General features: G+C 44.9%; 1 protein-coding gene and 1 pseudogene across 2 annotated transcripts; both read right to left on the reverse strand.

Annotated features, from left to right (window-relative positions):
* Positions 1-11,967: 11,967 nt before the first annotated feature.
* On the reverse strand, positions 11,968-91,108 carry glp2r (glucagon-like peptide 2 receptor). 2 transcript variants are annotated; one of them, XM_080209221.1, is made up of 13 exons: positions 90,747-91,108; positions 74,654-74,747; positions 62,633-62,737; positions 60,055-60,179; positions 56,635-56,741; positions 52,847-53,003; positions 49,957-50,116; positions 43,754-43,814; positions 40,595-40,664; positions 35,429-35,517; positions 31,788-31,926; positions 25,709-25,750; positions 11,968-13,584 (listed from the first exon to the last, which is right to left on the reverse strand). In XM_080209221.1, the coding sequence occupies exons 1-13, from the start codon at positions 90,837-90,839 to the stop codon at positions 13,285-13,287; spliced, it is 1,542 nt and encodes a 513-aa protein (XP_080065347.1). In that variant the 5' UTR covers positions 90,840-91,108; the 3' UTR covers positions 11,968-13,284. The 2 variants fall into 2 exon arrangements, with proteins under 2 accessions (XP_080065347.1, XP_080065348.1); XM_080209222.1 differs by lacking the exon at positions 62,633-62,737.
* Positions 27,862-28,010, reverse strand: LOC145356743 (U1 spliceosomal RNA; annotated as a pseudogene).
* Positions 91,109-144,179: the final 53,071 nt, after the last annotated feature.

The raw sequence follows: 144,179 nt of genomic DNA on the forward strand, positions 1-144,179 counted from the left end.
ACCTCCCTGGGCAGCACATTCTAGACATTCACCAACCTCTATGTAAAAGAACTTGCCTCTCACATCTCCTCTAAACTTTTCCCCATGCACCTTAAACTCATGTCCCCTAGTATTTGACTTTTCTATCCTGACTATCCACTCTGTCCGTGCCACTCATAACCTCTATCAGGTCACCCCTCAACCTCTGTCGTTCCGGTGAGAACAAACCGAGTTTATCCAACCTCTCTTCATAGTTAGTACCCTGGAGGCCAGGCAACATTCTGGTAAACCTCTTCTATACCCTCTCCAAAGCATCCACATCCTCCTGGTAGTGTGGTGACCAGAATTGTACACAATATTCTAAATGAGGTGTAACTAAGGTTCTGTACAGCTGCAGCATGACCTGCCAATCTTTATACAGTCAGAAAAAATATATACTGTTGGAAAAATGAAGGTTCTAAGTTCTTGCGGATGGTGACTGTAATTTGGAAGGCAAACTTAATCCCGGTGAGGTGGCCTCCCTTTAGAGAAGGCAGTGGCACAGGGGTATTGTCACTCATTGAACTAGTAATCCAGAGGCCCAGGAATTTGCATATTTTTATTTTTTTAAATTAATTTTTATATTTAATTTGCATATTTTGAGGGGCAACTGTCCAGTGAAGTGGGGGCAGAGAATGTTTTACTGGGTAGAGGCAATGGACAGTAGGGTCCTGGGGCATGAACTTAGGGTACTGGTTAAAATGCAGAACAATCACCGTCAGCAGGGGCAGCGGGATGCTGTAGAGATGCAGGGTCCAGGGTGAAAGTTTGTGAGGTACAAAATATTTTGGGGTATTTGCAGCAATCTTCAGCCAGAAGTGCTGAAGGATCCATCTCGGCCTCCTCTGGAAGTCCCCAGCGTTACACATGCCAGCCTTTAACCAGCTTGTACGTCAAGAGAGCAAAATTCCAACTGTTCATCCTGTAGCAGGAACAAGATATTTTGCTTGCCGTCAGATTAAATTTCCTGCCCATGGTGATGCCCACTGAAGATGGCAACAGAAGATTCTGCTCATTGACCCAGTCCGCAGCGTGGGGATTTCCAGCAATATATTTTGCCAACACGGTCATTTCTGAGCTACTTGATTTATGGTCCCACGATATTCAACCCACAGGCTAGGATTTTTATAGAATCCCGACAGTGTAGAAGAAGGTCATTCGGTCCATTGAATCTACACTGACCACAATTGCACCCAGACCTGATTCCCGTAACCCCACACATTTACCCTGCTAATCCCCCTGACACTAGGACCAATTTAGCATGACCGGTCAACCTAACCCACACATCTTTGAACTATGGGAGGAAACCAGAGCACCTGGAGGAATCCCACACAGACATGGGGAAAATATACAAACTCCACACAGACAGTGACCCGAGGTGGGAATTGAACCCGGGCCCCTGGCACTGTGAGGCAGCAGTGCTAACCACTGTGCCACCGAGCCAATTTATTTCCATTGCACAATGTGCAGGAGTGGGCATGAAAATTGATGTTTTTCCCAATGGCCAGAATGGTTTTTTTAGCTCATATTATCTGCTTCTTGCCTCGTTAATTATGTGCACACGGGAAACATTCTGGATTGTGGTCATCAGCTCACTGTTCCTTCACTCGCGGCACCATATTTAAATAGCAGCAGCACACAGCCTTCTGAATGTTTGAAGCCCAGGGCAGCTTCACTGAGGACATTGCCCTGAAAGCTCAGAAGACAACAGCCCTCAAGTTCAGTGATGCCTCTCCTTGAACGCCTGTTGGATTTTATGACAGTCTGCTGCAATGTCCTGTACCCTCCCTCTGCCTACAGAAGGTCCCCCAACCTCACCACTCTGGGCTGAATGGCTGTGGTAATAGTGCCCGTAAGAGGTTTGCCACCCAGTGCAAGAAATAGGATGAATGATCTTCTCTGTGCTGCTAGAGTTATTCAACCATCTCATCACTCTCACCCCACATGCACACATTCACTGGGATCTCACATACTGCCAGCTCAGGGGACATCACCAATCACTCTCACACTCACACCTCCATCTCGCTCCATCTCTCTGGAGATTGTGTCCTCATCCTATTCATGGCTCCACACACGAGCCACACATGCCTGTGGCATCTGGCCGGGCATGCAATTTGCTCAGACTCTGTCCATCCGTCTTTGTGGACCAGCTCACATATAATAAAAGGGAGAGGAGCCAGAATGTGGGGGCAGTGGGCGGAAAGCAGTGGTGGAGTGCCAACACTCCCTTTGAAAATCCCGCCATTGAAATTGCCTGAGGCAACGGTGAGGCTGGCATGGTGGCACAGTGGTTAGCACTGCTGCCTCACAGTGCCAGGGACCCGGGTTCAATTCTGGCTTGGGTCATTCCCTGTGCGGAATCTGCACATTCTAGAGGATTTTCACAGTAACTTCATTACAATGTTAATGTACAGTAAGAAGTCTCACAACACTAGGTTAAAGGAGCTGTGCTCCGAAATCTCGTGATTCCAAATAAACCTGTTGGACTTTAACCTGGTGTTAGAAACCATAGAAGCCCTACAGTACAGAAAGAGGCCATTTAGCCCATTGAGTCTGTATAGACCACAGTCCCACCCCTAACCCCTTATCCCTATATATTTTACCACTCATCCCTCTAACCTACACATTTCAGGACACTAACAGGCAATTTTAGCATGACCAATTAACCTAACCCGCACATCTTTGGACAGAGGGAGGAAACTGGAGTACCCGGAGGAAACCCATGCAAACATGAGGAGAATGTGCAAACTTCACACAGACAACGACCCAAGCCAGGAATCGAACCCAGGTCCCTGGAGCTGTGATGCAGCAGTGCGAACCACTGTGCTACCGTGCCACCCATGAGACTTCTTATTGTGCTTACCCCAGTCTAATTCTGGTATCTCCACATCAGTGATCATGTAAGCCTACTCGTGACACTAATAAATAAACTTTAAAACTTTGCACCATTTCTCCCTCAATGCAACCGTGAATGCATTGTTATGTGTCCCAGTCCACTGCCATGCACTAATTATCTTTCATAGCATCTTTGCTAATAGCCATGGCCGTCAGCCAATGGCCGGGAAATTGGGAGATTTTCCTGCTTGTTTTTTGGGCAAGATTAATAAACGGAATTTCCGGCATTGTGTAACACAGAGGCCGTCAGGGGAGTTTACATCAGTGAGGGTGGGGCAGGGCCCCAGGATCCCATCAGACAGGAGAGGCACATGCGCCAATCTCCCTTTATACTGGAAGGTTGATTGGCATGCACCTCCCTCCCTCCCCCCTGCCTCCGGACGTTTCCGGACCCCGATTGCTGGCACAGAGCTCCACCACCCAGACATTGCAGGCTCCAAACTCCACCCCCTCCAATGGTTGGCCTCTTAGAGCATAGAACATAGAACATCGAACACTACAGCACAAACAGGCCCTTCGGCCCACGAGTTGCGCCGATCGCATCAACACCTACCAATCCATAGACCTATCTATAACCCCCAATCCCACTAAATCCCATATACTCATCCAGAAGTCTTTTAAAAGGCCCCAGCGAGTTCGCCTCCACCACCCCTGACGGCAGCCGATTCTATTCTTGATGGCTAGGCCCAGCCTTCGAGCACCAGCCCCGGAGCACTGGCCCCACCACCAGCCCCAACCCCCCCACATCCCCCAATGCAGAGATCTCCCCTTCCCTCCCATCCAGCCTCCCCCCACTCCCAGTCTATCTCCACCCCTGTCTGGCCCTGCCCCCTCAGGCCCCAACCCTTAGGCACTGCTTGGTGCCCACTTGACACAGCCAATGTGCCAGGTTGGCATTGTCAGGGTGTCCAGTGGGCACTGCCAGGGTGCCAGGCTGGCGTTGCCCAAAGGGCACCCACTACTTCCCCATCCTCTTGCGGGGGGGCGGGGGGGGGGGTGGTGGGGGGGGGCCTCATTGCCTTCTGGGTCCTGCCAGTGGGACATCCTTCCTGGTCTCTGTTGCTGGAGACGAGACATGATCCCTGCTGGTGTGGGCATCCATCAACAGGGTCTGAAATATTAGCAAGCCCGGTAGATACCTTCCTGGGCTCGCTAAATCGATGTAAATCCTCATTTCCATGTTGTAACCATTGTTCCCTGATGTGAGTCTGATTGCTTGGAATAAAGTGGTCTGGATCTTGATTCTCGTTCTTGGCCTCCTGCTGAAATTCCTTGGTCTGCTGACATACTTGAGCGGCACAGAGGGGACAGACCTGCCAAGTCACCAATAACTGCTCAACCACATTATTGTCCTGTTCAGATGTTTGAATGTCAGTGTTTCTCACCTTGTCATTGTATACATTGCAGGTCTCTCATTACAAACCAGCAACACTGCTTCATGCGTCCCTTAATCATAGTTAATCATCGTTAATCATAGAACCCTACATTCAGCCCAAAGAGTGTGCACTGACCACAATCCCATCCAGGCCTTATCCCCATGCATTTACCCTAGCTGGTCCTCATGACACTAAGGGGCAACTTAGCATGGCCAATCCACCAAACCTGCACATCCCTGGACCTTCACCTCATCACTCACCAGGGTCACTGATATCATTCCAAATGGTGATCTCTGGCAGCAAACACTGTTTTTGAGCGCACTCTGGTAATGCTCATCGTTATCTCATACAACATGGGAGGGAGCAATGGGCTAGGAGCGAGATGTGATGAAGCTGGTATGTGTTCTTTATTCACAATGACACATTTTGAATTTGGCAGGGGCCAGGGCTGGCCATGGGGGCATAATGTCTGTGTTAAAGAGGAGGCATTTTAATGTCTAGCAGGCAAATGTTTGACGTCACTACACTCAAGTGCTCTGCACCCATATCAAGGAGAGGATAAATGCAGCCCAACACCTCTAACAGAGAGTGCTGAATGTCAGTGCGACTTAGAAGAATGTAGCACAGACAATTAAATCACCTCCAAATGGAGTTACAGCAGCAAAATCTCTTTGGCTGCCTCATTCCAAATGTGAATTATATCATCCATCATCAATGTTACACAGAGTGTGTTGTTCCCTTGCTGAGGTGCATCCTCTCTTGTTTGATTGAAGGCGTACAGCTGCAAGCCCACTGGGAATTGTGCAATAGCTCTTGCCATTTGCAGGTTGCCATTGCAACTGTGATGCTGAAGAAACACTAGGCGAGGCATCACCTTCTGATGTCTGATGTGGGGACACCCTCCTACAGTTAACACCTCATCTCGGCAGGTACACACGGCAGCCCAACCATGACCCTTCCTGTGTGTGTATCGAAACCCTTCCCCTTATCCAGGAGGGGCATCATGTTCAGAATTCCCTCCCTCGCAGACTTCTCCATCCTCCCCCTCCCACTGATCCTTTTGTGTTTGTGGTGCATATCCTTTTGTTAGCCCCGGAACATGTAGACGTGTATACGAGTCTGGTTACATGGAACAAAATAGCCTGGGTCTTGGACCTTCTCTTTCTTCATCTTGAGGCCACTTACACATTTAAGTAAATACACTCTCACGTACCCTTCCGGGGCTCTGGAGGCTGCGGATACTGACCCACCTCACCCCATCTCCCTCCAGGTTGCCCCACTCCACTCTGATTCAGTGCATCAGCTACAGCCCATTGTGATGCCAGAAACTCCATGGACAGGGGCATCTGTTGTTACGACCACAGTCTGTGAACAACGTGCTGGGCATGCCTGCCAACAATTAAGGCCAGTAACAAACCCACTATCAGAATGATTTATTGCCTGTGTGATTTAATACCCATCATACGGGCAACATGAGATGGTGGCCAATCCATTTCTTCACATTTCTCATCCAAGGGCGGGATTTGATTTGATTTATTATTGTTACATGTACTGAAATACAATATTGTTTCTCGTGCTACCCACACAAATCATACCGTACATAGTTTGCAAAGAGTCGCCACGTTCCGGCGCCATCTTGAAACATGGATAAGGTCAGTCCATAGTGAGATCTGTAACACATCCCCATTCTCTCTCCATTCCCTGTGTTGTGGGTACTGGCTGGAAACATCGAGGTAAGTATTTGGTTCGATTTGATTTGATTTATTATTGTCACATAGAACATAACAGTGCAGTACAGGCCCTTCGGCCCTCGATGTTGCGCCGACCAGTGGAACCAATCTAATGACCCTCTAACCCAAAGTATTCCAATATTATCCATATGCCTATCCACTGACCATTTGAACGCCCTTAAAGTTGGCAAGTCCACAACTGCTGCAGGCATGGCATTCCACGCCCTTACTACCCTCTGAGTAAAGAACCTACCTCTGACATCCGTCCTATAACTACCACTCCTTAATTTAAAGCTATGTTCACTCATGTTAGCCATCATCATCCAAGGAATACTAACATGTATTAGAATACAGTGAAAAGTACTGTTCCTTGCATGCTACACAGACAAAGCATACCATTCATAGAGAAGGAAAGGAGACAGTACAGAATGTACTGTTACATTAATAGCTAGGGTATAGAGAAAGATCAATCTTCATGCAAGGTAGGTCCATTCAAAAATCTGATGGCAGCAGGGAAGAAGCTGTTCCTGTGTCGGTTGGTACATGACCTCAGACTTCTGTATCTTTTTCCCGACAGAAGTAGTTGGAAGAGAGAATGTCCGGAGTGCATGGGGTCCTTGATTATGCTGGCTGCTTTGCCAAGGCAGTGGGAAGTGTAGACAGTCAATGGATGGGAGGCTGGTTTGCGTGATGGACTGGGCTACATTCACAAAAATGAAGTTTTAAAATGAAATAGAAAGGTAAAGACAGCACCTTGTACAATGGGTCACTGCCCTACATGAACAGATCAACAGAGAGACAGAGACATGTGAGGGACTCAGGGGGTGCAATGTTCATACTCACTCAGGGTGATTTGGATTTCATTTGATTTGATTTCACTGACTCAGCCTTTCTCTCATTCTCCTCCCTCTTTTTGTAAACATTTACTAAATTGAAAAAACTACAATCAAGCTGCCTGCTGTCAGTTTGTACATTACAATAATCATGCAGGGTCCTGGATTCGATTCCCGGCTTGGGTCACTGTCTGTGGTGGAGTTTGCACATTCTCCCCGTGTCTGTGTGGGTTTCCTCTGGGTGCTCCGGTTTCCTCCCACAGTCTAAAGATGTATGGGTTAGGTGGATTGGCCATGCTAAATTGCCCCTCAATGTCAAGGGGACTAGTTAGGGTAAATGCATAGAGTTATGGAGAAAGGGATTGTGAGTTGGTACAGACTTGATGGGCCAAATGGTTTCCTTCTGCACTGTAGGGATTCTATAATTCTATGCAGAAACACAGAGCGAGAGAGAGAAATCCATTATCAGAAAATCTGAACTGAATTTGAAAAATGCCACTATTTTTAGGATAGAGGGAAATTAGAGCATTAGCTGTGTGCGTCATTAGGAGTTTAGGTGAGAGTTTGCTGTTACCTTGTTGCTGAGATTTATAGCTTTTCTTGCAGTTTCTACCAAAGTCTTTGCTTTGCTCATTTTGCTTTGAGGACTCTTCCCAAATCTTTTGGTGGATTTTTTTTCTGCCCATTGCATTGTGTGTGGAGCAGTGCCATCTGCTGCCAGCAGGCAGGGATTGTGTACTCCACCGATGGGACCTCCTCTGAGGAGGAAGAGAAGACAGGGCACAAGGGAGAGGAGGTCAGAAGTCTGCAGGCAGCATCTTAGAGAGCTACCAGTGGGAGGAGAGGCACGGGCACAGGGCGTGCAGGAACAATAGGGAGAGAAGGCAGGAGGGATCACAGAGGATATCATTATTCTGCTGTCAGGGAGAACAGACAGTAATCCAGCTACCTCAACATGTCTGACCGAGGTCCAGTGCCACAGGAAGCTCTGTCACTCTAGGACACTGTAACATAATTGTGTTGCGTGATTGGGTTGGAGATCACCTCTAGTTAGTATGCAATCAAAGACACAGATTTTGCAAATCACTGCAAAGTACCCTGGCAGCTCCAATGATGCACACACCCTGCCACACTCCCAGCTGTCAAGGCTGTTCATGGCTCCAGCTCAGCTGGGCAGTTGGTGGCTGGGTGACAAAGGGTGTACCCTGAAAAGGTGGTTCATGAAACCAGCACCCAAGGATGAAGGCGGAAGAGAGGCGCAATGGGAATCATGTCTCCACAAGGTAGGTGGTTGAGAGGATCATTCGGCTGCTGAAGATGAGGTTCCACATTCACACACAATTTTTCACACAATCCCATGAGTCCAGCTTCATGTCACAACCTGTGTAATAAATTTTACTGGCCCTGTTGTCTATCGCAAGGCACTGATGAGGCCAGCACAGACGGAAAACATGATGGACACTCAAGCCATCAAAACAAAATTTAGATTTAGATCTTCTCCAGTTTTCTACATAACATCAAGGATGTAATTAATAGGATAAAAGGGGAAGGAAACCTGGTCCATCTCAGACACTTCCCTTCCCTTCCTTGGCCTTTCTGTCTCCATTTCTAGCAATAGACCATCTATTACAAGCCCACTGACTCCCACAGCTATCTGGACTACAGCTCTTCACACCCTACATCCTGTAAGGACCCCATCCCTTTCTCTCAGCTCCTTCGCCTCTGTCACATTTGTTCCAATGATGCCACTTTCCAAAGTGATGCTTCTAATATATGCTCCTTTATCCTCAACCATGGATTCCCATCTACAGTTATTGACAGGGCCCTCAACAGCATGCAGTCCATCTCCCGCGCCACGACCCTCACCCCTCCCCTCCCTCCCAGAACAAGGATGGAGTCCCCCTTGCTCTCACATTTCACTCTGCCACCCTCTACATGCAAAGCATTATCGTCCATCATTTTTGCCAACTTCAGTGTGATGCCACCACCAAACACATCTTCTCTTTACTCCCTCTGTCAGCATTCCGCAGAGACCATTCCCTCCGGGATAACCTAGTCCACTCCTCCACTATACCCAACACCTCTCCCGTCACTCATGGCGTCTTCCCATACAATCGCAGGTGTAACACCTGCCCCTTTATCTCTCCCATGCTTACCATCCAAGGTCCAAAACACTCATTCCCAGTTAAGCAGCGTTTCACTTGCACCTCCTTCAATTTGGTGTATTGCATTCACTGTTCCCAATGTGGTCTGCTCTTTAAATCAGAGAGACCAAGTGTAGACTAGATGATTGCTTTGCTGAGTGTGTTTGGTCTGTGCACAATCAGGACCCCGTCCTTCCGGTTGCTTGCCATTTTAACACACGAGCCTACTCCCAGGCCCACATGTCTGTCCCTGGCTTGCTGCAATGTTCCAGTGAAGCTCAACGCAAACTGGAGGAACAACATCTCATCTGGCTAGGCTCGTTACAGCCTTCCCGCCTCAACATCAAATTCAACACCTTCAGATGATTAGCTCCATCCACCTCAACCCCTTTGTTTTCATTCTAGTTTATTTAATTTTTCACTGTTATCTACCTTTTATTTCTCATTGTGTCTCTTCATTTTTCTTCCCCCCCCCCCACTCTTACCCACTACTTTATCCCCCTTCCCTTACCTTTTCTCCCTCTTTGCTTCCCCTTTTCTAGCTTTTACCTCTGTCCAATCCATTTCCTCCCCCTCACCCCTCCTCCTCCCTCACCATCTTTAGTTTAGCTTCTCTGTTGTTTGGCCATTCACACACTTTATTCTCCCTGTGGGCAGTCATCAGCAGCCTTTCCCCCTGGTTTCTGTGGCTATGACTCATCTTTCATTTCCTCCCCCTGCAGTATAAATATCTCCCACTTTCTATGCCTTTTAGCTTTGACAAAGGGTCATCTGGACTCAAAACGTCAGCTCTTTTCTCTCCTTAAGGATGCTACCAGACCTGCTGAGATTTTCCAGCATTTTTTCTTTTGTTTCAGATTCCAGCATCCACAGTAATTAGCTTTTATGAAACTGTGCTTCAGTTGTATAGAGTTTGGGTCAAAATCCTTAGCGAGCAGGAAGGACTTTGATTCATTGATTGCCCAGAGTGATAGCAAAGCTGAACCTATTTAATTATGAGAACATAATTGCATTGAATAGGAGTGTATTTCCCTGAGCAGAATAAATTGGGGGGATATTGAGCTAAGTATTTAAAATGTGTGTTAAAAACCTATATCCAAGGTCATCATTGCTGACAACAGGGCAGCCTTCTCAAAAGTCAACCCACGGAAAGCCCAGATGGGGTACCTGGACAAGCACTCGGGTGCAACGCAGACCATCTGGGTGGGTTCTGCGATATCGCAGACAACTTCAACCTCTCTTTACACCAATCTGAGGTCCTTACCTGCTTCAAGAAGACAATCATTATCCCCGTACCTAAGGAAAGCCAGCCAGCATGCCTTAATGATTATTGTCCAGTGGCATTATGGCATCCATCATAATGAAGTGCTTCAAAAGGTTAGTCATTGCACAAATCAATTCCTGCCTCCCAGACTGCCTGGATCCACTATAGTTTGTCTAACGGCACAACAGATGCACAGCAGATACCATCTCCCTGGCCCTACACTCAACCCTGTAACACCCAGATGACAAAGACACTATTCATTATCTACAGCTCAGCGTTCAAAGCCATTATCCCCACGAAACTCATCTGTCCAAGATCGCAAGAAACTACAAAGGTTCACGAATGAAGCCCAGTCCACCACTCAAACCAGCCTCCCATCCACTAACTCTGTCTACTAACTCCGCCTTGGAAACGCAGCCAGCATAATTAAGGACCACACGCACCCTGGATATACTTTCTTTCACCTTATGTTGGGAAAAAAATTGCAAAAATCTGAGATTACATACCAACCGACTCAAAAACGGTTTCTTCCCCGCTGCCGTCAGATTTTTGAATGGACCTACCTTCCATTGAGTTGATCTTTCTCTACACTTTGGCTATGCCTCTCACCTTCTGCACTCTTGTCCTTTCCTTCCCTATGGAAATATGCTTTTATGTATAGTTGGCAAGAAACAATACTTTTCATTGTATACTAATACATGTGACAATAAATCAAATCAAATAACAATGAGATTCAATAAGTAGATTAAATGAAGCTTTTGTAGTCCAGAATGAAGGGGCATAATCTTAAAATTAAACAATACTGTTTATGGAACCACTTCACGTCAAAGGTAGCAGAAATCTGAAACTCTCTCCTTCAAAAGGTGGTGGTCAATGAAAGCTTTCAAGACTGAGTTGGATAGATTTTTGTTTGTCAGGATATTGTGATAAGGATAAATGGATTTGAGACATAAATTTCACCGTAGCCCCATAGCCCCAAAGCTGACTGATGATGATTTAACTGAAGATCACCAAACCTCAGGCAAGGGATGAGGTTGAGAATGTGGGGCCTTCATGAATAACGTCAGCCGGTACAGGAATTGAACCCGTGCTGTTGGTGTTGCTGTGTGTCACTAACCAGCCATCCAACCAACTGAGATAAACAGAGCCCCAGTTTGAGATACAGATGAGGTCTAATCTAATTGAAAAGCGGAACAGGCACGAGGGAGTGAGTAGCCTCCTAATGTTCTGACTTTCCTACAGCAGTTAGGTAGGGATGTAAGAGGGTTATATATTAATGCAAGTTCTTTTTTTGTCTTTCGTCACAACTAGTGGTGGAGTTTTCATTCACTCTTTGTGGCAAAAGGAGGGAGGGAGGACTCTGATGTCTTGATAATCTGCTTTCCTTCTTCCTATGCTACCCATCAGTGCCATAATTATCATTAGACAATGGTGAAGAATACTTTCCTTTGGTATCTGTTGTATGGACACCAGGGGTGGGATTTTACCACCTCACTTGTCCTGAAACCATAAAATCCCACCCGAGGTCAACAGACATTTCTGAGTTCCATCCCTCGCCCGCTCTGATTCCCATGTCGGGCGGGCTGGTAAAATTCCAGCCTAGGCAATAATCTTATTTCCATCTCAGGAGGCCTAACAAAAGCTGGGAGTTCAAAGTTGTAGAAATGACTATCTTTATGCAGCTTAATAAATTTTATTGTCTGGACATATTCAAAGACTACAAGCTTTGTTTAAAAAAATTCACAACTACAATATTAAATATGCAGAAAATTAGTGACTATTATAGATGATGTCCCAAAATTGGGAGCAAGGGGAATGTTGCTTTAGTGCAAAGTATGTACAAGCTTAGTCACATCATGATACCTTAGTGTTTGGATCCAAAATAGTAGACCAGAACTGTTTACCTATTGACACAATAGAAACTTGCAAACAGGGACATATACAGCACAGAGGGGGCTGTTTGGTCTACTGTGTTTAACACAATAGTAGGAGACACAAAGCCAGAAGTAGGTAAATATTGCAAAAAATAAACTTATTGTTGTCCCCAGAGTGGGCAGAAAGGGTCTCATCAGGGGTTTCTCCCTCCTGATACCTCTCCCTAAAGCACTGGCCTGTGCTCGAACCAGATCATTGTCAGTCTGAACAGTATGTCTGGCAGGAGACTATCGTCGCTGCGTCCAGTCGCATCCCCCATCAGATGCTCACACATGCACAAAGCAGACCCCGGATTTCCACAAACAATCAACCCCTCCACCACCAGTGAACAGTGGCATCCATGTGTACCATCTACAAGATGCACCTCAGGAACTCAGCAAGGCTCCTTAGGCAAATCCATAACCACTACCATCTGGAAAGACAAGGGCAGCAGATACTGGGAAGACTGGCACTTGGAGGTACCCTTCCAAGTCACTCACCATCCTGACTAGCTGTGGCTGGGTCAAAATCCAGGAATTCTCTCCCTAACGGCATTATGGGTGTACTCAGGGACAGTGGCAATTCAAGCAGGCAGCTCACCACCACCTTCCCAAGGGGCAATTTGGGATGGGAAATAAATGCTGGTGTAGCCAGCAGTGCCCACATCCAGTAAATGAATTTAAAAAGACACGCGCGCGCACACACAGATGTGGACACACATTCCAGGATTGAATGGGTAGCAATTAAGAATAGCTAAATATCTTTGCTCTTCATAGCCACGGGGCTCTGCGTCCAGCACCTTTTCTAACTTCAGTGGACTTAACACTGGCCAAGAATCAAACCTGATGTGTTCCTTCTCTGCCAGGTACAGGTCTGCACTGGCAGTGCCCACTAAATCACTGGAAGAGAAAAGGCGTCAAAATGACTTCTGACTGAATCTGATCCGACATTCAGTATTTGCAGCAGAAAATGGAAGCCAGTCACAAAGCTGGTTCAGGCTGTCTTGATGTTGACCCCCCACAGATGCACTTCTTACATTCAAGGACTTCACAGCTTACAGTACTTAATGATGCGCTTGGCTTGTCAAGACCTGGCCCTCCCAGGTGGTCCTTACATTTGGCTTTCTCCAAGAGCAGCTTCCCCCTCACTGCTCTCCGACACACTGGTCTGGGTGAACTGCTCCATCGGGATGGTCCGGTGTGTTTGCAGCTCTGTCACGGGCGCCGTGCTCAGTTGCATGCTCGAGGTTCTGGTATCGCTGTAGTAGGAGCTGCTGCAGATGTAGCTGTTGGACCTGGGCTTGGAGCATTTCCCCAGGTGTTTGAGGTGCTTGCCAAAGACACAACCATTGCATTCAAAGTGATTCACCAACAGCCAGCACCTCCAACGCATTTTCAATTCTGCTTGAACCTGCCGCAAAAATAGACGATTAAAAACAAAACAAGAGATTGATTTGAGATTGAGGACGTAACTAATTGAGCAAGGCATCAATTAAAATAAAAATATCTTTTTTAATTAAACGTGAATGCTAAGATCATTGATGACATTTCGAAATGTGGCTTTGTACGGCTGCCTTTGCCTGTCCACGCTTCCCACACGTTCACAGAATTGGGAAACTTTAGCCTTAAGTGGTGACTGCATTTTGCATTCATTTTGAAAGAACCAGTATTGTTAAAGATGTAGCCCAAATGGGCCACCTAAGATTACAGTTTGCAAGAGCATATTGGGATAATTGGACAATTACTGAAACAGGCAGGCTGCAGCCTCAAAACAAATTGGACAGAGATAAACCAGGCTGCAGCTGGAATAGGCACGGTAAGAAGTTTCACAACACCAGGTTAAAGTCCGACAAGTTTTATTTGATAGTAACCCCACAAGCTTTCGGAAACGCTGTTCCTTCGTCAGGTTCGTCACTCACCTGATGAAGGAACAGCGTTCCGAAAGCTTGTGGGTTTACCATCAAATAAAACTTGTCGGACCTTAACCAGGTGTTGTGAAACTTCTTACTGTGTTTCCCCCAGTCCAACGCTGACATCTCCACATCATGACATTGAAATACACAGGATTTAGGCCATCTCAAGGACAAAGGACACTTTCTGGTCAAACCGGCTTGTTTACCAGACATTGGGTCACCTTAATCCCTTATGTGGGAAGGAGGTCTGTGACCTACGTGTCTCCAGCACCTACAGACATGGCTGTTGGGTACACACCCAGAGGCCCAGTGGCAGCACTTGATTGGACTGTATCGATCAGGATAATCAAGCCCTGATTGATTGATTGGCAATAACTCAAAAGGGCACAAAACCAACGAGATAGCTGAAGAAAGTCTCTCTCTGAATGAATGAAAGACAACGGTGACCATCACCAGCAATGACTGGCACAAGGAGAACCACCACACCAAAGAAGGAAGGAAGATCAGAGCCAAAGTATCAGGCCAGACTGAAGTACCAGACTATACAGAGGACCAAGGTGGTCAACACCTGGATAAAGGCCAATACCTGACTGGGTATTTGCCAGCCACGCAGAAGTTAAGTCAATGTCTACTATTGGACTTGAACTTTAGTATTTTGTAAGACAACTTAGTATTGATTGTGTCATTGTCTGTGTGCATAAATATTACTGTACTACCAAGGAGTCTACTCGCAATTCTTCGTCCACCATATAAGGGTTGAAACAGATTGTGTGGCAGGCACAACAAAGTACAGGTCAAGCAGCAACTTTCAATGGCAGCACACGCACAGCTAAATACTATCTATCTGAGCTGTAATATGCTCCTCCAGAAGGTTTGCTATGTAAGCATCTCAGCATTGAAATATGTGCAATGGTGTGAAGCTGCAGACCTTACCAACTAGAAACTCTGTAAATCTGTCTACAAATATTCCAACATCTAGGTCCATTCCAGTGTCAATGCATTTCTAATAACATGATGTGTTTTAACTGTTACATTCCAGAAACTCAGTGGGGATGGATTGAATTGGGTGGCACAGTGGCTCAAAGGTTAGCATTGCTGCCTCACAGCTCTGGGAACCTTGTTTCAATTCCAGCCTTGGGTGATCGTCTGTGTAGAGTTTGCACCCTGCATCGGCGTGAGTTTCCTTCAGGTGCTCTGGTTTCCTCCCACAGTCCAAAGATATGTGGATTAGATGGATTAGCTATGATAAATGTATGGTGTTAGAGGGATGGGGAAGAGGAACTGGGTAAAAAAATACAGGGTCAGACAGTAGGTGCGGACTCAATGGGCTGAATGGCTTCTTCTGCACTGTAGGGATTCTATGATTCTACAAACTGCAGCCAATGTTTAGAAACTATTGTAAACATTTATTTATAAAGGTACACATAGCTAACATGCACCTCCTAACACAGCTGTTATACATTTAAAAGGGTTGTAGGTTACTTTAAGAGCTGAAACTCACAACGCTTAACATAGTTTGGACATTACAACAATCACAGATTCAGTCTCTCCCTATTTATAGCCTTGGCGATCCAACCAGAAGATTGGTGTTAAAGAGGAACTAAATGCCCCCTTTGAAAGGGATGTAACTCATTCAATATAACAAAGAAATTCCCCAAACCTTTAATCTGATTAGCTAAACTTCCTATAAAGTGACATTTCTCCAGGTTGGTGTTGCATTCCAGTCCCCCCTGAACCCCGGTGCCCACTGGTCACAAAACGTGCCAAGCATCTTGGTGCTCTGTCACCATTAATATCTGCTGTGGAGATGCCGGCGTTGGACTGGGGTAAACACAGTAAGAATTCTCACGACACCAGGTTAAAGTCCAACAGGTTTATTTGGTAACAAACGCCACCAGCTTTTTGAGCGCTGCTCCTTCGTCAGGTGACTGGAGAGTTCTGATCACAAACAGGGCATATAAAGGCACACACAGTTTACAGAATACTGATTAGAATGCGAGTCTTTACAGTTAGTCGAGCCTTAAAGGTGCGATGTGAGTGGAGATAGCATTAGCATAGGTTAAAGAGATGTGTACTGTCTCCAGATAGGACAGTAAGTGAGATGTTGCAAGCCCAGGCAAGTCACGGGGGTTACAGATAGTGTGACATGAACCCAAGATCCCGGTTGAGGCCGTTCTCATGTGTGTGAAACTTGGCTATCAGTTTCTGCTCAGCGACTCTGCACTTTCGTGTGCTGTGAAGGCCGCCTTGGAGAATGCTTACCCAAAGATCAGAGGCCGATTGCCTGTGATCGCTGAAGTGTTCGCCAACAGGAAGAGAACAGTCTTGCCTGGTGATTGTCGAGCAGTGTTCGTTCATCCGTTGTCGTAGTGTCTGCATGGTCTCCCCAATGTACCATCCCTCGGGACATCGTTTCCTGCAGCGTATCGGGTAGACAACGTCGGCCGAGTTGCAAGAGTATGTGCTGTGTACCTGGTGGATGGCGTTCTCACATGAGATGATGGCATCTGTGTCGATGATCCAGCATGTCTTGCAGAGGTTGCTGTGGCAGGGTTGTGTGGTGTCCTGGTCACTGTTCTCCTGAAGGCTGGGTAGATTACTGCGGGCAATAGTCTGTTTGAGGTTGTGCAGTTATTTGAAAGCAAGAAGTGAGGGTGTGGGGATGGCCCTGGCGAGATGTTCGTCTTCATCAATGATATGTTGAAGACTCCGGAGAAGATGTTGTACCTTCTCTGCTCTGGGGAAGCACTGGAGGGTACTCTGTCCGCCGTGTACTGTGTTTGTCTTTTGAGGAGATCAGTGCGGTTTTTCGCTGTGGTCCATTGGAACTGTCGATTGATGAGTCGCGCGACATACTCTGTTCTTATGAGGGCATCTTTCAGTGTCTGGAGGTGTCTGTTGCGATCCTCCTCATCTGAGCAGATCCTGTGTATATGGAGGGCTTGTCCATAGGGGATGGCTTCTTTAAGGTGTTTAGGGTGGAAGCTGGAGATGGGGAGCATCGTGAGGTTATCCGTGGGCTTGTGGTACAGTGAGGTGCTGAGGTGACCATCCTTAATGGAGATGCGTGTGTCCAAGAATGCAACCAATTCCGGAGAGTAGTCCATGGTGAGTCTGATGGTGGGATGGAACTTGTTGATGTCATCATGTATTTGTTTCAGTGATTGTTCACCATGACTCCAAAGGAAGAAAATGTCATTGAGGTATCTAGTGTATAGCATTGGTTGAAGGTCCTGTGTGGTGAAGAAGTCTTGTTAGAGCCTGTGCATGAAGATGTTGGCATATTGAGGTGTGAATTTGGTTCCCATGGCTGTTCCGTGTGTCTGGATGAAGAACTGGTTGTTGAAGGTGAAGACATTGTGGCCCAGGATGAAGTGGATGAGTTGTAAAATTGCATCTGGAAACTGGCAAGGCCTGCCTACAACATCCCCCATGCTCCACTAGCAGTACTTACCTCCAGTTCAAGGCTGCCATGCCAGGTTGAGACTTTTATATATCTACTCTGATTCGCACCAAAGTTGCCATGTCAATCCCGATAATGGCATGCAAAGGTATGTAAAGTCATGCAAATCAGTGGCACGCCAGTTTTTTGCGCATTCCCGGAGGTGCCATTTTTCTCCGGTTGCGAGCTCTCGCAAATGGGGGGTTCTGGCCCAAGTGAAACATTGGGGTGGTGCTGGGTCTAAGCAGCCAATGATAATAATCCGTCGTCCTATTCCTAAGCCCCACTGTGCAGATGGATCTCGGTTTGCTCGATCTGGAGCTGCCATGTTGGTGGCAGCAGGGGTGGAGGAGGAGGAGGATCAGGAGGTGGCGGGCATGGAGGGACCACTGCAAGAGGAACCACCACGAGACCCTCAGGAAGGAAGGCAGGGGAGTGCCGCTGAGGGCCAGGAATTGGGTGAACAAGCTCCTGAGAAGGTGCACAGAAGGCAGAGGGTGCCATGGTCAAGGATGTACAGACCCTACAATTCCTTTGAGGCCCTCTTGGAGGAGATGTGCCGTCGCCAGCTGCGTCTGTCCAAGACCACAGCGCGACACATTTGTGAGGTGCTCTCACACCTGGCACCTTAGGGGAGGGCTGGCCAACGGTGCCAGCTGCCCTCAATTTCAATGTATCCAGAACATCCCAGGCACCCAGTGGTGACCTAGCTGGGATCTCCTAGGCCTCTGTGCACAGATGTGTGCGACAGGTCACAGATGCCCTGTGTGCCCGGGCAGGGCAGTCCATTCGATATGGGTTATGCACAGTAGGAGGTCCAGGCTCTCAGCTTCGCATCCATCACTGGGATGCCCAATGCACAGGGCACACTGGATGGCACACACATCACCTTGTGGGTCCCCCCATGCAGGGCCGCAGCAATTTGTGAACCGGAAGGGGTTCCACTCCCTGAACGTCCAAATTGTCTGTGACCATCGACTCAAGCTCTGGGGTCACCTACTCTGACACTCCTGGAGGCCTAGATTCACGTGCCCCATGATTTGTGATCTCTCAGATCTGGCTCTCTGAGACTGGGCCCTTCCGCTACAGCGGAATGAGCCAAGCTCTGGAGCCCCTCAGCAGTAGTCCTCTGAGCCTGGGCTAAGTTGTCGAGGCTCACAGCCATGGCCTGCTGTATCTCCAGAATGTCAGCGAGAGTCCCAACATGGCCAGCAGTGTCTCCCACATGCCCCAACGCCCACGGCCATCAAACACTGTGTCTCCTGGATGCCGGAAACACACTCACCCATGGCCCGTTGTGCCTCCGGGGTGACCTGGACCATGAGTACAGACCCCTACAGTGTTGGCCTGGGTCTCACGCCGTGTCAGCACCACCTCCTGCAACAACACTCTGTGGGACCCCCCTTAAACAGTCTTGCAGTCGCAGCACGGTTGCTGACAGCCTTTCCACAGCTCCCCGGGTTGATGCATCTCCACCAGCCTTGGGAGAACGCACCCCGAGGCCCAGCTGCTGGCTTGGGCACAGCTGAATCCTGGTCCCCGGCAGTGTGCCCGAGTCCTCGGATGCGCCCCTATCCAATGTGTATCAGTGTCGTGTGATGTGCTCACCAGTTCGTGACCCAGAAGCCTCAACACTAAAGGTAGCCACCATGGTGACCGTCTCTGTGTTGGTACATGCCGGTGCTGCTTCAGTGGTGCTACCCTCGGAGGATTCCTCAGTGCCTCCCTCCGAGGTGTCATCCAAGGGGTTGTGGGGAGTTTGCTCCAAAGCAGCAGGGGTGATGGCAAAACCCAAAGGGTTGGGTTCCTCTGGGTCCAGAGTTGCAATAAACAACACAAATTAGGGGGAGGGAGGCAAAACTTTCTATGCAGCAGCAAATTTACTTTGAGGAGGGCCTCAGTTTAGGGTGCACTTCTGCTCACTTGCATGCTGGGCGCTGGCCTGGCAGCTGGTGACCAGTCAGGCTGGCCCATCACCCCCTGCCAGCTCCATGGCACGCTCCTCCACGCTGGTCAGCTGCCGCAGGTCAGGCACACCCACCACCACACTGTGTCGTCTCACATACATTATGGATGTTCTTTCCCTGTCAGAACATAAGGTGGATAGCAAGCATTAACATATTGCAGTGCATGGTACACTATGCGTTCCTGTGCCCTGGGCATTGTGCTGGCAGTTTCGGAGAAAGCGGTCACCTTTGAAGGGTGCTCGTTAAGGGGTGAGTTGAAGGGGTTAGATTCTGTTCCTGGGAGAAGGGTGACTTGTTGCATGCCCTTCAAGTGTCTAAGCGGGGTTGGAGATCTGTGCCAAGCATGTGCGCGGTTCCAAGTGGGATGCTCACTCACCCTTGCTGCTCGAAGAGGGTTGTACGGTTTTTTCCCGACACTGCCTGCCAGAGCGTGGTATCAGGCTCCAGCCATTCACTGCTTCTGCCACCTCCTCCCACAATTCCATGGCAGGTGCATCTGTTGGGTGAGGGGCAGATCCGCTCCTGCCTCTCCTCCACGGCATCAAATGGGTGCTCCCGGTCGGCCTCTGTGAATCTGGGTCAGGTTTATGAGTTGACACCTTTATGACGTGACTGGCTGTGGGCCCATTCCTGCAGCTTATATACAGCTTTGGCTTATTCGGAGAATGCAGGTGCAGTGAGTGTGGCCAGTCAAATACTTGTGAGAAATTTTGAAGGTTGCATTCAGTTGAGTGTTACGCATCCCTTGGGGTGCTGATTGGTTGCCATTCAATAAGCTACTGTGTCGGGGGGGGGTGTAATATCCGAGGCTCCCATTCAAGAGAGGGAAAGATCACAAGGTGGGATTGTGCATGTTAGCACAATGCTAGTTCTCTGCAGGGCAGCAGTGAGGACAAAATGTTCAAGAGATGGAGGGATTGGGTACCTGCATTATCTGGATCCATGGGGTGAGTGAGCAGCCAAGTCTGTGTGTGGGGGGAGATGAGGGGGGAGCAGCGATGTCTGTATGGCGGGGTTGGGGGGGGGGACGGTCATGATGTGGAGATGTGGGCATTAGAATGGGGTAAACACAGTAAGAAATCTCACACAACACCAGGTTAAAGTCCAACAGGTTTACTTGGGAGCAAACGCCACTGGCTTTCCGAAAGCTTTCCGCAGCGTTCCAAAAGCTAGTGGCATTTGCTACCAAATAAACCTGTTGGACTTTAACCCGGTGTTGTGAGATTTCTTACTAGGGGAGGGTGGCCAGCGATGTCTGTATGGAGGAGGGGGGCCAGTGATGTCTGTATGGAGGAGGGGGGCCAGTGATGTCTGTATGGAGGAGGGGGGCCAGTGATGTCTGGATGGAGGAGGGGGGCCAGTGATGTCTGGATGGAGGAGGGGGGCCAGTGATGTCTGAATGGGGGAGGGTGGCCAGCGATGTCTGTATGGAGGAGGGGGGCCAGCGATGTCTGAATGGGGGAGGGGAGGGCCAGCGATGTCTGAATGGGGGAGGGGGGGGGCCAGCGATGTCTGAATGGGGGAGGGGGGGGCCAGCGATGTCTGAATGGGGGAGGGGGGGGCCAGTGATGTCTGAATGGGGGAGGGGGGGGGCCAGCGATGTCTGAATGGGGGAGGGGAGGGCCAGCGATGTCTGAATGGGGGAGGGGGGGGCCAGCGATGTCTGAATGGGGGAGGGGGGGGCCAGCGATGTCTGAATGGGGGAGGGGGGGGGCCAGCGATGTCTGAATGGGGGAGGGGGGGGCCAGCGATGTCTGAATGGGGGGGGGGGGCCAGCGATGTCTGAATGGGGGAGGGGGGGGCCAGCGATGTCTGAATGGGGGAGGGGGAGCCAGTGATGTCTAAATGGGGGAGGGGGGCCAGCGATGTCTGTATCGGGTAGGGGGGCCAGCGATGTCTGAATGGGGGAGGGGGGGGCCAGCGATGTCTGTATCGGGTAGGGGGGCCAGCGATGTCTGAATGGGGGAGGGGTGGGGCCAGCAATATCTGTATGAGGGAGGAGGGCCAGCGACGTCTGTACGGAGGTTGTGGAGGCCAACGATGAGGCCAGCGATGTGTGTGGGGGGCTTTGTAGGGGCCAGCAATGTTTGTGGGGTGGGGAGGGGGTTGTAGGGGCCAGCAATGAGGCCAGCGATGTGTGTGGGGGGCTGGTTGGGGGGGGGGGGGGGGGAGGCGAGGGTGCTTGTGGGGGCCAACAATGAGGCCAGCAATGTCTGTGAGGGTTGATGGCAGTGATTTGGATGCTGGGAGGTATTTTCAGTGAAGTGCCAGTGATGTGCGCATGCGCGGGTTCCCACTCACCCTGCTGATTTCAGGCTCTTTGGTACAAATAGGTCCCGTCCCCTGAGCTTTTAATGATATTCATGATTACGATCTCTGCAGTGCACAGAGTGCAGAGATTCAGGTCTGAACTTCCACTGAAGAAACAGTTGTGATCTAGAACACTAATTCAGCACTTTCAGGAGAATTGCCCCCTACTTTTTACAAGGGTTGTGAATCTGCCGAATTCACTGTTGCAAAGTGCGATGGATGCTGGGTGAGTAAATTTAAGGAGGAGTTAGACAGATTTTTAATTGATAATGGGTTGAAGGGCTATAGGAAGAAGGCAGGAAAATGGGGATGAGGAGCACATCAGCCATGATCAAATGGCAAAGTGGACTCGATGGGCTGAATGGCCTAATTCAGCTCCTATATCTTCTGAACTTATGAACTTATAAGGAGCTCAGATATCTGGGAGGGCTGTGGTGCGGGAGAAGATTACAGAGATAGAGAGGGAAAAGGCCATGGATGGATTTGAAAACACAGATGTGAGAAGCTTAACTGGGAGCCACTGAGTCAGGGTGTACAGAGGTGAATGGGACTTGGTGCGAATTAGGACAGGGACAGCTGGGCTTTAGATGACTTCAACTTTACAAAGGGTAAAGGAACACTTGATGTTGGCCAGGAGTGTGTCAAATCAAGAGGTAACAGAAGCAAGTGGGAGAATTTCAGCAGCAGATGAGGTGAACAGGAACAAGGCAGTATTACGGGAATGGAAATAGATGATCTTAGTGATGGCACAGACGTGTGGTGGAGGTTCAACTCCGATATAATACCAAGTTTGCAAATAATCTGATTCAGCCTCAGATTGGCAGTTGCTTGGGAGAAGGATGGTTTTAGCTTTAGTTTTTAAGTTTATTAATTAGTGTTACAAGTAGGATTACATTAAGATTGCAATGAAGTTACTGTAAAAATCCCCTAGTTGCCACACTCCGGCACCTGTTCAGGTACACTGAGGGAGAATTTAGCATGGCCAATGCATCTAACCAGCATGTCTGTCAGACTGCGGGAGAAAACGGGAGCACCAGGAGGAAACCCAAGCAGACACGGGAAGAATGTGCAGATTCCACACAGACAGTGACCCAAGCTGGGAATCAAACCCAGGTCCCTGGTGCTGTGAGGCAGCAATGCTAACCACTGTGTCGCCCCATCAGAGAACAGGGAACGGAGTTCCTGAGTGGAGCCGAAGAAAGAGGCTTGGGTCTTCCTTATATTTAAATAGTGAGAATTTCTGCTTATCCTGACTGGATGTCGGATAAGCAGTCTGATAATTTAGCAACAGTGGAGGCATTTAGACAATGCCTGTGAGGCATTGGCTGTTGTCAATGTGTGTGTGAAAACTGATGCTGTATTTTTGGCTGATTTTACCCACGACGATGTGTGTAACTTATAGTGGTGAGCGAAGGAAAGATTGTTGAGGGAAACCAGTGATAATGGTGGGGTCAGTTAGCATAGTTGGCTCGATGGATAGACAGTGGTGCAGAAGTATGCTAACAGTGCATTTTCTTTCATTCATGGGACACGGGTGTCGCTGGCTGGCCAGCATTTATTACCCATCCCTAGTTGCCCTTGTTCAGAGGGCAACTGAGAGCCAACCACATTGCTGTGGCTTTGGAGTCACATGTAGGTCTGACCAGGTAAGGACAGCAGATTTCCTTCCCTAAAAGACATTAGTGAACCGGAAGGGTTTTTCAGGCAAGTGGCAGTGGTTTCATGGTCATCAGTAGATTCCTAATTCCGATTGTTTTTATTGAATTCAGATTCCACCATTTGCCGTGGAGGGATTCGAACCCGGGTCCCCAGAACATTAGCTTAGTTAATAGTCTAGTGATAATTCCACTCGGCTATCGCCTTCTCCAACTCTTCAATTCCAGATGTGGGGATCAATTCCCACATCTGGAATTAACTCAGACCTCTCCCCCCTCCCCACTCTCCCCTCCCCACTCCCCAGAGAGCTGGTGCAAGCATGATGGGCCAAATAGCCTCCTTTGACGCTGTGACCGTCCTGTTATCGTGCTAAGTTTCTGGGAGGGATGTTTGAAAGGGTCAGTGCTGAGAGGATGTCTCCTCACAAGGGGGACACTAGAACCAGAGGACTCAGTTTCAAAATATGTGGGGAGTGATTCTCCCCACCCGTTGCGCTGCTTTTGTGGCACAGCAGGCCAGGAGAGTTGAGTGGAGGCCATTTTGCGGGCCCCCTGCTGAGTGTTCACGGCCTCCAGCAGCCCGATTTTTGGTTTCCACATCAGAAATTGGCGCGAGGCCGCATAATTTATTTAAATGTTAATTTGATTCTGTTTTAAATATCATTGGTGGCGCGTTAAAGCCAAAGGTCCCCTGGCAGCAAGAAGTTGACCTCGGTGGAGTTCGGGAGGCAGGTGTGGAGAGTGGTTGAAGTTGTCTGAAGGTTGGGAGTATCAGAGGGCAGGTTGAAATCCCACGGGTCGTCTGTGGGCGTGGAACGAGGAGGTGGCGATGCTCGCCACTGTCAGTGATAGTCTAGATGTGGAGATGCCGGCGTTGGACTGGGGTAAACACAGTAAGAAATCTCACAACACCAGGTTCAAGTCCAACCAATTTATTTGACAGTAAACTCACAAGCTTTCGAGGTTTGCCCCTTCGTCAGGTGAACGGAGAGTTCTGAGGCCAGTACTCTCCATTCGCCTGATGAAAGGGCAAACCCTTTGTGAGTTTACTGTCAAATAAATTGGTTGAACTTGAACCTGGTGTTGCGAGACTTCTTACAGTGATACATGACAAAGGCATAAGTTTATGGGATGTAATCGGCTGGGTCCTCCAGAGGGAGCTCTGACACAGGAGGTACAGACAAATACAAAGAAGTCCAGAATGATGGACTGAGGGAGAGAAGCAGGCACGCACGCTAACACACTCACACACCAACACATAAATCCAGCTTTATTTTGCTCCTCGACAGAAACTGCTGAGAGTAAAAGCCCTGTGAAAATGTACTGTGTGGCTTGCATTAAAATCAGCAAATAAACACAGGAATCCAATACTGATAATATATTTGTGCATTATCAGACAAGCACAACTTCTGGCCTATTCACAGTGTTTCAAAACCTGAAGAAAAGCCTCAGTTCTGCTTTTGAAGGACAGGGTTCTTGTGTCCGGAGCAGTGCCGGCTTTACAGTGAGTGGGGCCCTGTGCCCAGCTTCTACCATGCTCACGCACACACCCCTACCCTCTGCCACCCCCGGAAGACCATTCCCCACCCCTGGACACAATCCAAAACTACATCTGATATTTTAAAGTCATGAGGCAGCAACTCCTTCGTTAGTGCGTCAGGAAAAATAGAGAAAAGGTAAGAACAAGGGAGTGAATATGAAAAAAAATAACCACGGGTAACGTAAAGAACGCAAGCCATGACAAAGAGCACTGAAGTTCATAGAATCATAGAACCCGTACAGTGCAGAAGGAGACCATTCGGCCCATCGAGTCTGCACTGACCACAATCCCACCCAGGTCTTATCCTCATAACACCACAAAGAACTGAATAAAGAAGGGAACAAACTTGAAAAACTTTAACATCGCAAGTGAAAGATGGCACTTCCAACAGATCCGTGCTCACTCATCATTTTGCTCTCCTCCCACCACCCCCACTCTGTTATTTGGGGGCCTCTGTTACAGCACAGTGTGTTTTATGGTAAATCCACCCCTGTGTTGTTGCACTAATTATCGATTCATTTCCCGGTTCTTGACCCGGGGTACTGAGGCCAAGGCTACCATCTCTTCCGAGGTCAGCTAGCTTAGCACCAATCAAGAATCAACCCTGGAATATTCCGGGTTAAAGAACACAGATATTGCCATCGCAAAGAGCGCTCCACTATCCTGGAGACTTTCTTACAACAAGGCAGCATTCCACCAGTTCCTTACCTCGCCATTGGCAAAACAGTACAGCAAGGCCACCAGGAAACCCTGCGGAGGAAGAAAAGAGCATCGTTATACATTGAATTATGGCCACAGTCTCTCCATGTTACAGTGCAACAAAGCTACAGTAAATGCGGCACAGATTAGTCAATTAGAGCTTGTCTTAAACTAAAGATATCAAGAGTAATACACGGTTTCTCCTTCACAGCTAATCATTACTTTCCAAGGGATGGCAGTAAAAGTAACTCTTGCTTGTGAATCCCACATCCCATGACCAAATTGAAAAATGTTGACCCAGCAAAGATCACTCTGTTGTAACAGGCTTGGATTGTAATTACAATTCCACTTAACCCATTTAAAAAATGTCAGCCGCAATTAAACAAGTGTCTGAAATCCTCTCTCTGGCTTTTGTCTCATTGATATGGCAGTAACTATAATATTCAGTTTCCTACAAGCTATATGCAGAAAGCATGGTGTTATCGAGCATTATTTTCTGACTGATATGAGTGGAGGGGTTATTAACCATAGCTTCAATATGTGACCCGTATCACCCAACAGCTGTCAAGCATTCCTCACCCCATTGAGCCAAATGTGATGATAGGAGATGGAAGGATCAAAGTTCCTCCAAATGGTGCTAATTCTAAGTCGGTGATCAAATAAATGCTGCTTATTAAGGGTGTATAACTATTTCCAGTTTCAACCCTTGATAGTGCCTAACTAACAAGAAAGGTACGATTGATGCTAGAGGTAGAGAGATTCTTCCCGCTTAGAAAGGAAAACAGAACTAGAGGGCACAGTCTCAAAATAAGGAGGGGGGGTGGCGGTGCAGTTTAGATCAGAGTTGAGGAGGAACTTCTTCACTCAAAGGGTGGTGAGTCTCTGGAATTCTCTGCCCATTGAAGTGGTGGAGGCTACCTTGTTGAATATGTTTAAGTCACGGGTAGATAGATTTCTGATAGACAAGGGAATTAAGGGTCATGGGGAGAAAGCGGGAAAGTGGAACTGATCCACTTCAGATCAGCCATGATCTTATTGAATGGCAGGGCAGGCTCGAAGGGCTAGATGGTCTACTCCTGCTCCTATTTCTTATGATGCTTGAGTTAATTATGAAGGCTCTTCATAACTTGGCAGAAGCTCTGGCTAGCGTCAACTTAATGCTAAAGTTGATGTCTTAACCTTGGCTCAGTTAATAATATTCTCACTTCTAGGATTCATTCAAACCAAACGCCAGTGGTTTAACAAAATAATCCAGCTGACATTTCAGTGCAGTGCAGAGGTAGTGGTGTACTGTTTACACTGTGGCCCAATCCGTATGATCAAGTGTCAAAGATTTGAGTGCGCTATTCAAAGAGCAGCACCCAACCTTCAACTATTATCTTCAAACACCACAAATACACATTATCAGATCATTTATCTCATCTCCGCTCATGAGACCTTGTGCTTGCTCTCCCCGTGTCTGCGTGGGTTTCCTCCGGATGCTCCAGTTTCCTCCCACGCTCCCAAGATGTGCAGGTTAGGGGGATTGGCCATGCTAAATTGCCCCTTAGTGTCCCAAGGTGTGTAGATTAGGTGGATTGGCCATCGTAAATGTGTGGGGTTATGGGGATAGGTCAGGTCGTTGGGCCAGTGCAAGATGCTCTTCTGGAGAGTCAGTGCAGCATTGATGGGCCGAATGGCCTCCTTCAGCACTGTAGGGATTCTATGGTTGTGCCTTAATTGGTTGCCAAGGTTACAAAGATGATGCTACTGCAGAAGTTACCTCATTAGCTATGAATTCCTTTCAGATGTCTTGGGGATGTGAGGAGTCCTATATAAATGCAAGTTCTTTCTCAGGGAGTAAGCTTTGGATCAAGACTGTATCTGCCCTTAAGGATGACAATACTGACCGATAACTAAAAGCAAAATATTGCAGGTGCTGGAAATCTGATGTTAAACACCCGAAAGTGCTGTAAAAACACAACAGGTCTGGCAGTTTCTGTGGAGAGTGAAACGGATGAGTAGAGTCCAATATTCTTCTTTGGAACCTTATGAACAGTTATATTGGACTCAAAACATTAACTCTGTTAATGGATGCTGCCAGACCTGCCCTGGTAACTGGGAGCGTCTATAGAGAGAGAAAACACAGTTAACAATTCGATCCTGTTGAACTCTGTCTCCTCACCCTGCAGGCGCTGCCACAAACTTTGCAGCTGAGCATCCCGCATTTGGGAGAATCGCAGGCGTCAGCACACCCGAAGTGCAGTGGGCTAGCCTCATCCTGGGTGAACCATCTGCTTGAGCAGGGGTTTCACCCCTGCCGGCCAGACCTGACGAGTTTTTCCAGCGTTCTCTGTTCTTTCAGATTCCAGCATCCTCAGTATTGTGACTGATCCAACTGTTAACTGGCCCTTGCATCTCTTTACTTCACCTGAATTGATTCCAAGCTCTCGCCTGGGATCTCAAGATTTTGATGAAGGAGGTTTACTGGTGATAATATTGTTATTCCAAATTGGAAGCAAAAAAAAAACAACAAATGACTTTCTTTTCTTGAATTATGATCATAGAATCCCTATAGTGCAGAAGGAGGACACGCAAGTTTAAAAGTTTATGAACTCTACTTTATTAGTGTCACAAGTAGACTTACATTAACACTGTAATGAAGTCACTGTGAAAATCCCCTAGTCACCACACTCCGGCACCTGTTTGGGTACACTGACGGAGAATTTAGCACGGCTAATTCACCTAACCCGCATTCTTTTGGACTGTTAAGCCTGCACCGACAATAATCTTGCCCTGTTTCCGTAATGTATTTACCTTGCGGGTCCCCCTAACACTAGCGTCAATATAGCATGGCCAATCAACCTAACCCACACATCTTTGGAGTGTGGGAGGAAACCGGAGCACCCGGAGGAAACCCACGCAGACGTGGGGAGAATGTGCAAACCCCCACACAGACAGTGACCCGAGCTGAAATTGAATCTGGGTTCCTGGTGCGAGGCAGTAGTGCTAACCACTGTTCTACCTCCCGAGATGATGATAGCTTTGGTAGGATGAAGGTGATAGGATGGGATAGACTGTTACTGCCTCACAGAGGAAATCATTTCTACACGATGTGTGCATTTTCTTGCAGGCTTCCCTCAGGCTAGCAATGAGGTGAGAAACAACAGTTAACCATTGAAAACAGTGAAATATAAAAGGACCTTAGCCTCTTATTCAATTATCCCAACATGGTGACAGTCAATTTCATTGACTATTTTTAACTGCATGATTCTTTTTAATGTGTCTCCAAACTCCATGGATTTATTCAGCTCACACACACACTCTGGGAGGGAGGTGACACCAAATGGTGATGATTCCATTGAATTTTGTACGCTGAGTTCTAATCAAGTACCGGTGAGAACTTTGTGTTCGAATTCAAATAAACTATAACTTTAGGCACTTTGGGCCAGAATTTTCTAGCCCCCCCTCCCCCTCCCCCGACCACTTCCATGACATATTTCCCAGTGAGGGAGGTGGCACGTCATTGGCCGCCTGTGGGATCTTCTGGTCCCACTGACGTCCGCACAGGCTGGAATTCTAGACCAGGAGATCCTGTCGATGGGAAGGGCTGGAAAATTCAGCCCTTGATGACCTGATCTAGTTTTTAGTGAGTTGCTCCTTGCCTAGAATTGCCTATTTGGCAAACAGATGACAAGCCTCATGGTTTTGATGTCATCACTTTGTGCTGTAGCACAGCAACGACATACAGAAAGAATATGGTCTGTCAAATAAATATGTGCAGGGTAATGCACTTCGTGAGTAAACGACATTAATGGGTGAATCTTCCAGCAGTTCATTTGGGTTACATAGACCATGCACTTCTTTCTGAACATCTTCCCTAATGATGCTTAAAGGTGATTGGAGAGTTTTTTTTGTTCAATGTTTATTGTAAATCGGAATTTCAGTGTGGGCGTAATGCCAGGTATGAAGGCTGTATGTCACACAGGCAGAATTGTCTCAAAAAGCAAGTCCATTCTGCTGTTTGTAATAGGCAGACTACTGACCATACTCACCTAGCCCGTTCTGACAAATCTCAGAGCCTAATGTCTAATATGAGGTGTGACTCTGTATTTGGACAGCTAATGGTTAACTCCCATCCCACCTTGCTTAAAAAAGAGACGTGTTGGCAAAGACTTTCTGTCCTGTACTCATCAGGACAGATGCAAGAATGTCAAATTTCAAATTTGCTGAACCATGCCAAGTGTGTCAGGAATTACACCAACAGCCAATTTAAGATTATCAATCGGGTTCACAATGTGGCTCACATATATTTCCTAGAACCTATGTATATTCGTATGCAGGGATGTGTCCTTTGCAGGCAAAAAAAAATGTCCAAGCATTGTGTCTTTCTTGAATGAAACAGAAGCCTTGGAGACAATCGTTCCCAAGTGCATTCCACATGACGACCAATTAGAGTCGATTAACAATCAACACCATTTCCTCATGTAGTGTAAATTGAAATTTTACCTTCTTGCATGTGTCCTGATGAGCGCAGGACAAAAAAGTTTTGGCAGCACGTCTCTTTTCTCAGCAATACTTAATATATGTGAAGGATGTGGCATTGCCAGCAAGGCCGCATACTGCACAACACTGAAAGAGCAGTGACTGCTTTTGTAACTCTCTGGCTAGCCAGGCAACTACAGAGTAGAGGCAACCACACAGTGTTGAACTGGATGCGTGTGTTGGCCAAAACAGTATGGATGGCAGGTGGGTAATGGACATGAGTGAACCAGTCGGGGTTTAACAAATTTCTGATTCATTTTGTGGTTATTATTTTCCTGGTGCAGGTTTATAAATTACCATCAGTTTTAGTGTTTGGTTTCACAACTTGCCATGTTTGCTTTTGATCTTATGACCTCTACGTTGTGCCACAGCTGCGGAACTACTGTGTCTCAGCAGCTTAGTCTCTCATTTGAGAATAAAAGCTGGACAACTCTCCATCTTACTGAGGTTGTGGCGTGTCCTGTCGACACAATGTATGGCAGCACCTTGCTTCTTGAGCTGCACCACCCAGAATGAGAAAGCCATAGGTGCTAGGACATAGCCTTGTGCCAAAGGTCTCCTCCAAGTCAGATACTATCTTGACTTGGACATATATTGTACTTTAAAAAAAACTGTTCAATTGTGATGTCAAAAGTGAGATGGTCATTGTCAAAGCAGAGTGTCATTATATATCACCCGTCCCTTCACTGTCACTGAGTCAAAATCCTAGAACCTCCGATATATTACGATGGCATCTTCACTGCAGCAATGTGAGAGGAGGACCCGAGTCCCACAGCCTCAGTGTCAGCTAGGATTGGCTTGCCAACCATGCTCACGTCCCAAAGTAGCAGAGTTAACATTGCTGCCTCACATGCCAGGGACCGGGGTTCGATTCCTGGCTTGGGTCACTCTCAGTACGGAGTCTGCACATTCTCCCCGTGTCTGTGTGGGTTTCCTTTGGGTGCTCCAGTTCCCTCCCACAGTCCAGAAAATGTGCTTGTTAGATGCATTGGCCATGCTAAATTCTCCCTCAGTGCACCCGAACAGGCATCAGAGTGTGGTGACTAGGGGATTTTCACAGTAACTTCGTTGCAATGTTGATGTGAGCCGACTTGTGACACTAATAAATAAACTTAAAGAATGAATAAAGCGAATTAATCACCCTCACCCTTGATATATATTTTAGGGACTATGAAGTATGAGGTTGTTTTATATTCAATCGTGTGTCATGGATATCACTGGCTGGCCAGCATTTATTGCCCATCCTTAGTTGCCCTTGAGAAGGTCATGGTGAGCTGCCTACTTGAATCGTTGCAGCCCATATACGGTGGGATAATCCATTATGCTGCTGAGGGGGAAATTTCAGGATTTTGACCAACAGACTGTGAAGGAACAGCTGACATGTTTCCAAGTTAGGAAAGTGAATGGCTTGAAGGGGAGCTTGCAGGTTTTGGTGTTCCCACGTATCTGTTTCCCTTAACAGACATAAACAGCTCACTGCCACACTTAAAACTGTGGGCAAGGAATGAATATCCAAAATGTGCATAAAATCACCAAGGCTATCGTTGAAGAAATCTTGTCGTACCTGAAAGGAGCTGATTGCTAGCTGGAGAAAGAGTCGGATATGTCGCAGGAAGCCCTGAACTTGCTCGTCTGTCAGGAAGATGAATACAAACTCATGGATCCCAAGCAACGGTATCAAGACCAAAGTCGATCTGGCCAACCTATAATATTGGGGGATAAAATTGATTCCGGTTTGGTGGCTTCGTTATTTTGGAGACCCTCAATGCTTCTGGAATGGCCCACTTTGAAATGCCTTCTTTGTCAGCCGTCATGTCAGCATTAGGGAAATGAGTAACTGTCTGATTCTATTTTCCAGAGCTCGTAACGCACTATCCCAAGTTAGTGATACCAACCAAACAGGAAAATACAGAAACATCCTGAAACCCAGGCACTGATCATTCCCTCTAAAATTCATAGATCTAATTGATATCAATCACCTTGCTCTGAGCTTTCACTGCTTACTCATATTTTAATGATAGATAATGGATTCCTCTTGTAAGTTATAAGGTAAAGTTGCCAAAGTCACCACAGCGATTAGCACTGCAGCCTCACAGCACCAGGGACCCTGGTTCGATCAGGCCTCGGGTCACTGTTTGTGTGGAGTTTGCATGTTCTCCCTGTGTCTGCATGGGTTACCTTGGGGTGCTCTGGTTTCCTCCCACACTCCAAAAATGTGCGGGTTAGGTTGATTGGCCATGCTGTATTGCCCCTTCGTGTCAGGAGGACTAGCTAGGGTAAATGCATGTGGTTATGGGAATAGAGCCTGGGTGGGATTGTGGTCGGTGCAGACTCGATGGGCCGAATGGCCTCCTTCTGCACTGTAGGACTCTATGATTCAAATTCCAGATGACCATAGGTTGCTTTCCCCTTTGAGGGGGGGAGCTAACTGATGGTGAGTTAACCTGAGCTCACCACAACTCACGCAAGGGGCAAAGCTGAGAAGGCAGCGCCTTCATGAGTAACCTCAGCTGGTACGGGAATTGAACCCATGCTGTTGGCATTGCTTTATATCAATAACCAATTGTCCAGCCAACTGAGCTAAACAACTCCCCCTCTTGTGGTGTACACAAGGATAATAAATACCAATGCCTTGAGAATATTTATTTTCATCCCTTTCGCTTCTCGAGAGATTAACTCATTCCTGGGGCATGGCTCCATGACGCTGGCATCTCCCATGAGTTAGCCATACTTTGTGCATGAACTTGAACAGGGGGTAAGACTATAAGGACCATTATCGCAGAACTTGAACGTGCCTTTTCCCACTGGTGTCAGTGTAACGTGATGAAAGCGGCGGGCTGAACTTGCCCTTCTCAAAGATTTGATAGAATTCAGCATCTTTTGACTGTTAGCAACTGACTGAAGCAGGTACTGAGGCAGTGCAAGATTAAAATGGAGAAAAAATGCAAGCATTGTCCGTTGGGCCTTGCAGTTGTAAAGTAATTCTGTCTTTGATATCTAGCATTGATTTCACCGAAACATCCTCAAACATTCTCTGTCTCAGTTCTCTTCTCATGAGGAGAGAACATTACAAGGAATAAATCTAGTCAATCCAAACAGCACAGATACATGAAGCAGAGGTTTCAGAGAAAGGAATAAATACCCATTATGTGCAGATAATCGCTAAGGGAGGTTAAATTTGACAAGGCCTAAAACAAGGCCAAAAACCTGACCAATGTTCCTCTTCTTAATTCAAGAATGAGGTATACTAGAACCAAGATTTTCCAGTCCCCGTCACGGGCTTTGTGATGAACCAACTAAAAATATTTGACTTTTAGTGGACTAGAATATCCCGACTGTGGGCGGGACTGGAAAATCCCGGCCACAGTGTCCTTACAGTCACCTTCTCACCTGATACGGGCTGCATGGGGTGCAGTACCTCGCTGCGGTGACCAGCTGAGTTTGGGATAAGTAAATCCTTCAATTGTTAACCAGGCTAGGAGTAACTGGGTCAAATGAATGACCTTGCAACCTCACCCACTAAACTAAACAATTCTCAGGTGAAGCCTTAAAACACTTAAAAAGTGAAAGGGCTCCTTGAAAGTTGATTTCCAATCAATATGAACTTTGATTAGTACAGTATCTGCATAGGTGCCAGGAGAGTTCTGGCTTTGAACCAGGGTTGATCAATGCCAGCAAGGTCGCTCAGCATTCTGGGTTAGAAAGAGAAGAACTGCTACTCTGATTGTTATCCAGTAACCCCTCTCGCTGGAAGATACATAAGGAGGCATCCAGCGAGGGCATCACTGGCTGTGATATTTCCCTGCTGCACTTTCAGAGACTTCATCAGTCAACAAAAAAAGTGACCTTCGAGAGCAGCGGCATGCTTGCAGCTCGCTCTGAAATACCCCTGCCTAGGAGAACTCCTTCCCCTAGTTAGATACCCCACTCTGAGTCCCGATTAGTCATCCAGGCCAAGTGACCCTTACTCTGCCCTTAAAAGGCAATCACCACATCTACCCACTCCTGATTTAAAGAATTCTGACACCCATATATGAAGGAAGGGTTACGATATGGACAGTCACTGCTGCCTGAGGAACCATAACCTAGTGATACTTAGCACCTCAGAGAGCCAAGGAGAAGGGAATCTTTGAGGGTTCTTTTACTGTGTCCGCGATGTCGATATATCATAGTTTATATTTTAAAGATGGTTCGGTCGGTTGGCTAGATGGTTGGCGTGTGGTTCAGATAATCTCGGAGTGAAACCTCAGTTCCAGCTGAGGTAGCCATGGCATGGAGGTGCTGGTTTTGGACTGGGGTGGGCACAGCAAGAAGTCTCACATCACCAGGTTAAAGTTCAACAGGTTTATTTGGAATCACGAGCTTACGGAGCGCTGCTCCTTCACTCTCCAGAGAACAAAGAACAGTACAGCACAGGAACAGACCCTTCAGCCGGCCACATTGTACTATCTGGAGCAATCATTTATATCCCTCTATTCGTTCATATGCCTATCAAGACAAGTCTTAAATGTGGCTAATGTAACTGCCTCAACCACCTCACTTGGCAATGCATTCCAGGCCCTTATCACCTGATGAAGGAGCAGTGTTCTGAAAGCTCGTGATTCCAAATAAATCTGTTGAACTTTAACCTGGTGATGTGTGACTTCTTGCTGTGCCCACCCCAGTCCAAAACCAGCACCTCCATGCCATGGCTACCTCAGCTGGAACTGAGGTTTCACTCTGAGATTATCTGAACCACACGCCAACCATCTAGCCAACTGACCGAACCATCTTTAAAATATAAACTATGATATATCGACATCGCGGACACAGTAAAAGAACCCTCAAAGATCCCCTTCTCCTTGGCTCTCTGAGGTGCTAAGTATCACTAGGTTATGGTTCCTCAGGCAGCAGTGACTGTCCATATCGTAACCCTTCCTTCATATATGGGTGTCAGAATTCTTTAAATCAGGAGTGGGTAGATGTGGTGAGACCTGGTGTTGTGTGACTTTTTACTGAGTCCAGCTGAGGTAGACCTGGGACCTGCATCCTCGCTCGGCCCCATGCTTGATGCAGAGTGAAGCCCATCAAGCTACATAACCACTTGTCTCTCCCTATCAGAGAGAGAGGCCTGCGGCCCCTCGTGGACTTTGGCTAATTACCAACTCATTTATTATCAGGACAGTGAACCACATTTAACCCTTTCATTAAAACAAAGCCACGTACCTGTATTTGTAATCACTGAATCGCATTTGTTGGGCTTTAAGTTTGGAAAGCAGCATTTTCAAAATTTTTATGAAGATGTAGAAATTCAACTGCGGGAAAGAAGAAAATGCTCATCAAAATGGAATTACTTGCTTGCACCTGGAACTACCATGATCACATATTCATTTATTCCGTCAAAGAAGCAGCTCCCATAAATAACTGAGAATGATAAAGGAGGAATATTAGTTACTAATGTCCTTTAGGGAAGGAAATCTGCTGGCCTTACCTGGTCTGGCCTACATGGAACTCCAAAGATACAGCAATGTGTTTGACACTCAACTGCCCTCTGAATAAGGGCAACTAGGGATGGGCAATAAATGCTGGCCAGCCAGCGATGCCCATGACCCAAAAATGATTAAAAAAAAAATTTGGAGAATTTCAAGCAGCACCATGGAATCTTTAATATCCATCTGGAGCATTGGAATAGACCAGTGACATCTATAAGAATGTATGTACCAACAAAGCACGGGCCTCACCTTATATTGGAGAGTTAGCTTGTGGCCACATTATTTGACTCAGGGGTAATGGTGTTCATTCTCAAACCAAGTTGACGCAACTATTGTAAGGAAATAATGCAAGAAGTTTCAGCATATGCATTTTATATTTTTCAGGACTTTTCAGCATTCACTGCTATCGGTGGAGACAAATTCGATTGGGTCTTTTAAGAGACTTCTGGATGAGTACATGGGACTTAATAGGAATGAGGGTTATAGGTAAGCCTAGAGGGTAGGGATATCATCAGTGCAACTTGTGGGCTGAAGGGCCTGTTTGTGCTCTAGTTTTTCTATGTCCTATTGTAGGAAGAACGTCAGATTCAGTCACTAAACCACCAACCGCTTTTCTCTGGCAGTATCTCCAAGTTGTCACAACTTTGAAAAAGATATACGTTAACTATGATAAAGAGGCAGTCTTTTCTGGGGCAGTTTGCGTGAAAGCTGAGCATGATGTGAAATCAGGTTACGTCCAATATTTAGCTTTAGATTTTGAAAGAAAATTCCTTAAACTTAGGGCGGCACGGTGGCACTGTGGTTAGCACTGCTGTCTCACAGCAGCAGGGATCCGAGTTCAATTCCAGCCTTGGGTGACTGCGAGGAGTTTGCTCATTCTCCCTGCGTCTGCACAGGTTTCCTCCGGGTGATCCGGTTTTCTCTCACAGTCTAAAGGATGTGCAGATTAGGTGGATTGGCCATGCTAAATTGTCCCTTAGTGTCCCAAGATGTATAGGCTAGGGGGATTGGTGGGGTAAATGCATAGAGTTAGGGGATAGATCAGGGGGTGGGCCTAGCTAAGACGCTCTCTGGGACAGCCAGTGAAGACCTGATGGGCCAAATGGCCTTCTTCTGCACTGTAGGGATTCTACGATTTCTACATCATGACAATGAAACTTCCACTAACAGTGACAGTACAATAGTGTGTTTGGAAAGATGGTGAAGACTCAAGTTATTGCCAACGTTGAGGGCGGGGAAGGCCAGATAGCAAGTGAATACACCAGTCCTGTACTTCCAACTGGTGACTCGCTAGTACTCACTGTCCCTCCTGGTCATAAGTTGTGCCACTGCAAAGGTTTACGGAAAGTGGGAGAGATGGGACGGTGTAGACCTTCTATAGGACTGACAGCCACTTTCAGAGGGTCGGACATACTGCCTCATCACTGGGACAAAGTTCACCATTCAATTAGTGCATGAAATACATAAACCCAAGCAGCAAGTTCTGAGCACAAACCTCTCTCAGCTAAAATAATCTCCATAAACTCGGCTGTTTAGGGGCATTGATTGGCCAGTGAGGGAGGTGCTGGGTGAATGGATTGGCCGTTGCGTGCTGTCAGTCAGGGTGCAGAGGCGGGTTACAGTTAAGGGGCTCCTGGTTAATCAGATTGGAACGGGAAACACAGGCCTCTGTTTCTGAATGAGAGGGATTGTGTTGCGGTGATTTCAGTGAAACTTCACACAGTCACAAGACAACCACAGATTGCTCAGTCAATCACTCACTTTTGATTTGAACTGATTGATTTTATCCATTGTAGCGACATTCTGCTACTTTCTCTGAACTAACCTTAACCCTCGCTGTGTGCAGAACCCTCAGAAATATGGACAGCTTTCAACAACAACAACTTGAATTGATTTAGCACCTTTAATCCAGTAAGGCGACTAAATCACTTCACATCAACCCATCAGACAAAACATTGACGCTCAGCCACATAAGGTGATATTTGTACAGGCTTTCAAAAAAAAAATCGGAGAGGATGGTTTTAATGTTTAAATTTTTTTGGGAGTTTATTTATTCGTGTCGCAAGTAGGCTTACATTAACACTGCAATGGAGTTATTATGAAAATCCCCTAGTCGCCACACTCCGGCACCTGTTTGGGTACACTGAGAGAGAATTTAGCCTGGCCAATGCACCTAACATTTACGTCTATCAGACTGTGGGAGGAAACCCACGCAGATATGGGGAGAATGTGCAGCCACCAACACAAACAATGACCCAAGCCAGGAATCGAACCCGGGTCCTTGACACTGTGAGGTAACAGTGCTAACCATTGTGCCACCGTGCTGCACTTTAGATGATGTAGGGGAGAATAATAACAATGACAATAATGAGCCAAATCCCCACTGGCAGATTGGCACATGCTCGATGCGCTGATGCCAGCATCTGTGGCATGTCCAGGCTGCGCCACCTGCTTAACATTGTGAATCCTTCTGCTGCACTCTCGGAGACTAATTCAAATAAGTGCAACCAAAAGCTGGGCAGCAACATCTCCTATTTTCCCACCTGTTAGGCAGTTGGTTTTTTTCTGGGCGAATTGCTGTCCCTAAGCACTGTAGATCAGGCTGGTGCTTGGGCAGGTTATCCAATCATTATTCTATCAGCCAATGCACGTACAAACTGCTTCAGCATGATTAATCTTGACCATCATGCTTTGAGACATGAGGCACAGCAGGACTGATGAGGAATTCTTTTTCTCAAAGCTTCAGAACAATGATCTTTTGTCTGGAAGAGCAACTAGTTCCCCTGCAAAACTAGACAGTCTTATTGGGTCTATAACAAAATAAGCTCATTAAAAGAGCTTCAAAGTGGGCTCAGGGAGTCTGGAAAGGTAGGGGTGTGTGCGTGCGTGTGTGTGTGTGCAGCTCAGGGAGCCTGGAAAGGTAGATGTGTGTGTGTGTGTGTGTGTGTGTGTGTGTGTGTGTGTGTGTGTGTGTGTGTGTGTGTGTATATATCAATGTCCTTGAGACCTGATAACAACAACTAATTACTAGCTAATAAGCAAGTGCTCTGGACAATTGCCTACATAATCGATCTGAACTGGGTTCTGTTGAAGAATATCAGAAAATGAGGATCCACTCCCAACATAGCACAAGTTGCTTTTAACCGTATAAAATACAATAACTTTTGAACTGGGTTCCTGACGTCAAGACCTGGGTTCGATTCCCAGCTTGGGTCACTGTGGAGTTTGCATGTTCTCCCCGTGTCCGCGGGAGTTTCCTCCGAGTGCTCCAGTTTTGTCTCACAGTCCACAGATGTGCGGGTTGGGTGGATTGGGCATGCTAAATTGCCCTATGGTGTCAGGGGTTTAGCTAGGGTAAATACATGTGGTATGGGAATATAGCCTGGGTGGAATTGTGGTTGGTGCGGACTTGATGGGTCAAATGGTCTCCTTCTGCACTGTAGGATTCTATGATTCTATGAAGTGAAAGATCTAGTCAAGCATTGAATCCTACCATCAGCACAGACCTGATCAGGCATGAGTTCCTCACTACCTTGCAGCTTGGGCAGCACAGTGGTCAGTACTGCTGCTTCAGAGCAACAGGAACCTGGGTTCAATTCCTGCCTTGGGTGACTATCTGTGTGGAGTTTGCACATTCTCTGCATGTTTGTGTGGGTTTCCTCTGAGTGCTCCGAATTACTTCCACACTCCAAAGATGTATGGGTTGGGTTGATTGGCCATGCTAAATTGTCCTTTATTGTTGGGGGACTCGGGTAAATACTTGGGATTACGGGGATAGGGCTTAGGTGAGATTATTATCGATGCAAGCTGGATGGGCTGAATGGCCTCTTTCTGCACTATAGGAATTCCATGATTCGTAGTTTTGAGTGTTTAGGTGCTTGACTGAGATAGTCTTGGACGTGTTTACATGCAAAAAAGTAGTGAAGATTTTCAACAGTTAACTGAAGCATTTGAGTGTCATCTTATTATTTCTAGAATCCTCAGCTTTGAACTTTAAAACCTGTTTGGATCAGAAAAGGTAATGGCGACCTGTGTTGGAAGAATGAGACACTCAAATCCCAAAGGAAAAAGGTGTTGATGAGTTAATCATAAAACATAAAACACATTTTGCGGAGAGTGCTGGGAAATCATCATAGCCAATGGTGATTGCATTCGAGGTGTTATATTAGGCACAGGGTGATTCCTTCAGTCACAGTGCAATGTTGATAGTCATTTCGTTTATGAAACAGTGTGACACCCTCAAATGAAGAGGGAGTGGTTAATGGAAGGATGAGGAGTCAAAGCATTGAAGTGGTGACAAAAATACTGGGTTAGGGAATCGTAGAATCATACAGGGCAGAAGGAGATCATTCAGCCCATCAGGTCTGTACCGACCACAATCTCACCCAGGCCCTATCCCCATAACCCCACATATTTACACTGATAATCCCCCAACACTAGGGTTGATTTAGCATCACCAATCAACCTAACCCACATATCTTTGGACTGTGGGATGAAACCGGAGCACCCAGAGGAAACCCACGCAGAGATGGGGAGAATGTGCAAACTGCACATAGACAGTGACCCAAGGCCAGAACCAAACGTGTGTCCCTGGCGCTGTGAGGCAGCAGTGCTAACCATTGTGCCATCGTGCCGCCTTGTGACACTAAAAAATAAACTTTAACTTGAACTTTATTATTTAAAATTCAGCTTTGCCATGGTGTAAAAGTCCTAAATGGTTTGTGTAATAAGTTTCAGCCTTGATGGCTGGAGATATCTGGCAGAAATCCAGTTTGAACCTTCCAGTAGGTTAAGTGGTACTGCTTAATGAGCAGAATAGGGAAAGGCAGGGTGATGATTAGACTGGTCGCAAATGATCTTCATTGTGTATAAACCAACAGAAGAATGCTTTGATACTCACTATGATTGCAAATATCACAGGTCCCCTGATGATCCACCAGATGCCCATGTGTCTGTTTATACCCCAGCACCTAATGTACAAAAAGATTGCCAGTAAATAAAATAATTATTTCTTTTTAAACAGTATGACCAGAATTCTCTGACCTCACTCTCAATTTTGGATTTTCTGGTCCCGTTGCCGTAAATGAAAATTTGGCTGAGCGCCAAATTCTAAAGTTTATTTATTAGTCACAAATAGGCTTACGTTAACACTGCAATGAAGTTACTGTGAAAATCCCCTAGTCGTCACACTCTGGCACACGTTCGGATACACTGAGGGAGAATTTAGCGTGGCCAATGCATCTAACCAGTACGTCTTTCAGACCGTAGGAGGAAACCCGGAGCACCCAGAGGAAACCCGTGCAGACACAGGGAGAATGTGCAAACCCCACACAGACTGTGGCCCAAGCTGGGGATTGAACCTGGGTCCCTGGCACTGTGAGGCAGCAGTGATTACCACTGTGCCACTAGCAGCAGTAAAGGATTGTACAAAACTGGAAAACTTTGGCCGATATCTTGGGTATTTTTAAGAAGAATTCATTGCCTCACTGTTGTTAGCATGTTCTAATGTTCTCCCCATCTCTTTTAATTCCTGATGGCGTGCTGCGGTGCACTCAGGAGGCTGAATAGCCATCTTCTGTACCATAAATGAATCTATGACACTACGGGTGAGATTGGCTGTGATCCTCCTCGGCAGGTTTTGCAATGGTGGAGGCAGCCCACCACTGATTAGCAGCTAGATAAGAAGATCTCACCGCTGTCAACAGGATATCCTGTTCTCTGCACTGCCCCGCTGCCGGGAAACCCACAGCGGGGTTTGCCATGGGCAAGACTGGAAAATCTCACTGGTGAAACTTGCTGGAAAATTCCAGCCTTTGGCTCATCATGCTGTGCTTTTCTTTCATTCTTTAGACTCTGCGAGAAGGTGAAGTTCAGGTAAAACAAATAAATCTGTCTTGAAAGGCCAAATGGTCTACTCCAGCTCCTATTTCTTATGCTCTCACATTCTCTGTGTACACTCGTGTCAGTATGCTGGGGTGTTGGTGTCTACAAGTCACAGCTCAGTTCACAGATTCTTTGGCGTCTGGTGCATCGAAAGAAGATTATTTGGAGCAATGTAAAGAGTAGCAAATACCCAGACACTGGAAATCTGAATTAAAAACAGAAAAATATTCAGCAGGCCTGGCACCATCTGTGGAGAGAGAAATAAAGTCACAGGTCTGAAACTCTGGGTGGGATTCTCTGGCCATTCATGCCAGCAAGATTCTCCAGTCCTGCTGCGGTGAATGGAGAGTTAGCTAAGCACCAAATTTTCCTTCCTTGATGGGAGCAACGGTGGGGCGTGTCCGGTCAGAGAATTCCGGCCATTAACTCTTGTTTCTCTCTTCTCTGAAACTGCCAGATCAGTTGAATATTTCTGGTATTTTTTCTGCTTTTAAGCAGGTAAGGAACACATTGTACTCAAAGTTTAGAAGACCATCGTTACATCCAACTAAAAATGGTTGGAAACAACTCATGTTTACCCCTTGCCAATTTGGCTGTTTAAGTTCCCTCGCACCAGGCAGGGGAATCATCCCACAACGTACCTTCCAGCAGGTCACCGTGATCTTGGTGCTCCTCGAAACCTTCTGGGGATGTCGTTCTCCTGGGACACAACTTCATTCAAAAGACAAAAGAAGGGTGACACAGTGGTTAGCACTGCTGGCTTACAGCACCAGGGACCCGGGTTTGATTCCCGGCTTGGGTCACTGTCTGTGTAGAGTTTGCATGTCCTCCTCGTGCCTGCGTGGGTTTCCTCCGGGTGCTCCGGCTTTCCCCCACAGTCCGAAAGATGTGTTGGTTAGGTACATTGGCCATGCTAAATTCTCCTTCAGTGCACCCCAACAGGTGCCAGAGTGTGGTAGCTAGGGGATTTTCATAGTAACTTCATTGCAATGCTAATGTAAGTCTACTTGTGACACTAATAAATAAACTTTGAGAACATGAACTTTGGTAAGTTGCAGTGTGAGAGAGTTAACCAATGGTGATGCCATGTAAATATAACTGTATAAAAATATAACATATAAAACTATAAGGAAGATTAAAGACCAAAATCAATAGCATAAATCATCACTGAGGCTGGAAAAGTGGAAGGTTGAGCTGGATAAATCACAGTGATTGGGCAATGCCAAACTTCAATTTCAAAGTCTTAAGTTTGTGGTTGGAAATGAAGTCTCAAGGTGGCAAACATTGTTTGTGCAATGAATTTCGATTCCCACAGAGAGAGGGCATTGTGAAAAGGAAAGGATAACGGAACAAGCCATTTCAAGTTGCCACATAGTGCCAGGTTCGATTCCTGGCTTGAGTCACTGCCAGTGCAGAGTTTGCACATTCTCCCTGTGTCTGCGTGGGCTTCCTCTGGGTGCTCCAGTTTCTGCGCACGCAGTCGAAAGATGTGCGGGTCAGGTGGATTGGCCATGCTAAATTGTAGTAAGAAGTCTGACAACACCAGGTTTAAGTCCAACTTGGACTTAAACCTGGTGTTGTCAGACTTCTTACTGTGTTTACCCCAGTCCAACACCGGCATTTCCACATCATGCTAAATTGACCATAGTATTGGGGGAGCAGCTAGGGTAAATGCATAGGGTTGTGGAGATAAGGCCTGAGTGGGATTGTGGTCGGTGCAGACCTGATGGGCTGAATGGCCTCCTTCTGCACTGTAGGATTCTATCATTCTATAAATAGACAATAAGAAAAAGAAAGAGATGCACAGAGGGACACTGACAGCAGGAGTATTTATAAGATTAATGGTCACTGTAAGAAGTGTCACAACACTAGGTTAAAGTCCAACAGGTTTATTTGGAATCACAAGCTTTCAGAGTGCTGCTCCTTCATCAGGTGAGAGTTCTTACTGTGCCCACCCCAGTCTAACACCAGCATCTCCCCTTCAAGATTAATAGGAGCAACAGCTTTTGAGATGAACTGAGCTCATTAATCAGATTAGAAGGCTTTTCTTGAGTCCCATTCAAGTGTCTGAGAGAATGTTGAAAGACTCAGCGTGTTTCAAGAATGTTAAACAATACACCAGGTCAATTATTCACCATGTTGTGTAGGAACACTTACTGATTTCAGTAAATCTTACCATTCATTCTCATAGATAACCTTTGATACTGTCCAAGGTATCACAAAGAGGAGTGGGCACACTGAAAGAGAAAGAAGTTCATTTTGAGTTGCGTTTTGTAGTGAAGGACACTACTCCAAGATCCCTTGGCTCCAGTGTGGAGCGTCACACACCTACGTAACCACGACAATTTTATTCATTGTGTACATTAATAGTTTCTTTCTTGAGGCTGGAGAATTCAAATGAAAAACATTCAAGTAAAACTAGAATTCCTGGCCCCAGGGAGTAGAACTGCAGAAATCCCTGAGGAGGGATAATAGCAGCACCAGGTTGTCACTCCAAGATATGGTGGAGCTCACATCTGTACTGCACATGTGGGAACAAGTGAACCTCAGCACCACTCCCTGAGACAACTGGGGATTCTTGGAAGGTTGTTCGATCCTGCTCAACCCTGAATGAGTTGATGGCGTTTTCAGCCAAATTCTTCTGATTCGACTTTGTGGAAATATGGAATGTAGGTCAATGATATTCCAATACATTAGTATTCAAAATCATCCCAATCTTCAAAATGAATTATACTATTGAAAAAACACAGCAGTGCAGGTGGCATGTTGGCACAGTGGTTAACACTGTGCCTCACAGTGCCAGGGACCCGGGTGCGATTCCTGGCTTGGGTCACTGTCTGTGTGGAGCCTACACGTTCTCCCCGTGTCTGCGTGAGTTTCGTACGGATGCTCCGGTTTCCTCCCAGAATCCGAAAGACATGCAGGTTACGTTGATTGGCCATGATAAATTGGAACTTAGTGTCAGGGGGACTAGCAGTGTAAGTATATGGGTCTACCACGATAGGGACTTGGTGAGATTATGGTCGGTGCAGACTCAATGGGCGAATGGCCTCCTCCTACACTTTGGGATTCTATGATTCTATGATGTGCTGGTTAGGTGCTTTGGCCATGCTAAATTCCCCCTCACTATACCTGAACTGGCACCGGAGGGTGGCGACTAGGGGATTTTCACGGTAACTTCATTGCAGTGTTAATGTAACCTTACTTGTGACACTAATAAATACAGTTGTCATTCTATATAATATTAGCAGATGTCCTCTGTCATTTCTCATAAGTCAGTAGATACACGGGCATTGTTTTCTCTTTTGGCCCATACCAGATACTCCATAATCAGAACACACAGGGAACTCGAAAGTAACTCACATTTTTATTGCAACATTATTGCTGGAAATTGTCCTAAAGATTTACACAGAAATGCATTCAGACAAAAAGTGACACAGAGACAAAGAAGGGGATATTAGGAGGGATGATTAAAAACTTGGTTGAATTGATGGGTTTAAAGGAACATCGTAAAGCAGGAAAGGAGGTACAAAGATTTTTATCAAAATGTGGAGTGCAAATGGCTGAAGGTCAGTGCTGAAAGGAACGGAGACATACAAGAGGTCAGAGTTGCAGGACTGGAGATGTTAGAGCTAGCAGCTAACAAAAATAGGGCAAAGAAATGCCATGAATAGAGTTAAAATGTGAATTTTAAATTGTGGTGATTATATCTCCAGCATCTTTTTGGATAAGCACTAGATCAGGAGTACAATATAAAGGTCTTTCACATAAAGGATTAATGTGGGACTGTGTAAAGTACCACCCACATAGTGGAACAGCTCAAAACCTCACAGAGAATGCAGTAGCAGAAATCAAAATCTTGGAAAACTGAAGGAAAAGTTGAAGAAGCATGTGTACTCCAAAGATCGTTTGAGTGATGATAGGGACATCCTTGGCAGCAAGGTCAGGGCGGAAGTGAAGGGCAAAATGTGGTCCAAAAGGCCCTCATCTGCAGAAAAGATAAAGGAAGACTTTGCATCATGCCAGGACAGAGGTGGTAGTGTAGTGATTGTTGCTGGAGTAGTCTAGGGATCCAGGGTAAATGGTCTGGGAACCTGGGTTCAAATCCCACCATGGCAGATGATGAAATTTTAACTCAATAAAAAAATCTGGAACTAAAAGTCTAACGACCATGAAATGATTGTTGATTCCTATAAAACTCATCTGGGTCACTAATGTTCTTTAGGGAAGGGAATTTACCATCCTTGCCTGGTCTGGCCTACTTGTGACTCCAAAGCCACAGGAATGGCCTAGCAAGTCACTCAGCTGTATTTAGATCACCAGAAAAGAAATGAAACCACTTGGCACCAACCTCCGCTCCGGAAATGACAATGGCAAACCCAGCCCTGTCATCCTTACTTACATCCTTACTAACATCTGGAGTCTTGTGTTAAAATTGGGATTGCTGTCTCACGGACTAGTCAAACAACAGCTTGATATAGTCAAAATCACATCTTAGAGATAATATCCTAAACATCACTATCACCATTCCTGGGTATGTTCTGCCCCACCAGCAGGACAGACCTAGCAGAGGTGGTGGCACAGTGGCATACAGTTGGGAGGGCATTGCTTAAGGAGTCCTCTCTGAAGTGTCATGGCATCAGGTCAAACATGGGCAAAGGAAATGTCTATTGATAACCATGCACCGTTCCCCTCAGCTGATGATTCAGTCTTGTCTATATTGAACATCACTTGGAGGAAGCAGTGAGGGTGACCAAAGTGCAGAAAGTACTCTGGGTGGGTCTTCAATGCCCATCACCAAGAATGGCACAGTAATGCAAAAACAGACTGAGCTGATTGAGTCCTAAGGGACATAGCTGCTAGACTGGAACCCCTTGCGGCAGATGGTGAGGGAACCAACAAGAGGAAAAAACCTATTTGACCTCATCTTCATTAGCCTGCCTGTTGCAGAGGCATCTGTCCATGACAGAATTAGTGGGAGTGACCATCGCACAGTCCTTGTGGAGACAAAGTCCCATCTTTACATTGAGGATACCCTCCACTATGTTGTGTTGCATTACCACCGTGCTAAATGGCATAGACTTTGAACAGATCTAGCAACTCGAATCTGGGCACCATGCGGAACTCAAGCACAGTCTGTAATCTTACGACTTGGCATATCCCCCACTCTACCATTACCACCAAGCCAGGTTCAATGCAGAGTGCAGGAGGGCATGTCAGGAGCAGCACCAGGCATACCTAAAAATGACGTGTCAATCTGGTGAAGCTACAACTCGCATGCCAAACAGCAAAAGCAGCAAGTAATAGAGCTAAGCGATTTCACAGCCAATAAATCCGATTTCTGCTGTCCTGTCACATCAGCCATGAATTGAGATGATCAATTCAGTCTTTTCCTAATCTTGCAACATCAAATAATGTATGGCACGGTGGCATAGTGGTTAGCACTGCTGCCTTACAGCATCAGGGACTCAGTTTGGGTCACTGTCTGTACAGAGTTTGCATATTCTCCCCATGTCTGTGTGGATTTCCTCTGGTTACTTCACTTTGCTCCCACAGTCCAAAGATGTGCAGGTTAGGCGGATTGGCTATGATAAATTGCCCCTTTGTGTCAGGGGAACTAACTAGGGTAAATGTATGGAACTATGAGGATAGGGCCTGGGAGGGATTGCGGTGGGTGCAGACTCAATGGGCCGAATGGCTTCCTTCTGCTTCGTATGATTCTATGAAAAACAGACTATTTTCTAACATAGTGTTACAGATCCACCATGTCCAAAAATCAGAGTTGTCCAAAAGCTGAATGTGCCGTACATCAGTTCTAATTGAGTAAAACTGAACTGGCATGGTGTGGTGCCTCGCTAATTATCCCCTTCTTTGCTGGTCCACTAGTCTATTCCCATCATCCGAGTTAGCCTTCAACATACCCAACCTGCTGGACCAGAAGTACCCATGCCCTGATCTGCTGCATCCAAATTCTGGCAATACCTGAAATCCAACACAGCCTTGCTCCTGAGGTACCTCTACCTGTAAGCTCAAAAACCAGGAACCTGGAACACCCAGTGTGACAAGAATCACAACAGGGTTTTTTTTTAATTCTTTATTCATTTGTGCGGCATGGATATCCCTGGCTGAATCATAGAAACCCGACAGTGCAGAAAGAGGCCCTTCGGCCCATCGAGTCTGCACCGAACACAATCCCACCCAGGCCCACCCCCATATCCCTACATATTATACCCACTAATCCCTCTAACCTACGCATCCCAGAACACTAAGGGGCAATTTCTTAGCATGGCCAATCAACCTAACCCGCACATCTTTGGACTGTGGGAGGAAACCGGAGCACCCGGAGGAAACCCACGCAGACATGAGGAGAATGTGCAAACTCCACACAGACAGTGACCCGAGACAGGAATCAAACCCAGGACCCTGGAGCTGTGAAGCAGCAATGCTAAACATTGTGCTACCATGCCGCCCGTAATGCTGGCCAGCATTTATTGCCCATCCCTAAATTCCCGCTGGCAATTGAGAGTCAGCCACGTTGCTGTGGCTCTGGAATCACATGTAGGCCAGACCAGGTAAGGACGGCAGATTTCCTTCCCTAAGGAACCAGATGGATTTTTCCGACAATTGACGATGGTTTCATGATCATCAGCGGATTCTTAATTCCAGATGTTTTTTATTGAATTCAAATTCCACCAACTGCCGTGGCAGGACTTGATCGCGAGCTTTCCTCCTTCTGCAGGTATAAACTTCCTCACAGTTGAGGTGTTCCAGAATGAGGAGAAACCTGATGAAATTACTAAAGATGAATGGATGGAAAGACTCAATAATTTACACACCCAAAGAGCAGATATGAATCATCTTATAATGAACTATCTAGTAACAGAAGGATGTAAGGAAGCAGCAGGAAAATTGAGAGTCCCCGGAACATGAGCTAAATTTCTGGATTAATAATCTAGTGATAATACCATTTGGACATTGCCTCCCCACAACCTAGTTTCACCCTTGAATAAGAATGAGCTTAGGGGGCTCTCAGGGTGACCATGTTTCTGTAAAGTTGGAGAGATTATCAAAAGTTATGGTGAAAAAAAAAGATAACTTGAATTCATTTATGACCTCAGGACTTTCCGAACACTTTATGACTGATTATCAATGTTACGAAAATTGCAGTCACTGTTCTAGAGAAATACTGCAACTAATTTGTGTACAACGAGTTCCCAAAAACAGCAATAAAATAACGACCACATATCTTTAGTGATGTAGGTTAATAGTAAATATTGCTCAGGAGACTGGGGAGAACTCACCTTCTTTTCTTCGAAACAGTGCCACTGGATCTATTGTGTTTGTTTTGGGCAAATGGGCTCTCACCCAAAATTGGGCATTTCTAAAGGTTCAGCACTCCCTGGTTGCTGTAGTGAGAGCCTAGATTATGGTCTCCAAGCCTTGGAGTGGGACTTGCCGATACAATCATCTGACCCAGCGAGTTACCACTTGTTGTAGGGTGCTGGTTACAATTCAGTAGGTCTGAGGAAGCCTTCGTATTCATATACAGGTTTACTAAAAGGGCAGGAGTTTCTGGCACTTCCCAGTCGCGAGATCTTCCAGTCCTGCTGACGATGAAACCCTGTGGTGGTTACCTGGTGGTGGGATGGATGAGCTATATAAAACGTTGTTGGCATTGGCTGGACTGGAACATCCTCCACTGCAGAAAGCATGCTGCGTGGGTGTTGAGGGGTAGGGAGGGAAATTCTGATCTAGGGGTGGGATTTTCTAGCCGTGCTCGCCCCAAGAGTAGAAAATCCTGCCTGAGTTCAAAGGACCTTTACTTGGCCTGTGCCCCATCCCTTACGATTCCCATGGTGGGCGAGATGTGAAAATCCAGGCCTTTATTGATAATTATTTACAAACATTCAATAAAGGATACCAGCTTGGAGCCGAGTCTATGAAAAGAATCAGCCATGATCTTATTGAATGGTGGAGTAGGCTCGAGGGGCCAGATGGTCTACTCCTGCTCCTAGTTCTTTTGTTCATGCTTGTTGGTACAAACAGCTTTGTCCAACACTCAACTGATATTGGGTGCGGGTCACTGTTTAGTTGCAGTGTACTCAGTCTCGCACTAAGCATATATGTACCAAACCCTTATGCTACACCACTGGGAAAAGACTAACACTTGCCATTCCTTTTTGAGAAGTGTTGTGCAGTTCTCAAAATATCCCCATTGTTGAGAAATTAGACTTGTGCAAAGAGGGCCCTGGAGTCAATTGCCTCAACCTGGATACTCAGGAGTGGTCGTTCACATGCAGGGCGCTACCAAAATGAAGGAAATTACATTTCTTTTAAAACAGTGGATATATTTAAGTTATGGACTTGACTTTCACTTACCCCAGCCTATCAGGATGTATTGCTTCAACAGCCTCCTCTCCGAAAGGACAGCCAGGACTATCATTTTGTGAAGGTAAATTCCTTCCACCAAAAGCCAGAAGAAGTTGGCTCCAACAAAATAATGCATGAAAACCTGGGCCACCTTACATCCGTTTGAAACCTGCAAGAGAGAAAGTGCAGAGTTCACCCATTGCTGCTTTAATGAGATTCTAATGTGGACAATGAAATATTCAGGCTTGACTTGGTGATGTTCCAATAATGGCCAATTTTATTTCTGAGGGGATTACTAGCTCCTGTGGTAGCGCTTGAGTGGACTAATTTCCCAGAAGCTCACCAGCTGTGCTGCCATGTTGATGTGGGTTTGCGATATTGTGGCAGAATTTTAACAGTGCCATAAATGCATCTTTTGTTTCACATTAATAAATTTGGGTGGAGAGGTCAAGCTCAAATTTTTCCCCCTCTCACCAGCTTTTACAGATACGTCATAGAAGTCATCCTTTCCAGATGTATCACAGCTTGGTAAGGCACCTTCTCTGACAAAGACCGCAAGAAACTACAAAAGGTCGTGAATGTAGCCCAATCCATCACGCAAACCAGCCTCCCAACCACTGGCTCTGTCTACACACCCTGCTGCCTCAACAAAGCAAACAGAATAATCAAAGATCCCACACACCCCGGACATTCTCTCTTCCACCTTCTTCCATCGGGGTAAAATACAAAAGTCTAACACATGCCAAATTACTCAAGAAAAGTATCTTCCCTTCTGCCATTAGACCTTTGAAAGGACTTATTATACATTAAGCTGATCTTTCTCTTCACCCTATCTGTGATTACGACACAACGGGGGGAATTGTCCTGTCCCACCCTCCATGGGAATCGTACCGGTTTGCGGGGTGGGGGGGGGGGGGGAAGGAGGGGGAACGTGCAAAAGTTCATCGATCTCAGGTGGGAACCTCTGGTTTTGGGGGGAGTGTGGCCGAAGGATCCCACCCTATATTCTGCACCCTCTCCTTCCTTCTCCCTATATATACTCTATGAACGGTATGCATTGTCTATATAGCACTCAAGAAGCAATACTTTTCACTGTGTCCCAATGCATGTGACAATAAAAAATCAACTCAAATCAGAGCGAGCCTTTAAAAAGAAGGGATAGTGAGTCAGTGACTCCTGGATTTTAAAACCATGAGATTAAGAGGAGTTGTCTTTCTAAGTGTTGCAAGCACATTGCTGGACTCCTGACTATAATATTGTTCTCCCCCTTTAGTGTTTTTTTCAAAGCTTGTTCCTGAAGAATAGAATATTTCTTTAAATAATTAGCTTTTAAGGATTTTATAGTCTGACTATAATCACGGCAGAATCACGGCAGGCACTGTGATTGTCTGAATTTCCCAGTCTCGCCCACATCACAAGTGCGGGCAGTGAGGTTTGTCTCTCAGCCAAACCCCCCCATTCACAGCTGCAATACTGGAGAATCCCAGTTGTGGGTGAGGTTGGAGGATTCCAGCCAAGACCTTTTTACAACCTAAGACAAGACCGTGCAGAAAACTTATCGTGCTAAAAAGAGGTGCTTGAAGAGTTTATTGCTACCGAGGGAACAATAGTTGCTGTCTGGTAGGGGAATGGATTCCTCTGTATAACTGATTACTGCGCGATGATCAATAATGAACAAAACAAGGCTGAGGGGAGATCTTATAGAGGCTTACAAGATAATGAAGGGGCTAGATAGGGTAGAGGTAGAGAGGTTCTTTCTGCTTAGAAAGGAAAACAGAACTAGAGGGCACAGTCTCAAAATAAGGAGGGGGGGGAGCAGTTTAGAATGGAGTTGAGGAGGAACTTCTTCACTCAAAGGGTGGTGAATCTCTGGAATTCTCTGCCCATTGACGTGGTGGAGGCTACCTCTTTGAATATATTTAAGTCACGGGTAGATAGGTTTCCGATAGACAGGGGAATTAAGGGTTATGGGGAGAAAGCGGGAAAGTGGAACTGATCCATTTCAGATCAGCCATGATCTTATTGAATGGCGGGGCAGGCTCAAAGGGCTAGATGGCCTACGCCTGCTCCTATTTCTTATGTTCTTTTCACTTAATTGGTTGCAAGGTTATTCCTTTAAAAATCACCATTATATTTAAAACAATGAACAGTCTGAAAAGAGACAGCTGTACAAAGAGAAAGAGAAAAGGAGAAGTAGAAAGGAAGAAGATGTGGCCCCTGACAGTATAAAAGAAAAGAGACAGGCTTATATGACAATACTAATTAAAACAGAAAATGCTGAGAAAAGCTCAGCAGGTCAGGCAGCATCTGTGGGGAGCGAAAGAGAGTTAACATTTTAAGTTCGGAGGAAGTTCATACTTTTTTTTATCCCTTCTTTTTAAAGCCTTGAGGGAAGCGTGACATAGTGGTGCTATCGCTAGACAATTAATCCAGAAATTCTGTTCTGGGGACCTGGGTTTGAATCCCATCACAGCAGTTGCCGGAATTTGAATTCAACTAAAAAAAAAAATCAGGAATTAAAAATCCAATGATGACCATGAAACCATTGTTAGAAAAACTCATGTGGTTCACTAATGTCCTTCAGGGAAGGAAATCTGCCATCCTACCTGGCCTGACCAACACGTGAGTCCAGAGCCACAGCAATGTGGTTGGCTCTCTGAAATAACCTTGCAAGCTACTCAGCTCAAGGGCAACTAGGGATGGACAATAAGTATTGGCCTTGTCAGCGAGGCCCATGTCCCTCAAACGACAAAAAGATGCTGCCAGATCTGCTGAGTTTTTCCTCAGCATTTTCTGTTTTCTTTCAGGTTTCTGGCATCTGCAGCATTTTGCTTTTATAGACGAAGGTGATTTTATTGGCTTCAAATACTTAGGAAGAAGATCAGGATATTGGGCTTACCTCAGTGGCGAAAAAGGTCTTCCATCCCATTTCATCGTTTGGATGTTTGGAGTAAGTGCTATTCAGGAAAACGTCTTTGACGAGGACAGCCAATGCTCGCAGAATAAAGGAAGAAAACAAATTCATGTGGATGTAGTTTCGAGTGCAGTGCAACTTCCTACAGCAATGAACCAGGAAAGAAGTCAAGATTATCCAGAACTCTCATTAGGTTACATCTGAAAACACAATTTCTTTACAGATACAAATAACAAGTAATTCTCTTAGAAAATCACCCAATACACTTCTTCCAGTACTGGCTGACATTTGAGTTCAGATGACCCTTTGTCAGCTCTTTTCTCTCCTTACACATGTTGCCAGACCTGCGGAGATTTTCCACCATTTTCTCTTTAGGTTTCATATTCCAATATCCGCAGCAATTTGCTTTCATCTAATATTTAATCCTTAATCCTTTAATCCTTATATTTAATTTTTTTTTACTCATTTGTGGGACATGGGTGCTGCTGGTTGGCCAGCATTTATTGCCCATCCCTAGTTGCCCTTTGGAGAGCAGTTAAGAGCCCAGCCAGATTGCTGTGGCTCTGGAGTCACATGTAGGCCAGACCGGGTCAGGACCGCAGATTTCCTAATCTAAAGGACATTAGTGAACCAAATAGGGTTTTTCTGACAATTGACAATGGTTACATAGCCATCAGTGGATTCTTAATTCCAGATAGCTTTTATTGAATTCAAATTCCACCATCTGCCTTGGCAGGATTCGAACCTGGGTACTCAGAACATGAGCTGAGTTTCTGGCAATAATACCACTAGTAAGAAGTCTCACAACATCAGGTTAAAGTCCAACCAGTTTATTTAATAGTAAACCCACTAGCTTTCGGGGTTTGCCCCTTCGTCAGGTAAGTGGAGAGTTCTGGTCTCAAACAGAGCATATAAACAGCACACACAGTTTACAGGATGCATTACTTGCCCAAACTTGTAAAACCTCACTTACTGCCCTGTCTGGAGACAATACTCATCTCTTTAACCTATGCCTAATGCTATCTCCACTCACATTGTCTGCATCTTTAAGACTTGAATAGCAGGTTAGCTGTAAAGACTCGCATTCTAATCCGTATTCTGTAAACTGTGTGTGCCTTTATATGCTCTGTTTGAGGCCAGAACTCTCCACTCACCTGATGAAGGGGCAAACTCCAAAAGCTAGTGTGTTTACTATCAAATAAACCTGTTGGACTTTAACCTGGTGTTGTGAGACTTCTTACTGTGTTTACCCCAGTCCAACGCCGGCATCTCCACATCATGATAATACCACTAAGCCATCCCTCCCATTCTCCCAATATCTTTAATAGGTTAATTAACATAGACACACAAAGGACATTGTTGGCCTTATGTAGTATCGACAAGTTGTGTTTAGTTGAAGTCATTAGGTTACATTTTAGCTTCATTTGAAGCAATTTTTAAAAGCGGCATCTCAGCCTTTTGGCTAAGATGCAAATGAGATCCAGTCTTGGAGGAGGAGCTATGCCTACTCCAATCAGTTTGGATCGTGTAGATCAAGCCCAACACAGGAGGTGAGAGCCCTGTCTTGTCAGCTTGGATCAGGAATGTCTCAACTTGTTGAAACTCTGAATTGGACTTGATTTAATTGAATTGGAATAAGAACAACAAAAAAAAATTGCTAAATTCTCTGTCCAGTTTGAGGAGCAGTTCTGAGGGCATGTTTGGAATAATTTCACTTGCCTCAAGTTAGTCCCTTAACTCGGAGGCAATGTTCACAATATAGAATCGTAGAAGGCCTACTACAGAAAGAGGCCATTTGGCCCATCAAGGTCTGCACTGACCACAATCCCACTCAGGCTTTATCTCTTTAACCCCATCCATGGAATACAATTCTGATTTGGGAGTGAACAACAGGAAGCTTTATATTATAGGGAGGATTCTATTCCTGCATGAGATCTATGGACTTTTTTCTTAAGAATATATCCAAGCTTAATTCAGAGATCAAAATATTTCTCACCCAATGAAGAAAGTAAACACTTCTTTAGAGAAATGAAACTGTGAAGAGAAAGCTGTATAGGGCAAATGGAACAATCACAACATAGTTAGACCTGATGTGAAAACAATGAAGAATAATGAGGAATGAGATACCAAACTGGGTGAAGGCAAAGAAAGAAGAATTAAGAAGTGATCTAGCTCAAACAAACTGGGTGGAAAAACTGGAAAATGGAAATGGGTCAGCAGTAAGGAATGTTCAAAATGAGTTAACAGTTTACAAAATATCTACTCGATTAAAAAAAGGGACCACCCAAGAATAGGACTCCAAAGAAAAATGAATAGATTAAAACTAAACTGAAACGAACTAAAACTAAACTAAACCAAACAGTGTGGGTTTCCTCTGCGTGCTCTGGTTCCCTCTCGCAGTCTAAGGATGTGCAGGTTAGGTGGAATGGCCATGGTAAATTGTCACTTAGTCTCCAAGGATGTGTGGATTGGGTGGCTTAGCCATAACAAATGCATGGGGTTATGGGGATGGGGCCTGGGTGGAATTCTCTTTCAGAGAGTTAGTGCAGACTCAATGTATTCAAGAGGAGGCTAGATGTGGTACTTGAGGCGAATGGGATAAAAGGTTATGGGGAGAAAGCGGAATCTGGCGATTGAGTTGGATGATCAGCCATGATCATGATGAATGGCGGAGCAGGTTTGATGGCTTCCGCCTGCTCCTATCTTCTCTGTTTCTCTGAAAAATGGTGTTAGCAAAAATAAGAGGAACAAAAGGAGGATAGAGAGAAAGCAGCACAGTGGCATTTGCATCTTTGATGCAACTATATGTGCATAGATTTGATTGGGCAAAAATAGCTCTAGTTTGGGTGTGGTAATTGGTATGTTTTGCGCTCATCAAGAACAGGGATGTCATTGCTGGACAATAGAACTCAGAATCCCATTTCATGTTCAAGAAAGAATTTGTATTTAATACCTTTCACATGACTTCATATGTAATACATCAACACATGCTCGATACAAGTGAGTACTAAGGATCTTAACAATACTACTCAGACCTCAAGATGTCCCACGAGATTTCCCAAGGGCAGCATGTTGGCACAGTGGTTAGCACTGCTGCTTCGCAGTGCCAGAGACCTGGGTTCAATTCTGGCCTCGGATGACTGTCTGTGTGGCGTTTGCACATTCTCCCCTTGTCTTCCTCTGGTTTTCCTCTGGGTTCTCCGGTTCCCTCTTGCAGTCTAAAGATGTGCAGGTTAGGTGGATTGGCCATGGTAGGTTGGCCCTCAGTGTTCAGGGATGTGTGGGTTGGGTGGATTAGCCATGGCAAAACACAGGATTAGGACCTGGGTGGGATGTACTTTCAAAGAGTCAGTGCAGACTCAATGAGCCGAATGGCCTCCTGCTGCACCTAGGGATTAAATGCTTCTATGTTTCACCAGCTTGGTACGCAGTGCAGTTTGATCTTTATAATAATAGAAAAAGTTATGGCTTGGTGCAATGTCGTAATTTACTCCATTTTCCATCTCATCCTGTTATGCCATTAGGCTTCTCGTGATAGACAGTTCCTTTGTATGAAACACAGTCAGGAATAAGGGGCAATGGGGTCTATGTCATGTAAGGGAATTTATCTCCTATTAAGCATTGATGTTGTACCATAATGTCAGTATGTCCTTGCCTCATGTGTCAAGAGGTAGGACAGCAAAACTGTAATATATCATTAAAAATAATTAATTCAAGCTATAATCTTAGTCTAAGAACACTCTAAGAGTATTTGATATGAGCAGAGAACAAACCTGAGCCACAGCAGTATCAACACAGCCAGTGAGAGGGAGGCCAATGAGAGAGAGTAACCCACGGTGTAGATCAATTGCAATGCTTTCAGTAACGCGTGCGGTTTTTTCTGCAAAGATGTGACAAAACAAATATCATTATTAAGAACAGTATGAGTTGTGCTTCCCTGTAGTTCTGACTAACTAGCAACAAGGTTATCTCATAAATACAACTTCACAGTTACAGAAGAGTCAATTTTTTTTCTAAATGCATGTTGTGAAATCTAGATGAGGATGAAGATGCATACTGTTTTGCATTAATTCTCAGGATTTGAGTTCCACTGGAAACATTTATTACTCATCCCTTGAGAAGGCTCCATCCTGAACCATTGCAGGCCTTGGGTGGCATTTTCTGGTTGTGTGCGCCCCAATGCCAAAAATTCCCACCCGAGGTCAATGGACCTTTAACCGGATCACCAAATTTTTGGAAATTTGTAAAAATCAACTGGTATTCATCATGTTTACTCACTACGTTATAGAGCATAACAGCAGAGTACAGGCCCTTCAGCCCTCGATGTTGTGCCGAGCTATGTCCCAATCCAAGATCAAGCTATCCCACTCCCTATCATTCTGGTGTGCTCCACGTGTCGATCCAATAACCGCCTGAAAGTTCCCAAAGTGTCCGGCTCCATTATCACAACAGGCAGTGTATTCCACACCCCAATCACTTTCTGAATGAAGAATCTACCTCGGACATCACCCATCTTCCAATGGGTTAGCAGAACGAGCTGTACAAGCATGCAAATTATCAATGGAGAAGCAAGCTTACAGACAGTTGCCTGTACGTTTAGCAATGTTCTTACTGTCATGCAATACCACACTAAATGCAGTCACAGGGGTCACATCAGCTGAATTCCTAATGGGATGTCGCCTGTGGATCAGCTGGAATTAGAATTTCCAGATCTGGTGGGGAGAGTAGGCAAACCTTCCAGAGGAAGGATAGCATCTTGCAAGGTGATGGGTTAGTCCTGGTCAGGAATTTTGCAGCAGGACCAACATGGACGGATGGTAAAATTATGGAAAGAAACGATGTTTTAGAAATACAAGGTTGGTGTGTAATAAAACATGTGGATCATTTGAGAAAGGGAATTGGGGTCAATACCAAGAAGCAAACAGACACCACCTGTAGCAGTGTTCATCAGTTGCTGATACAGGGATCCCCATTGTAAGTGCAGAGCTGTGGAACTCAGCAGTTTTCAAAACTGTGGAAACAGGAGTTACTGGGGAGGACATTGACCCCAAACTGATGAGTTTACTTTTGGCAACAAGCCACTCCGATGCCTCACTCGCTAAAGATCGCAGGTTTTGTTTGAAAAATATAACTATTAAGATGAACGTTCAACATTGGAGGAAAAATCTCACTGTCTCCAAACTGTCAAAACCAGTTTCAAGGGACTATTACCAGGAGCGAAGGAGCTGTGAACTCTGACCAGGAAAGCATTTTCTGTGCCTTATTTCTGTGTTAGGGTTAGGGTGTTTGAAAGCCTCATGCAATTATGCAAAAAAGCAAATTACTGTGGATGCTGGAATCTGAAACCAAAACTCAAAACGCTGGAAAATCTCAGCAGGTGTGGCAGCATCTGTAAGGAGGGAAAACAGCTGACGTTTTGAGTCCAGATGACCCTTTGTCAAAGCTAAAAGAGAGTGGGAGATATTTATACTGCAAGGTGAGGGAATGAAAGATGAGTCACAGCCACAAAAACAAGAGGAAAGGCTGCTAATGGTTGTCCACAGGGAGAATAGAAGGTGCGAATGGCCAAACAGCAGAGAAGCTGAAATCTGAGAGAAAGCTGTGACAGATGAAGATGTGGGAGGCAATTGTGCATCATTGTGTTCAACATTCCCAATTCACCAACTCTTCCAGGCAATTGAGATAGCAGCTGGAGACAACTCCTGAAACCTTACATCCAAGTGACGTTAGAGGCCTGGCTTTATTACGAATGGAGTGAACAAAGTGACCAGTGCGAGTGTCTAGCCATTTGCCATCGTGAATGTCATGGAGATGAATGGTGACAGATGGTTTCAGAATTCTGTTTCAGTGTGAAGACCAATCGTGCTGACATCACAAAACGCCCATTGAAAGTGATGATTCCTTTTTTATGTGTTTGAATTTGGATTTAGCGCACCTGTCTGCATCAAATTGTGGTATCGTTCAACCCAGAATGTCACATCGGAGCACATTACCAGATCTTGAGAAACTATGTCACAGCTTTCCCATATGTCTCATTAGGCTTGGTAATAACATAAAATAACAATATTTTTACCAAATACTTTGAAAATACAGACTTTCACATTTATATTGTGCATAATACTACATTACTATAATACATGAACTTTAGTAATTGTGGCTCAGTGATTAGCGCTGCTGCCTTACAACACCAGGGGCCCGGGTTCAATTCTAGCCTTGGATCACTGTCTGTGTGGAGTTTGCACTTTCTCCCCATGTCTGTGTAGGTTTCCTCCAGATGCTCTGGTTTCCTCCCATGCTCCAAAGGTGTGCAGGTGAGGTGGATTGGCCATGCTAAATTGCCCCTTAGCGTCAAGGGGACTAGCTAAGGTAAATACATGGGGTTATGGGGATAGGGTCAGGATGGAACTGCAGTTGGTGCAGGTTTGATGGACCAAATAAGACCATAAGACAAAGGAGCAGAATTAGACCACTCAGTTCATTGAATGTACTCTGCCATTCAATCATGGCTGATATTTCTTCTCATCCCCATTCTCCTGCCTTTTCCCCATAACCCTGATCCTCTTGTTAACTCCCTTATTAAAATGGCCTCTTTCTGCCCTGTAGGATTCTATGATTCTATTTATTGAATGTTACCTTGTTCTTTCACTGCTGTTGGCACCTGGATTGCATTAAATTTCAAGTATGAAATATTAATATTGGAAAATAATTTTGGAAGCATTGCCTCTGTACCATTGGATAACAAAAATCTATCTCAGTTTTAAAATTAACAAGTGATCTTGCACCAGTTGCCATTTTTGGAAGTGTCCCAAACTTCTAACACACTTTGCATCTGACAACACCTAGGGAACAGCATAGCAGTGGAACAGAAGAGCAACTGAACCAACAGAACGTAATGGACGCGTATTCAAACCAGACTTCATGGCAGCGGCACCCTACTTAGGCTGATTCAGCAAGTCCATGAGAGATTGAGAACAGATAGGGACATGCATTCCTTACAGTAAAAGGTTATCAGATATGATGAATATTAAAAGTGGGTGCTGTACTAAAGTCAACACTCTTCGAAGTTCTGGCAGAATGAGAAGCGGATAGACTGGACATCCAGATAGAATCTGTGTATAGGCCTTCCTTCTTGGTGACCAAGGAAACAGGAATTTCTGCTGTAAAACAAATTTCCAAACATCCCAACAGCTTACCTTCTGCTGGACATGTTGGTTGCCTTCGGAACATTCAGAATGATCCCGCCAGATTCCAGTAGAATTTGAGTGTGTCATCCAACTGCCATCGTCCAGGCAGTACCTGTAGACTCTTTGTGTGCTCCCTGCAAGAGAGACAACTGGAGGTGAAGAAGTTTGGAGGCACAAACATGGAGCTTTAAGAGTTTGTAGATTATAGCAGATGATCAATAATGTCACGGAATTACAGTTCGGGAAGACTCACCTTTAACAAGTTTTGCTTACCTGAGAAGAAAGAAACTATTTCTCCAGGACATTTTTTAATTTATCTATTGGTGTCACAAGTAGGCTTATATTAACACTGCAATGTAATCACTGTGACAATCCCCTAGCCATCACACTCCGGCACCTGTTCAGGTACACTAGGGAGAATTCAGCATGGCCAATGCATTTAACCAGCCTGTCTTTGGGACTGCGGGAGGAAATCAGAGCACTCGGAGGAAACCCACACAGACATGGGGAGAATGTACAAACTCCACACAGACAGTGACCAGGGGCTAGGAATTGAACCCAGGTGCCTGGCGCTACGAGGCAGCAGTGCTAACCATTGTGTCACTGTGCTGCCCCACATCTGACCAGCCCTCTGATATTTATCTGACTGGTTCTTGGATATTTCAATGTTTTCCCACAAGATTACATGACTCAAAACAAGACAGGAGGAGAAAAGTGTGTTGACTGCTGCTCTGGTCATTATAGGATGTGAGGCAGCCTTTAGGTACTTGATGTACTCACTAATCCTTTCCTACCTATCAATTTTATATGTTCATATGCTTGATACTTATTACAAACTATTATTGACACAACTGGGTGTCTTCAATGAATGAAAGCTGGAAACAATGCTCACACAAACAAGTGAACATTTATTAACTGTTTACACTATTTACAGACAGGAAATTAGCAGGGCTCCATTAGAACTTTGTCTTCCCCCTCAGGTTCCAGTTACAAGTGATAATCTGACATCACTGACAATGCATTCCAATTGTTAGCATCAAAGCTATTGACCCTTATACTACATCTCCCCCATTTGTTCTATTTAGTAACATTAACTATTCCCACATTCATCCTACTCCTGCCCCCACTCCTAGCCCCGACTGTCTCTTGCGCTGGTGGCCCCAACTGTGTTTTTAGCTCTCTTTGAGGATGCGTAGGCTGCATTCTCTCCACAATCCTCTCCACGGAAGGCACCCACCTCTGCACTAGCCCTTTGTACTACACTAACAGAGAAACTTTGGAGCAGGTAAAGTATTCGTTTAGCCAGTAACTGCTGCCTTATGTGGTGCAGGTGAAGGACATTGATCACCTGGAGTTAATTCATCTGAACTGGGGCAGCAATACAGATGTTACGAATGAATGCTGTGCCTTGGATTAGAAGTAGACTATTCAAAATGTGTAAAACAAGTTAGGTTGCAGTGGTTGGAATACTTAAATTGTTTGGCAACATTCATTATAAGGTGAATTATTACTCTTTCTCATCTTCATGACTCCAATGCTGTGACAGAGGAAATGAACCTGGGGTTGGATTGACATAGAGCTCCATGGTTGTTTGATTGCCTATCATTGAACGCGCAGTATGATCTCACTTAGTATCAGTGCGCGCAGATTACTTTTCAAGGTGCCCTCTCTTGTAATTAAATTCTGCAGGCCACCAATCACTGATACAGAAATTAGGAGCATGCTGCAGAAAATCTGGTGTCGACTGAATAATGCACTGACTGCAAAACATATCCATTTTGGAAAAACACGTTGATGTTTTAATGCTGCCGTGTATTCGAAAATCAAACATGCTGATGATGCAGGTGTATCAACGCATCGTGCCATGGGGTGGTGAGGGGGAAAGCTGGTGGTGGGTGGGCACGGTGGGCAAGCGGATGTGGTATAAGATGGGCTTGTTTGTTGCCCGACTGCAGCAGCTTTTCTGAGGGTTAGCATCAAGGCAGGTCAGGACCCTCACAACATTCGGAAGGGAAGAAATCGAATGGTCGCTTTCGGTTTGTTGTCTGAGGGATGTTGGGATGGAGATCATAAAATCATAGAATCACTACAGTGCAAAAAGAGGCCATTCAGCCCATCAAGTCTGTACCGACCACAATCCCACCCAGGCCCGATCCCCATAAACCCTCATGTTTACCCTGCAAATCCCCATGACAATAGAACTAATTTAGCGCGGCCAGTCAACCCAACCCACACATCTTTGGACTGTGGGAGGCAACTGGAACACCCGGAGGAAACCCACACAGACACAGGGAGAATCTGCAAACTCGGCACAGACAGTGACCTGGGAATCAAATCCAGGTCCCTGGCGCTGTGAGGAAGCAGTGCTAACCACTGTGTCACCGTCTGCCCCAGATGGTTTTCTCAAGTTGGCTGCAGTGGTTGAAAGACTCAGATTGTGTGGAGATGGTTGCATTGGTTGCTACTGGCACAGAGCTCAGTGGGAACAAAAGGTGAATAACATTTATAAATATTTTTCCTTTCCCTCTGATATAGATGCAAGACTAAAAGATTTGTAGAAATGAAGTGAGCTTTACTTGAAGATTACCTGGGTTAATCCAAGGGAGGTACCAGGGACAGGGTTCTGACACATTCCCCGGGTACGATTCTGGCCAGCAGACAAATTGGTCAAACGTTTTGTTGCAAAATACCCCTATTTGGAAGCAAATGTAAGTTAATTATTCAAAGGATTGCAGGCATGATTTCTAAAAGGAGAATTTAAAACAAATACAGAGAGTTGAGTTTTATGGCTCTTAAACTTCAAGATCAGAGACCTGGACCAGATTCTCCGACCTCACTCATGGATGGGGTTTTCCAGTCCCGCTGCAATGAATGGAGATTTGGCTGAGCGTCAAACTTTCCATCCTTGCTGGGGTGTGAATGGCTGGAGAGTTCTGGCCTTGATTTAGTTTGCATTTCTGATCATCATTTTGCATTTCAAGAGGGACGGGTTGGGGCAGACTTAACCCAGCTCGAGTACAGGTGAATCTACAAGATAAACTGCATTGACTGGCAGCAATCGTACAGAAGGCTCATGAGAATGGCTATGATCGGAAATGGAGATTTGAGGGTTTGAGGGTGAATCGACAGTAGATTGGGGGAAACACGGTGGAGGACATTGCCATGGAGCTGTTACTCTGTATTTCCTGTAACACAGCACACCGCAGACTGAATTATTGCTCATAATTCTGTTCACTGATGTAGAACGTTCATTCTGGGGAATGGAAGGGCTTTCATATTGATTGTCAGTGTCCTTAATGGTGTGTTGGTGAGATGGATGTGGATACGTTGCTTGGGTTGAATATAAAGGGTGGAATTCTCCCCCCAAAAAAATTCTAAGTGTTGAATTTGTGGGAAAACTGGAGTATTTCACATTTTTTTCAGTGGGAGTTCAGACTCGGATCTCCCACACTCTGTGCACTGCAGAGGCGACCAATGAATATTATGAGATTCCAGGGGTGGGGCCTATTCCCGCCCAGGAAGCTGAAATCTGTACATGTGCAGTGGCCCTGAACTGTCAGCCTCCTAATTGCTGGCCAGCTCGGGACCCCTGCAGTGCGGCCTCTCCAACCTCCCCCATAGCCCGATTGTGGCCCCCCCCCCCACCACCAACCATTCTCAGGCCAGCTTTGATCCATTCCATCCCAGACCGTCCCATTCTCCAGCTTACCCACTATCCCCTGCAGTGCCAATGCCCCCCAGGCCCTACTGTATAGACACCCCTGCAAGTAGACCCTCTTGCTGACAGACACCCACCCCCACCCAAGCCCGCCCCAATCGCTGGCCTCCCTCCTACCCCCATCCATCCCAATGGCATTGGCAGCGGGACCCCCTTACCCCTACTGATTGTCCCTAAGCCTTGCCCCCTAGGCCCCTCTCCCTATGATCCACCCCCTTGGCACTGCCAGATGCCTAGTGGAAAGTGCCAAGGTGCCCCCTGGGCACAGGCATTTTTCCCCTTGGACAGCGTCAAGGGGTACAGGCTGGCACTGCCAGGCTGCCCATGACTGGGGGCACAACACCTCTGCCACCTGACCTCCTGGGGCCCTCACTGCCCTCCCTTCACTGCAGTGGGGCCAGGCCGCCAGCTCCCCAAAAGTGGGGAGCTATAGTAAACCCCGCTGGAGTGAAACACTCCGGTGGGGTGGAAGAGGGCCCACTTATAGCATTTAAATGAAGTTTAAATGCTATTCTCGCCTCCCTGCCGATTTTTGGAAAAGAGTGCGCCAGAAATCCGGTGCTGGGGGATGCTAGTGGGGCACAAACTCTTGCAGGAACCCTACACATTCCCCCTCCCGTACGATTCTCCCAGCCTGCCCCGCTAAAAAAATGAGTGCAGTGGGATGGGAGAATCATCCCCAAAATGAGAGTTATTCAGCCTGACTGCAAATGGAAGTTAATTCAATGTAAATAGAACATAAAGAGCAATTGGTTCGGTTCTGAATTTGTCAATTCAATGAGCTGACCATCTACCAATTTGATTTCATGAAAACATTTTGAATTTTAGTGCTATAGACCTTGCGATTTGGTATTCTTTTATTTGTGAGTGTTCAGAAGTAGCCCCCAGTAGATTTGGTGCTGAAGTAAACTTTTTCAGATGAGTGCCAAGAGTAGAAAGGAAGGCTTATAACCTGTTCCTTTATTCCTGTTGAAGATTTGATTAATTTGAATCTGAAAGAAATTACAATATCCTGGGAAGAAATATTACCTTATTTACAATGAATTCTTTTGTTCACCAATTTAAGCTTCATTTAAAGTTTTAATCCAGGACAGAGGTTCAGTCGATAATTTCACTTCTGATTTCCGTACCTTTAATATTTGAATAATTTCAACAAAGGTGCTTAGGAATAATAAAGTGGGATTTGAATAATAATTGAGATTTCATTCACCTGTTCCAACTTCAAACACGTGTCTTATACTGGACTGATGGCCAATATAAAGTTTTAAAGTTTATTTATTCATCACAAGTCAGTCTTACATTAACACTGCAATGAAGTTACTGTGAAATTCCCCTAGCCGCTACACTCTGGTGCCTGTTTGGGTACACTGAGGGAGAATTTAACACGACCAATGCACCTAACCCGCACATCTTTCAGACTGTGGGAGGAAACCAGAATACCTGAAGGAAGCCCATGCAGACATGGGGAGAATGTGCAAGCTCCACACAGACAGTGACCCAAGTTGGGAATTGAACCTGGGTCCCTGGCGCTGTGAGGCAGCAGTACTAGCCACTGTGCCACCATGCCATCCCATGGTTTCATTCCTGCAATCAACAATAATTTTAGTCTGATTTCTTTCTCTCATTTCAAGCTTTATTTTAGCCTTTGTCCCCATGAGAAATTTATTTTTCTTTTTACCTCGACTGGCTGAAGATTTGTCTCTTCCATTTTACTTGACTGAAGTGTCAATACTGCTGACAGAACCAACAAGGAGCTGAAGTGATCCTTTGTTGAGGGTTACAGTTTGATGTCAAGTTAGGAGGGAGAAGAATCCCACATTTAAACAAAGATGTGCAGGTTAGGTAGATTGACCATGTTAAATTGCCCCTTAGTGTCCAAAGGATGCGGGGGTTCGTGGAATCTGCAGAGTAAACATGCGGGGTTACAGGGATAGAGCCTGAGTAAGGTGCTCTGTCAGAGAGTTGGTGCAGACTTGATGGGCTGAATGGCCTCCTTCTGCACAGCAGGGGTTCTATTATTCTATGAAAAGTGGCAACAGATTGGTTAAATGGCCTTTTCCAGTTGCATATTCTTTTAATCTTCAAATCAGTGATTCGTCAATTTGAAGACAAGATTATTTTTAAATGATTTATTATACGTCAAGGCTGGAATTTTCCTGCTGTTCACGTCCTGCTCCCGGGTGTGAAATCTCTGGGCCTGCTAGCATCTCCCCACCAACACCCCGCTGCCAGGAGTGGTTCACTCTCAGGGGGTTTACAGTAGCTCCTTACTTGCAGGGAGCTGGCAAGCTGACCCTGCTGGGTGAAGCAGGGCGGGGGGAGCAATCAAGGTCCCCCAGAGGATTAGACACTGGGGGGGTGCTGTCCCCTGGACATTGCTAGCCTGGGCCCCCAGCACTGCCCAAGCGTCAAAGTGCCAATGCCCAGGGGGTACCTTGGTACACCCCATTGGGCATTGTGCAGTGCCAAGGCGGTGAGGTCTAATGAGGGGTGGGGCCTAATGGGGGTAATTGGTGGGGTTCGGGGTGGGGGGGGGGATCCTGCTGCTACTCTGTACTTGGGCTGAGTGGCAGAGGGAGGGAGGCCAGTGATCGGGGCTGAGCACTGGGAGGTTGGGGGGGGGTGGGTGTGGGGGTTTAACCTGCTGGGGGATGGTTGAAGCTGCAGGTAGGGGCCGGGACTGCGAGGGGGGTAGGAGGAATTGGAAGATGGGGGCTGCGGGGTGGTGTGGGGGGAGATCAAGATGGGCCAAGGGTAGGAGGAGGGGGGAATGACATACCCGGGGAGTCAGCCATCGGGTCATGGGGTGGAGGATCGCACGGCTGGCGATGTGGGGATTGTGGAGCTGGCCAGTTGTCGTGCTGGTCAGCAGTACATGGCTACTGTGCATACACTGATCTCAGTGCTGACAGAGCAGGGGGTCGCTTAGCACGATGCTGCCAGCCTCTCCGATGGGAATAGGCCCTGATTTTCGGTGTGATTTACGCTAGTACACTCTGTGATACACAGAGTGCGGGAGATTCACTTTGAAATTGCCGCTGAGAAACAACAGCATGATTTACTCCAGTTTACACACAAATTCGACACTTAGAATTCTTTCAGGAGAAACGTCCCCATTATTACCTGGCCACGATTAAAAAGTTCCTACAATGTGAATTATTCATTTGTGGTAGAACGTAAAGGAACAATTTCATCAGCTGCTAACGTGCAAGGTATGTGCAAAATTCTACTTTGTTCTATGTCCTAGTCTAACAAAGTGACCAGGGGCCATTTCCTGGCAGGTCATTTATCTAATTCTTGTAACTGTAACCGGTTATTAGGAATTCTAGTCAATTTAACTCTCAATTAAGTCTTCCTACTCTTTGTGAAGGATAGACATTATTGAGTTACACAGGAGGAAGAGAGACAGCTGTGTGACAAAGTAGATGGGGCCATGTTATGGATGGGTTTCGGTCACATTATAGATGGTCAAATGTTCAATGAATTTAGAAGTTGTCACATTCAATGTGCTCGAGATGTTACTCACGGCACACATCAGATCATGGCCATTTAACAGCGATTTCAAACAAAAATGAATGATTGTTTTAGAACTGAACAGTTAATGGAAGAGTGCAACCAATAATACCCTCATTCTACGCTGCTCCTTTTTCTTAATTCAGCTTTTTCGTCCAAGATAAATCTTAGAGCTGTGATAAACCTGGAGCATCAGCAAACTTTAGCTGCATCTCAGTGAGGAGCTGGTTTGCTTCAAAGCAATTCCACTTTATTTTACAATACCATCCCCACCTCAAATCAACTTTTCTCTTCCATAGTTGGTCTATCTCCTCTCCCCCCAATCTCCTTGCATGACCCACCTTGCAGAGTTCCCTCTTGCACAACCACCACTCCCTATCCTTGCAGAGCTGCCCTCCTTGAGCAGCTCCCTCCTGGCTAGACCCTCCCGCATATCACCCCAACATTGTGCACAGCTCCCCACCCCCCACCCGTGCCACCAGAGCTTCACCCCTACTCAAGCCTCACCCCTTGGCACTGCTCCTGGTGCATCTATGGTGCCCAGACAGGCACTTGCAGGGTGACAGTTCAGCACTGCCAGGCTTGCACTGATGGCACTGCCCAGCCATGGTCTCGACAACCTGGGGGCTTCAATGGTTCTCCCCTCTCCTCAGACTGGCCATGGAGCCCAGGTCTCCACTACTGCCGAGCAGTGGTGTTTCTCGCCGGTGTGACATTTCACCGGAGAAGGAAGAAACAGCGTGCCAAACCCGGTAAGTGGATGGTAATGTAGGCAATCCTATATTAGTAGGTTTCACACCCTTCACACAGAGAGCTGGTTAGATCGTGCCCAATGTATCGAATAAAGTTAGAGACTTGGGGAGATATAGAATAATGTAAATAATATATAGAATAGAGTCAGACACTACAGGAGGAAAAGTAGTGTAAAAGGGTAATGTTTAAGATGTAAATAGACAATCTACATAATCGGTGCTGTCAGAGCAGCATGCTGGCATAGAGTGGCATGGTAGCACAGTGGTTAGTACTGCTGCCTCACAGCGCCAGGCACCTGGGCTTGATTCCTGGCTTGTGTCACTGTGTGTGCAGATTCTGCCCATTCTCCCTCTGTCTGTGTGGCTTCCTTCTGGGTGAACTGGTTTTCTCCCGCATCCTGAAAGGCGTGCTCATTAGGTGCATTGTCCATGCTAAATTCTCTCTCAGTGTACCCGAACAGGTGCTGGAGTGTGGATTTTCACAGTAATTTCATTGCAGTGTTAATGCAAGCCTACTTGTGACACTAATAACTGAAGTTTTAAACTTTTAAACCAAGTTCTCATTGAATGATGTTTGCATGTGGAGCCCCGTGCTAAGCCTTGCCATGTGTACAGTTAGAAGAATGTTTAATAAAAGCTAACATTTACCAACAGCCTTGCCTCCATCGGTCTCTGTTGATCCTAACTAATTACAATCAAAACTAAGACCCAAGACAGTCATAAAAGAGGAGCCGCTATGTCCGAGCATCGATGGAGGATTTTGCCTGCAGACAGCACAGTGCAAGATGTTAGAGTCTCACCCACAACCCAGTTCCCATCCTGCAGCATTGTGATGACGAACTACTACTGCTGGAGATCCGCTTTACCAGGGATGCAGAATAAATATCAGCTTTGCCAGACTAATGAGGAATGAGAAATGAATCAAGTATTTTGTTTTCAATCTCCTTGAATCGATGCAAGTTACTGTTGAGTGCACTTTGCTGCAATTGAAACTTCACATCTTTGTTTGAAATCTGCTGTAAAACTGGTTTAAATTATAGATTACTACAGTGCAGAAGAGGCCCTTTGGCTCATCGAGTCTGCACCAATGTGCGAAATGTCCTGACTTACTCACCTAATCCCACTTGCCAGCACTTGGCCCATTGCTTTGAATGTTATGATGTGCCAAGTGCTCATCCAGGTACTTTGTAAAGGATGTGAAGCATCCCGTCTTCACTGCCCTCTCAGGCAGCGTGTTCCACACCCTCTGGGTAAAAAAAGTTTTCCCTCAAATCCCCTCACTTTTAAACCAAGTGCTCATTTTTAACTTGTGACTGTAACTGATCCTTCAGCTAAGGGGAACAGCTGCTCCATGTGCACCCTGTCCGTGCCCCTCATAATCTTGAACACCTCAATCGTCCCTCAGTCTTCTCTGCTCCAGCAAAAACAACCCAAGCCTATCCAACCTCTCTTCATAACTTCAATGTTCCACCCCAGGCAGCATCCTGGTGAATCTCCTCTGCACCCCCTCCAGTAGGTTTACGCCCTTCCTATAAAGTGGCAACCTGAACTGCACACCGGACCCCAGATATGGCCTCACCAAAGTCCTATACAACTCCATCATGACCTCACTGCTTTTGTAATCTATACCCAGATTGATAAAGATGAGTGTGCCATATGCATTTTTCACCACCCCATTCACCTGCCTTCCCACTTTCAGTGATCTGTGGATAAACATGCCAAGGTCATTGGCTAACTCCACAGAGCTCTCTGAACAAAGCATAGCTTTACTCCACAAGATTCCTCAGTGTGAATCAGTTTTGCATTGGGGAAAAAAAACAAAACTAGTGCCCTAAAATCATCAAGTACTACGGTGCATATCTGGAAAAAAAAAACGAATAACAATCAGAACCCACTTGGAACTTGCGGCCTTTATCCTCCCAATATTTAAAACAACTCACTTCAATATTATTGTTACTATTAAACAATCATGAAAGATCAACAGTGGAACATGTGCGGTCATTCACAGGTTTCATACTTCTAGTCAGGCACCTTGTCCACCAAGGAACGGTTTTCAGACGCACACTGTACCTGACTTTCCTAGTATTTAAATTAATTGCGCAAAATTAAATTAATAACCCACTTCACACCAAATTTATGCAAATAAGTCTTTCAGGACAACATCTATTCATCAGGGAAGTTCGAAACTGGCAGTTGGCCGCTGGCCAGACCTAACACATTTGCCAATAAAAGTCGTAAAGTATATTTATTAGTCACAAGTAGGCTTACATTAACACTGCAATTAAGTTACTGTGAAAATCCCCCAGTCGCCACAATCCGGCGCCTGTGCAGGTATTGAGGGAGGATTTAGCATGGCCAATACAACTGACCAGCACGTTTTTCAGATTGTGGGAGGAAACCAGAGCATCTGGAGGAAACCCACGCAGACACAGGGAAAACATTCAAACTCCACACAGACAGTGAACCAAGCCAGGAATCGAACCTGGCTCCCTGGTGTTGTAAGGCAGCAGTGTTAACTACTGAGCCACTGTGCCGTTCTGTAAAGACGTGTCAGAACGGTCTCTAATGTATTGCTGATTACAGTGAAACACATCTGGAATGGAACAAAATTTCTAAAGCAGGGTCGTGTACTGGTGGCTGCAATTACTTCATGGGAGAACAAGGTTGGAAACTTAGCCCTTGAAACCAACTAATGAGTTTTTTCAGTGCGTAATAAATCATGAATGGACTTTCTGTTTATCTCCTTATTTAACAGTTGGTTCAACTTTTCTGAGTTCATTCCTCCGACCTCCTAAATCACCACCAGTGAGATTGGAACAACATCCAACCGTCTCACATCTTATTGTATAGGGTTAGGAAGGAGGTCGATTTTTTTTGGATTGTTGCTAGGTCAATTGCCCATGAGAAGCATCATGGCTAAAACAAATTCTGCCCTTCTTGCACCTGAGTTGTGAATCGCAGACACTGGGGGCGATTCTCCCACCTCACTGAGTGGGAGAATCTCACAGCCAGGCATGTGTTCGATTCGCTCATGAGTTCCTGCCGCGAGCGGACCTCCCAGTGTTAAGTATCTGGCGCCGTCAGATCTGCACTGGAAAGTGTTGGGAAGACAGGTAAGATTTTTAAATCTTTATTTAAATGTAATTTAAATGTAATTAGCGGGCCCAGGACTGAATTTTCCACACGAGCTAGCCTCTCCAACCCTTCCAGAGAATTAGGTGAGGTTTAGGTGGGTCCCCACTTCCGGGGAGCTATTGGGATGATCTCGCTGGAGCGAAAGGGGGCAACCAGGGCCCTCCAAAGGATCGGGTAGGGGGTTGGTGCCCTGTGGGCATTGGCACCATGCAGTGCCAGCCTGTGCCCAAGGCAAAGTACCCATGCGCATGGGGCACTTTGGCAACGACCAACAGGCATGGGCAGCGCCAAGGGGTTGGAGACAAATGGGGGGGTGTTCCTTTTGCCACTCTGTCATTGGGCTCGATTGGGGCAGGAGGGAGGGCAGTGATCAGGGCAGGGGTGGGAGGGGAGTTCTGCTGGGAGGGGGAGTTGGCCAGAGGGGGTGGGGGACGTCTGCCTTCTGGGACGGGATGATCACTGGGGTGGGTAGGTGGGGGTTGACGCTGGACATCGAAGTGGGCTAGCGATGAGATCAGGGCTGAGCCCGGGAATGGTCGGGGGGGGGGGACAGAATCTGGCTGTGAGGGGATTGAGATGGCAGCACTGCGGTGGTCCCGGGCTGGCCAGTAATCGAGCTTCCGCCCCCTGAAATCTTATGGTGCCCTTTACATCGCACAGAGTGTGGGGGATTCTAGCCTGAACTCCCACTGAAAAAAAAACGTGAATTACTCCAGTTTTTCCCGCAAACTCAACACTTGGGAGAATGCCAGCCACTGTATGGCAATCAGGAGCAGGAGCCTTCATTTTTATTCCCCCCTTCCTAGTCCATGGTTGTTCCAGTCAATTGTGGTACTCCCTGCTGCCTCCCAGCAATGGACACAGTACAAATCAGGAATGGAGACTGGGATTGCTGTATTTTGTTCCACTCTAGGCAAAATCATTGATAATTAAACTATTTGAATAGACAATGATTGCTCATATAAATGAGGAACTTGGCACAGTGTGAACAATTGTGCAGGACAAGACAAATGTTAGGTGTTAGTTTCTGAGATAAAACATCATGAAGTTGCCTATAGTCAGACTTTATCATGGTTTGCTGAGTGAATAGGCTCGAAAGGAAAGTGTATTTATTCGTCACAAGTAAGGCTTACGTTAATACTGCAATGAAGTTACCGTGAAATTCCTCTAGTCTTGACACCTGTTTGGGTCAATCCATCTAACCAGCACATCTTTCAGAATGTGGGAGGAAACCAGACCGTCTGGAGGAAACCCACGAAGACACGGGGAGAACATACAAACACCACACAGACAGTAACACAAGACCAGAATTGAACCCAAGCCCCTGGTGCTGTGCGGCAGCAATGCTAACCACTGTACTACCATGCCAATCGCTGATATCAATGGGTGGATGTGTGAAATTTTACTACGATGGTCTTCCTATTATTATAATTAATTAAGATATTAAGCGTTCAAACTCAATTAACAAAACAGAAGATGAATATTAATTGTTCACATGTTTTTCTCAACCAGTAGTAATTTTAAGCCTTTAGGAATTTGCTAATCACTGTATCACCCATGGACATCTAATTTGCAAATATTTGGTTGCATGTGCAATCTCTTTCTCGTTCCATAAATTGAGACTTGTAATTGAAGTAAATAATAATCTTCTCACCCAAACAACTGAAAACATGACCCCCCTCACCAGCACTCCCCCATACCCCCAGCTAGAACACTGTGAATACTAAGTGCCAGGAATTTTCAAATTGACTGAACTCAATTGAATGGGTAGTGTCTGATCATTGAAAAAAAGCCATGCTGTACGTTTAATTGTTGGAAAAGGAAACGATTGGAAGGACTTGATTCAGAGAATATATCTTCTCATGGAAGAATCTGGTCTGAGGCCTATCAGACCATACAATCATAGAAACTCTACAGTGCAGAAAGAAGCTTTTTGGCCCATTGAGTCACCAATCACAATCCCACCCAGGCCCTACACCCATATCTACACACTAATCCCTCTAACCTATGCATTCCAGGACACTAAGCAGCAATTTTAGCATGGCCAATCAACCTAACCCACACATCTTTAGACTATGGGAGGAAACCAGAGCACCCAGAGGAAAGCCGCACAGACACAAGGAGAACGTGCAAACTCCACACAGACAGTGACCTGAGCCAGGAATTGAGCCCAGGTCCCTGAAGCTATGAAGCAACACTGCTAACCACTGTGCTACCGTGCCGCTGTCCATCTAGCCCTGGAGAGGAATTGGGTGAGATTTTTTTGATTCCCAGCTGTGTATTTCCCACTGTTGGGAGGTGGTGCGTTGTTTGCTAACGGCAGGATTCTCTGGTCTCACTGACGTCACCCCACAGCGGAGAATCCCACCAGCGTGAACAGCTGGAGAATTCCGGCCACAGTGTTTGTGTGAGGAGAGCTGACACACAAGAGTGAAGGTCAATAGTTGAGATGAACAATCTTCTGTACCAGAAACCTGTACACTCAAAATGTGTGAACAAATTTGCACCACCTGGCACACATTCAAACTAACCAGAGCAGGATCCTGTTTGGTTGTATTTTTGGTAGGTTCTATCTGATCCAGATGAAGTACCACATAGAAAAGGAAAAGGGACAATTTTTTTGGTGGGAGTTCCTCTTGGACTCTGAGTGTAGACTACAAACTGAAAGCACTCAGTATGCTGGTGTCAGACTTGTATATAAAGAGATTTTGGTGAAAGGACCTCTGCCCTGAGGGGCTGAGGCCTTGCTTGAGTGTTTATCTTCTGACAACTGGTGGTCATGAGGAATTCTGAAGCTAAGACTATGGGGTGACAGGGTGGCACAGTGGTTAGTGCTGCTGCCTCACTGCCAGAGACCCAGGTTCAGGCTTGGGTCACTGTCTGTGTGAAGTCTGCACATTCTCCTCGTGCCTGTGTGGGTTTCCTCTGGGTGCTCCAGTTGCCTCCCACAGTCTGAAAGGTGTGCTGGTTAAGTGCATTGCCGTGCTAAATTCTCCCTTGGTGTACCAGAACATGTGCTGGAGCGTGGGCGACTAAGGGATTTTCACAGTAACTTCATTGCTGTGTTAACGTAAGCTTACTTGTGGTTAATAAATAAACTTCTTTGTGGGGACAAGGATAAAATGCCATTTTTATAGAAAATTCAGGATTTCTGTTTTAGGATTGTATTCTGTTCTAGGGTGTTTATAGAATCTCTAAAGTGCAGAAGGAAGTCATTTTGCCTATCGAGTCTGCATTGGTCACAATCCCACACAGGCCCTATCCCCATAACCCCATGCTTTTGCCCTGTGAATCCCCCTGACATTAAGGGGCAATTTACCACGACCAAGTAACCTAACATGCAAAGTGTATCAATACTTCAAGAATTCACATAGATGCCCAGAAAGATGCTCACCTCAAGAGAAGCTTCTTCCAAAAAGGCAGGGGTTAAAATCTTTAAACAGAGTGACTTTGCAATAAGTAAATCTTATAGTCAAGTTAATGTGCTCACCAGTTTTATTACTGGCCTTGGTTAGGTTCTGCAGACACTGATCTTTATACAGGGACCAGTTGCTGATCATGTCCTCCAGCATCGAACCGCTGACCTGCAGAATAAACAGGATGGAAGATGTAAACAAGTCCCTGTAAGGAAGTTAAACAAGTAAATTCTTTACGAATTACTGAAGGAGAAAATGACTGCTATTAGGTTGATTTGTGTGAAAAGCAATGTTTTCAGTTGCAGCTGAAGTGAATACCTAAAACATTACTCCTTAGTTTATCTTTCTTTCTAGTCTTCAACCTGTGTGTTGTCACGCCGGATATCTTTGGTTCTTATTTCATTTTCTCAAAAAATATAGTCAGCTATGTTGGGGGAATGATAGAGGATACAAATAAAAAAACTTAAAACATTATTCTAAAGGCTACATTTACTTCAAATAAAGTCAGTTAATTTTAGTGATGTTATTTTGTAGCGAGCAATATTATTTTAATTTCCCAGTTTACTAGATCATCTCAGAATGTGATCCCACTAAGCTATCCCTTTGACAGTTTTCCTTTCAATAACGTTCCTCAACATTTGTTAAGGATGAATCTTTGGATGATTTGATCAGTTCAAATCAACATTGACCGCTTGGACAAGGCAAAAACCAATACAAATGGTTACATCCACGCAAATGGTTCTTATTTCAGAACATCCACCTCACCTTTCAATTAATGTGATCTGTTTTTAAATATTGAATTGAAAATCTTAACCATCAGCACAACATGAATGTGTCAAATTCCATTTTAAAAACATGGAGTCCCATAAATGTTCTGTAGTTCACATTCTGTAATTCCGTCTGCAGGTAGATAGAGATCCTTACTTGTTATGTCCAAAAAAAAAGGTTCTAGGGATGCTATTTTCTCCGGTTAGTTGGATGGTCAGCCATGATCTTAATGAATGTTGGAGCAGGCTTGAAGGGCTGAATGGCCTATTCCTACTTCAATCTACTATGTAATCAGGTTTCACTGGTTTTAGGTAATTGAATACCATTTTTATAGAAAATTCAGGGTTTCTGTTTTAGGGATTGTTTTCTGTTGAAGGGTGTTCATAGAATCTCTAAAATGCAGAAGGAGGCCATTTAGCTCATCGAGTCTGCATCAATCACAATCCCACACGGGCCCTATCCCCGTAACCCCATGCACTTGCCCTGCGAATCCCCCTGACATTAAGGGGCAAATTACCACGGCCAATCAATCTAACATGCACATCTCTGGGGTGTGGGAAGAAACTGGAGCACCTGGAGGAAGCCCACGCAGGCATGGGGAGAATGTGCAAACTGCACACAGACAGTCATCCAAGGCTGGAATTGAACCTGGGCCCCTGGTGCTGTGAGGCAGCAGTGCTAATCACAATGCCACCCTTGAATACCATTTGGCAAGTATTAAGTATGTTATTGTAGTCTTAAATAGGTTACCTGGCAGGGAGGAGCCAATAATCAGGCAGGTTGATCTCCCATGCTGGGGTAGAGTCAAGGTTTAGGGTAGCCAATGAAGTTTAACTGTGTCATCACCTGTTGCAAATTTTCAAAGGCATTTTGGCCTCTTGGCGAAGGTCAAGCATCAGACCAAGCCCAGGATGGTGTATGGTGTCTCATCTTGTCAGCTTGGTTCCTGTTTGTCCCTCTCTTGGGGACCATGAATTTGATTCAACTTGAATTTAGTTTTTTGGATGGAATAAAAATTAATAAAAAAGAAAAAGGTAACAGTATGTATTTATTGACTACAAGAACTATGCACATGTAAAAGCAAAAGGTTCAAGCTAGAAGCTGTCTCCATGCTTGCTTGCACACACGGCTTGGCCTAACATTAGACTGGCCCCTTGCTATGGGTTATATGTTCTCTTATATCACTCTGTGGGCAGGGCTCAGTCCCACGTTAACCCTTTATGTGCCAGATACTAATATTGCACCTTCCTCAGGCTTTATCCAAGGTATTTCAAATTATTCTAGTTTACCCCATGTATTTCCATAATTATTACCACCCCATCTCTTCCCCTGGGTCTCTGAGTTCATCAGCTCAGGTGGCCCAGAGTCCGTGTAACTCTCCCATATCTCATTCACTCCAAGAGTGGTAGGTTTCAGGTAAACTCTGTTGATTTGGAAGTATCCTGGCAGCTGGAAAATTTTTATCCTCTTTTTCCATTCCTTAATATTGCATTGCTCTTTGTCAATTCAGCAGTGATAGATGCCAATTATTCTATCCCATTTCTTGCAGGGTGGACAAACTTTGTGTTTATCTTCATGTCAATTTTTCCTCTTCTTTCTTCGCTGTGTGGGTCATGGTGATAGGGATATGGGGGTAGGGCCTGGGTGGGATTGTGGTTGGTGCAGACCCGATGGGCCTCTTTCTTCAGTGTAGGGTTCTATGATCTATGATCCTCTATGATGGCAGGTGGCCATTCCTGTTATACGGAATGTTGTTTTTTTTAGCAAACACACCCTTGTATTTGGATGTGCAGTGAGCTACTGGCAATGGACAATTGCTACTTAGTTCTGGAATAGCCCGTGCACCGTCATGCTGGCTGGGCATTGCAGCACTTGCTCTGTGGTTGACCTCACTAACAGTCATCAGAGCTGGAGGCTGAGGTTCTTCTGGTTATTGTTTGCTCCCTTGTCTATCCTCAACTGACGGCGTCATAGTAACCAACTGAGTGGTTGGCTGCTCTGACCAATGAGGGCTTTCCGGCACCTGTGTCAAAAAATGGGCAAAGCTGCTCTGCAAAGAGAGGACAGTTCCATCCCAGTAAGGATATTCTTACTCATTTGAGCTCTGGGGACCTTGCAATCTGTATAATTGTGGACAGTCGTCTTGACAACTTGTGCCATTGTGAGGAGATTCAGGGCTAAACAGGCATTTCTGCTCAAGAGATTAGAGACTGATTACAGCTGACATACATCGGTTCAACGGTTTGTTTGTCATCATACATTAGTGGTTCCAGAATCATGCTTATGGCCAGAAGTTGGAACCCTCTACTTCCATAATGTGGTGTGTCTGGTATTCAAAGCCAGAGTCTTCCAGCATGTGTATTTGTCTGATAGAATCGTAACGCCAGCTCCCATGTCCAATTTAAGAGATGGCTATTATCAAAATGTCTGCATTCCAATACAAAAATCCAGGATCTTTAATCTCAGCCAAGAAGCATGACTGCGTGTCCTCTTGATGTGCAGTCTCAACTTTATGAATCATCTTTGGGTCTGCTATGTTGTTAGATGTTTTGGTCTTGCACAGTTTGCCAGAATGTCAAATCTTTGAAAGCATTGGGCTGAAATTGCAGGACATTGATCTCACAGGCGGGGGTGCTTTGCTCTATGGCAGTAGCCATGGAGCAATCTTGTTGAGAGATTGATTCCCTCGGCCTTGAGTGTCTTTGTTTCTGTGCTGTTTAACTAACTTTCGGCATCCCCTTTGCACCACAGTTTATTTTTTGTCTAATGGAGTTTAGACTGTGTAACGATCTGGATAGGTTTCCTCAGTGTGCTCCAGTTTCCTCCCACAGTCCTAAAATGTGTGGATTAGGTTGATTAGCCATGCTAAATTGACCCTAGTTTGGGGGAGATTAGCAGGGTAAATATGCAGGGTTACGGGGAAGGGATTGTTGTCAGTGCAGGCTCGATAGGCCGAATGGCCTCCTTCTGTACTGCAGGGAATTCTATGATTCTATGAATAGTAAAAATGCAAATTGTGGAGACCTGCAAGTTTTTCAGCTTCACTTTTTAAGCACAATCTTTGACACAGAAACCCATCTTTATGGTAATCTGGTAGCAAGGGAGCTTTTACAAGGACGATTGTGTCTCTTTAAGTGGATTTGTGTCCATTACTCACCCAATTGCGGTTCCTGGTACGTTACAACCAGATCGAATTCAGGGTTCTGACTGATATGAAGCAGACTGAGCTCTGATCAAAGAACTATGGAAGCCCATGTGGTTATGTGACTGAATTCACAGAATTTAACAGATAACAAACCATAATCTTACACGTTGTACCTCAGCTATTTTTACATTGCTGACCGGCACCTTGATACAACATAGAAACATAGAAAATAGGAGTGGGAGGAAGCCATTCAGCCCTTTGAACCTGCTCCACAATTCATCATGACCATGGCTGATCATTCAACCCAATAGCCTGATCCCTCCTCCCCTCCTATATCCTTTCATTCCCCTTTTCCCCAAATGTTATGTCTAACTGATTCAATGTTTTGGCCTCAACTACTTACTGTAGTAGCCAATTCCACAGGTTAAACATCTTTTGAGTGAAGACATTTTTCCTTATCTCTGTTCCAAGCAGTCTATCCTGTATCCTTAGACTATGATCCCTAGTTCTGGACACCTCCAACCTCAGGAACATCCTTCTTGCATGTACCCAGTCTAGTGCTGTTAGAATTTTATCAGTTTATATGAGATCCCCCCCTCATTTCTCTGAACTCCAGCGAATACAATCCTAACTGACTCAATCTCTCCTCATATGTGAGTCCTGCAATCCCAGGAATCAGCCTGGGAAACCTTCTCTGCACTCCCTCTCAAGAAAAAACATTCTTCCTTAGATAAGGAGACCAAAATTACACAATATTCCAGGTGTGGCTTCACCAAAGCCTATAATAATTGCAGCAAGACATCTATGCTCCTGTACTCAAATCCTCTTGCCAACATACCATTTGCCTTTTTTACTGCCTGCTGCACCTGCATGCTTACCCTTCAGTGACTGGTGCACAAGGACACCCATATTCATTGCACATTCCCCTTTCCTAGTTTACAACCATTCAGACAGTAATCTCCCTTCCCATTTTTGCTACAAAGTGGATATCCTCAAATTTATCCAAATTATACTGCATCTGCCATTCATTCACCCATTCACTCAACTTGTCCAAATCACACTGAACATCTCTGTATCCTCCATACAGCTCACCCTCCCACCCAGTTTTGTGTCATCTGCAAACTTGGAGATATTACGTTTAATTCCCTAATCTAAATAATTAATATATATTATGACAAGTTGGGGATCACAGCACTGACCTTTGCGATAGCCCACTAGTCACTGCCTGCCATTTGGAAAAAGACTCATTTATTCCTATTCTTTGTTTCGTGTCTGCCAACCAGTTTTCTGTCCTTCTCAATACACTACTCCAATGCCATGTGTTTTAATTTTAATGCACTAATCTCTTATGTGGGATTTGGTTAAAAGCCTTCTGAAAGTCAAAATCATCAACTCTACTAGTTATATCCTTGAAGAATTCCAGTAGATTTGTCAAACATGATTTCCCTTCGCAAATCCATGATTACTCTGTCCACTGTCACTCTCGCCTCACCTCTGGAATTCCCCTCTTTTGTCCATATTTGAACCAAGGCCGTAATGAGGTCAGGAGCTGATTGACCTTGGCAAAACCCAAACTGGGAGTCACTGAGCGGGTTATTGCTGAGCAGGTGCTGTTGATGGCACTATTGATGACCTCTTCCATCATTTTACTGATGATCGAGAGCAGACCGATTGAGCAGTAATTGGCCGATTTGTATTTGTCCTCCTTTTTGTATACAGGACATATCTGGGCAATTTTCCACATTGTTGGGTAGATGCCAGTGTTGTAACTGTACTGGAAGAGCTTGGCAATGGGAGCTCTGGAGCACAAGTACTCAGCACTATTGCTGGAATGTTATCAGAGCCCATTGCCTTTGCAGTATCCAGTGCCTTCAACTGTTTCTTGCTATCACGTGGAGTGAATCGAATTGGCTGGAGACTGGCATCTGAGATGCAGGGGATTACTGGAGAAGGCCGAGATGGGTCATCCCACTCAGCACTTCTGGCTGAAGGTTTCTGTGAATACTTCAGCTGGGTGGGAGGGCGAGCTGTGTAGATGTGCTGGGCGCCTCCATTATTGAGGATGGGGATATTTGTGGAGCCGGCTCCTCCAGTGGGCTGTTTAATTGTCCACCACCATTTATGAGTGGATGTGGAAGGACTGCAGAGCTTAGATCTGATCCATTGATTGTGGGGTCGCTTAGCTCTGTCTATCATTTGCTGTTTTTTCCATTTGGCATGCTAGTAGTCCTGACTGGTAGCTCAGCCATAATGACAGATGTTCCTTTATTGCCTGCATCGCTAATTTCCAGACAAACTGTGTCATTCAACAGAAGGCAGCAGGTGGCTGCTGCTGGTCATTTCTCAGTGTAGCTTCCCTTCCTTAAGTGGCAGTGGTATTCGGCAATAAAAACCATACCAACTTTTACCTTAAGAATGTATCTGGAACTCTATAATATCCCTTTCTAATATATCCTCCTTTTCATAATAGATATACGGCATCAAATTCATCTGCAGTTTGAAGCAGGGTCTCACTTAGAGTTGAAAACAAAATCCTCTTTAGTTTCAGGGCAGCACAGTGACACAGTGGTTAGCATTGCTGCCTTACAACGCCAGGGACGTGGGTTCAATTCCTGGATTGGGTCACTGTCTGTGCGGAGTCTGCATGTTTTCCCCAAGCCTGTGTGGGTTTCCGCCGGATGTTCCGGTTTCCTCCCACAGTCTGAAAGACATGCCAGTTAGGTACGTTGGCCGTGCTAAATTGGCATAATGACCTTGCTCAGTGTACCTGAACAAGTGTACCTCGAACAACTCGAGGATTTTCACACTAAATTCATTGTTATGTTACTATAAGCCTACTTCTGATACTAATAAATAAACTTTAGCTGTAATCCTCCTTCACCACAGCAGGGAATGGGAACAATCAAAACTCAGTAGGGAGGTCTTGCTGCAGCTGTATAGGGCATTGGTGAGGCCGCAGCTGGAGTACTGTGTGCAGTTTTGGGCGCCGCACCTGCGCAAGGATATTTTGGCCCTGGAGGGAGTGCAGAGGAGGTTTACTAGGCTGATACCGGAGTTGAGGGGGTTGAGCTATGAGGAGAGGCTGAATAAACTAGGCTTGTACTCGTTAGAGTTTAGAAGAATGAGGGGAGATCTCATTGAGACGTATAAGATGATGAATGGGATGGATAGGATAGAGGTGGAGAGACTCTTGCCGCTCAAAAAAGACAGTAGGACTAGGGGGCACAGCCTCAAGATAAAGGGGAGGCGGTTTAGAACGGAGTTGAGGAGGAACTTCTTCACTCAAAGGGTGGTGAATCTCTGGAATTCTCTGCCCGTTGAAGTGGTGGAGGCTGCCTCGCTAAATATTTTTAAGAAGCGGGTTGATGGGTTCTTGATAAGAGAGGGGATTAAGGGTTATGGGGAGAGGGCGGGAAAGTGGAACTGAGCCACAACAGATCAGCCATGATCTTATTGAATGGCGGGGCAGGCTCGAAGGGCTAGATGGCCTACTCCTGCTCCTATTTCTTATGTTCTTATGTTCAACCTGGCAGAGTTAGGGACAAGGGTATGGTTTTTTTGTGCACTCGGTGTAAAAATAAAGTCACCATAGTCCCAGATGACCATAAGTTGCTCCTCTCCTCTTTGAGGACAAGAGGGTGATTTAACCTGAGGATCACTGCACCTCAGGCGAGGGAGAATGGTTGAGAAGGTGAGGCCTTTATTAATAACCTCAGCCAGTACAGGAATTGAACCCACGCTGTTGGTGTCGTTTTGCATCGCTAACCAGCCACCCAGCCAACTGAGCTAACCAACAGCCCCAAGTTGAAGTACACTGGGTGTACTGGATTTGTAAACCCATGCATTGTTAAGGGATCTGGTTAACAATATTCTAAAGTTCTCTTCATCCTCTCCTGTTGTCCCTGATTCAGATTCCCTGGGCAACTTTGTAGATCAGTAAGATTAGCTTATTTAACTTTCTGCTTATTTGTCCTGCCAGCTGCTTGCATTACCGAAATATAATTTTCAACATCTTTGACATCATCTTCTTGACTTGCAAAGTTTATAAATACTTTCGTTAAAAAAAAAATCGGGGCAGGCAGGAAAATGGAGTTACATAGAAACTAGGAGCCAGGAGTGGGCCATTCTGTCCTAAGAGCCTGCTTCGCCATTCATTTTGATCACGGCTGATCATCAGATTCAATATCCTGATCCCTCCTTCCCCCATATCCCTTTAGTGCCTGGAGATATATCTAATTTCTTCTTGAAATCAGACAACATTTTGTCTTCAACTACAATCTATGGTAATGAATTCCACACTTTGCCTTCCTCTGGGGGAAGAAATTTCTCCTCACCTCAGTTCTAGAAGGTTTATCCCTTATCGGTCATCTATGACCCCTAGTTCTGGACTCCCCCACCATTGGGAACATTCATTCTGAATCTGCCCTGCCTAACCTTGTAAGAATTTTATTAGTTTCTATGAAATTCCTTCTCACTCTTCTAAATTCCGGTCAATATGATCCTGAGTTAGGCCACAATCAGATCAGCCATGACCTTACTGAATGGTGTAGTAGACTCGATGGGCCAAATGGCCTTACTGTGCTCCTATTTGTAATGACGTTCCTTCACGCACACTTTCAGCAACCATCACATTTAAGCCATGAATATAATGACATATACCAATGCAAAATAAGAAAAAATTACATAAACCATATAATTAGTTTCATTTGTGCAATTTATAAACCAGTTTCAAAGTTCTGCTGATCTCTCTTTAACAGTTAGCAATGAAGCAAATTTTATTGCATCAGGACAATCAACTGCTGTTAATTAGACTTGTCCCTGTACCCTTCAGATCAAAATTGTCTTTCATAGACTTATAAAATCCCCACAGTGCTGAAGGAGGTCATTCGGCCCATCAGTTCCGCACTGACACTCTGACAGAGCCCACCCCCTGTAACCTCACACGTTTATCCTGCTCATCCACTTAACCTACAAATCTTTGGGCACCAAGGGGCAATTTAGCACAGCCAATCCACCTTTTGTGACTGTGGGAAGAAACCGGAGCATCCGGAGGAAACCCATGCAGACATGAGGAAAACGTGCAAACTCCACACGGACAGTCACCCAAGGCCAGAATTGAACCCGGGTCCCTGGAGTGTGAGGCAACATCGGTAACCACCGAGTCAATAACTCCAAGGCACTGAATGCACCTCTTCGCTGAGGCTGACAACAAGATGCTGTTTTGATGACATTAACAGTGGAGTGAGGCAACTCAGACAGAAACACTTTCACATTTAAGCCTTCACATCTGCTCCTTACTTGACTTTCCTGCACTATTAATGCATAAATATTGGTGAGTGCCATTAGCGTCATAGTCAATTAGACAGTAAATCTGTCCTAATTACTTTCAATTTTATGCCACAGGAATATTTCAGTAAGTAGGTAAATATTTAAAATTTGTTTTTTGCCTGGTAACAATTCAGATAAAATCCAAATTGAGTAAAAATGTATTTTACTGTATTTACCTGGGTCACATGAAAATACAGGAATCCTTATAATCTGCTTACACAACCTTAATTACCAATCATTAATGTATTGAATTAATTACAAGCTGCAATCTTTTCCACCACTGTTCTAAAGACCTTTTCGTTTTCAAACTGACCTAACATTTTTAAAGTGGAATTTTGTGCAAATTCTCAGACGTAGCACTAGGAAGCTAATAACATTTACTTCAGAGAATTGGTGGACTTTGTTTAATGGATGCAATGCTGCAATCCTCAAAATGATCAGCAGAGTTCACAGGGTAAATACAAAAGAGGGAGCTTGCTTCACCCATCATAACGCAGCGATGCGCCATAAAAAACGGGGACATTTCTCTTGCTCTTCGCATCACACTAGGTTCTTGAATACCCCCACTCCTCTGTCTGGGACTCCAGTTCAGATGATACAGTTTTGCTGGAACTCCACGACTTCGCCTGCCGCGGAAACAGTGGGGGCGAGGCTCCGACAACGGGAATTTCTGTTGACCTCTGGCGGGAATTTCCAGTCTGGCTCGAAGGAGGCTGTAAAATTCCTATCCAACTTTCTTCTTCCTAACAAGTCTAAATTTGGGCTTCATTGGTTCCAACCTCTGCCTGCGTCCTTGCGGTTTTACTTTACCTCAAAATACTCCAGCAGATTTACCTTGACTTTCTTGTTTAGTCTCCCCTCTGCCACCTTCCACCAAAGCTAAGTGGTCTGGATTTTTCTCATTTATCCTTGTAGCTCAGATCTGTAAGGCTGGTCACAAGCTTTATCAAACTTCTATGACACACTTCAATTTCAAGTGCGCCAGGTTCCATCGGGTAAAAATAAAACTTGCATTTCATGTTTTTCACAACCTTAGTAGGTCTCAATATGGCTTACTTTACTATCTATGAAGTACATTCGAAATGTCACCACGAATGTCATTTATAGGAAACAGAGCAGCCAGTTTGCACACACTGAGATACTACAGTCTGAGGATTCAGGGTAGTCATGATGTGGAGGTGCCGGCGTTGGACTGGGGTAAACACAGTAAGAAGTCTCACAACACCAGGTTAAAGTCCAACAGGTTTATTTGGTAGCAAAAACCACTAGCTTTCAGGCCTCTGACTCTTTGTCAGATGAATGGAAAGTTCTTAAACTCGCACCTCACCTGACGAAGGGTCAGAGGCCTGAGAGCTAGTGCTTTTGCTACCAAATAAACCTGTTGGATTTTAACCTGATGTTGTGAGATTTCTTACTGGATTCAGGGTAGACCATTTAGGACGGAGATGAGGAAATGTTTCTTCACCTAAAGGGTGGTGAGCCTGTGGAATTCATTACTACGGGAAGCAGTTGATGCTAAAATATCGAATGTATTCAAATGGCAGCTAGATATTGCACTTGGGGCGAACGGGATCAAAGGTTCTGGGGAGAAAGCAGAACTAGGCTATTGAGTTGGATTATCAGCCATGATTGTCAGAAAGGACAGTAGGACTAGGGGGCACAGCCTCAAGATAAAGGGGGGGCGGTTTAGAACGGAGTTGAGGAGGAACTTCTTCACTCAAAGGGTGGTGAATCGCTGGAATTCTCTGCCCGTTGAAGTGGTGGAGGCTGCCTCGCTAAATATATTTAAGACGCAGGTTGATGGGTTTTTGATAAGCGAGGGGATTAAAGGTTATGGGGAGAGGGCGGGAATGTGGAACTGAGCCACGACAGATCAGCCATGATCTTATTGAATGGCGGGGCAGGCTCGAAGGGCTAGATGGCCTACTCCTGCTCCTAGTTCTTATGTTCTTATGAATGGCAGAGCAGGCTCGAAGGGCTGAATGGCCTTCTCCTGTTCCCATCTTCTGTGTTTCTATGTTTACAAATGGCAATGAGATAATCGTCTGAAACTCTGTTTTGGTGATGTTGGTTGAGGGAAAAATATGGACTAGGAGAATGGGAACTTCCCTACACTTTCAAAAATCAGCATGGAATCATTGACATTAAAACAAGTGGCCTCAGTTTAATTCAGTCTTGCTCGAAAGGTGGAACCTCCAACTGCTCAGCTCTGCCTGGACGCTGCAGTGATTCATCATCCAAAATCACGCGCTTGAAGAGAGAGTGAGACCAAGATTAAGAGACCAAGAGTGAGAGAGAGTCAATGCCAAGGATTGATCGATGAACTCAGCCATAATAGTTTGCCATTATCCCTTCTGTTTCTTGGCTGAAACTCAATCCAGCCACAGAAGGTGACAACGTGCAAATGACCACTCAATTTGCAAGCTTTTGAACGGACACTGTCCACAGCACAGAGCCAGTTTACAGGAAACATGGGCAGTTTATGAGGGGGGTCAGTTCCAAATCATTGCCCAAACTAAACAATTTCCAATCACATTATTGTTTTTAACCTGCACGGGGTCACATCAGTTCAAATGCTCTCTCTGAGTATTCCGCATAACCACAGCTTATAATAACAAAGACTTTCAACTATCTCACAGAATCATACAACACAGATGGAGACCGTACAGCCTATCATACCCAGGCTGGCTCTCTGATAGAAATATCCAATTAGCCCCACTTTCCCCATCGACCCGTAAACCATTCCTTTTCATGTTTTTATACAATTCCCTTTGGAAAGTTACTCTGAAATCTGCTTACTTTCACATGGTGCATCCAAGCTCATAGCAACTCATTGTATCAAGAAAATGTTTTCTCATCTCTCCCTCCCCTCCAATTTTTTATCAGTTACCTTAAACCTGAACCCTCAAGATAATGCTGCAGTAGACAGTTTCTCCCCATTTACACCTTCAAGTTCCTCCTAATTTTCTACACCTTTCTTAAATCTTCCCTTACACTCTCCTGCTGTCAAAAGAACAGTAAGAAGTCTCACAACACCAGGATAAAATCCAGCAGATTTATTTGCAATCACGAGCTTTTGGAGCGCTGCCCTTTCATCAGGTGAGTACTAATACCAGGCTACTCACCTGATGAAGGAGCAACGCTCCGAAAGCTTGTGATTCCAAATAAACCTGTTGAACTTTAACCTGGCGTTGTGAGACTTCTTACTGTGCGTACCCCAGTCCAATGCCGGCATCTCCACATCAAGGTTCAGAAGGACAATTTCAGATGTAAAAAAATGGCAGGATTTTTGCCTTCCCGCCTGCCACAGAAATCATAGCGGGCAGAGCACAGACCGTGAGAAGGTCAATCCCGGTTGGGATTTTCTGGATTTGGGGCTCGTGTGGCTGGAAATCCCATCCCATATGAGAAATCATTTTCAGTATTTCACCTTCTAAACCCATGACTGCTAGCATTTAGAACAGGGGTCTCCAAACTACGGCATGCGGGCCACATCCAGCCCACAGCGGGCCACATCCAGATCGGAGTTTGGAGAACATTGATCTAGAAAGACAAGAGCAGCAGGTACCTGGGAACACCTCCACCTTGAAGACCACCCACCCCCCCTCCCAAGTCGCTCACTATCCTGACTTGGAAATATATAGTCAATCCTTCACTGTCACTGGGTCAAAATACTGGAATTCCTTCCCTAACAGCGCGTTAGGTGTACCTATGGGTCAGAAACTGCAGCGGTTCAGGGAGGCAGCTCACCACCACCTTCTGAAGGGCAACTAGAGATGGGCAATAAATGCTGACCCAGCCAGCGATTTCCCCCTCCCCCCCGTGAAATGAATCTTGGAAAATTCTGGGAAAATACAGTGTGATGTGGATCTGAGTTCAAATGGTGAAATGGCAAATGGAATGATACCAAGAGTCCTAGTAGTAACATCTGGTGTACAGGCTGAGTAATGCGATCAGCAAACAGCAGTTACCGGTGCAGTACTTGACACTTTCTGTTTGAAAATACAAACTCGGAGCTCTCCCTGTTGCCACAAAGCAAATAACAGAGAGGTAAGCGAGTGTTTTGTTTTTAATTCCAATCAGGGGCTATCTGATTCATGAACCGAAAAGTAACCAGAATCCCTCTACCAAGCTCCCAGATTTTCTGACATGACGCAAAGAAATGTGGAATGTTGACAATTCCATAAAGGATGCCAGAGGCAAATGAGAAACAATACAGAGCAATCAAAAAATGTGGCTGAAGCTGAAAGGTTTTGATTCAATTTATTATTGTCACGTATTGTTTACTTCACACTATACAGACAAAGCACACCATTCATAGAGTACATAGGGGAGAAGGAAAGCAGAGGGTCCAGAATGCAGTTTTACAGTCATAGGTAGGGGGTAGAGAAAGAGCAATGTAATATAAGGTGAGGAGGAAATTGGTGGAAAGGAGTTTTACACAAAAAAAAACAGGTGAATTGTGGTGTGGGATATTTTAGTTACTCAAGAAAATGATTATTACAACAAAATTACTTATAATCGTCAATTACATTTAATAAAGCAATGAATTTAATGAGGGGAGAGAGACAGAGTGAGGGATGATGGAAAGAAGAATAAAGACAAGGAAGAAAGCACAAGACTATGAAAGAAAGAGACAAAGTGCAAATGAAAGAAAAAGATGTTAAAAAAAAAGATAGAGAAGATCATTTTATTTTTCTTTGAAGCTTAAGTTTATTTATTAGTGTCATAAGTTGCGTCGCTTATATTAACACTGCAATGAAGTTACTGTGAAAATCCCCTCGTCGCCATACTCCGGCGCCTATTCAGGCGCATTGAGGGAGAATTTAGCATGGGAAATGCACCTAATTAGCATGTCTTTCAGACTGTGGGAGGAAAGCCCATGCAGACCCGGGGAGAACGTGCAGACTCCGCACAGGCAGTGACCCAAGCCAGAAATGAACCCAGGTCCCTGGTGCTGTGAGGCAGTAGTGGTAACCACCATGCCACCCACCTAACACTTATTATTGCCTTGACTAGTTGTTGCATCAGGAAAGAGTGAGGGAGCAGAGCCACATACTCCACATCAGTTGTCATTGCTAAGTTGCTGAATAAGACATGAGGGTAAGTGTTGACTCAGTGTGAGCGTATAACACGGGAGACAACTAATAGGCATCTTTTCTTTCCAATTGACTCCACTGGAAATAAAAATCGAGAGAGATGTGAAGCGGGTGGCGACTTGCTCTGGCTCATTTCGTATACACAGTAAGAGGTCCCACAACACCAGGTGAAAGTCCAACAGGTTTATTCGATAGTAAATGCCACAAGCTTTTGGAATGCTGTTCCTTAGTCAGGTGACGAAGGAACTCAGCTGATGAAGGAACAGCATTCCGAAAGCTTGTGGCCGTTTACTATCAAATAAACCTGTTGGACTTTAACCTGGGTGTTGTGAGACTTCTTACTACGTTTACCCCAGTATAACGCCGGCTCCTCCACATCATTTCGTGCAGTCAACATAATCGACAACTTCCCCGTAAAGTTTCTGATCAATGATTACAGTTACTTCAAGCCTGTCAGCTGTGTAACTACTGAATCAATAAGAAAAACTGAATTAACTTGTGGTTCAACTTCTCAACAAAAAGACATCTAGAAATAACTGAGGCTCAAACAGCAATAACAATCTCATCTCATATAAGAAGCAATTTTTTTAAAAATGGAAGTTAATATGGTTGAATGATTTACATATATATATATTTAAATCAGTTAAGAATACCAGTCAACATCCTCTTAAACAATTTAAATGTTTCTCACTGGATGCAATATTTGATTTATGCAAGGTCCGTTGATTACTAATATTTAAACAGAAATTGTTTTGCTTGTAACTCGTTGTTCTAAATGTTTGTCCACTTAGGTTTATTTTCTGTCTGTCTGCAGAACGGTGAAGAATGCAAGCTGTCAGTCATCTAGAACCGCCTGTTGGTGTGGTTTGTGTATCTAACTCACTGCTGATCAATTGACTTTCTTTGAAATTAAGATTCGCAAACGCTGGCTGCATTCAACACTGTGAAATTTATCTTCAAGTCGCTGAACTCTCAGTGGAAGTGACGGGTATGCTGAAACAGGCTCCTCATATAGTGGAAATATTACCTACATTGACCAGTATCAAACGTTCAAATCAGCAATGCATCTTAGCAATGAGGGCTTTTTAAGCTTGTTCCACTGACCTCAATGCTCCTTACTCCCAGAACGGTGGTGTCGTGGTTATATTATGAGAACAATAATCCTGGACTAATAGAGCTCAAATTCCAGCATAAACCGGAATGGTTAAGCACAGACTTCCTTTCTTAATATCAACTCTTTGCTAAAGAGGAGAGAATAGTTTTCGAAAATAAATATTCAATTGTCCAGATACCTCTGTTGGTTTAACCACCAGGAAGGTCTAGGGTTCAATAGCTGCGATCTCTTCCTCCTCATTTCTTAAGTTCTTGTCAGACCAGTGACTTAGCACAAAGTGGGAAACACAGGAGCTTTATAAATTCACTTGTGCCCAAAACTAGACGGTTTGAAATACAATGCTCATAATGGGACATTTCAGGGAACACATTTTAAAATAAAAACTTTTGGGTTTTACTTATTTTCTTCGCTGTACTGTTTTTAGCGCTCCAATTAAATTCCCCGTGCTATTTCCTTTTACACAAATGTTTGTCTATTTAACGAGATTAAGGACTTAGTTACAAAGTGTAGATGAGAACTTAATGCAAATATGCCAGCAGAAAACAAAGCACAGAGAATGTTACAACTTTGTGTTAGAGAGAAAACATTTGCTGGAACTTATTCTGTTTCAAACTGACAAATAAATATAATTTAAAAAAACAAGGTTAAACTATCCACTGTTGTTTTTTTGGTGTGGATTTGTTTGTACAAAGCTCCTTCTCAGATATACTCACTTGCATTACTTGTAGCAACGTTGCTAAGAGTAAACGATGCAGCCACTGGGTTGAATTTAGTCCCTCATCCGTGTTTCCACTGAAGAGTTTCATTGCAGCTTGCTTCCGTACAAACTGTCAGCAAAGTTGTCGAAGAACATGTAATTCTCTCCCCAGCCCTAAACTTTCCCCCAGCTACTGTCTTCTCCAGTCATTCAGCTAACAGCAGCTCTCATCAGATTCTTTCGATCAATCGAACGCTTCAAGATCTTCAACCTCTAATGTCACGATTTAATTGACCTTTTTTTTTTAAGAGCTTCACATCCAATCCAGCTTCAAAGTTAATGTTGCGGGAGATATTCCCCCCTGAGAGAAAAGTCCAGCCTCTGCTTCTGCAGTGTGTGAGGCTTCCAGCAATTGCTTTCCGTATCATACTCTCCACCCAATTCCTAAACTTCTCTCTACCAATCAGAGCCAAATAAAAGCAGGCAGTTACCATAGGAACATACCTACACAACCACACTTGATTGGAAGGGACAATCTCCGACACTCATGATGTACTGATCGATGAGTACAAGGTGTTGAATTTGTTCATCTTAGAGTAAAAAACTTAGAGATTTTATTTAATATTAAGTTTATTTATTAGCCACAAGTAGGCTTACAATAACACTGCAGCGAACTTACTGTGAAAATCCCCTAGTCACCACATCGGTTTGGGTGCACTGAGGGAGAATTTAGCATCTAATCATAGGACTGTAGATTCCAAGAGCACAGAAGGAGGCCACTCAGCCCATCAAGCCTGCACTGACTCTCTGACAGAGCATCTTTCTCAGGCCCACCCAACTCTGTTACTCCACGCATTTACCATAGTTAATCCCCCTGATCTACACATCTTTGGACACTAAGGGGCAATTAAGCATGGCCAGTCCACCTAATCTGCACATTTTTGGAGTGTGGGTGGAAACCTGAGTATTCAGAGGAATCCCAGTCAGACACAGGGAGAATGTGCAATCTCCACACAGACTGCCAACCAAAGCCAAAATTGAACATGGGTCCCTGGCGCTGTGAGACAGCAGTGCTAACCACTGTGTCACCATGCCACCCTAGCTGGTAAATTGATAGTCTGATCATCTTCCTCATTGGAAGAAAGCTACCTCCTGAACTTCCCCATCATTTTCTTATTAAAAACCATGTATCACGATACAATTGTGTCTCATCTTAGAGAAAGGAAGAAGCTGCTCTTTTATATGGACTCCTCGTCACCTAGTGCATTCCAATATGCAGCATGGTCAATAAAGTGTTTTTTTGCAGGACAGTTGCTGATGTAAGATAGAGAAACACAACAGCTAATGTGTGCACAGAAAGCTCCCACAAACTGCAACCAGATAACTCAGCAGAAAATCTGTTTTTAGTCAGCAATGTCTGCAGAGGTATTGATGGGTCTTGATAATGACTGCAGCGATTGTGTTAACAAAAATGGACACCCTCCATTCAATGAGCTCAAACTACTGATCATAGTGCTTATTGCAACTTGACATTTTAACATCAAAAAGTTCATATTTCAATCAGACTGTAAAACTATTTGTGCTTCACAAGACCATATTGGGAATGTGTCAATCATATATGGGTAGCAAGGCAGCACAGTGGTTAGCACTGTTGCCTCCCAGCGCCAGGGAGCTGGGTTCAATTTTGGCCTCAGGTGCTGTCTGTGTGGAGTTGCACGTTCCTCCCATGTCTGCATGGGTTTCCTTCGGGTGCTCCGGTTTCCTTCTAGAGTCTAAAGACGTACGGATTAGGTTGATTGACCATACTACATTATCTCTCAGTGTCGGGGGATTAACAGAATAAATACAAGGGTTATGGGGATAGGTTCTGGATGGTATTGTGGTCAGTGCACACTCGATGGGCTTTTTTCTGCACTGTAGGAATTCTATGCACTCTGTGATGCTAGGTCCCATCACATGTTGCACTGCCCAGATCACACCCTTTCTGAGATGGAAAGTCGGATGAGATAGGATAGCCCAAATTTGCAGGAAATTATCTTTGAGCAGAGTGGTAATTCAAATCAATTGCTGCTCTGTCAGAAGTTACGTCCCAATATTGGTGACTTAATTGATTCATAGGAAATGGCATCAAAATGATCTTATTAAAAGCAGTTTATTTTCAAGGCATTAAAAATCTATAATTAGGCTTGAAATACCTCTCTGAGGGAATTTGAAATCTTAAGGCCAAATACAAGTTTAAAAAGCTTATCTATGCTCAGAAGCAGATCCAAAAATCAGAGATGTTAAATGGCCAGGACATTAAAATAAGCTAATCGCTGTCAGAAGAGTTTACAGAATCCAGGGCCGCTGTTGAGTGGTGACTCTTGAATTAACACCAGTGCTTTGGCGAATAATTATTATTAATTTAAAAGTAAAATACTGCAGATGCTTGAAATCTGAAATGAAAAGAATCATCACATCCCTACAGTGCAGAAAGAGGCCATTCATCCCATCGAGTGTGCACCGACAACAATCCCACCCAGGCCCCTATCCCTGTAGTTCTCCTGACACTAAGGGGCAATTGAGCACGGCCAATCCACCTAACCCACACATCTTTGGACTGTGGGAAGAGACCGGAGCATCCGGAGGAAATCCACGCAGACACAGGGTGAACGTGCAAACCCCACACAGACAGTGGCAAAAAGCTGGAACTGAACCCGGTTCCTTAGTGCTGTGAGGCAGTAGTGCTAACCATTGTGACACCGTGCCAATAAAATGCTGGATGAACAAAATAATTATTAATTGTCCTACGAGTGATTGTCCATTATAAAATGGGAACAATGGGAACTGTATCACTTTAATTTTATAACAGTGCAAGAAATGATGGGTTGGTATTTAGCTTGACTACACTTTATAGATCCCTTGCTTATATTATTACAATTGTTTCAAATAAAAAGAAATTTACACTTCTATTTTGGGCTCCAATTTTACCCCACTCCACCTTCTCACATGTTTAATACTGAATTTAAAACCTGAGAAAGCCTCTGTCTTGAAAGGCCAGCTTTAAAGATTCCTAATGATATCACAATCATTGTGATATGGTCACTATGGGAAGGGGACACAGTGCTGATCTCAACTTTAGATAAAAATAACAAGTTCATTCATGTTATTGTTGTAGGATGTTTATTTATTAGTATCACAAGTAGGCTTACATTAACACTGCAATGAAATTACTGTGAAAATCCCCTAGTCGTCACACTGTTCAGGTACACTAAGGGAGAATTTAGCATGGCCAATTCATCTAAACAGCATGTCTTTCAGACTATGGGAGGAAACTGGAGCACCCGGAGGAAACCCACGCAGACACAGGGAGAACGTGCAGACTCCGCACAGACAGTGACCCAAGTTGGGAATTAAACCCTGACATTTTGAGGCAGCAGTGCTAACCACTGTATCGTCATGATACCTTTGTAGTCTGAAGTAGGTAACCTGTATCTATTAATTCACAGTAAGAAGTCTCACAACTCCAGGTTAAAGTCCAACAGGTTTATTTGATGGTAAACGCCACAAGCTTTCAGAACACGCTGTTCCTTTGTCAGGTGAGTGGAGAGTTCTGTTCCGAAACAGGGCATATAAAGGCACACACAGTTTACAGAATACTAATTAGAATACGAGTTTTTACAGCTAAGAACGGGCATTCGGCCTCTGATCTTTTGGGTAAACGTTCTCCAAGGCAGCCTTCACAACACAGGGCAGCACAGAGTCGCTGAGCAGAAACTGATAACCAAGTTCCGCACACATGAGGACGGCCTCAACCAGGATCTTGGGCTCATGTCACACAATCTGTAACCCCCATGTCTTGCCTGAACTTGCAACATTTCACTTACTGTCCTGTCTGGAGACAATACACATCTTTTTAACCTATGCTTAATGCTATCTCCACCCACATTGTCTGCACCTTTAAGACTTGAATAGCAGATTAGCTGTAAAGACTTGCATTCTAATCAGTATTCTGTAAACTGTGTGTGCCTTTATATGCGCTGATCAGAACTCTCCATTCACCTGGCGAAGGAGCAGCATGTTCTGAAAGCTAGTGGTATTTACTATCAAATAAACCTGTTGGACTTTAACCTGGTGTTGTGAGACTTCTTACTGTGTTTAGCCCAGTCCAACACCGGCATTTCCACATCATGTCTGTTAATTCACTACAGGAACTATGTGCATTTATATACGTTATACAGATACATAACTAAGAATTGTTTCCATGGCTTTGTCCAACACCACATTGACTATGAAGTGTGGGTCATGTGTTTTCTTCCATCACTGCATGGATAATACTTTACTCAGTCCCACATTAACCCAAAATGTGCCAAAGGCTTACTCTGTAGCTATGGAAGGAAGAGCAGAGGCAGGTAATGGAAGCCTGTGGTATTAAAATACAAATGCTTGACATGTTGAACTGACATGTTTCTGTCTGCTATATTAATGATGGTGTTACCCAATTAAGTGTTCATTAGACAATTCTGCCAGATACCTTAGAGGAATAATTAACTTGTTTAGTTTAAGTTAGATAATGTCGCCATTAACAAAGCAGTTAATCTTCAAGTAATCATTTGACTAACAACTATTTCTGAATGTACAAAACATAGCCACTTAATAGACAATGGTTGAAAAGGAAGGGCAGAATTTAGCCAGCCACAAAGGCAGGTTTAGGTGGGAGGAAACTCTGAGAAAATGATGTTAGGTTGGCATCCCAACGTCAATCCATCCATTCCCAGCTTTCCTCAGCCTGGTTTTGGAGTCAGTGGTGACTCCCAACCCATTTGTCCAGTGGGAAACGAGTTGAGTTGATTAAAAAGGCAATTAAGAACCTTTCTAATGCCGGATTCCTTCTTTCCCATCAATTCATAGATCGCTTGCCATGTCTGCTCCACACCAGGCTTGCTGAGGCACTGTACAACAGGAAAAGCTTTGTTGTTGAAACTGACAAGTTGGGAAGGCTTTGATCAGTTGCGCCAAAGAGCTCCAGCAAAGGTTATTGAAAGATTGATCTTTCAAATACTTCATCTCTCAGATGGCTGCGACTGCCAACTTCTTGGAAGGTTCTTCACTTGCCCAGGAAATCACTTGCCCTCAAGCCACACACTCCTGCCATCAGCCTTCACCCCAGCAAAGGAGCAGCTCAAGCGACTCCACCTTCCATCTCTGCCTTGGGGGCAAGAGCAGAAACAACAACATCACCAACAACAGCAGCAGAAGCAGCAAAACCAGCTGCTTTGCCCTCAATGCCACCAAAGTACAGTTGGAAAGACACTAGACCCATCACACAGGGACTACAGGCAGAGAGAGGATTAGCTCCTGTGACGTAACTGAGGGCTGGTGCCTCAGGATGCTCAGGGTGTATGTCACTGCTGATCGCTGTAGCATCTTGGGTCAAGACTTCCTTGCTGGTGGACCAGATGGGGTCTTATTGCCAATGGGCAACAAAGAGCTGTCCCACTGGGTTTCTGCTCCTCAGAAGGTTGTATGCTGTCTTGTTTCATAAGAAGAGAAAGCAGAGAGGTGCAAGTGTTTGTAACGGTTTGTGTGAAGAGGAAGGGAGGACGACATTTGTGGAGGGTTACTGTGAGGCATGGTAGGAGAGAGAGCAATCGGCTGAGTATGAGTGTGAGTACTGACTGCTCAAATAGAGATTTAGAGAGAGGAATGAATGAAGCTATGATGTGTATTGACCTGTGGATTGCTGTGCTGTACTCACAGTCATGTCCACAGGTCCTGATACAATTCAAAAATTAATAAATGAATGTGCAAATCTTTTTATAGCATGTGGTTCCAGAAAAGCAATGAAATCTTCACTTAGTTCACTGTCTATGTAAGTTTGTGTTTATATATTATATATATATATTTATTTAAGTATAAAATATACAATCTTTTTACTCACATACCTACACATATTTATTACGTATCCATAACTCTCGTGAAGACACACGCACAATTCCCTTCATGAAATTTCCCTCTTTTATGCAGTGAGTTTTATTTCTTCACTTACTGTAGTGAAAAATATTGCCAAAACTATAAAATGAAATGATGAAGTGAGGACATGCCTTTACACTCTCGCTGACCATAAATAAATATTTGACTAACATTCACAAATGGGGGAAGCAGATGAAGATTTTGCCTCTTCTGGAGATCATAGCCATATGTGAATAGCAGTAGGCCTCATGGCCTCACCAACCTTTCAATGCAATGACTTTTTAATCTCATCTGTTTTCCTTGCTCCCACATCCTTTAATTCTCTTGTCTACCAAAAAAAAGAGATCAATTTCCTACTGGGTCTCATTATTTACTGCTTTTTACAGGAGAAATTTCCACTTCGCTACCATCCTTTTCATGAAGAATTGTTTCCTAACTTCTCCCCCAAATGGCTCACATTTTTAGGTTGCTCTAAATTCTCTACCACTCTCTCCTCCGTCAGTTTCTTTCAAAATCCTAAAAGCCCCAATCAAATCACTGCTGCATTTTAAAAATACAGGAATATAAGCCCAGTTTATGGAACCTCTTGTGAAAATCTACCTCTAGCCCTCTGGTAAATCTGTGTTGAACTCCTTCCAAGGTTGATAATTCTTAGCTGATGTGCCCAGAACTGTATAAAATACTCCAAATGTGGAGGGACCAGGGCTTTGCCATCCTAAGTTCAGGGTGTAAGTTAGTAACATTTGCCTCGGAAGAGATGTTCAGGGAACCAAGGACTGGGTGGCAATGTCCAGGGAGTGGAGATATTGGGAAGCAGAGCCCGGTGAGTGTAAAGGCTGGGGCTCAGGGTCCAGGGAGCAGGAAGGCTGGGGCTCAGGGTCCAGGGAATGTAGTGGCTGGGACTCAGACCCAGTGGATTTAGAGGCTGCGGCTCAGATCCCAGTGGGCTTGGAGGCTGGGACTCAGGGACCAGGGAACGGAGAGGTTGGGAGGCAGAGCCCAGGGACTGGAGGTGCTGGGACTCAGGGCCCAGAAAGTGGAGAGGCTGGGAGGTGGAGCGCAGGAGGTGGAGGTGCTGGGATAAACGGTCCAGGCGGTGGATGAGACAATATCATGAGCACGTTCTCAAGCATGCAAAGACATGGCGGAGACTATAGAGTAATGGTCAAGTTTCTGGACTAGTAATTCTCAGAATGAGGCTACTGTGCTGGGGAATTTGTTCAAATTCTACAATGGCAGCTGGTGGAATTTGAATTCAGAGAATGAATTTGCAATTCAAAAACTAGTCTCTGTAATAATGACCATGAAACAATCATCAATTATCATTAAAAAACCCACCTGGTTCACTAAAGTCCTTAAGGGAAGGAAATCTTACCCGGTTTGGCCTACATGTGACTCCAGAGTCACAGCAATTAACTCTTAATTGTCTCTGAAATGACCAAGTAAGCATTTCGATTCACGGGTGACGAGGAATGGGCAACAAATACTGGCCTTGCCGGTGATGCCCACATCCCTTGAGGGGGCAAATGGTTCTCCCCACATTGGCACTGCCCAAAACTGACATCAAATTGAACACAATGGTCCAATATCCAGGTAAAATATTGAAAATGTTGACTGACAACGGATGCAGAAAAAAAAGGCAAAAGTTCCAGAAAGGTCTCCAAATGCTTGTTCTTTCTCTGATATTTTGCAGATTATTCAGTTTTCATTTCAAATTTTCACCATGAATAAATATTGGGGACGACACTCCAGGCACAGGCAGAGGTCATTCAGCAAACTTCCCGCTGGGCGCCATGGCCTCTGCGCATCTCTAACCACCGGAATTCTGACATTGTCAGCTCCGCACCAGATATCGGCGCAGAGCTGAACAAATTCTTTAAATCACACTTTGCATCATATTAGCAGGATCCGGAGTGAAGTCTCTGGGCCCACAGAGCGTCTCTCCCACCTATCAGGGGTGTTTTACCCCAGTGGAGTTCACATTAGCTCCCTACTAACGGGGAGCAGGCAGCTTGACCCAGCTAAAGTGAGGGGAGGCCATGGAGGCCTCCCACAGCCAGGCATTGCCCAAAGGGGCAAAATGGCAATATCAAGGAGAGAACATGGTGCTGCCAACTACACATTGGGCAGTGCCATGGGGGGACAGGGCCAGAGGGGGTGGAGCTTACCGGAGCAGTTCCCCTTGGGGGTGATCAGTCAGGGTGGGAGTTATGACTGTCACTCTGCACTTGGGATCGGTGATAGAAAGAGGGCGGACAGTGATCAGGGCTGGCCATTGAGGTGTTGGGGGGGGGGCATTGGCCTACCAGCAGGGGTCGGATGCGGGGAGGGGACGGAGGGTGAGTGGGCAGCTGGGACTGCTGGAGCGGGGGGCTGGGGACTGCAGGGGGTGTCAGGGCTGCGAAGGGGTGGGACTGTGGGGGGATGTGGTGGTCAGGACTGCGGGTGATGGGGGGACAGGGAGATCGGGATTGCCAGGGCAGGTCAGTGGGAGATCGCGCTGGGTTGGGAGGGGCAGAGGTGGTTGGGGTCGGGGCTGGCACGGACACACCTGGGAGGCCAGTGGATCAGGGGTGAGAGGGCTGTCAGGTCAGTGATGTGGGGTTGCTCTGGTCAACGATTGGGAGGCTAGCAGTACAGGACTACTGCGCATGTGCCAATCTCAATGTTGACGGATTGGCGAATGCACAATGACCCGTTCAGCACTATGCTGCCAGTCTCTTCAGCAGAAATAGGTACCGCCCACTGATTCTTATCAAGATTCACACTAGGGCTCTCTGTGAGTGTGGGAGATACCTTTTGAAAGTCCACTGAAAAAAGCGATGGAATTTACTTCAGTTTTTACATGAATTTGACACTTCGAATATTTTTGGTTAAATTCCACCCATTATTTTCTTATCACTGTTAGCTTTGAGTGCAAATGCAACTCATAGTTATTCACTTTATGTTCGGGTAACTCACTATAAACGCAAAATAACACTATATCTTGTTCTAGTTCAAATTGACTATGATCCCGAAATATAAGCTACTCCTGCTAATTTAATCTTACAACCAATTTCAAATAGTCAGCTCGTAGTGTAAATATTGTAACATTGATATGACTTGTGTGTGGGTGATATCAATCTGAATTTTCACTGGCTAATCAAACATATATAGAACTATTTTTAGAAAAACTTTTTAAATGCAAGAAAAGGCACTGATCTGTGATGGCTGCCACAAGTCACGTGACATGCTACAGGTCGACCAGTTTGCTGAAAAATTTCAATGTGAATTACAAATCAGACATCCCATGATATGCTTCTTTGGAATTTTATGCCATGAACTCCATCGAAAGGATTTACTGAAAACCGGATTAGGCCTCATATTTTCCTTTCTACAAAAGTACCTCTCAGGTGGAGTCAGAAAGTCCCTTCTGTGGCAACAGCTTCATGCAAAGATGGTCTGCCGACCTCATCAAGAAGGATCTTCAGGGGTTAATGGCTGGAATTTTATATAATGTAATCACCTAGCAAAGAAACAGAAACTAGGGTTGGTTCAGATATCAGCTAAAGCAAATAGCTTCAGAAGTTGTTTGTGGGGCCAGAGAGCCATGTGACTGAAGTAACCACTTTTGGAATCTCCTTTGGAATACAGCTGTTAGAACAAACTTGCAAAGTTTGAGATGCAGCTTTAACTTTTTTTTGGAAATAGCTTTACCAGGGTGAGTTCTTAACTCAATAAAATCTAACCCCTCCCTTGTTTTGAACTCAAGGAAGTCTTGTTTCCAATGATACATATTTGCTTAAGCACAGGAGTAAATATTTTCTTCCTTTACAAATGCAAAAAAAAACACTTTCAGTCTTGGAGTGATAAACTAGAGGGGGTCATTTTTACCTCTCCTCAAATAATGACATGTTATATCCGGACACATTGGTGCCACAGTTACGGTTTTCAGGCAGGACCATGGGCAGTAGCAAATATTTGAGCAGTGGTGTCCCACCATGGTAATCAATGTTTCACATTCAATCGCAAACCCTTTCTTGCTGCTCTTAGAGAATGGCCACAACACTATGTTGCATAATATCCAGGACCACAAGAATACCAACAATGTTCAGCAAACTCAGACTCTTGTTTGCTCGTTCTCCCCCTGCGTCATGGAAACAAATTTAATGACTTGCTTAATTGAATGATGCATTAGTAACATAAACAGCTATCAAGACCAAGGTACACCTCTTAATTTGCCATACAGAGAATTGTCTCCTGAAGGTAATGACGCACACTGCATCCTGCTTACTCACATTTGGCAGCTGGGTCGCCAGATCAATTAACACTTAATTATTTGATTAATTACAGATGACCAGCGGTGCTGAGTTCAGCACCTGCTCACTTACCAGGTTACAGGGGTGAGCTCAGAGATGCTCAGGCAGTTTGAGGGCTGGGCACCCACCCTAGTTACATTGTTGTCCTCCTTGTTGTCCGTTCGGTCCACCTTGTTGTCCAACAAGGGGCATACACGCGGTGGGTCGTGGGAGGGCTGCTCTTGGATGTTGCTTCGAGAGTTGCCCAGTGCTTCACGTTGTTAGCGTACGCTTAAACTGGACCAGATGCTGGGCAACACGACAGCTCAGTGACTATCACTGTTTGCTGTGCAGATACATGGATTTGGGCCAGTGCCTGTGCGAGTTTGCACATTCTCCCCGTGCTTGCGTGGGTTTTCTCCGGGTGCTCCGGTTTCCTCCCACACCCCAAAAACGTGCTCTTAGGCTGATTGGTGTTAACAAATTGTCCCTAAATTAGTCGTCCCTCAATCTGGTTACGGTTCCTTTATTGTGGAGTCCAATAGGCGTAGACCAAGGTCATTGGGAGAAGAGGGCACTCACAATGTTAAAATGGCGGCACAGGCTCGTTGGGCCGAAGGGCCTGTTTCCTGTGCTGTGTTTTTCTTTGTTCCTGCCACAAACCTGCCCAGCGTGGGCACTAAAAACCCAGCCTTTTGACTGAGGATCTTTTGGACCAATGCAGACAGAAAAATCATAAGCCTGCCCATTGCACCACCATCTCCTGTTTTCTACTGCAGAAGTAACCTTCAAACCAACCAGCGAACTCTGCCACAATCAAAAGATTACTATTTGGCCCTTGTCAGGTTACACGTTCCACCAGAAAGTCAGCACTTCCTATTCATTTAAACTTATAATTTAAAACATCTAGTGAATGAGGGTAGCACTCCCCAGTATTCATATTATGCTCCCTACTGCATGGATATAAGAACATAAGAACATAAGAAATAGGAGCAGGAGTAGGCCATCCAGCCCTTCGAGCCTGCCCCGCCATTCAATAAGATCATGGCTGATCTGTCGCTGCTCAGTTCCACTTTCCCGCCCTCTCCCCATAACCCTTAATCCCCTCTCCTATCAAAAACCCATCAACCCGCGTCGTAAATATATTTAGCGAGGCAGCCTCCACCACTTCAAGGGGCAGAGAAATATGCAAGAAAAGTTGGTCAGGTTGTCCTTCAACAAATACCACCATGCTGTTGAACTATATACATCCGGGTTAAAACTGCTCAAAACGATTTATCACAAGAAATAAGTTTACGTTGAAGCAAAATAAATCAGCAGGTAAAGAATATGTGCCTTATACCTGTCTTCAATTACAAAAGAACAAAGTGCTTGAATTATTTGGTTTGATAATACTGTTACGTATGTATGGTTCATAATGCATATGTTTTAGAATGTAACATAGTTTTGGGAATTAATGTTTTAAATGCAGGATATTTGGGGCACCTGGTTGAAAAACTGGTAAAAACAACTGATGTCAATGCAACTGAACCAACTTTTGATTTATCCCACCTAAAATGTGTTTGTCCAGCAAGGCCAGAATTGATCATTAAAAAAAAACTTTGAACAACATCACTAAATTGTACTGGAACCAGAGTCTGGAGGGTGGACAACCAAATCCATTAGAAATATAAGTGAATCATATGGCTTACAGAACAACGAGTAGTGTCAAAGATAAAATAATTCGTTTTCATTTCTGTTGGAACCATTCAAAAGAGGTGGAGTCTTGGTTAAAAGATTATTTTGTTTATTCATCTGTTAATGTTTGTTGACATAAGTGGGGAGCAGATTGAGGCAGTTGCGGATTTGGTCTTGCGTAATCTGCAAATTACTGAGTGGGGAGAGCCGAAGAAAATGTCAGGTTTGCATTGGGAGCAACAGAAATACTAACTTTACCATCACTGTGTGGAATGTAGGAGGGGGCTTGAGGCTCAGTTTAGAATTTGTGAGGAGGAATGAAGATAAAGTTAAAAGTTAATGTTTATTTATCAACCACAAGTAAGGCTTATATTAACACTGCAATCAAGTTACTGTGAAATTCCTCTAGTCACCGTTGTCCGGCGCCTGTCAATGCACCTAACCAGCACATCTTTCAGAATGTGGGAGGAAACTGGAGCATCTGGAGGAAACCCATGCAGACACAGTGAGAACGTGCAGACTCCACACGCAAAGCGACCCAAGCCAGGAATTGAACCCAGGTCCCTGGCATTGTGAGGCAGCAGTGCTAACCACTGTGCTACCGTGCTGCCATTTTATAAAATTGAACTTGGAAGAAGCGCAGTTTAAAACCAGAGGGGAAAAATCTACAGTGGTCCTCACAGAGCCTTGAGATTAAAAAAAAGCTGTCCAAAGGCTGTGAGAGCTGATTGGGTAAAAATAGTTCATGTATTTCCAAAGCTCGGATAAGGAGCACAGATGTTGAGGTCTTCAAAGAAGATTGAAGTATTGCTTTGCCAAAAGTAAATGGAAGGATGATCTTCATGAATCTTGTGCTTTGGAGAAAGCTGAAATACTGAGTAAAATCAAAGCAAATTTTGGGAGATTGTCTTTGGGTTGCATCCAGGAAAAGTGGATGAACTTTCAAGATTCAGGTAATGTTTAAAGGAACTCTTGGGTGGAAGTAACAAGTTGACTTGAGTTTACAGCATATATCTTTATGCATAACAATGTTAAGTTAGTGGCACTTGCTTTGTTTCATTTTCTTTAGATACAAGAAATTTTGGTTTTGTTTGAAAATGTGAAATCTTGTGATTTATGTCAATTAATAATCTGGAGTGTGCAATACACCATGCATCAAAAAGGGGGAAATATTGCACCATTGCACGCTGTACCATCCTGGTGGCTATATTGTATGCTATCTGAGAGTGCAAGGTTGTTGGAAGCCTATTGTTTACTCAACAATTGTAGGATGTTGCAAGGAAGGTTGTGAAGGCACAGGAGAATGAGGGAATGGTTGGTCAGGTTATTGGAATTCATATGTTACACACTATTGAGGCAAATTATGAACAGGTAAATGACCAAGGAATTGTAACTCATGCAACAACCAGAAAATACCTCATTCATGCTGTTCTTTGTTTTATTGCTTTACCATCTTACCAAAGAGCACACAAAAAGGTAAAGAAAGTTTATATGAGCATTGAGTTACACGCTCAAAATTGGTGCTTTTTTATTTATGGTTGGAAATGCAATTAGTTATGTTTGTATTCCCAATTATCCATGTGTGACTCATAACTGGTGTATTGGATAACATTGGCTCACTATGTGTCACTGTGACAGATTGCATTTGTTGCTCCAGTGTCTTGGGTTCGTACAGGGGCTGTACAGAACTCATGCATGTCAACGTCAGCTTTCCTGTGTTACCTCCTTGAGTAATTAATGCCTTTGCACTGTGCACTATAGTTGATTCTGAAACAAACTTTAATCAGGTTTTAAATACACGCATGTGGTGATTGTGTTATGGGAGTGAGCGTGTCAATTTTATCTCGGGACAGAACTTTCCACGATCAGGCTTGGCCTTAAGGCAGGCAGACATGGTACATTTGTAGCAAACTGTAAAAGCCATTTTACGTTTTCGTCCTCACTGAGATTTAAGTTGTTTTTAAGTCTTAAGTTTGTTTATTTTTTAGTGTCACATTAACACCACAATGAAGTTACTGTGAAAATCCCCCGTCGCCACACTCCAGCTACACCGAGGGAGAATTTAGCATGGCCAATGCATCTAACCAGCGCGTCTTTCAGACTGTGAAAGGAAACCAGAGCATCCGGAGGAAACCCATGCAGATACGGGGAGAATGTACAGACTCCACACAGACAGGGACTCAAGCCAGGAATTGAACCCAGGTTCCTGGCACTGTGAGGCAGTGCTAATCACTGTGCTACTCAATATGGGCAATAGAGATAGCATAGGAAAGTGGCACTGAAGTAGATGATAAGTCATGGTTTAATTGAATGACAGAGGAGGCTTGATGGGCTGAATGGCCTAATCCTGTCCCTATGTTCCTAGTTAGAAGTCTCACAATGCCAGGTTTAAGTCCAACAGGTTTATTTGGTATCACGATCTTTTGGAGTGCTGTTCCTTCAGGTGAGTGGACCGAAAGCTCATAAGAACATAAGAAATAGGAGCAGGACTAGGCCATCTAGCCCTTCGAGCCTGCCCCGCCATTCAATAAGATCATGGCTGATCTGTCGTGTCTCAGTTCCACATTCCCGCCCTCTCCCCATAACCCTTAATCCCCTTGCCTATCAAAAACCTATCAACCAGCGTCTTAAAAATATTGAGCGAGGCAGCCTCCACCACTTCAATGGGCAGAGAATTCCACAGATTCACCACCCTTTGAGTGAAGAAGTTCCTCTTCAACTGCATTCTAAACCGCCCCCTCTTTATCTTGAGGCTGTGCCCTCTAGTCCTACTGTCCTTTCTGAGCGGGAAGAGCCTCTCCACCTCTATCCTATCCATCCCATTCATCATCTTATATGTCTCAATGAGATCTCCCCTCATTCTTCTAAACTCTAACGAGTACAAGCCTAGTTTATTCAGCCTCTCCTCATAGTTCAACCCCCTCAACTCCGGTATCAGCCTAGTAAACTTCGTGATACCAAAATAAACTGTTGGACTTTAACCTGATGTTGTGAGACTTCTTACTGTGCCCACCCCTGTCCAATATCGGCATCACCACAGGCTTATGTTCCTAAATTAATATTAAAGCTTGGAGAGTTAAAATCCAAGTAAAAATCCATAAATAGTTGTTACGTATGGCTCTCCTTAAAAATAAATCTAGATTAATTAGACCTGCATCGCAAAGGACTGAATAATATTGTGATTAATTTTAAAATTGAAACTGTTCCGCAAACTCCAGTTTATATATATTTGACTACTGCATGTGTACACTATTACAGTGCGTACCCAAAATAATGCTCGGGGGATTTAGACTCGAATCCCACCATGGCAGATGATAAAATTTGATCTCAATAAAGTTACCTGAAATTAAGAATCTACTGATGACCATGAAACCATTGTTGATTGTCACAGAAACCCAGTTGGTTAATGCCTTTCAGGGAAGGAAATCTGCTGGCCTCACCTGGTCTGGTCTACATGCATTCCAGACCCGCAATAATGTGGTTGATCCTCGAATGCCCTCTGAAATTTGATTTGATTTATTATTGTCACATGTATTAATACATAGTGAAAAGTATTGTCTCTTGCGTACCATACAGACAAAGCATACCGTTCATAAAGAAGGAAAGGAGAGAGTGCAGAATGTCGTGTTACAGTCATAGTTAGGGTGTAGAGAAAGATCAACTTAGTGTGAGGTAGGTCCATTCAAAAGTCTGATGGCAGCAGGGAAGAAGCTGTTCTTGAGTCGGATGGAACGTGACCTCAGGCTTTTGTATCTTTCTTCCAACGGAAGAAGGTGGAACAGAGAATGTCCAGGGTGTAAAGGGTCCTTGATTATGCTGGCTGCTTTTCTGAGGCAGGGGGAAGTGCAGACAGAGTAAGTGGATGGGAGGCTGATTTGCGTGTTAGATTGGGCTACATTCATGACCTTTTGTAATTTCTTGCAGTCTTGGGCAGAGCAGGAGCCACACCAAGCTGTGATACATCCGAAAAAGGATACTCTCTATGGTGCAGATCTATGGGGGCAGTCAGGGGTCGGCAATAAATGCTGCCCCCGACACATCCTGTAAAACAAATGAATAAGAATAAATCCAGAGAGTACATGTAACTGTAAATGTTTTCGAGGCTGACCATTATCTACAATAGGAGATCTTATCGACATTCAAAATCATGAGGGGACTGGGCAAAGTAGAATCTATTCCTGCTCATAAAAGGATCAAGGATGAGAGGACACCGATTTAAAGTGATTTGCAAATGAAACAAATGCGATATGAGGAAAATAACTTATTAACATGAGCGGCTGGGGTCTGGAATGTACTGCCTGGAAGTGTGATGGAGGCAGGTTCAATTGAGGCATTCAAGAGGGCATTAAATGAACACTTGAATAAAAACAATATGCAGGGAAACAGGGAAAAGACAGGGGAATGGGAATAAGTCATGATGCTTGTTTGCAGAGCTGTGCAGACACAATGGGCCGAATGGCCTCCTTCTACACCATAACAATTCTGTGATTCTGAGACAGATCCATCCAGGAACCATGGCGAACACTGCCATGCCAATGTGCAGTTTATGGGACAGATTGTCCCTCATTACCAGGATGATATTGTGATGGGACAGCTCACTCACCCATTACAAAACTCTGCTAGTTCATATGGCGGCACGGTAGGACAGCGGTTAACACTGCTGCTTCACAGCTCCAGGGACCTGGGTTCGATTCCCGGCTTGGGTCCCTGTCTGTGTGGAGTTTGCACTTTTTCCTCGTGTCTGTGTGGGTTTCCTCCGGGTGCTCTGGTTTCCTCCCATAGTTCAAAGATGAGCGGGTTAGGTTGATTGGTCATGCTAAATTGCCCCTTAGTGCCCTGAAAGGTGTAGGTTAGAGGGATTAGTGGGTAAATATGTAGGGGTATAGGGGTAGGGCCTGGGTGGTATTGTGGTTGGTGCAGACTCGATGGGCTGAATGGCCTCCTTCTGCACTATAGGGTTTCTATGATTTCTATGAACATTCCATTGGTTTCTGCTCCACCAGATTACTGACCATGTAATGAGGATGAAGATGTATCCCCTGCTTTATCTTAGTGCAAATTTTAACATCAATGACAGGTAATAATTTTAAGTCTGTGTCTTTATGTTCCCAGGCATTCTGAAGTCAGAAACTAGAGCCTTAAGCAATGATCAAAGACATTCCAGGATCTGATTAAACTGACAATTCTCCTGTGATTCAATTTTTTGAGAAATCTTTCACGTCCCTCGGCTTTCCAAATGAGATGCTAAACCAAATCCCCATCTGTTCTCTCTGATAGATGTTCAAGATCTCATGGAACTGGTTCAGAGAAGAGCAAGGGTATAATTCCCACTGTTGTGGCCAATATTTATCCCTCCAGTTATATCACATGGCAACAGATGATCTGCGGTCGTTATCACATTATTGCTTGAGGGATTTTGCTGTGCGCAAATTGACTACTGTGTTTCTGACATTACAACAGTGCATTTTGATTGGAAAAATGGGAAGGCGACTTATTATCTAAATGGGGAGAGAATTTGGGGTGCTGTGGTGCAAAAGGATCTGGGTGTCCTCGTTCATTAGTCAAAGAAAACTAGCATGCAGATATAGCAGGTCATAAAGAAAGCGAATGGAATGTTGGCATTTTTAGCGAAAGGAATAGAATATAAAGGTAAGGAAGTATTGTTGCAACTTTACAAGGCATTGGTGAGGGCGCACCTGGAGTATTGTGCACAGTTTTGGTCCCCTTTTTTTGGGAAAGATGTTGTGGCATTGGAGGCAGTTCAGAGAAGGTTCACTAGATTAATTCGAGATGAGGGGTTTGTTGTATGATTGAACAATTTAGGCCTTTACTCTCTGGATTTTAGAAGAATGAAGGGAGATCAAATTAAGATAAACATGATGATGAAAGATATGAATATAGTAGACATGAGTGGATGCTGGTGGGACATTCTAGGATGAGAGGTCATAGTCTTAGGATAAGGGGTACCAAACTTAAAACAGAGTTGAGGAGAAACTACTTCTCCCACAGGGTTGTGAAACTGTGGAATTTGCTACCCCAACGTGGATGCTGGGACAGCGAGTAAATTTAAGGAGGAGCTGGGTAGATTTTTAATTGGTAATGGGTTGAAGGGCTTTGGGGAGAAGGCAGGAAAATGGGGATGAGGAGCATATCAGCCATGATCAAATGGCAGAGCGGAGTCAATGGGCCAAATGGCCTAATTCTGCTCCTATATCTTATGAACTTATGAACAGTGATGGTGCTTTAAAAAAATTACTTTATTGACTGTAAAGCATTTTGAGATGTTTAGTGGTCACGAAAATTGCTATATAAACGTAGACATACTTTTCTTTTTCTTGAAAGATTATAGTGTTGCAGAATGGAACCTCTTTTTACTTTGGCACAGATGAACTCCTGGCCATATAGTCTATTAGAACATCCACTCTCTTCCTCAGCGTCATGGCGTCTTCTGAGCTCAGTTACAATTACTGGGGAAGACAGTTAAACGCAGATAGCTCTCCCATGAAGGGAAGGCTGTGACATTTTAGAGTTTGTGTCTACTCTGGCCCATTGAAGTTTGATACAATGCCTTGGAGTGGGAAATTATTCCAATTCCTCACTTTTATCCGCACAATAAAAACCCATTTTGTAAAAAAAGTTGTCAGGTCTATCAGATTTTGTAGAAATATACTAAGTGGATTGGTTTTCTGTTCCTTTGATGATACAATATACAGCTTAGCCTACAGATAATGTTTCAAAGATCCCTGCTGGTAGGTGCAGAGAGCTGCCAACTAACCATTCAACATCATTAGCTCAAGTACTTTCTGTCTCAACTTACTTGTCGCCTTTGGAAATGACAGAAAGTTGGACAGATATTTCTTGTACAGTGGCAAAGCACTCTTGAATTGTATATTCTGAACTTGTCCCATTAGAGCCAAATGCAACTGGATCGAAAAGGAATACATTTCCGTTTTGCTATTTTAATTATTTTATTAGCGGAACGAGTAGGCTTACATTAACACTGCAAAGAAATTACTGTGAAAATCCCCTAGTCGCCACACTCCGGCGCCTTTCCAGGTACACTGAGGGAAAATTCATCACGTCCAATACACCTAACCAGCATATCGTTTGGACTGTTGGAGAAAACCGGAGCACCCGGAGGAAACACATATAGACAATGCAGAGAACGTGCAGACTCCACACAGACAGTTACCCAAGCCAGGAATTGAACTCACATCCCTGGCACTGTGAGGCAGCCATTCTAACCATTCTAACTCTGCCCCGACCCCCACCCCAACCTTGAGTGTTGAAAGAAAACTGATCCACTACAAGTTATTTACGTCTTTACCAAGAGAGTGATGGAACTCGCCACCACAAGCAGTAGTTGAGGTGAATAGTGTAGACTTAAGGGGAAGAGAGTAAATAATGTAAGTGCAAAAGGAATAGGAAACTACATTAACTGCTGACAAGAGAATCCCAGGAAACAGAAATACCATTGTGGGCCAGTTACCTCAACAACTCATATTTATACGGAATATTGAATAAAATTCCCAGGTGCTTAGCAAGATTGGGATCGATAAAAATATTTTTTGCACTTATGACGCTAATGCCACAGAAAGGGAAATTAGGACAGATGCCAAAGCGCTTGATCAAAGAGGTAGATCTTTTGGGGGGTTTTAAAAGAACAGAAAGAGTGGTGGAAAAGCTGGGAAGGGAATTCCAGAGCTTAGGAACAAGGCATCTGAACACATGACCAGTGATGGTGGCATGATTAACATTGGGAATAGAAGGCCAGAACAAGAGCAAGGCAGCAGCCTCTGGAGGACTGGGCAATAACTCACTGACAAACATGAGATCTGAAAACAATGATGAGGACTTTAAATCTGATGTATTGCTGGAAGGTGAAATTGCGAAAGTCATCAAGTGCACAAATGATAGGCAAATGAGATTTGGACTGTGTTAAGCTATTGGGAGCAGAGTTTTGGAGGAGAATTAAACAGATGAGGCTCCACCACTATCACCATCCTCAAGGATTGGGGAGACCAAGGCAACTGTGCAAAAGTCTAAAATTTTTGTCACCACCTTCAGCCGGAAGTGCTGAGTGGATGATTCATTTTGGCCCCTCGCACTTCTCCCCATTCCAGCCTTCAGCCAATTCAATTCATTTAAAGTTTAATTATTAGTGTCAACGTTAGACTTACATTAACACTGCAATGAAGTTACTGTGAAAATCCCCTAGTCACCACACTGTGGCACCTGTTCGGGGACATTGATAGAGAATTTAGCATCGCCAATGCACCTAACTAATGCACCTAACTAACCAACACGTCTTTCAGAGGAGGAAACCGGAGCATCCAGAGGAAACCCATGCAGATACAGGGAGAACGTGCAAACTCCACACAGGCAGTGACCCAAGACAGGAATTGACCCTGGGTCCCTGGTATTGTGAGGCAGCAGCGCTAACCACTGTGCCACCGTGCCATCCTTAGGGCATTGACTGCAGCAAATATACGGAGCCCTGGCAACATCCCAGAAGACTTGTGGTTCAGAACTAGCCATGTCCCTAGCCAAGCTATTCCAGTGCAGCTAAGACACTAGCATCTACTTGACAATGTGAAAAATTGCTCAGGTATGTCCTGTCCACAAAAATCAGGACAAATTCACCAGGTCAGTGACTGCCCATCGGTCTATTCTTGTAGTATGTAAAATGATGGAAAGTCTCGATAGCAATGTTATTAATCTGCACTTACACAGCACAAACCAGCCCAATGATGCTCAGTTTATTTCTGCCAGATCCATTTGTCTCCTGTCATCATTTGCTCCAAACATGGCCAAAAGAGCTGAATTCAATTAGTGAGGTGTGGGCAACTGCTCTTAACATCAAGATAGCATTTGAACGAATGTGGCAGTAAGGGGCCCGACTAAAACTGGAATGAAGGGAATGAGGGATGAAACTCTCCTCTGCTGAGAGCCATATTTACAGCAAGGAGGAATGGTTGTTGGAGGTCAGTCATCTCAGCCCCAGGATATCACTCCAGCTGCCTCAGGGTGGTGATCGAGACCAAGCCACCTTCAGCTGCTTCTTCAATGACTTTCTATCCATCATGAGGTCAGAAGTGAGAATGCTCAGTGTTAATTGCATTGCGCTCAGTACCACCCGCGCCTCCTCAGATTGTGAGAAAACCTGGGCCAGATGCAGAAACCCCTGGACAGTGCTATGGTGTGTGGTGAAAAGTGGCTAGTGTGCTACTGTGTTCATATTTTATGTTCCTGTGGGGTGTTTAAAGTTCACTGTATTTTTTCTCAAAGCAGTTGGAATGTCTGAAGGGAATGCAGCAGATTCTGGATAGCAGGATAATTACTCATTTTAACACTGTAATGCTTACTGAAAATGAAACTAATTACTTTTTGTGTATAACTCGAGAGGATCCCAGGCCTTTTTTATTTGATTTTAGTAATGGAAGGTGAGTCAGGTATATAAGGTCATATATTCATGTGACACTCAAAGTAGAAGGAGCTAGGTTTGTCAAAGAAAAGTCTCTTTCTGCAGAGAGGGTTCTGTTTCCGTGCTGTATATCTCTATGACTCTATGATGTGGGCAGCATCCGCATGGTGCACTGAATCATCCTCACCGCAGCTGCTTCATCAGGACTTTCCACTCACTACCAGCTGGAAGAATAAAGACAGCTGGCTTCTGGGAACACCGTGGGCGACAAGTTCCCCTTCATGTCACACAGCGTTCTGACTGGGAACTATATCACCGTTACTTCATTGTCAATGGGTCAAAATCCTAGAACTCTCTCACTCACAGCTACAGTGGTTCAAATCATACCACTACCCTCTTAGGGCATGGGTAGAAGTGCTGGTGTTATCAATTACACCCACATCCAATGAGTCAATGAAAAGAGAGTTTTGGAGGAGAATAGTGGTGTCAATTGTACTGAAACTACCACTGGCTCAGACGTACTGGGGAGTGTTAGTTTATCATGGTCACAGTCCTAAAGAATGTCAGATGAGTTTCTCCAGCCTTGCTCACCCCAAATCACAGAATTGTAGAATCCTACAGTGGAGAAGGAAGCCATTTGGCCCATCGAGTCGCACCAACCACAATCCCACCCAAGCCCTATCCCCGTAACTCCACATATTTACCCTGCTAATCCCTCTAACCTATGCCCCTCAGGGCACTAAGGAGCAACTTAGCACAGCCAATCAACCTAACCCGCAGATCTTTGGACTGTGGGAGGAAACCGGAGCACCCGGAGGAAACCCACGCAGACACGGGAAGAATGTGCAAACTCTACACAGACAGTGACCCAAGCCAGGAATCAAACCTGGGTCCCTAGAGCTACGAGACAGCAGTGCTAAATCCCACCCGAGGTCAATGAGCGTTCGCATGGTGTCGTTCCCCCACTGCAATGATACCCATGGTGGCTGGGACGGGAGAATTCCCCTTGTCATTTGTGATTTTTACATTTGACCTCTTCATGTACTGCAGATCCAGTGTAATTCTCATAAAAACATAAAGTCCTTACAGTACAGAAGGGGAACATTCTGTTTCGTGCCTGCATCAACTCTCACTGAAATCCCTCCCCACCTACTTATCCCAGTAATCTCCATGCATCTATCAATCCTATGCATCCTTTGGACATTAGGGAGCAATTTAGCCTGACCATTCCACCTAAGCTGCACATCTTTGGACTGTAGGAGGAATTCCATACAGACACGGGGAGAATGTGCAAACTCTACACAGTCACCCAAGGCAAAATATTGATATATTTTATTTTAATCACTATTTTAAGTAGTTCCAACCTTAATTCTGTGTTTATCGTAATACCTAGTGCAAACCCAGTCCCTCCAACACAGCTGCAAGATTCATGCTAAAGGTTCATTCAGCAATGGCTCCCAAACAATACAACTTTGGCCACCTTGGACAAGAGCATGGAATGCTATCGCCTCCAAGTCGAACACCATTCTAACACCATTCTAACTTGTGCATATATCACTGTACCTTCATTGTCATACTGTTAACCTCCCTCCAACAGTAACTTCAGCAGCAAATGTTCAAGAAGGCGACCCATTAAAAGTGACAGAGATGCGCAGAGAATAACAGCCTTCTCTGTAACGTTAGCTGTTTTCATACATCAAGTATTATCAAATATGTTCCCATGAGCTTTTTGGTTTGATTTGATTTGATTTATTATTGTCACATGTATTGGTGTACAGTGAAGATTGTTTTTGGCATGCTATACAGACAAAAAAACATTGAGAACATAGAATACATTGAGGAGAAGGAAAGGAGAGAATGCAGAATGTAGTGTTACAGTCATAGCTAGGCTGTAGAGAAAGATCAACTTAATATAAGGGAAGTCAATTCAAAAGTCTGATGGCAGCAGGGAAGAAGCTGTTCTTGAGTTGGTTGGTACATGTTCTCAGACTTTTGTATCTTTTCCCCAGTGAAAGAAGGGGGAAGAGAGAATGTCCGGGATGCCTGAGATCCATGATTATACTAGGTTAAATGAAAATTTACTATAACATTTGTTAAGGGGTCACAATCTACTTTTTGAATCTTCCGCTGTTAAAAAAAGATATTTAGAAGGCAACGATGGTATCTACAGATTAGATTTTGTAAGTATTTGTGGGGGTATCTCATCCTTTAATCAGCACTCGAAGAATAGTAAAGTAGTTAACTTGGAAATATTTGTCCCACCAGCTCGTCCTGACCTTTCAACCAATAATTCTCTTGGGGAAAGGTTCTCCTTCCATTTTAAACGCAGCAAAAATATTTTTTTGGAGTCACGCTACTTGCTACTGACCTCAAAGAAAGTTTTTTACTTCCCTGGCATGGATTTCCCTCTTCCCTGAGGAGATTTGTGTTTTCTTTATTCTTTCAAGGGATGTGGGCACTACGGTATAGGACATCTCTATTTACCGTTGAACTGAGTTGCTTGCGAGGCCACTTTAGAGAGTCAACCAGATTGCTGTGGCTCTGGAGTCACATGTAGGCCAGATAAGGAGGACATTAGTGAGGCAGGTGGGTTTTTACAACAATACCTGTCATCATCATTATTATTGAAGCTAGTTTTATATTCCAGAGTTATTAATTGTATTTAAATTGCACCACTCACTGAGATGAGAATCAAGTCCATGTTACCAGCTTAAGCCCCCGGATTCGTAGCCCAGTGACAGTACAAGCACACGACCACCTCCCATTCAAATCCAGCGTCACGTGGATCTCCGGGCATCTGGCAGCACTGATGTCAGCAAGCAGGGTGAGCTAATGATTGTGTAGTCTTCTTCTCAAAGAAACAACCAGAAAGTTAAAAGCATGTTATCCTTGATTTCGGATATTAAAATGAGTGAATAATAATTGACAAACATGCAAGCTGAAATATCAGAAACAAACTTTAAAAGATTGGCTGTAATTCTCCAGCCATTCATGCCCCACCGCTGCTGTCAGCGAGAATGGAAAATTTGGTGCTCAGCCAAATTGCCATTCACTGCAGCGGGGTTGGAGAATCCAAACTGCAGGCGAGGCAGGAAAATCCGACCCATTAAGTTTAAAAAGTTTATTTTGTTACTGTCACAAGTAGGCTTACATTAACACTGCAATGAAGTTACTGTGAAAGTACACTCTAGCTCCTGTTTGGGTACACAATGGGAGAATTTAGCATGGCCAATGCATCTAACCAAAGCACGTCTTTAGGACTGCAGGAGGAAATGGGGGCATTCGGAGGAAACCCACGCTGACATGGGGAGAACATACAGACTCCCCACTGACAGTGACCCAAGCTGGGAATCGAACCCGGGTCGCTGGTGCTTTGAGGGAGCAGCGCTAACCACTGCGACAAACATGTGGAATCTGTATCATAAATTGACATTCTAGAAATATAAAATAAGTTTTTTGGGGTATTTAACCGTAATTCTGAAGATAGCACACTGTTAAAAGCCCAGTTACATCTCATTAAATACTTTCAAGGGTTTTTACAGGGAGACAGCAGTGTAAAATGGGAAATTTCATCAATTAGTTGATGCTTTGGGATTGCTGTGTTTGTTGAGGGGGGGGAGGGGGAGGTGGGGGTAGGGGCCTCAACTGTGCCCCCGCCCCCTCTGGAGAGGTTTAGAATTAGTGACAGTATCTTCTGGGCCTGGTTTTTACCCTCACCCCCGACAGGTTTTGATGTGGGGGAATAGCGTGAAATTGCATGGATGAGATTCCATCCACATTCCCGCCTGCCCCAATGATTTCACATTGGGACAGACAGGGCCTCAGATGGGAACTGGCCTTTTTCCCTCTTATGACCCTAAAGCTAATCACGTATTGAACATAGAACACAGAACATTACAGCGCAGTACGGGCCCTTCAGTCTTCGATGTTGCGCCAACCCGTGGAACCAATCTATTGACCCTCTAACCGAAACTATTCCAGTGTTATCCATATGCCTATCCACTGACCGTTTGAATGCCCTTAAAGTTGGCGAGTCCACAACTGCTGCAGGCAGGGCATTCCACGTCCTTACTACCCTCTGAGTAAAGAACCTACCTCTGACATCCATCCTATAATTACCACCCCTCAATTTAAAGCTAAGTCCCCTCGTGTTAGCCATCACCGTCTGAGGAAAAGGGCTCTCACTGCCACTTTAAAGGCCTTTTCCCACCTAGCCTGAATTTTCAGGCTGGTCGACAGTGGATAACTCAGGGTGGGAAATAGAAGCATTTAACATCCGGCCTTTGGGCAAACATAGCCGGATAATCCCACCTGGGTCCATATTCCCTAAAGTTTCAAAGAATGAAGGGTGACCTCAGTGAAATTTACAAAATTCTTACAGGGTGTGACAAGGTGGATGAAGATGAGATATTTCCACTGGCTGGTGAGTCTAAATCACAGGATAAGGAGTAGATCTCAAGACTGAGATGTGGAGGAATGTCTTCACTTAGACTCTTTGAAATTATCTATTGCAGAAGGTTGTGGAAGACCAATCATTGGACATGTTCAAGAGTGAAATGGACAGATTGCTGGAGATCAATGACATAGAATCATAAAATCCTACAGTGCAGAAGGAGGCCATTCGGCCCATCGAGTCTGCACAATCACAATCCCACCCAGGCCCTATCCCCATAACCATATGCATTTACTCTAGCTAGTTGCACTGACACAAAGGGGCAACTTAGCATGGCCAATCAACCTAACACTCACATCACGGGACAACAGGAGGAAACCAGAGCACCTGGAGGAAACCCACGCAGACACAGGGAGAAGGTGCAGACTCTGCACAAAAGTCACTCAAGCCAGGAATCGAACCAGGGTCCCTGGCACTGTGAGGCAGCGGTGCTAACCACTGTGCCACTCAATAAGGGCAGTAGAGATAGCACAGGAAAGTGGCATTGAAGTAGATGATAAGCCATGGTTTAACTGAATGACAGAAGAGCCTTGATGGGCTGAACGACCTACTCCTGTCCCTATGTTCTGAAGTTAATACTAAAGCTCAGAGAGTTAGAATCCAAAATTTGTACTCAGTTGTTATGCTTGGATCAACTCTCCTTAAAAATAAATCTAGTTGAATTTGACTTGTATCGCAAAGGACTGAACTAATATTGTGATTAATTTTAAAACTGAAACTGTACAGCAAGCTCCAATTTATATATATTTGACTACTGCATGTGTACACTATTACAGTATGTATCCAAAATAAACTTTTCCTAACACTTTAGATAATCAGTCAAAAATGTCAACTGATATTCCATGGATTGGTGCCCAGAATCTGTAGGGTTTCAGTCCAGCTTTATTATCCATCATGCCACAATTTATTTTCTGTGCAAGTGCGATATTAAAAAGAGACATCAGTGATGATTTTTTTTTGCCGGTCTACTGTTCACTGAAAAAAAACTGTAGTCATGTTGAAACAGCAAAACCTTACCCTCCTGCTCACTGCCCAGCGGGAACTCAGCCAACACCATTGTGCAGCAATGCCAGAACAATGAAATATGAGTTAACATACTGAGCTGGCAAACAGGTGCAAACTTTATTGCAACATTTAACTCAGGGCTATAGGACCTTGCTGTTTTCTTCCAGCAAACCAGCTGGTGAAGATTAGAATCTCTACGGTGCAGAAGGGGGCTACGTGGCCCATTGAGTCTGCATGGACAATAACCCCACCCAGGCCCTATCCCCATAACACCATTTATTTACACTGCTAATCCTCCTGACACTAAGGGGCAATTTAGCATGGCCAATCAACTGAACCCACACATCTTTGGAGTTTGGGAGAAAATTGGAGCACCTGGAGGAAACTCATGCAGACACGGAGAGAATGTGCAAGCTCCACACAGAAAGTGACCTGAGGCTGGAATTGAACCCAAGACCCTGGCGCTTTGAGGCAACAGTGTGCTAACCACTATGCCACTGTGCAGCCCCAAACTGGAGCCAATCTTTTGTACATTTATATCATTTTTGTAATCAGATTTGATTTACTATTGTCACATGTATTGGAATACAGTGAAAAGTGTTGTTTCTTGCACACTATAGCGACAAAGCATACTGTTCATAGAGTACGTAGGGGAGAAGGAAAGGAGAGGGTGCAGAATGCAGTGTTACAATCATGGCTAGGTTGTAGAGAAAGATCAAGGTAGGTCCGTTCAAAAATCTGATGACAGCAGGAAAGAAACTGTTCTTGAGTCAGTTGGTACGTGATCTCACCAACCATGCACATTATCATAAAGAAAGAAATAAAGAAAATATTGAGATGTGATGAAACTGGCTGATTTTATCTGCAAGGATGTCCCAACCTAGAACATGTGTTTGTGGTGGTGTATCATTGTGTCTACAGGAATAGCATAAGGAGCCATGTAGGAGTTATGTAGTTTAAGGAGCCATGAGAATAGTAACTAATCTAGTTGTAGTTCTAACACTTAATAAAGACTATTTATTTCAATAAAGGAAATTTGCATATACAAGAACAAGAATATAATGATCTAAGGTAGTTATGTATAGGAACTACTAAACACGCTCACAATGTGTAGAAATTACTCTTTTTGATTTAAATTATATTTACAAGATCGTAACTCTTTCAGGACTTCCCTCTTCCCAAACAGTCACTTCAATAGGCCTATAAGTAAAGGCCAGCTTAAAGTTGCCGCACTGTACATGTTATTCATGGAAATGTCTCTTCATGGCTCAGTGAAAATATGGCTTTAACTGCCTCCACGAAGGTTTCTGCACTCTTGCTTCTAGTCCATTAGCTCTAACTGGCTCTAGGCTGCTAAATAGAATCTGCCTCCCTGCTTCCAGGAAAGGTTTGCAACAATGCTATCTTTTCCCTTTGATTGTTCTCTGTATATTTGTTGCCTGTCCTTCAGTCTCTTTAGCTCTTAAGTAAAACATGTATGCCTCCCCTTGATGTCTAATTAAGGTGTTCCCTATTAGCAGAAAGACGTATTCTTCAGGCCTGTCCAAAAATTCCAATCTCATTACTGAGAGAGTCACATCCTTTTGAAATGCTGCTGGCTTCTCCCTGTTAATTTTGTTACATTCCTGGCATTGCTTGTCACTTGGCACTTGCACGACAGAGGACAGAAGTCTGAAGTAAAAACAGAAAATTCTGGAAATACTCAGCAGGTCTGGGGGCATCGCTAGAGAGGGAAACAGAGTTAACAGTCTAGATTGAACAGCCCACAACCCTCCCTCCCAACAGGGTTTGTTTTGAGGTGGGGACACATGAATTATAATGGGTGGGTAACCCATTACTTTCCTATCCACCCCCAATCCATTCCCATAATACCGGAAGGCACTCACTAGCCCAAACTTTAAATGGCCAATTAAAGGCCATTTAATCAACTTGCTCTGCTATAATACACTAGGCAGTGGAAGGCAGGCAGGAGTGAGAACGTTATCTTTCTCACCCAAGTTGGTGAAAGGGCATGAAGTAAGAGCGGGCAGAATTCAGGGGGTTCACCCTTTTTCGGGAGCGCCCCCACTAAGCTTGGAGCCCCACTCCTGTTGCCTGCCCTTCTGCCTGCCCGTACACTGTCCTTGCAACCCCTCTCCCGACCACCCCCCGCCCACCAAACACGCTTCCTGAGAGTGCCCAGTTCCTCCTGCCCAAAAGGCCATCCCAGCAGCACTTACCACTGAATTCTGGTCAGTCTTAGGGGCTTCTTTCCACTAAGGGGTGGAAGTCCCACCCTCCGCTCGACACTGACACATCACTGAGGGGCAGTCTTTTTTTTAAGATAAAAGCACAATACTGCAGATGCTGGAATCTGAAACAAAAACAGAAAGTGCTGGAAAACCTCAGCAGGTCTGACAGCATCTGCGGAGAGAGAATAGAGCCAACGTTTCGAGTCTGGATGACCCTTCGTCAGAGCCTTTTTTTAAGTTGGTTTTTGGTCAACTCTTCTGCCAAAGAGAAGCAAGCAATAACAATCTCACTAAGTCCTCTTCTCCCCCAACCCTGTAAAATTTAGGCTAATATTTCAGGCTTTGTTAGAAGCTGAGATCTGTCTCAGTGAAGAGACACAAGAGTTAAACATTACCCTTCAAAGACATGGGTGTGACTTTAACTCACTGATAGTTATACGGAGTTAAAATCATATGAACATAAGAGCCAGGAGCAGGGGCAGGCCATTTGGCCCCTCAAACCTGTTCTGCCATTCAATAAGATTTTGGCTGATCTTTCTGTGGACTCAGCCCCACTTATCCGCTCACCATAACCTTTAATTTCTTTACTGTTCAAAAATTTGCCTTAAAAACATTCAATGTGGTAGCCTCAACTGCTTCACTGATTCACAACCCATTGGGTGAAGAAATTCCTCCTCAACTCAGTCCTAAATCTGCACCCCCTTATTTTGAGACTGTGCTCTCTAGTTCTAGTTTCACCCGCCAATGGAAAAAAACTTCCCTGCTTCTACCTTATCTATTCCCTTCATAAGCTTGTATGTTTCTATAAGATCTCCCCTCATTCAATCGGTTATGGTGCCCGCGTGTGTCAGGTTCCCTCGATTCCCTAAACTCTTGGGTCATTTGTAAGATATTTACTGAATTCCATCATTATTCACAGACATAAGTTGCAAGCGGAGGATCAGCCAGTGGTAACAGTGCATTACTGGGCTTCGTTTCATCGGTATAAATATAGAAATGGAACTGGCAGTCAGTTCAAAGGCTGTAATTTAATGTAGAGATTATAATGACATAACAAACCATGACAACCGAGGTTTGATTGTCTTGTGAAGCTCAGCAGAACCCAGGGACTGAATTTAGGAGCCGGCTCCCTGTTCCTCTATATTTTAATGATGATACGCGCCGTTCAGCGCAGCTTTCGATTCAATGAATCTCCCCCTGTGACTTTGAGTTTTGTGGCCCTGACTCATTCTTATCGGCTCTGAACGCTTTCCAATGTTATTATGTTATTTTAGGAGCTGCTCCTTAGAATAACACGCATTGGGTTTGATTTTCCTAACCCCACAGAAATGGGGGTGGGAGGCAGTGGGGGAAGGAAGGAGTTGGTGGGGGTGGGGAGAGGAAGATGATGGTGTGGGGAGAAAGTGAGGACTTGCGTTGAGATGGTTCTCTGAGCGTTTTCACCTCCTATCACTGGTACATTGCTGATATCAGTCACCCCCTGGTGTGTGCTGGGGCTTCACAGCCAAAACGATGAGGCCTGCAGGCAGGAGGTCATCAGAGCCAGAGGCTCCATGCTGTAATGTTCTATCTATTTATCGCAAACATACCAATCATACAAGGATTGATGAAAACAATAATGTGGTTAGTTTACTGGTAGATGAGATTCAGTGGGATCTGGGAGGCTATTCAGGCCAATCAGACCTGTATAGGGGGCATGTTGGCACAATGGTTAGTACTTTTGCCTCACAGCGCCAGGGACCCAGGTTCAATTCCCAGCCTTGGTGACTGCCTGTGTGGAGTTTGCACCTTCTCCCCATGTCTGCGTGGGTTTCCTCCAGGTGCTCCACTTTCCTCCCACATTCCAAAGATCTGGGTTAGATGGATTGGCCATGCTAAATTGCTCCTTAATGTTCAAAGATGTATAGGTTAGTTGGAATAGCCATGGTAAATGCATGGGCTTATGGAGATAGGGCACTGGAGAGGTGGGTCTGGATAAGATGCTGTTTTGGAGAGTTGGTACAGACTCAATGGACCAAATGGCCTCCTTCTGTACCGTAGGTATTATATGATTCTGTGATTCCATGACTGCTGTTGTGTTCTGCCTACTGGGTGATGGGATAATCCATCATATCTGATCTTGTGATGGATAATGATGGACAACAGTTAAAGATACACATCCTTAATGGTACATTTACATCAGAATACTACCGCTACCCAGTCAGAGAATAGACTGACAGAGGGAACTCCCTTCTCGTCTCCTACCACCATAACCTCCCCCATGCCAATGTCCTGACTGACTTTGCCAGTCTTCAGTGCAGCCCTACGGTGCTGACTAGCAAGAGTTCATCCCTGCCTCAGCAGTTTCCACCTCTCGCAGAAGAGTTTAGAAACATCGAGCTTAAAAATTGGAGCAGGAGTAAACCTTCTAAGTCTCAACATGATCATGGATGATCATCCAACTCATTAGCCTCATCCTGCCTTCTCCCCCAGTTCCACCCCCCACGCCCACCCCCATATCCTTTGATCCACTTCACCTTGAGCTATATCTCGCTCCTTCTTGAAAACATTCAATGTTTTTGCTTTCTGTGGTGCGTTCCATAGGCTTACTACTCTCCAGATGAAGAAATTTCTCCTCTGTTCAGTTGTAAAAGGTTTATCCCTATCCTCAGACTGTGACCCCTGGTTCTGGACATTCTCAGTATTGGGAACATCCGTCCTACAACTGCCTGGTCTAGTCCTGTTAGAATTTTCTAGCTTTCGATGAGTTTGTCCTTCATTTGTCTGAACTCCAGTGAACACAAGCATGACCGACTCTATCTATCTTCATACGTCAGCTGGACTTGCCCGGGTAGGAGGTCGCCAACCTCGCAGTCAACAAGCTCCAGCTCAAGACACTGATTTGGTCTCAGCACTGAGGTCCCAAGGCCGTCATGGTAATGTCAAAGAAAATTACAGCACAGGAGCAAGCTCTTTGGCCCTCCAAGCCTGCACTTTCCAGGCTTGCCCCATCATTTAAATTTGGCCTCATCAATGTTTTCTACAAGCTGAACTTTAAGAGAAAGGGAGAGAGACTTGATTTAAAATGGAATTAAAGTTAAGTGCTTTTGAATTGTATCCTAAAACAATAAGTATTGGTTGATAGCGTCAGCTTGATGAGATGCCTGTGCTAATTTACAGCCTTCCAATGATGACGTCATGGAAGGATTTAAGGAATGATTAATGGTCTCTCAGGAATGCTCCTTTTCTGGCTGTAACAAGTTTTGCACCAACTGATAGCTGTTCTGTATGATGTGAAGATTTTATGGGGTCCCACAGTCCACACACTGCAGAGGGACAGCCACACTCGCTGGACTCGCTTTTCCTGCTGGATGCCAACCTAGAATTCAGATAGCCTCAGGGATTGTAGAAAGAAGGTTCAAACTTCTCTGAGTTTCTAGGGTGGACACAGTAAGAGGTCAGCAGCACAGTGGTTAGCATTGCTGCCTCACAGCGCCAGAGACCCAGGTTTGATTCCTGGCTTGGGCCACAGTCTGTGTGGAGACTGCACATTCTCCCCGTGTCTGCATGAGTTTCCTTTGGGTATTCCAGTTTCCTCCCAAAGTCCAAAAGACGTGCTGGTTAGGTGTATTTGTCATGCTAAATTCTCCTTCAGTGTACCTGAACAGGCACCAGAGTGTGGTGACTAGGGGATTTTCACAGTAACTTCATTGCAGTGTTAATGTAAGCCTACTTGTGACACTATTAAATAAACTTAACTTACTATTAAATAGTGACACTACTAAATAAACTTAGCTTCTGTCAGTTTAGTAACAATACATTGCATGCCATTTGCTCAATTATTTGTTAAGAAATATTGCTAATTCGTTATTAACGTTACTGACTCTGAGATGTCATCAACTTCTTCCTGAACTGCAGAGAAATCCTGGTATTTAGGGTGTGACCACTTATTGTTTGTGTCACCGCTCCTCATGGACCTTACTGCGAAAATGATAGACACTTTGTTACTCAGTTTTCCCAACACACTCTGAGGTGTTTAAGACTTCTTACTGGCTCCACGTTGCTTTGAGAGTTGCCCATAAAATTAAAAATGTTGCATTTCTATGACATCTTTTACAACTTCAAGAGGTGTTTCACGGCCAGTGAAGTACTTTTGAATTGTAGAAGTAATTCCAGGCCAGGATAAGGGGAGAGCTGCTCTGCTCAATGAATAAGTACAATCTTTTGTACACATCTCAGAGGGAATAGGGGTAGTGGTTTAATGTGTCACCTGATAGACAGCCCCTTTGACAGGACAACACTTCATGTCCAAGAGCCAGCCTAGATTGAGTCTTCAGCTGAAGTGAGCCTTGAACCCATGACCTTTGACTCAGAGCACTGTCATTTTACCAAGGCTAACATCTAAAGAACTCTCTACCACCCACTTCTCTGTTTCCCATTCTTGCTTGGCTGAATAGGGGAAGCAATGATCAAAACCCTGTACAAAACTGTACCATGTTAAATTTAAAAAGTACAAAACTATGGCGTGGCCGCACTTGGAGTATTGTGTACAGTTCTGGATGCCACATTACAGGAAGGACGTGGTACCATTGGAAAGGGTGCAGAGGAGATTTACCAGGATGTTGCCTGGGAAGGTCTTATGAGGAAAGGCTGAGGGACTTGAGGCTGTTTTTGTTAGAGAGAAGAAGGTTAAGAGGTGACTTAATAGAGGCATATAAGATGATCAGAGGATTAGATAGGGTGGACAGTGTGAACCTTTTTCCTCATATGGAGATGGCTAGCATGAGGAGGCATAGCTTTAAATTGAGGGGTGATAGATATAGGACAGATGTCAGAGGTAGGTTCTTTACTCAGAGAGTAGTAAGGGCGTGAAATGCCCTGCCTGCAGCAACAGTGGACTCGTCAACATTAAGGGCATTTAAATGGTCATTGGATAAACATATGGATGATATTGGAATAGCTTAGGTTAGATGGGCTTCACTGATTGGCGCAACATCGAGGGCCAAAGGGCCTGTACTGCACTGTAAAGTTCTATAATCTATGTTCTAATGGTGTAGTGGTATTATCGCTGGACTAGTAATCCAAATATCAAGGGTAACGTTCTGGGAACCTGGGTTCAAATCCCACCACAGCAGATGGTGAAATTTGGATTCAATAAAATATCTAGAATTAAGAATCTATTGACGACAGTGAAACCATTGTTGAATGTCGTAAAAAAATGTCTGGTTCACTAATGTCCTTGAGAGAAGGAAATCTGCCATCATTACCTGGCCTGGCCTGCATGTGACCAGACCACAGCAAAGAACAACACAGCACGGGAAACAGGCCCTTTGGCCCTTCAGCAATGTAGCTGATTCTTAAATGTCTTTGGGCAACCAGGGACTGACAATAAATACTGGCACAGCTAACGATGTTGGCATCCCATGAACAAATAAAAAGGGTTCTATATTTGATTTGAATAATGGTTCTCCAATAGTAATGCACGTTTACCAATTGTCTAAATTGACTATCACATTCTAAGTATAAGGGAAGGGGTAAGATTTGCCTGCCCGAGCTGTGGTACCATTGCGAAGACGATATGCTTGTGCCAGGATGTTGTAAGACCTAGAATCCAACTGACTTCACTGTAAGAGATGTAGTTTGAAGCTTAATGTATAGTCCAATAGCAGCTGATTGTGATTAACTTTACTAACTCTGTAATTTCATTCAAGTTCTTCCTGCCCTGGAGGGAAACCTGGTGTTTAGAGTGTTACCACTTACTGCTTGTACCACCTCCACCCTCGTGGACCTTACTGCTGAAATGATAGACACCCTGTTTCTCAGTCTATACTTCCTGTGTTTAATTTCAGTTTTCCATCACTCTCTGAGATGTTTAAGGCTTCTTACTGGCTCCAGGTTGCTTTGAGAGTGGTCCAACTTTAAACAAAATGTCTGTGCCCTTTGAGGGGTTTCCTCCTACTCATTCCTTCCCTGAAATGTATCTTTCTCATCCTCCCTGTATAAATGACTAATTGCTGGTGGTATTTGCATCTTTATCCTGGCTACAAATCTTCTGAAAGGCTTGTATTAGGAATTACTGAAGAGGCAAGTATCAAGGTGAATGGGGGTCTGGAAATCCTGCCAACCCCACTTGGAACAATAAATATCCAGACTCAGAATTTGACAGTCTAGGAATCAAGCAGGGCCAAATCTATTTCTGTTAAATCTATCTTGCTGATTTATGTAACATTCCATTATATTGTCAACTAGACATTTATGGTTTCCCATAAGTCTCTTAACACTAACTCCATTGGTGGATGTTCTTTGCAAAGTGCAGTTTTATAAATATTGTAAGCATCCAGCATTGGCATTGTTAATGCTCGTTAAATATAAGATTTTTGGCATGACTCCCAACCTTTGTTACTTCAGGAGAATATAGTTCTATCTATGGATAGGACAGCTTGTGAGTGAACACTTTAAGCAGATACTTGGCCAAGGCGCACAGAATGAAATTTATCGGACATCCAATGACCTTCATTCCTGAATCCATGTCGTCGATTTGCAAAGCCCATATATGTATGTAGAAAACATGCGACAACCTTGAAGTTAGTGAACACGGATGACAATGTGGTTCGTACATGTAGATTAAACATTACAAGAATGTAAGAGAATGTATCCATTGAATCTCATCCTTGTAGTACCCTTAGCTATCACCCAAATGTATGACCGTATGACAATAAGACAAAGGAGCAGAATTAGGCCGCTCAGCCCATCGAGTCTGCTCCACCATTCAATCATGGCTGATATTTTTCTCTTCCCGATTCTCCTGCTTTTTCCCCATAACTCCTGATCCCCTTATTAATCAGGAACCTTTCTATCTCTGTCTTAAAGACACTCAATGACCTGGCCCCCTTAGCTTTCTGTGGCAAAGAGTTCCTGGCTGAAGAAATTCCTCTTCATCTCTGTTTTAAGGGATCATCCCATTAGCCTGAGGTTGTGCCCTCTGTTTCTAGTTTTTCCTACTTGTGGAAACATCCTCTCCATGCCCACCCTATTCAGGCTTCGCAGTATCCTGTAAGTTTCAATAAGATCCCCAGTGTTAATTAATATAACTGCCTCTGATGCACTGCTGGCATTTTAGGTCAAATATTTAGCATTTTCAAATAAAGAGATTCTTCCTGATCTATCTGTTTTAAATTTATAATTCACAAATCTTTACGGCTCTTCCTCAGTCCTTTACTGTGAAGTAGTAATTTGGATTTTCTTAATTAATGTTATTCAATGTTTCACATTTTCCCCCTTGGGCTCCAAAGCTTAAAGTCCTTTCTTCAGAAACACCAGAGTGATCAACCCACCCATATTGCGAGGAATCTTATGAATTCCGGCCCTTTGAAGAAGTGAAATGAAATATGAATACATTTTTGGAAGTAAAACTAAGGAAAGGAATTACACCTTAAATGGAGCTGGAGGTTCTGGGTGTGCAGACGCACAGATCAGTCATTGTGGCAGCACAGACTGATAAGGTTCTTTTAAAAAAAAAGCAAAGGAAATCCTTGCTTTTGTACCTAGAAGCAGAAAATACAAAAGAGCTAGGCCTGAATTCTGCCCAAAAAAATTATAAGTGTCAAATTGGTGTGAAAACTGGAGTAATTCACACTGGGTTTTTTTTCCCAGGTGGGAGTTCAGAGAAGAATCTCCCACACTCTGTGCACTGCAGGGACCACCAACACGAATATCATTAAATTTCAGTGGCTGTGCCTATTCCTGCCAGAGAGGTTGAAATCAGCGCGCTGAGCGGGCTACTGTGCACGCGCCCATCTGTCAGTGCCAAGGTTAACACATGCGCAATGACCCTGCGCTGCCAGCCTCCCAATTATAACCCAATCACTGCCCCCCCCCACCCCACAACCACTCCTGGGCCCAGCCCTGAACCCCCTTTCCAGCCCACCTCAATCTCCAGCACCCTCCCCCCCTGCCCCAACCAACAGTTATACCCCCCCTCCCCCACTGACCCGTTTCCCCTTCCCCCCACCCCCCAGCAGAGATTTCAGTCCCAGGCCCGCTAATCTCATTCAAATTATATTGAAATGGCCATCTAAATTGTCTTTGTGCCTCACCCCTGATTTCCGGCACTGATCTGGTGGTGGGGAATGATAGCGGGGTGCGAACCCCATGAATTGCTCCCCCTGGGATTCTCCCAGTGTGCTGCACTAAAAAGTTAGCACAGCAGGATGGGAGAATCTGCCCCCCACTGCCCCCCCCCCCCCAGCTAATGTTGAACTTGTACAAGATAAAATAAAGCAAATCTATCACCAGAATTATAGCCACTGCAGAGGAGGAGCTCAGTGCTTGTTTTAATATTTAGACCATTTCTTAAAGTGCCTGCAATGTTTTAGCCTCTTGTGGAAAGACAGATTTAACTTTGCGGATGTTCTTCAGCCAAGAGCAGCAATAACAGGAGTAGGAGCGAACTGACCTTCCAGGGAGGCCAGATAGGGAAAGGGATCTTTACATTCAAATCAAATGTTAACCCAAGGGTGTTGGCTCAGGCAGCAACAACACAGATATGATTGGAGAGAGCGTGGATCAGGAACTGCCTCTCTGGATAGCTCCAAGTATCCGTCCACCCACTGAGTATACATACGGCACAGAGCTAGGGTACAGGCATGAGTTGTGGACACGATAGCATTAATAACTGAGTCTTCGCAGTACTCAACCCAAGGAAATAGAAGTCACCTCTGTCCCAAAAGTTTCTAATTATCGCACAACATACGCCAGTCCATCGAGAAAGCACCTGGACAGAGAATGTAGCCAATGGGTGGCACGGTAGCACAGTGGTTAGCACTGCTGCTTCACAGCTCCAGGATCCTGGGTTCGATTCCCGGCTCGGGTCACTGTCTGTGTGGAGTTTGCACATTCTCCTCGTGTCTGCGTGAGTTTCCTCCGGGTACTCCGGTTTCCTCCCACAGTCCAAAGATGTGTGGGTTAGGCTGATTGGCCATGGTAAGAAATTGCCCCTTAGTGTCCTGGGAAGTGTAGGTTAGAGGGATCACTGGGTACAATGTATAGGGATATGGGGGTAGGGCCTGGGTGGGATTGTGTTCGGTGCAGACTTGATGGGCCGAAGGGCCTCTTTCTGCACTGTAGGGTTCCATGATAACATTGAATCCATTGTAATGTGACCAATGGTAACAGCTGTAAGGGTCAGCGGACCCAATAAACTATGTAACCAATGACAAAATGATGTGATGATCAGCTGACTAGCTGATTCAGTGTAAATAAGAACCTGTTGGGAAAGACTTGAAATGGCCCAGACTGAGGCCTCAAGTGTTGGAATAATGAAGCTTCTTTTTCTTTGGTTTATAAGTTGGAGAACACTTTGCTACATTTCATTGCATACCACCTGAAGAGTTCCTTCTGGAGGCTCAACATAGAGGGAATTCAAGGTCACATAAGTGATCACGGTGGCACAGTGGTTAGCAATGCTCCCTCACAGCGTCAGGGATCCGTGTTCAATTCTAGCCTTGGTGACTGTGTGGAGTTTGCATATTCCCTCCGTGTATGAGTGGGTTTCCTCCCACAGGACAAAGATGTGCAGGTTAGTTGATTTGGCCATTGCAAATTGCCCCTTGGTGTCCCTAGGTGTGTAGGTTAAATGGATTAGACATGGTAAATGTGTGTAGTGTTACAAGGATGGGGAGAGGGCCTGGGCTAGAAACGCTGCCAGAGAGTCAGTGCAGACTCGATAGGCCGAATGGCCTCCTTTTGCACTGTAGGGATTCTATAATTCCATATAAACAGGGAAAATGTTGCTCTGCTCTATAACTGTAACTTTGCCGGAAGTACAGTGGAAACCTGGTGGATAAAACCCCTCCAATACTTTCTGAAAAGGACAGCATCAAAGACACACAGTGAAAGGGTTCCTTCACGAGATGTTCCGAGGGAATAAATAGATAGTATTTAAGATGTACTTACAGTGACTGTTCTTGCTCCTGTTGTGAGTAATACAAAGAACAAAGAAAATTACAGCACAGGAACAGGCCCTTCGCCCCTCCAATCCTGCACCGACCGTGCTGCCCAACTTAACTAAAATCCCCTATGCTTCCAGGAGCCATATCCCTCTATTCCCATCTCATTCATATACTTGTCAAGACGCCCCTTAAAAGTCACAATGGTTTGGGGAGGGGGGAGAGGACCATAGGGTGAGATGTAGCATTGAACATTGCTGCATAGTCTGCAGCTGACCATGTGACCGTGGCTGGCTATGATTTGGCGTACTTATTTGTGGTTTGAGAAAACCTGTCCGATTTGCCAAGGTTCTCTTGCGGCAATTTCACACGGGAGGTTGTAGCGGATCCACACGGCTCGGAGTGGTGTCTCTCTCGGGAGAGATGGGGGTGGGGTAATGCTTTATGTGACACAGGGCAGTGTGATGCTACATGAGGCTTTCACAGGTCTACACTGCAGGTCATGGACAATCAAACTCAAAAATAAACAGTGTTGTTCTTGAGGAATTAAACAAAATGATGACAAACAAGGATAAGTGATTCCCATGGAACTAAAGCCAAGTTCTCGGGCCATCCAGATTTAGGGTGAAATTTTACGACCACGTCACACCGGGGAAGGGGGCCCTCTGCCACTCTACAATGATCGGTGGGGTGAGAGGAGCGGGGCCATGATTGCTGGGGGAGGGCAGCGGGCCGCGATCAGTGGAGGAGGGAGGGGGTTCTGTGATCGGTCTGTGCGGGGGGGGGGGGGAGGGTGGGCGGGTGGCTGGGACCCGTGATTGTGGAGGGGGGTGTACTTGAGGCAGCCTGCAGCAGCAGGGGCCTGACAGCGTTCTTTGTCAGACTCCTACCACTGTTAACGTGTATGTGCAGGATCAGAGGTCTGCACGTGCGCAATACCTCCCTCTGCAGGCTGTCGGCTGCATTAAGCCCCACCCACAGTTTTCTACAGCGAGCAATGGTTAAAAATTTTGCAGCCAGAGTGCATGTGAGGGTGGCCTGAAAATGTGTCCAGAAAACGGCTCTGAAACTCTCAGTTTCACACCCAGCCAACACTTAAAAAAAACACATAAAATTCCCTTTAGACTTTATAAACCTTTCTTGCCATGCCTTCTCTTGAGCTACACATCCACGTACTGTGAAGCAGACTTTTCTTTTACTATAATAGTTTAGAAAGCTCCAGAGAAAGCACAAGATAGGTTTACGATTGTGCCAGCGATGAGGGTTCTGAGTTGCAAGGATAGGCCCAAACAACACAGTGACTATCACTGTTTTCCGTGCAGATGCATGGATTTGGGCCGGTGTCTGTGGGAGTTTGCGCATTCTCCCCGTGCTTGCGTGGGTTTTCTCCGGGCGCTCCAGTTTCCTCCCACACCCCAAAGATGTGCTCTTAGGCTGATTGGAGGTAATAAATTGTCCCTAAATTAGTTTCCCTCAATGTGGAATGCCATAAGCATAGATAAGGGTCATGGGTGGAGGGGGGGACTGGTAATGTTAAAATGGCGGCGCGGGCTCGTTGGGCCGAAGGGCCTGTTTCCCGGGCTGTTTTTTGTTTTTATTCTAACACCTAGGAGATTGAGGGGCATTGGTTAGAAGTTTTCAAAATGAACTAAAAGGTTGGACAAGTTAAACTTAAGACAAATATTTTCATTGATATCATGTCAACATAAGCACTTGGTACATGGAGATGGAGATGAGGAAAGTCATCTTGATGTGAAGAGTTAACAGACGGTGAAATGCAATGGCCCCAAGGACTAAGAGATGCTGGAGTGATTACTGTCTTACACAAGTAATTTCTTTAAAAAGTTGTAAAAAAACACTGCTGCATTGGAATATTCCAAATGCACCCTGACTGACTGCCTCAGAGGGCAAAATAATCACCTGCGATTAAGTGAAACCTTGAACCAAAAAGTTTTTTTTTTATTTATTGTTGTCACAAGCAGGCTTACAATAACACTGCAGTGAAGTTACTATGAAAATCCCCTAGTCGCCGCACTCGGGTGCCTGCTCAGGTACACAGAGGGAGAATTCATCATGGCCAATGTACCTAACCAGCATGCCTTTCTGACCGTCGGGGGAAACCGGACCCCACGGTCTGTGTCTGCGTGGAGGAAGCCCACGCAGACACAGGGAGAACATGCAAACTCCACATAGACAGTGACCCAAGCCGGGACTCGAACCCAGGTCTCTGGTGCTGTGAGGCAGCAGTGCTAACGACTGTGCCGCCGCCATAAGTTACATATAAAGACTGTTTCAAGCCCACCTTTCTATTATAACTAATGATTCTCTTACTTTTGACTTGAACTTCAGATTTAGCCGACAATGGGAAATAAACTGATCCTCTCAAGATCAACATCCTGGTTGCTATTAAGGTCACTGTTAGGTTTTCGTTTTATAAACATAAATATGAGCTTCCTAACTCAAGTTATCATTCCTTGATTCGTATATGGTGTGTATCTGGAAACTTGTTTACAGCTGCACAAATTACGACGTCTTGTTTAAGTGAATCTGTTGACTCTTTTATGAACTGGAGACATACCACAGTGAAAATATAACTCACTTCACATAGAGAACTCCCCAGCGTGGTTTACATGGGGTAAGATGGGAGAAAATGATTAAAACAATGAAGGAGTCTTCAGAGATGACCGAAACCTTGATTGGATGGATGAGACAACAGGAAAGCAGGGATATAATGTCGGAATTGTATAAAACACTGGTGAGGCCACAACTGGAGTACTGTGTGCAGTTCTGGTCGCCATATTACAGAAGGATGTAATTGTTCTGGAGAGAGAGTGCGGAGGAGGTTTACAAGAATGTTTTCAGGGCTAGAAAGGTGTAACTATGAGGAGAGATTGGATAAATTGGGGTTATTTTCCTTGGAACAAAGAAGGCTGAAGGGTGATTTGATAGAGGTGTACAAGATGATGAGGGGAAGAGATAGAGTGGACAAAATAAAACCGTTTCCCTTGGTGGAGAATTCTAGGACCAGGGGACACTGATTCAAGATAAGTGGCAGTAGGTATAGAGGGGACATGAGGAAGAACTTTCTTATGCAGAGAGTGGTGGGTGTTTGGAATTCATTGTCTGAGTTGGTGGTGGAGGCAGAAAGAACCTGGATCTGCATAAGTGCGTAAGCTACAGGGCTATGGGTCAGGTGCAGAAAGACAGGATTAGAAAGGGCACCTGGGTGTCCTCGAACCGGCATGGACAAAATGGTCCAAATGGCCTTCTCCTGTGCTGTAACTTTTCTGTGGTTATACAGAAAGATTATCATTCCAATAGCTTAAATCTTTAGCGCACTTGCAAACAAGTGGCCTGAAAATGGCTTGCACTCACTCAATGGCGCTGTGATTACTGTCATGTTGGGCTGGGTCCTAAGAATTGACCACTTGGTTCAGTTGAGAGATCCTTTTTGATACACAAATTGATGGAATTGTAAGATATAAATGAGCATAGGCTCTGCCCATTTTCCTCTGGGGTTGAGTAATCTACTGAATGGTAAAGGGAATCAACAGAGGCTAATCAATAGTAGCCCAAGAAATAAAAATTTTTTACTTTTATGGCAACACCTTGGCCCACAGTGTCCCACCAGAGCACCACGTTCCTACTCCCTTCCCCTTATCCATCCCCCCCCCCCCAACCCCCTTAGCTGTCTGCCAGCTCCACATAGGAATCAGCTGTCAGCCCCACGCAGAGGTCCTCCGAGTTCAGTCTGTGCAGTTCCTCAGCTGCTTGGCTTACCAGGAGCAGCTACTGAGGCAGAGAATTCATCATTGCTTGAAAGGGAATTGGATAAGTATTCACCAGAGAAGAATGTTTACTAAGTGTCCAACTGAGAAATTGCTTTGAATAGGATTGGCAATGCGGCGATAAATAACTAAAAATGATGGATATGAAAGGATCCAGAGAGCGCAGTGGAATGGAATTAAAGTGGATAACTTCACAGAAACACTTCTTTCTATGGTTAAATTCTACAATTCAGTCATGACATTATTATCAACTAGTATTCCAACCTGGCCAGACTTTTAATAGGCACACATCAGTGCACACAATAACTCTTGGCTATAAAGTGACATTAAAAAGGTAATAGCAAAATACTGTGGATGCTGAAATCTGAAACAAAAACAGAAAATGCTGGAATATCTGAGCAGGTCTGGCAGCACCTGTGGGGTGGGAATAGAGTCAATGTTTTGAGACTAGATGACCCTTTGTTGGCTCTGTTCTCTCCCCACAAATTCTGTCTGGCCTGCTGAGATTTCCCAGTCTCTTCTGTTGATTCAAAAGGTAATGATGGACTGCAGCAGGAGGAAGATTTAAGGAGCGAGATGAGAGGCAGCTTCTGAGATGGAGGAAGGTTTGCAGTGTGGGCCGATCGCTTAGAATTTACATATAAGGATGATGTCAATATTCCAACAGGTAATGAAGGGATTGAACTAATTGAAATAAGATACTGTAATTATTGGCAGGTGGAGATTAAAAGTGAGTAAAATCGACATAGTCTCAGCTAAACATAGGCTCTCTCCTCTTTGAGGGGGAGAGCTGATCGGCGATGATTTAATCAGAGGATCGCCGCGCCTCAGGCGAGGGGTAACTTTGAGATGATGGGGTCTTTATGAATAATCTCAGCCGATACAGGAATTGAACCCACGCTGTTGGCATCGCTATGCGTCACGACCAACCATCTAGCCAACTGAGATAAATCGACTCCCGATAGTGGAGAGTGTTACTGATATCACTCACTCAAGTTCAGCAAAGGCAAGATTGACGAGCTGGTGTTATGATGCACACTCACAGAACTTCTCAGGAACGCAAAGGGTATTTACTAATAAAGAAAAACTGTACCTAGGCGATCAGCACCCCATGGCTGTCCCAGAGCAGTCCACCAGCTGTCCCAGTCCCTACATATCCTTGCGATGCACTCGGCCTAAGAGAGGACTCCAACCCATGGGTGATTACCCACTCTTGTCAAACCCAATTCCTTAACTAAGGGCTTGGCCCCACCCATTCACTGGTAACCCTGGGGCCTAATCTGTCTCTCTAACTTTGCTTAAGCAAAAAGGCAGAAAAGGAATTTATTGGTGAACTCTGCTGCTTGTCACATTCGAATGGGAATTTTTATTATTTGTTCTCTTCTGAAACTGATTGCTTTGACATTGACATTCTGGAAATTTATGTTCAATGTTCTACAAGACCTTCTTGTACCAAAATTTGATCTTTGACTCTTGAGTGAGAAAAGCATTTAAATTGTGCCCCCTGCCTCCATGCCCCCACCCCCACCCAAAAATGGTTGGACAAGACTGGTCTAATGGTAGCAAAGACATAAATAAATGTTTCAGCAAAAGATGAGCTGAGGCAGGGATAGGTTTGGGTGATGTTTCAGAGGCAGAAAGAGACTGTCTTAATGGTGGCGCTGGAACATGTGGTTCAAAGCTCAGCTCAGTGTCAAATATCGCAGCAAGTTTGCGAACAGTCTGGTTGAGCTTCCAACAGTTGTCACGGAGATGAATGGAGTCAGTTGTTGGGGAATAAAGCTTATGAAGAGACCAAAAATAGTGGCTTGCGTCTACCGAATAATTTGTCGGCATAAATTTCTGCTCACCCATTATTGGCTGTCTGACACAAGTAGGGTGAAAATGTAGAGACAGTGAGGGTGTTGAGGCAGCCAGTGGTGAAGTAGAACTGCATTTTGTTGGTGTATGTGTAGAAACAGATACTATACTTTTGAATGATGTTGCTAATAGACAGCATGCAATGAGAAATGGGAGGGGCTGAGGGTTGAGTCTGTGTAGGATAACATGGGTAGCAGTCTGGGGGGGAAAGTGGTAGCATGTAAACAATAAATGAGATGTCTGGAGGTGGCCTTGCACACTAAGAGAAAGATACCATTGAGGAGGTAAAGAGGTTGCACTGAGATAGACCAGAGCTCTTTCCAAGGAGGAAGACTGCCAAGGAAATGGACTACAGAAAGACTGGGTATCAGCTGTAGCTCAATTGGTAACATGCTCACCTCTCAGATCTGGGTCGCAATTCTCCCATTGCGACCCGTAACATTTCTGTCGTTGTGGGAGATGCGTGTCTCCGGCCTTGAACAGGGATTTGCGGATGCAGTGGGAACACATGCACGTATCCCAGAGCCGACGAACGGTCGCTGGTCAGACTGTTCTGGAAACTGGTAGGAAGGCAGGTAGGACATTTAAATCTGTTTTTAATCTGTTTTAAAACTGTATATGAGTTAATTATTGAGACCTGAAAGGTCCCGATTGAATCTCCCACCCCACCAGGAGTACTTCATTCTGGCAGGGTTCAGACTAACTCCCCACGTTCAGGGGACTAGTGGGAGATCCTGCCAGCATGAAGGGGATAGGGTGGCAGGGAGAATGGTGCCTCCTGGGCATGGGCACCCTGGCAGTTCCACACTATGCCCTCTGGCACTGCCCAAGGACCAATGTTTTCCATGCCCAGGGGTACCCTGGCACTGCCCATTGGGCATTGGGCAGTGCCAAGGGAGTGGGACATCTTATAAGAGGAACCTAGGCATGATCAGTGGGGGTGGGGGGGGTCCTGCTGCCACTCTGCAGACAGGATTGGTATAAGATGGAGGGAGGCAACTGGGGTGATTGGGGTGGGCTGGGGTGGGGTAGTCTGTCAGGGAGTGGGGCGACCGCCTCTGGGGGTGTCTGACCCAGGGGGAAATGGGTCAGTCAGGGTGAGGAGGGTGGGGGGGGATCATCAGTACTGGGGGCTGGGGCCTAGACATCAGAGTTGGCCCGGGAGTTGGTGTGGGGGCCACGAACGGGCTGTGGGTGGGGGAGGGTGCTGGAAGGGCAGCACTGCGGGGACCCCAGGCTGACCAGCGATCGGGCTGGCTAGCAAATGGATGGGTGAGAGTTTGGAGCCAATGCGTATGTGCAGAGTTCCAGAACTGTCGGACTCCAGCGCAAATAGGCCCTGCCCTCCTGGGGTTTTAATCAGATTCACGGTTGTGACTTCTGCAATGCACAGAGTGCGGAGATTCAGGTGAGAAGCTGAACTGACAGAACAGTCAGGATTTCGAATAGTTCTCCCACCAATTCAGCACTTTTGGGAGAACTGCGGATTTGGGTTCAAGTCTCACTCTAGGACTTGAACACGCAAATCAAGGCTGATACTCCAGTACAGCTCAGAAGAAGCTCAACACAGTGAGAGGTGCTGCCTTTCAGATGGGAGGTTAAGCCAAGGCCTATCTGTCTGTTTGGGCGGATGTAAAAGATCCTGTGGTATTATACTGAAGAGAAACATGTCTGGTGTCCTAGCCAATATTTATCCCTCAATCCATGTCGCAAAAACAGATTAGCTGGTCATTAATACATTGCTGTTTATGGGAGGTTTTTGTGTCTAAATTGGATTCTTAGCTGGATGGGCTAGTTCATGATGCAGAGTAACTCCAACAATGCAGGTTCAATTCCTATACTGCCTGAGGCTATTCATAAAGGCCCACTTTCTCAAAGTGAGTCCTTGCCTGAGGTATGGTGATCCTCAGGTTAAATCATCCCCTTCCCCCTCAAAGGGGAAAGCAGCCCATGGTCATCTGGGACTATGGCAACTTTATCTTTTTGCATTAGTGACTGCACTTCCAAAGTACGTCATTGGCTGTGAAGAACTTTGGGACATTCAGTTGAGAGAAGTGTTACACTAACTCAATTCTTTCTTTCTATCATGGTCAAGGATGGTGGAGGAGAAAGAAAGAGAATGAAAGATGAAGGAGAAGCCTAAGACATGGGATTAATTTATCACGTGGATATCTCTTACATATACCCAAAGGCGCGTGAGCTAGAAGTTTGACTATTGAGTGAAGTGTAAGGCAGAGTGAAATTAAACCTTGGAAACATTAAGTCAAGGTTAATCTAATCTATTCTAATCTAACAGGTAAATCTTGACAAGTCTTGAAACATTGGGGATATTTTGAAAAGTGAATTATAGAAGATTTTCCCATCCTCATTATGACAGAAGCATACATTTCAGCTCATCCCCACTAGCTAGGGCATAGTTCGCTGTGTTATTTTCCATTTAGTGCGTGATTTGCATTTCCGTGATAAGGTTAAATAGATCAAGAGCAGAACAAACATCTGCATACTACCTTTTATTATCAAGTGTTTTAGTGTGAAATCCATTTAGAGTTAATGATTCCAATCGTTATCAGGTCACTTAAGTGGCAGAACTTAAGATAACTGATGTACTCATTTAGATATTTGTTGAGCCTCAAGTAGAGCAGAAGACTTTACTGATAACAAATGACTTCCAATAAATTACATGGCCATTCGCACAACATGAAGAATTGCTAGGGGCCCAGCTAATGTCGTTCCTTGCAGCTTTACAACCTCTGTGGAGCTAAGCCTTAATAAATGTCGCTGTTTTTGTTGGCAACAGTTTAAAGAGGGATTAAAGAAACTAAAAGAGAAAAACACATGTATATTGTTCCTTTTATGATCCCAGAACATCTCAGGATGCATTGCGTTTTTGCTTAGGGCTGGCATGGTGGCACAGTGGGTCTACACTGCTGTCTCACAGCGCCAGGGACTTGGGTTCAATTCCTGGCTTGGTTCACTGTCTGCGTGGAGTCTGCATATTCTCCCTCTATCGGCGTGAGTTTCCTCCCACAGTCCGAAAGACATGCTGGTTAGATGCATTGGCCCTGCTAAATTCTCCCTCAGTGTACTGAACAGGTGCCAGAGTGTGGTGACTAGGGGATTTTCCCAGTAACTTCTTTGCAGTGTTAATGTGAGTGTACTTGTGATGCTAATAAATAAACTTTAAAACAGCCAATGAAGTACCTTCTGCAGTTGCTGTTGTAACTTAGGGAAATGTGATAACAAATGTGAAGATAGCAAGATTGCACACGAAATGTAATATTGACCAGATAGTTGATTTTAGAAATATGGGGGGTTGAGGCATGAACATTGGACTGAACACCAGGAAGAAGCTCCCTTCAAACCATGCCATGGAACTTTGTATGTTTACCTGAGATACAGAGGTGGGTTAATGCCTCATTGAAAAGATTGCACCTGCAACAATGCAACACTCCTTCAGTACTGCATCAGAGCATCACCTTAAATGACAGTGAACCTTCTACCTCAGAGGCAACAAGGCAATTGGGTTATTGATAACATCTAGGGCAGAATTTTCCCATCCCACCTACCACTGGAATTGTTGTGGTTAGCAGAGGACCCTGCAAAGTCCATTGACCCCGAATGTGATTTTCCAGTCTTGGAACAAACGTGGCTGGAAAATTCCACTCCTAATGTAAGTAGGGTTGCAAATGTCAAATACAGATCCACAAATGATCCCATGCACCAACCAAACCATTATTCTTGGAAACTACTTTCCCCTTTGATGTTAGGGGTTGTCAAACTCATTCAAATCTAACAGAATCACAGAACTATAATAGTGCAGAAGGAGGCCATTTGGCCCATCATGTCTGCACTGTCTCTCCAAACAAGCAGTGTGACTTAGTGCCGTTACCTTGCCTTTGCCCTGTAGCCTTACACATAGTTTCTAACAGAGAAATCAACTGGAGAAATGAAAGACCAATGAGATAGGGGAAAGGGAAGTATATTCAATCTCTAACCAACTTCGAGAGGGTATTTCTCACATACAGATATTGCAAATGTCAGTCCTGTCTGGAGGACAGCACATCATTGACACTACATCATTTAATAAATCCTACTGCTGATATATTGTAAATTTGCTTACCAAATCCAAACGGTGAATCGAGAAAAAAAACGTAAGCGACCAGGTTCTGGAGCTTGGCACTTCATAGATACCACTTTGTAAATTTGGAAGAGAACACAATAAAAACAATTTTCATCGATTAAGTGAGATAAGGCCAGACCTGGGCATGTTTTCAATTTTTGTTACTGTCCCAAATACTCACTGGATATCTCAGCACGTCTGACAGCACCTATGGAGAGAGGGTAGAGTCAACGTTTTGAGTCAGGATGACCTTTCTACAGCTCTGACATCAGCCAGAGACCCCGGGTTCAATTCCTGCCTTGGGTTACCGTCTGTGCAGCGTTTTCCTTGTGTTTGTGTAGGTTTCCTCTGGGTGCTCCGGTTTCCTCCCACAGTCAGAAAGATGTGCAGGTTAGGTGCATTGGGCGTGCTAAATTCTCCCTTAGCGTACCCAAACAGGTGCTGGAGTGTGCCAACTAGGGGATTCTCACAGTAACTTTACTGCAGTGTTAATGTAAGTCTATTTGTGACACTAAAAAAGAGCTTAAATTTAAACAATGGGTGGCTGGGACCAGTTGCTCAGGATCACAAAGATTAATTTAACTCAGTAATATGAATTAGTTGAGTTGCTAACTGTTGTGATCCAATAGTCTAGATCATAGCTCAGAGCTCCGGGTGCTGCTGTTTGATCTGTTCTTTTTCCACTTATACCCTATTTAGGCCTCTTCTGAATCGTGCTAACTGTAATCACCCACTCAGCTGAGAGGGGATTGACACTGAAACCGGGTTTTAATAACTGTTCATTTCTAACGACCAAAGCTCCAACTCCTGCGGTTGGATCCATTCATATATATGGGGTGGCACTATGGCACAGTGGTTAGCACAACTGCTTCACAGCCCTAGGGACTTGGGTTCGATTCCCAGTTTGGGTCACTGCCTGTGTGGAGTTTACGCTTTCTCCCTTTGTCTGCATTTCCCCTGGGCGCTCCGGTTTCCTCCCACAGCCCAAAGCTGTGTGGGTTAGGTTGATTGGCCATGCTCGATTGTCCCTTAGTGTCAGGGGGATTAGCAAGGGGCAATGCATGGGATAGGGCCTGGGTGGGATCGTGGTCGGTGCTGACTTGATGGGCCGCATGGTCTCTTTCTGCACTGTAGGATTCTATATTAATCAGCGGTATTTGTCAGATTAGCAAATGTGCACGTTTTACAGCTTTGCAAAAGGAAAATGTGTTGAAGTGATAAGCAATGATATAGGGCAGGATTTTGCAGCGTCACTTGGCCCAAAACCATAAAATCCTGCCCGCGGTCAATGGACCTTCCATTTGTCTGCCCCTCGCCCGCTCTGGTTCCCGTGGCGGGTAGGCTGGTAAAACTCCGGCGATAGTTTCAATATTATTAATCTATTTATAGTTGAGTGGAATCTTTTGACAGCAACCCAGGTTCACTTGGAGTCTGAATCTCTTCCCATTAGTCGTCTGCCATGTTTGGAGGAGTTGGAAAAAGTTTATTTCAGACAAGTTGTTGAATGTACAATCATCAGTCAGTGTTGTACTCAACAGCACACTTAGCTCCCCACCATCAATATTGAAATAGTTGGCAGCATTGTGGAACTTTGATACGGAACAGCGTGTAACACTCTCAGATGGTGGCAAGTAATCGATTACGAGGATCAAATCTGGGCTGCACTAATTACAGTAACCCTTCTTTCACAGTTTCAATCTTTCGATTTTCTTCTGCATTAATTTATTTCTCATAATAAAAAGAATTTGAAGTTTTCGCTTGGGCTAATGGGCATGCTATTTCACTGTTTACCACAGGTGTTCGAAGCATATCATGTTATTCCAGTGTGAAATATCTTTATAACAGGATAATCATTAATCCAATTGTATGCTTAGCTACTTGCCTACATATAATATTATGAGTTCAGACTGGGAGGTATTGGTTTGATTAAGGAAACCACTATTTCTGTGGAAATACATGAAAGGTATTAAGAGAGAGTTTGAATTGTCTGTACTGTAAGCGATTCATAGAATCATAGGATCCCTGCAGTGCAGTAGGAGGCTATTTGGCCCAACAAGTCTGCACCTACATTCTGACAGAGCATCTTTCCCAGACACACTTCCTACCCTTATCCCTGTAATCCATGCATTTATCCTGTTAATCCCCTTAAGCTACACATCTTTGGGCACTAAAGGGCAATTTACCACGGCCAATCCATCTAATCTGTGCATCTTGGGACACTGAGGGGCAATTTACCATGGCCAATCCACCCAACCTACACATCTTTGGACACTAAGGGGCAACTTACCATGGCCAATCCACCCATCTGTACATCTTTGGACACTAAGAGGCAATTTACCATGGCCAATCCACCCATCTGTACATCTTTGGACACTAAGGGGCAATTAACCATGGTCAATCTGCCCAACTTGCACATCTTTGGAGATCTGTGCTGTTAACAAACTCATTCCAGCGACCTGTCATGGCATGTTTTCAGCAGTGGAGGTGGGCTCACCACGGACCATTGGTGGGATCATCCAGTCCCACTGATGTCTACGGCATTTTGTGTGGCCCACCAGTCCGTTGCCAGGGAAACGACCGCACTACTGGGGGTGGGGGTGGGGGGGGGGGGGGGGGGTGCGGGGGCAGTCACCTTTGGCCAGACTGGAAGATATCGCCAGTGGAAAGAGTCAGAAAATCCCACCCTTAGTGACAGATTGCTGTTATGGTCTCACACTGACTCTACTACGTGTAGCTGACGTTTCTCATCCCATCATTCCAGACCAGATTTGAACCCATGACCCTAAAGGTAGAGGGAGGCATTGTAACTTTTTGTCAAAGAGTAACCCAGCTGATGTTTTTGTAATGCTTAACAAGCGTTACCTGTAAAAAAAAACCCTTCTAAACATCTCAATTTTTACCTGTCCTGTCCCCCTGAGGGGCTATCTGGTCAAAAAGACAAGTTCCAAATAAAGAAATATTAGCTTTGATGCCAAACCTTTGCTTTGTGTTAAAATATGTGAAAGCGTGTCACCCTAAAGCAATGCCAAGTCTGAAGTAATTTGAAGCTTGTAGATTCTTTGTAGGTGAAACAAAATCCCTGAATGATATATATCTTCTAGGTGTGTGAAAAAGCCATAAAAGGATCCTATGCAATGGATACTTTCCATCTAACTTTTGGCTGACTTCCACTACCGCATTCTGAGTCAAACATTGCTTTTCTAATAGCTAAACACTTGTAGAAAGTTCCAAGGTTCGTTTTAAGAATTTCATTTGCAACATTTGTGGCACGAGGCCAGCCTTGGTTTTATACCTCTATAAATCTTCGATTTACAGTCAAACTAGATTTTCCGCTTGGCAGTTCAAGGCCAAGGGTAGAAAAACAAGTACACGGCCTGTGTCTTTACCTCTTGTCATGGATAATTTACAGAGTGCATGTTTGGAATGACTCAGATCACTTCCAAAGGGACCAGAGCAAAAGATGTACATTCTAGGGAAAAAAAGGCACAAAGTAATTTAAAAAAATTTATATATAGATTTTCAAAAAGCACTCCTTCATTCTTTATTATAAGGCAATAGTTTTCAGTGTTCCCAGAATACTGGTAGACTGCAGGACCCTTCGGATAGTCCAAGGATTGGTTCAAAATGTGTCAGTGATGCACAATGTCTTGTGGAGATCAGAATGTGGAGATGCCAGCATTGGACTGGGGTAAACACAGTAAGAAGTCTCACAACACCAGCTTAAAGTCCAACAGGTTTATTTGGTAGTAAAAGCCACTTGCTTTCGGGGCTTTGTCCCCCCCTCACCCACGAAGGGGCAAACCCCAAAAGCTGGTGCTACCAAATAAGCTTGTTGGACTTTAACCTGGTGTTGTGCGGCTTCTTATTGTGGAGATCAGGATAGGCCTTGACCTGATCTCCACAACATGAGTGACACCAGACTTTCTTCCGCCTATTACTGAGTCCTAATAAGTGAGGCAAAAAGTGTGTAGTTTTATAAGCGAGCTTTATTTTACTGTAATGGCATCCAGCCGCGAGATCAGGAACTGAAAACAAAGAAGGGGTAGTGGCTGAATGTGGAGTCCGACATGAGGCGGAAAATCTCAGAACCAGACATCAACCCGTTGGTGTCACATCAAAAGCAGTGTCATTTCTCCCATTAATTCTGCTGAGTTTTTTTTGTGGTGACAAAGAAGTTAGGTGTGGTAGGACTGGGAGATGTTCCAGGGAATCTTTCTGACCCACTTAAACAGTACATGAACAAAAAGGTTGAGAACCAATGCTACAACCTGTTTAGTAAATCTGGCAGAGATACTGTTGAACTCCAATGAAGTGAGGGATAGTTTGAGTTGTGGGTATTGTTGGAGAACCCATTTGTTCTGCATGCGATATAAGTTCCTGTTGGTCCCTGTGGATCATTGTAACATCTGAAGATGCTCCAATGCTGGGCCTGTGGCTTCTGCCTAGTGACAAGAGTGGAACCTGCTGTGAGTGTGTCAATAGAGTCCCCAGCTCAGTTCAAGAGCGATGATGGAGTTTGGGGTTTGTCAGTTTTAATCGGAAGAGAAGTGTCCCAGGTATGGGACAAGGAAGAGCGTTCTCCAAGGCGGCCTTCATGACACACGACAGAGCAGAGTTGCTGAGCAGAGACTGATAGCCAAGTTCCGCACACATGAGGACGGTCTCAACAGGGCTCTTGGGTTCATGTCACACTGTCTGTAACCCCCGTGACTTGCCTGGGTTTGCAAAACCTCACT

The sequence above is a fragment of the Carcharhinus amblyrhynchos genome, chromosome 21 (assembly GCF_965287045.1).
Source record: "Carcharhinus amblyrhynchos chromosome 21, sCarAmb.v2.hapA, whole genome shotgun sequence".
Taxonomy (NCBI): Eukaryota; Metazoa; Chordata; class Chondrichthyes; order Carcharhiniformes; family Carcharhinidae; genus Carcharhinus; species Carcharhinus amblyrhynchos.

Coding starts and splice junctions, on each gene's coding strand:
- glp2r (XM_080209221.1), bottom strand. CDS start 90,839: ATGAAACTCTTCAGTGGAAACACGGATGAGGGACTAAATTCAACCCAG. Junction 60,180..62,632: donor CCTCCCTTGGATTAACCCAG/GTAATCTTCAAG, acceptor TCTCTCTTGCAG/GGAGCACACAAAGAGTCTAC. Junction 35,518..40,594: donor CTGTGATATTTGCAATCATA/GTGAGTATCAAA, acceptor TCTTTCCCGCAG/TTGAATTTCTACATCTTCAT.